A 138,571-nucleotide genomic window follows, 5' to 3' on the forward strand; every position below is an offset into this window, starting at 1 on the left:
CCTGTAGTAAGAAAGGGAAGGTATTGTTTTTGTTTCAAAAGTAACATTTTATTGTTATTGGAAGTAACTGAGCAATTCTATGATGTCATAGTTTTGGTTATTTTGCTCACTTGTTATGATGTGACAAGGTGAGCTTTTGTTATCACTCTTTGTCTGTTGTATTTTATCCAAAGTTTATTGTGAACACATAAGATTTCATTTTACAATGTTTAAATTTGGGTGTCACCTCTTTGCCAGATTCTTATTGATTTTCAGGACCCCAACAGGAAGTTGATAACCGTGATGCTCGTGATGGTGTGGATATCCTTGGTAGGTTAACACGAGTCCGCTCGTGTAGCGACGTAGAATCGCTCGTGAAGCGACGTTGAAGGAGAGAGAATCGCACAAACACGTTGCTGGATCGGTATTTTCTATAAACATACACTTGGAGACTTTTCTAACGCAACGCGAACTCACATCAATATCGCTCCATTTTTTAGAACGGATTTGTTGATTTTTGGTCTCAGACTAATTCAACACATATCTAATACTTCATGTAAATTTAATTAAAATTGATCAACATTAAATATCAAACATAACAGATAAAAAAAATCACTGAAAAAGTAAAATTCTCAAAATGTACATCGTAAAATAATAATGTGAAAACTAAAACGCATTAACGTACACGTCCTAATGATCGACCGATTTGCAACATAGCGCTCATGAATATTCATACGAGCCATATTTTGTTTTTCTGGTGTTAAAACCCACCGAGAATGATGACATTGAAATTAAATTGGAATAATATAGTGGTGTACTATGCTTGTTGACTTTTCGAACGCAGCAATTTTTAAACTTAAATATCTCAATTATGAGTAAATATCTTGATTTAAAATTGTACATGTGATAATTTGACTACAGTATGTGCAAGCAAACGATACAATCATTCATCCGTGACGATCGGATGCTTTAGCAAGTGGGGAAGGTATCCTGCAACAGGCCGATTGCGCTGTGGCGCTCCAGATTTGTTTTACGAGATATATTGATTTTAACATTAATTCTATGTTTTCCTGGTGTATCAACCCAGCTAAAAATGTATTTTTTGTATACAAATTGTAGTTTTATGAATAAAAACTTACCTGATATTACTATAAGGATTTTCTTTTTCTTAGTCCGCAGTTTACAAAACCCCGGTTTACCCGGAGAATACACCTGATGTTTTTTTCTGCGCATGCGCAGGTGTACTCCTATTATAACACATGTTATTCAGTCTTCCTTTTCGGCGGAACTGTTTGCAAGGATAGACATAATAACATTACGTATTTTTTCATAAAACTACAATTTGTTAACAAATTTTACATTTTTATTTCATACAATACTTACCTGATATTACTATAAGGATTTCTTAGACTAACGAGCAATATCCCAGGAGGTGGGTGTGATTTTGTAAAATAAAGCAAGTATATAAACTTACCAATTTGATGACTGTAACACTGTCTTTCTCCTTTTTCACTGAAAACTTTCTCAGTGACAGTGATGACTATTCGCTTATAGTCTAAGCATATATATAATAAATAACAGTCACAACCCTCCTATTTTACACACGTATGCATCAAAACCTGCTCCTTTGCAGTTATAACCTCCTTATCGTTTCGGTATGGCAGTCCGCCGAAAAAATGCACATGTGGAAAAGTTCGTGATATATCATGCTTACTTAAGCATTAAAAAAGTTTAAATTCACAAGATTCAAATAATGCTTTGTAAAAGTGGTCTCCCTTGACCAAAGTGCTGCCTCTAGAACCTGCTTGAGAGATGCGTTCTTGAATAAAGCCCAAAAGGGTCCAACACTTCTTGTAGAATGTCCATTCACCTTTCCTGAATGTTTATTCACTGTCTTGTGAGAAAATTTGATAATGGACACAAACCATCTTGATATTGTGACTATAGTCACTGGATGATGAGGTTTATTTATTGCCAAAAAACTATTTCACAATATCTCTTCCACTGACACATCTATATTTGTCTGTACTCTTCAAGTAATATGTAAGTGCCCTCTTAGGATCCAACAACTTGTTACTTGGAAAATGAGGCACACAAATAGTGTTACTCTGACGATTAGGCCTATCAGTTTTGGACACTAGCTCTCAAAAACATAACACCATGTTTTTAAACATTTACTAAACCTTCTCCAAGAGTGAGAGACTGTTAATCACTACACCTTCTTAATGTTCTTATCGCCAACAGGAAACAGGCTTTCCCGGTGGCATACTTCAAGGACGCCGCTCGCATGGGTTCAAAAGGTGGTCTCTTCAGGTAAGCTAAAACAGACAAAATCTCATTCTGGAACCAATCTACGCATGGGTGGACGTTCATTAAACACGCCTCTCAGCAGTCTGATAATGTAAGGATGTTGACCTATGGGTATATTATCAATAGGCGAAATTACTGCCGACAACATTGATCTATATCCATTAATGGTTCTGTATTTTAATCCATTATTAAACAAGAATGTCAGGAAATCTGCACAATGCACTACATATGGTGAACATGGATCAATCTGTTGTTTATTACACCAGCTATTGAATTGTCTAAATTTTGATGTGCAATCCCTTTGTGTACCTTACCTCCAAGATTTGGCAAGTAAGGCTCTAGTGCCTTTTGAAAACTCTTTTGTAGAGAAACTTCTGTCGATAACAGCCATGCATTCAACTTCAGAGCCCCCGGTTCTGGATGACTGACCAGACCCTTGAATTGAGTTAACAGGTCTTTTAGGGGAGACAATTTGATTGGACATGTTATCAACAGACTCAATAATGTCGGATACCACAGTTGTCTCGGCCATAGAGGAGCAATCAAGATCATTGTACACCGACTCTGTTGTAATGAGTCAGAACTCTTGGTAACAACTGATTGATTGGCGGAAATGCATACAATAACATGTTCTGCCACATTATTGACAGAGCATCCAGAGCAAAAACTTGCGGGTGGGGAAGCCATGAACAAAACAGAGGTTTTTTTTTTGTTCTCCAATGTTGCAAAAAGATCCAACTGAGGTTGACCCCACAGATTGAAAATTTTCCAAATCACTGAACTGTTCAGAAACCATTCTGATGGACATATTCTGTATCAAATTAGTGCATATGCTCGGAAATTTCGAGACCCCAAAATGTGAACCGCTTTCAAATTGATTTTGTGTTTCAAAGCCAACTCCCATAATTCCATAGTTAGATAGCACAACTGGACAGACTTCCCTCCCCCTGACGATTGATATATTGAGAAACAGTGGAATTGTCCGATCTGATCAGTACATTTTGACTCTTCAAGCGTGATATAAAATGCCTTAAACATAAAACCACTGCCTTCAGCTCCAGACAATTGATATGCATCCTTTTGTCTTGAACAGACCACTGACCCTGGTAATTGAAATGGTTTAAATGACCACCCCATCCCCACTCCTTGCTTGCATCTGTGGTTAGAGTTACTTGAAAAGACATTTTGCTGAAAAATCTGCCCTTGGCTATGTTCTGATCCTGTAACCACCAATTTAAATGCTGAGCAAGCTGTGGAGTAATGTTCACTATGAAGTTCACAGACATGTACTTTGGATTCCAGTGCTCCAAAAGATGAAGTTGTATAGGTCTCATGAACAATTTTATCAGATCTAGACACGAGGCTATCATGCCCTTAAGAACCATTTAACCTCTCGCCGTTAAATTTCCCGATAGAATTTTGGTCACAGCCAAATTTAAACGTTTTTGTTTTACTTGAGTGGGAAAAACAAGACCGTCCTGTAGACTGAACAGGCTTTCTAAATATGTCAGTGTCTGACATGGTACTAATTTAAATTGCTCTATGTTGACAATCCAACCTAGTTGAGACAAGAGGTTGAGAGCTGTGGATAAGTTTTCTAACAAAATAGCGCGAATTATGTTTAAGCACAGCCATTCGTCCAGATAAATGGATAATCTCAGACCCAGTTTTCTCAGATGAGCTACTACAACAGAACTGACTTTTGCGAATGTCATTGGAGCGATTGAGGGACCAAACCAGAGAGCCCGAAAGTGATAAGGCTACTCCGTGAAAACAAAATCTTAGATACTTGCGATGACTTTTGTGTATCATGATATGGCGATACGCATCTTTTAGGTCTATCGTCACAGCCCAATCTCCTATCTCGACTAAGTTCAAGAGTTGAGCAATTGTTTCCGTTTTGAAGTGCTGTTTTCTGAGCCACCGGTTTAGAGATTTTAGATTCACTACAGGCCTCATGTCCCCATTCTTTTTTAGCACTAGGAACAGCGTACTGTAGAAACCTTCGTACATTTTAGACTGAGGAACCTTTCTTTAACATGTTTTTTCCAAAAGTTTCTCTTTTTCTTTTAGAATTTAACAGTGATCGTTTTGGGAACTTCTGTATGTTTTACTCCCCCTGAAAATGGGAATTTGACTGAATTCCAGCTTGTGATCCTGCTCTATAATGTCCAAAACCCATTGTCTGAACTTGTTTTTTGCCATTCCCCTAAAAAAGGAGTCAATCTCCCTCCAACAGGTATCTCCGATTTGTTTTACATGTATACTTACGTTGTCATTTGTCGGTGGATTTGTCAGTTTTCCCACGCCCATATGACTGCCCCTGTCGTCTTGGGAAGCCTCTACTGGACGATCTAGGCTTAGACGGGTCATCAAAACGATTTCTGTACTGGGCCTTTGGGATACGAAAATTATTCCATTTGGTTCCAGATGTCAAGGGAGTTGTTGATGTTGCTGGTTTGCCATATGACTCAAAACGTGGTCTTTTTGCGGTGTCAAAATCCGATGGAAATTTCCGTTTTGGACGTCTCACATCTGGAATCAAGTCATCGACCTGTTTCTTCTTATCTTTTCTCGCCTTCAACAAAGGCTCGAGTCCAGGCCCAAACACACCTTCACTTGACAAAGGTAAATTGGAAAATTCCAATTTTTTATATTGTTCATATAGCCCAGTGTCAGTCATGGCAACTGCTCTCCTGGTAATGCGATGAAAAGCACCTGTCCGTTCTAGCTGGTCAAGCACTTTTGTTGAAATGGCAAACACGTCCTTCACCTTTTGCACTATGGCTTCTTTATTCAATTCCTCGGACTATATCGAAGTGAGAAGGCTACCAACGCCTTGTTGTAGGTAACATTACATAACAATACCCATACGAGCTGCATGCTGACCTTTGAAACAGAGCTTGTCCACACTTTTGTATGGCTGTGTAAATAGCAATGTGCCTTTGTTCTTCGCAAATGAAGCCTTTTGCCAATAACGTTTTGTTAAAAACCCGTTCAACAAGTCATCTTAAGACGGCACTTTGAGTATTTTTCACTTGTTTCATCCACTGGGAACATATCAACTGACTCCTCATAGAAAGCCGTTAAAAAATTAGGCTGATTGCACCTAAAACTCGTGTTGAGAACCTTCAATTGTGAGCCATGCAGACATATGCCTTCCTTCATTGGTTTAGTTTTCACTAATGCATCTTCGCCAAACATATAAAAAACACTGTTTTGTGGTCTCAGCGAGATGTTCACTATTATTCATCGTATCCGACAAACTATCGTCCGAAATGGCGTTCGCCAAAATAGATAAAACGTCATATTGAAAACGTTAACGATTATCAGAGTTTGTCTCTGCATGGCATGGCGCATGCCGTTTCCGATTATCAGAGTTTGTCTCTGTATAGCGTTGCGCATGCGGTGGAGAATTGGCGACCTTGTCTAACACACGCGTAACTAAGCTCTCCAGTCTATCGAACTTAAATTCCAATCGAGAATATTTTGATTTTCTCTTTTTCTTTCTCGCCTCGAGCTCTGACTTTGTATCAGACGCCTTTTTGTTTGACAACGAATCATCGAAACTCTCCGACAGGTTTGTCCCATCGTCCAAAAATTCCAAAAATCAGACATAATAAATATCCACGACGAATATGGAACGCAACGACTATGAGATTAGATCTGATCCTTCTTCTACTTCTACTTCTACTTCGTACTTCCTACAGTCAATTGCTGACTATTACAGGAAGGCCTATTATAGGCAGATGTGGACATTGTCGAGTCCGTTTCCTGGGAAGAACCAGTACTTGGTGTCTGTGGAGGAGATAATGAGATTGCTCCCCGAGTAGGGAGCGAACCCACGAACTCCCGATCGCTAGGCGGACACCTCATCCACTACACCACCGCGACCTTCTATCCTCAAAATAAAAAAAACAACAACGATGCGAACTGTTTCGCCGAAAAAGGAAAACTGAATAACATGTGTTATAATCGGAAGTAAACCATGCGCAGAAAAAACATCAGGTGTATTCTCCGGGTAAACCGGGGTTGTGTAAAATGCGGACTAAGAAAAGGAAAATCCTTATAGTTATATCAGATAAGTATTGTATGAAATAAAATCAAGCTATTAAACAAATTAGAATCATATCGCGTTTCACGATTTTCATGTGCAAATAGATGAAACCACACCTAAACCACATGCAAAAGCGTCCGATTGATACATTGATAACGATTTTTTCAAGGATATATTTTTATGCCCCGGTAGGGTGGCAAATAGCATTTGAACTGTATGTCTGTCCGTCCGTCAGTCCGTCCGAAAACTTTAACATCGACCATAACGTTTACAATATTAAAGATAGCAACTTGATATTTGGCGTGCATGTGTATCTCATGGAGCTGCACATTTTGAGTGGTGAAAGGTCAAGGTCATCCTTCAAGGTCAAAAGTAAAAAAATACAACCCAAGGGAAGTAATAAGCTTTAAAAGGGAGATAACTTCTTTCCCTTCCAAATAATATAATGAAATATAATTTCAAAGCGGCGCAATAGTGGGTATTGTGTTTCTGACAAACACGTCTCTTGTAGAATATAAGAATGTAACATTTTGTGTAGGTAAATAATCTTTATGAATACAATATTGTTGAGTTTGGTAAATTATCTTAGTGCTAACAATCATTAATGCGGCTATCGAACATATGCTAACACACTTAGAGCAATTACCGTTGTTTGGCTCTGTGTGAATAGTTGATTATCTATGCCCTTGATGTTTATTTGTTAGTCGTAAACTTTCTACGAAATTATTCAGCCGCATATAAAATGTAAGACTACTTATTCAACCGCATCTTTATCCAGGGCCTGTTTATCGAGGTCGGAGGGCCCACTATGGTAGATCTACGCATGAAGTTCAACACTTCTTCCGCCGACATAGCGCGCTCAGTCTCCGCCCAGGGTTTAGTGATATTCGCCGGCGCGCTTGCAGGCGGGCTTGTAATCGACGCCATGAGGACGTGGAAGTTCCTCGTGGTGACGCTGGTGGAAACCATAGCAACCGTCGCTCAAATCTTTATGCCGTTCGTCGCCTCGCTGATCTGGCTCTTGGTGATGTTTTCCTCCGTCGGAACAGCGGCAGGGCTGATCAAAGTCGGTAAGCGTCTATCCTATCGACACACGTGCTACATCGATTTGTTGGATTCCAACTTATGCGCCGTTTATTTCAAATTTAATTCGTATGGACTGCTTCTGACCATGATATACGAAATGTCTGGGTCTACTTGTGTGTGCTCCGTCTTGATACTATTGCAAACAATGCCTATTAAAAATAACATTACCATAAAACCTGAGACAAAGTGTTTAGCTTAATGGCTTAAAGTTACAGTTCGATTTCGTTGCAGCCGGTCAGCGGATGTTGATAGAATTGTGGCGAGACGAGTCTTCATCTCCCATGTACGCCATGCATATGGGCTTTGGAATTGGCGCCCTAGCAGTTCCACTCATTGTTAACCCTTTCCTCGCCGTTTTGGAGTATGGTCCCGTCAACGTGTCGAGCAATGACGTCCCCCTCCCAGGTGGCAGGGAATTCATCGTCATAAAGGAAACTCGTGTGAACATAGCTTTTGTCACGATTGGTTTATGCTCTGCGACGCTGGCGCTGCCATTTTTCTTGTACCCTTTGGTGAAGTCCTTACGACGCTACAATGATAAATATTCCAACATGGACGAACCGGAAGAGAGCACCGTTGCACCTGTGCAGAACGGGATAGTAAAGCGGTTGCTGTTTATTCTAAACCCAGCGTCCTACGCTGACAGAAATTTCACGTTCGGTCTCACCGTGTTTGTGTTTATAATTGTGCTATACACAAATATCGTGGGTGGGGAACAGCTGTTCGGAAAGTTCGTGCGCACGCTCTCCGTGGATGAACTTCGATTCGCCCGTAACGAGGCCTCCTATCTTGACACGGTCTACTGGGGCAGCTTCACGATTGGGCGACTCACGGGCTCCGTTTTAGCGCATTTTATTTCTATACGCAAGCTATTCCTGATAGATTTATTTACGAACCTTTTAGCTGTAACCTTTGAGGATATTTTCGCAGCGAGAGGGAAACAATTCTTATGGGCGTTCACTGCAGTAGTCGGTTTCTTCATTGCGCCGCTTTTCCGGCTGGTATCGCGTACATTAATACGCATATACAGGTTGGTGGAATGGTGCTGACGCTGGTTGTGTTCGCTACAGGCTTCGGTCATATGCTCAATGTATGGATTAAGGGCGCTCTTTACGAAGCGTACGGACCTAGGACTATTTTGTACGTTATGCAATTCTCTGCGATATTCGTGTGTCTCATTTCTGTTATATTTTACGCCATAAGCTGGACACGAAAACGCTTCGCGATCAACGAGGACCAGACGCCGATCGTGACGTCAGACGAGGACATTAGAATGACATCGGATTTGCGGTATAGCGACGTGAATTCTTGTAGCTGACAAAATGACTGCGATTTATTTTTATTATTAATACATGGTTTTAAGTTAAACGTCTGCTTTTCATTTTTATTGTTCAATGTTATCAATGAATAAATCGATTATAGACAATAGTTTTTTCTTGTCTCGCAAGCAATCAGTTTTTTAAGATGTCTGATACAAACGAAATTATTCATTGTTATACCATGCTTCGTTTGTGATCATTTTCAATTGTGTCTTTAACGGCGTCACTTATGTTAGTCGACATGTTAATTATTACAAAGGGGAATGGTCACTTAACAGTTAATATTCTTATTATTTGATATATTTGAAATAGAAATACGTTAAGGTGAATAACTTTTGTACGAACTGTGCATTTACTACAATGGAGTTAATAACCAGATAGTGTCGCCAGAAATAAAAGTGAGACCACCGACAAAAATATTTATAGAAAATAAATACATTGAGTAGCACAAACATAGATTCCCTCAGTCCTTATACAACCCTTGCAACGTAGGTAACACATGTGTCCACTTTATATTTTAATATGCGATGCATTACGCCTTTATTTCACGAATGTCATGAACCTTTACGAATTAAGTAAATGAAAAAAACATAATGACATCAATAAAATATGTTCACTTAATATTCATGTTCACACAGAAGGTGATATATGAAATTTATTTCAGGGGTGCTGTTTTTTTTGTGATATGTTAATCTACACATTTTGCATCATGAGGAAACCCGTTTTAAAGATAAATATGAATTGCATATCGTTGAATATTCTTCTATGGACATTATCATGCAGTTATCACTTAGGCAAAAACAATATGATTCAATGTTCTTTGGATTTCCACTGTGTCATGTGTCACATTATGGTTAGAAATTGTAGGTGGAATATGTGGGTTTACCTCATGTAAGAAATATTGAACAATTTTATGAAAAGGGCCAGTAAACATGACAGGCTGACTTCCGGTAATGGCGGAGTAGGTTTTTGATTTTGAAACGGAGAATAAAAATAATAATAATGGTAATCTAAACAAAACTTTAATGGTGCCTAAACTCAGTAAATTCTTTTAAACAGCGTTAACTAGTGTTTTTGGTAATACGCATTCGGATTTATCGGTGATTTGAGAAGTTATACGTGGAAGAAGATTTGAACATAAACAAAGAAAGCACGGGGAAGCGCGGGAAACCGGTGTAAAAGTACAAAGGAACAATACATTGGATTATTAAATCCTTAGTTCTAAGTGTTCGGTTAATATAAGTGGTAAATATAAGTGGTTCCAGTATATGATGGCTTCGAGTACACCCAAGCGTCCATTTACTGATACACTGAGTCCAAGTGGCCAAGATGACGCTATACCCCCAATGAGGCGCAGAAATTCCATAGGAAATCTGCAAGAGCTCGATCCCAAAAACATCTCAGTGAACTTAGGACAACAAAGTAAGTCCTTAAACATGACAGAACTGATACAAGCAACTCTTACTGCACCCGGGTTTGCTGAGGCTGTTGGGCCCTCACTTGTAAAGGGCATCCAGCCAGTCATAAATAGCATAATCGACAAAGCTATTCAACCGCTGATTGATAGGTTAAACGGCCAATCTTAATTCTGACCTTAAGCAGAAAAATCAACAAGTGCACCAAATGGAAAGCAAAATATCTGCCCTTGAATCTCAATTCCAACAGATGGAACAGGACCACGATAACCTAGGCCAGTATAGCCGTCGAAACATTCTTCGATTTTATAACGTTCCCATGGATGGAAAGTCCCAATCAGATACTGACCAAGTCATCATCAAACTTTGTCGTGAGAAACTGAGACTTCCAAGTCTTACTGCAGATGATATTGAGAGGTCCCACTTCATCGGACAACCCGACAAAAATGGCAACGCACAAATCATATGCAAATTCAAACACTGGAAAGCCAAATCTGCCGTGTACCAGGCCAAGAAAGAAATGAAAAAACATAAATCTGAGTCCTTTAAAGTTTTTATGTGCGAAGACCTCACCAAACGCCGACAATCGATTGTGCAAAAGCTGTCTGAAGCCAGAAAATCGAAACTGATCGACTCCTACTGGACAAACGATGGTCGTATCTTTTACAAGAAAACCCTGAATGGCCCTAAAACACTTGTGGAGACACTTGAAGCTGTGAGCAAACTGTTCCCCCAGTGATTAATACTCGTCCAGTCCAGCAGTAACAATAAAAAAAATCAGCACATATGTACATGGTGTGTATGTTCGATATATTCTAATGAACGCTTAAATATCCATTGACAATTAAATAGCAGGTCATATATGTAAATAACTATTATTTCTTTCAACAAATCAACAATTATGCAATATAAATCTATATAAATGTAAAATTGTATTATAAAACGAATGGTTATGACGTTTGTAAATTATTGCTTACAATGAGCATAAAAACTTCTTGCATAACATTCATATGTACATAAATATTATTTCTTTCAATAAAGCAACAAGCATGCAAATATATTGTATATAAATGCATTAAATATTCATTGACAATTAAATAGCAAGTCATATATGTAAATATATGTATATGTTCTTTCATCAAATCAACAATTAAGCAACTATAAATCTATATAAATGTAAAGTTGTATTATAAAACGAATGGTTATGACTTTTGTAAATTATTGCTTACAATGAGCATAAAAACTTGCATAACATTCATATGTAAATAAATATTATTTCTTTCAATAAAGCAACAAGTATGCAATTATATTGTATATAAATGCATATTTGTATAATAAAACGAACGGTTATGACGTTTGTAAATTATTGATTACAAAGAGCATACACATTTCTTGCGCATATGTATACAATTAATACTGTTAATAAGCATATATTTAAAATATATATCAAGTATTTAAACACCTACCTATTTTAAACATCTTTCTGTCGTACAAGTTATTCCAATAATCCTTTGTTGTCCTTTGGTTATATATGTAAAGCTTTTCCTTTTACACATATGAGCAAATCATTTACATAATATACGTTCCAGAAGCACTAAAAGCACACAAGCAATAATTTGTGTACAACCCGCGAATAACATCCAGCCATATTTCGTACATGTGTTCCGAATTAAAAACTAAAGTTAGTATCGTAAAAACTGTGTTCATATTACATGTGTTATTCACTGTGGATATTATCATTATAGCTATAACACATATGTTATATAATTGTAGCGTTGGTATTTTCCACAACTTCACTCTTTTAACTCAAGACTGTAGCATTGTTTACGTCGAATCTAGTACATTCCCGTATACACAGTCTATGGAAATTACACATCGTGCTGATACATGCTTGTTTTTAATATTTTATTACGTCAACTCACTCGAGCACTATTTCAACCGCTAGTCTTGCGTGAACAGTGTATTCTATCTTATTAACATATAGGTCGCATGGTTATAGCCTTATCGTCATCATTACAACAAATGTCATGAATAGCATGAGAATCTTGTACACTGCCAACATATTAAATATACGCCAACGATAATTCGTATTTACAAACAAATACCTATAAATCAGCGTACACAAAGTCAATTTAGTTAAGCTGGTTAAATGATAAGCCAAAATTAATTACTGTATTCAAAATGGTATATATTACATCAAGCTACTATAACAAAATTACACCAATGACTGAATTTCTTTCATTTTTTATATATATTTTTTTATATTGTCTCTTTCGAACGGTGATTGAAAGCTTCTGTCCTCTATTTTATTGAATGCGTTGGATACCTAATCTACTGTGCAACCATTGTGCTTACCTAAAGCAGAAATTTCATGAACACTGTATACACAATTTGCTCATTATCTGTTCTATTTTTCGTCACGATTGAACAGATGCACATGGGTAGCTTTTGCCACATAACGGTATTCACAATACGAATAGACCATGTAGTGAACGGTATTATCGTGTATCCGTGGCGATGAATGAACTCGAGTGAGAGTGTGTTTTTGTTGAAATATATGTATATCTTGGTTGTTATAAATAGAAGGTTGTGTACATAAGTCATTGTATTAAACATTGATCTAGTTTGAATAGTATGAATGAACTCGAGTAAAAGTGTGTTTTTGCTGACATGTATGTAAATTTTGTATGTATCTATACATAGATGGTTGTGTATATTACACATTGCGTTATACAATGATAAATTACGTGAATATATACCCGTATCTTGTGTTACTGAAATTGCTCGCTTTCTTGTTGATTTTAAAAAGTCGAGGTTCTCATTTTTTCTTTGTTTTGTTTTTTCTCATTCCCACCTTAGGTAAATAACTTTCTGTTTGAATTCACCATAGACACCGATTCAAAATTATAACATTACAAATATAATTCCAATGGTACTCGGTTTATACAATAATAACTGAAAGAATTGCTTTTTATGTGTTCTCTATTTCAAAACATTTTGTTTGCAATTGTATTTCCCTGTTTCAAAGCATTTTGTTTGTAATTGTATTGCTTTGCCCTAGATATGTTATCTGTCTGTATGTTTGTTTTTGAGTTGAGCCTGGTGAATGTACTTTACTGTTCATGTCCAAATATAAGTCGAACCGGTAGAGACCAGTCAAACGATTCTGCACTAGTCTTACCACCAAATGAATGACTTAGCAGTTTCTCACAGGGTCTCTATCGATTTATTTCATGGGAAATTAGGTATTATTTTCCGAAGACAAAGATTTAGTCTAAATATTACTCTTGGTCTTATTTGTACCGTTTTACTGGGGGTTATCAAACAGATTTAAAAAAATGTTTCCTTCAGGTCGAGTCTACTTATTCAAAATCATGATTTTCATTTTATTCTTCTATTACTATTATTGTCCCATATGGACGTAGAGTCAAATCCTGGACCAACACAAAATGAACTCTCCATGCTTAGCTGGAATATTCGTAGCTTACGTAACAACTTGGATTACCTAAACGACATATGCTCTGACTTTGACATCATTTGTTTAACTGAAACTCATCTTGATGAAACTATTATGTCAGCCGATTGTTAATTGAAGGTTTTTCGGAACCCTTAAGACGTGACAGAAATTGTTTCGGGGGTGGGGTTATTGTTTACCTAGCTGAATCTATATACGGCAAAAGACGATTAGATTTAGAGTTAGGCACATGCGAATTAGTTTGGATAGAAATAAAAGTAAATAAAATATCTTATCTTTTGTGCACAGTTTACAGACCACCAAACTCTACATCCGCTTTTTGGCAACATTTTAACATTTCAATTGAAAAAGCCTTTGAAATATGTCCTAATATTATAATATTAGGTGATTTAAACGTTGACTTTCTCGACACTTTGTCTGCATCATACGGTAAACTTAATGAAACATTATCATTGTATGGATTGACTAATGTAATTAAAACAGCAACGCGATTTGGGAACAGTCGCAACAGTTTACTTGACCCAATACTTCTAAGTGAATCATGTAAATGTACTGAAGCGTCTGTTATTAACACGGATGCGTCTTTAAGTGACCATGCAGCATGCACTGCAAATATTGAAATATCGTTTAATTTTTCGAAATGTTATAAACGCGACGTATGGATTTACAAGCGTGCTGACTTTGATCGTTTTAATGAACTTATAAGTAATACAAATTGGACAGTGTTGCTCTCTACATGCGGGTCTCTAGACCAAGCTTGTGAATTGTTTACTAAGATGTACTTAGAGTTTGCAACAGGTACAATACCATCAAAAACAGTTACTATAAGACCGTCTGATAAACCGTGGATGACTTCAGAATTAAGACATGCAATACGATTGCGTGAAAGGTTACACAAAACATACAAACGATCGCAGCTTAACAGTGATTTAATTAAATTTAAGCACCAACGTAACACAGTAAATAATATGCGCAAACATGTCCGCTTACATTTTTACGAGAACGTTGATGGCTTAATTGAGAGTTTACACGCATCCGATCCGAAATCGTACTGGAGATTAATAAAAAGACTTTCAAATAAACCTGGGTCGTGTAACGATATCCCTCCTCTTTTAGATAGTAGTGGAAATGTTATCATGGACAACATGAACAAAGCCAATGTTTTAAACAATTATTTTAGTTCGATATCAACTGTAAACGACGAAAACATTGACCCCCCGAACCTCAATAAAAACATAATTACAACTTGTGCACCATTTACAATATCAGTGGCAGAAGTTCGAGATATATTGCATATTTTAAAACTTGGGAAAGCATCTGGTTGCGATGGTATAAGCCATTGTATGTTAAAAAAATACATCCAAAACAGTATGTGTTCCACTTTGTATATTGTTCAATATGTCTTTAAATCAGTGTCAATTTCCAACACTATGGAAAAAAGCATATGTAATTCCATTGTTTAAGAAAGGCGACAAACACGATTGCAGTAATTATCGCCCTGTTTCACTACTCTCGTGTGTTGGTAAAGTATTTGAAAGAGTATTATTTAAACATTTTTATAACTATATGTTGGCTAACGATCTATTTCATAGTTCCCAATCCGGATTTCGACCGGGTCATAGCGCTGTCTATCAACTGTTAGAAATGTACGACTCTCTATGCAAAAATCTTAATGAAAAGAAGCACACTTGTCTTGTTTTTTGTGATGTTTCAAAAGCATTTGATAAAGTGTGGCACAGAGGTCTTATTCATAAACTTGAAGCTTATGGCTTTAAAAATGAATTGCTATTATGGCTTACTGATTATATCTCAAACAGGTCACAACAAGTTCTTATCAAAGATACCATCTCTGACAGTAAGCCTATTAAAGCTGGAGTACCCCAGGGTTCTGTCCTTGGTCCTCTTTTATTCTTAATCTATATTAATGATATATCTGAAAATCTGGATAGTCTTACTAGACTGTTTGCTGACGACACTTCTCTTGCGTATGCTTCTAAAGATATTTCCGAAATAAGCGCAATTATTAACTCTGACCTTGAAAAGCTTGACTGTTGGTCCAGGAAATGGCTTGTGTCTTTTAATCCAAATAAAACTGAATTCATTTTTGTGTCAAACACATTATCCGGAGAAGCGTTAAAACTGCAATTTCAAAATACCGTGTTATCATCATCAAACACCCATAAACATCTTGGGGTTACATTAAGTTCAAATGCCAAATGGTCTGACCATGTAAATAATGTTTTTGATTCCTGTTCAAAGAAAATAAATGTTCTTCGAAAACTAAAGTATATATTATCGAAAAGTAACATTCTTAAACTCTATCGAACCTTTATTCTTCCAATCTTAGAGTATGCTAGTGAAGTTTGGGACGGTTGTACTGAATATGAAAGCAATAGGCTGGAACATTTACAATTGGAAGTTGCTAGAATTGCATGTGGGTTACCCCTCTTCTGTAGTAAAGAGAACTTATATAAAGAATCTGGTCTTGAACCCTTAGCCTCGAGGAGACAAAGAAAAAAACTAGTAACATTTTATAAAATTCACGCTCATTTAACACCCTCTTATTTATCAAATCTACTTCCACAACATGTCGGTAGTATATCACATTACAATCTAAGAAATCAAAGAAATTACTCTATGCCCCAATCGCGATTAACTTCATACAGTATATCGTATTTTCCATCTACAATAAAATTGTGGAATGACCTAAATATAGACACAAGAGAAAAACCTACAATATCTTCTTTCAGATCAGCGATAACCCCACAGCCACTTGTGTGCCCAAAATACTATAATATAGGCAAAAGAAAAGTAAACATTGCTCACACAAGACTTAGAAATATGTGTAGTAGTTTAAACTACGATCTTTATAGATCAAATCTAATCGCTGATCAATCTTGTTCTTGCGGAGCTCCTTGTGAAAATGCGCGGCATTACTTTTTTGAATGTTTAAACTTCGCACACATAAGAGGACTTACTATAAGCAAATTGAACCATAACCTTAATGTTAAATTGTTGCTATGTGGGGACCCCAACATGTCTTTGGATTTTAATGAAATGGTGTTCAGAACAGTACAGTCATTCATAGCGGGCTCAAAAAGGTTTTAAATTTTGTATAAAATTGTCAATGACATGCATACAATGGGAGATAACTATTCTCAATAACTTTACAATTGTTAACCTACTTTTCTATTTATCTGTGTATAATTATGTTAAACTAACTGATTATGTTGTTGAACTATTAATAATGAATTTTAGTAAATTATGTTATATAATTATCTGGGAGAGGATCCAGATAATGTTGCACAAACTTGTGATCCAATCCCATGCATATTTGATGCAATAAATACGTTTAAACTAAACATGACAGTCACAAAGTGCACATATGTTCAAATAAGCTTATCGATGAGGGAGAGATTAAAGAATAGTATAGTTGACACAAGGCCGGGTATGTTTGTATTGGTCAAGCAACGCATAGACTGACCAATGGGATTCTTAGTAATCTAGCTAATCAGCTTATTTAGAAGACTGACCAATGGGATTCATAACTGAGTTTCACGGGGCAAATGTTAGAGGGAAATAGTTGAGTTAGCGTTTAGACCTAGAGGTGTACAGATGGAAAAAGACACAATCATGTAACAATCACAACGTATTTGTATAACTGAAATATTAGTTAAGTCAGACATTAAATTGGACTAGAAACTGATATATGGTGTTGTTGAATATTTGATCCTACATTATGCAGAGAAACCAACATAAATAAGGAGGGACGGACTTGTCCCATGCGTGACACGAGAAAATGGTAGTTAATGCAAATCTCGTCATCATGACAATATGCGCATGACGAGATACTGAATGATAGGCTACACACCGGTAATTTAAGAGTAATGGACATCGCTAGTGACTATGTGTCGTCCATGAACTATGAACAATTACTTGACAACGTATATTCGGGTATTTAAAGTTGCAATACAAAAATGAACACAACTTACATCATCTTTTATGATTATGAGGTCTCAATTGCATGGGTGTACCTTAGTTTCTTGAGGTTTATGTCTTTGAATATCTTATTATAATAATATGCCCTACATTTGAATGTCAGTATAAAGATAATGATATTGAAAATACGGCAAATTTTGCCTCTGAATAACATACATTCACTAAACCATTGTTGAATAATAATTTAAATTGAGATTATATAATGACGCGATACATATAATTAAAGTTTTTATGATAATTAAAATCACGTTCATAACATACTCGATAGACATTAAGAACAAACAACACAAGGTTTTCAGATTGCAATTTAATTACCTAGCAGATTCAAGCAGAGAACACAAAACGTTTGTCTTAAACAACAAAAGTGCATTTTATTAGTGAATTATAAAACAATAAGCGTTCGCCTGCACACTGATTTTGTATTTCTAACTATTGTTCTACCTTATTGTATTGTTCTAATAGTTCACTTTTCCCTTGTTAACTTGCGGGTACTTATATCGCACATCTGACTCTTTTAATGCTCGGATTTCAATAAATGTAGTGCATATTATAAGATGTCGTATGTTTGTAAAATTTATCGTAACGGGGATTTTAAATAGATTTTGAAGAAAGCTTTTAGAAATATTTGTATCAAAATGTTGCTATGCGAACAACTTCTGGAGTTAATGAGAAAATTGCAAAATGCTCGCATAAAAACAGGAGTTCAAATGACATCAGTGCATAAGGTATTAATACATTATGATCTACTGTATTTCATTAACAGCAATTAGCATGTCTTATGTTTTTTAAACGAGAAATAGTTTTAGTTTTGTTGAATGAACATACTTTTAAGTTCACATATATGTTTATGTTTAACTGAATTCATGCAAATACCACATAGCAACTTAAAATATTAAAAAATGAGCTTATTTCAAACATTTGTTTCGTTTCTAGGAAATAATGCATTACATCACAATCAATAACAATAAAAATAGATCTTAATACAATCGTATCACATTCAACAACGACACCTTTTCTTAATAACTGTTCACATGAAATCAACAATATTAGTAAATATCCTCTTTCACATTCAAGAATAAGAATCAAACGTGTCGTTATTTGTGCACACCGTTCGCATAGCCTGTATGTGTGTCCGATTCGTCCGACTGTTCACCGTTTTCCACGTGTTCGTCAATGGACATCTCCATGGCCTTGTCGATCCCCTTTCCGCGCATGCGCGCCTTCTCTATCTGCTGCACGCGCCGCAACGCATCACTTACGATGCAAAGCTCACCTTTCACCTAAGAAAATATTTGGCACGGTAAGGTGTACGGATGCTTGAATAGGCTATTTTTTAAACTGATATATTGTTAATTTTGTTTAATATAACTCGGAGTTTTTTTACTCACAACTCATAAGCAAAAACAAAAGAAACAAAATAGATGATTGGAAACAATCACTGACAATTGTTAAGGACGTCTCGCAGTTAATTTTAATTGATATTGCAAAGGATCTCTATGACAATAAAACACTTTCAATAAAAGATTGTGCTTCGGCACATCGTCTATTTCCTTTCTGTGTACAATTTCATATTCAGTTCTTTTATTACATATTTTTGAAACACTGACTTACCGAACGTTAGCATACTATTATTCCGTGCGTTTATAGTTATTACAGGCATTATTGAATGAAGTTTTTTGTTTAAATAACAGTCCCCTTACATTGTAGCCTCTATCACGTGTAAGTCGGTCATCGCTCTTAATTTATATTGCGAGTTTCGTTATCATGTTTTATGTTGACAGGTGACTTCTTTGCAGGGCATGCGTAGGAAAATACGAAATAATGAGCAGACGGATGGGTGTATGAACAGATGGAGGCAAACATAAAGCTCAAATTGCATATAAGTTTAAGAATTATACATTGGGCCAAAATTAAGACCAATTATTTATAGAGTTTAAGGTAAATGTATTATGTACGAGTCATTTAAGTACATGTTTGTGTATTTCTTCAAATGACCTGATGCTTAACAAACGGAACATTCACAATGCTCTCAAGCGTAGAAAGACTATTAAGAAAGAAACTTAAACGAGAATGATTATAATTGTATTATACGGCTTAGAACATAATTGTTTCTATGTTCCAAGTTACTATGGTGAATTGTTAATGTCATCGTTCTGTAATGTTCGGACGAGCGAAGCTATGCACCACCCTGTCGAAAAACCAAAAAGGTTTGTGTACGCATGGGGTTGATATTCCATAAACATGATCCTACCTCGCTGACGAGATAGCCGATGTTGCGTGTGTTGTCCAGCACGTCGACACTCTGTGTGTACGGGTTGAAGCGAACGGCGAATGGACGCTTGATCGTGCTTGCGAAACTCCTAGAAAACCGCCTATATTTAGAGTAACATTCATTGGATTGAAGTCACGTGACCGATGGTTACATATTTTGAGGCAACATTGAAGGAACACATAACTTTAAAGAAACATAAAGGACAATATAGAAAAAGGAAATAGACTAAAAGCAATGTACACAATTGGTTATATAATTGTCAGAGCGTCAGTTGCACGTGCCAGGAAAAGGCCTAAACAATAAGAGCTTTGTAATCCTTATAGTTTAAAAATGTAAACGTAACAAGTGCACCAAAGATTGTTAGCTTTCGCCAACATCCATAAAAATGTAGATAACTTTTGTAGTTATTTGTATCTATGTTTATTGAGTATGCGATATAAATAATGAAATCAGATGGCACACAAAACATTTCTTTTTTTATTAGACTTAATTATAACGGGGGTAACTCCAATTTAATTGAGCGCTGCCAATCGTTATAAAACTAACTAAGTTACGTAAACCATCGTTTGAACAAAAAATACTTTTACAATTCCGTTAACTCCTCATGTTGTTTCAAATTACCATATATATATGTTTTTAATATTTGCCCTATTATTTTCATTAAGCCAACCATTGCAAAAATTTACATGCTTAAATGATGTATCGCCTACATAAAATGAAGTGAAACTAAATAGTGAAGATAAGCCAGAATTGGCAACCTGATGCGTATGAAACCAGACCAAATGCACTCACATTGAAATGCCACCAACATTGTCACAAAACATGCTAATCGGAACGGATTTCTTAGCGTTGCCATCCGCACTGGTCAACCTTTAATGTCAGTATCCCTCTTGAAGATGGCAAATGTTCAACAATGTCAGCGAAATGCCATTGCCAGAAAGTTATATGAGCGTTTAGAATGCAAATATTGACAATATACGAAACTGATATCATACCAGCCAAAAAAGTGAAGTCGAAGATAATCCAGCATTAAAATTTATTTGCTGGGCGTATGGGTGTTACTGTTTGTTACAAAAGCATACCAATTACACCGTTAACACGAACCGAATAACCGACATTTTGTAATCTCTATAATATTTAACCATAAGAGGAGAAGTTAGCAAAACAGGGTACTGAGCTTACACCCATCTGTATCAACAACACTTATCGTCTTCATATACAGAAATAATGGTTCTCGATGCCTGGGTTATACCGTACAATGTCTATTATAGTTTCTGCACTGAGACGAATGGTTCGTTTTAAGAAATTACGTCATAAGGCGCCGAAGATTAATTTAAATAAAGACTTTGAATATCGTCAAGTTGGTGCGGTAGACTAATAGGTCGGTTGGCTCCGTATTATCACTAAAGGCTCTCAATTTCAGGTTTTGTATAAAATGGTCGGGTCCTTAGATTGAAAGCAAAAAGACTTTCGTACAATATAGTCGGATTTGCGCTATAGATTTTCAGCAATACAGACTCTCTGAGAATACAGTCGGATTTGCGCTATAGATTTCCAGCAATACAGACTCTCTGAGAATATAGTCGGGTTTGCGCTATAGATTTATAGCAATAAAGGCTCTCTATGAACATAATGTGTTGGCACCGTAGATAAATAGCAATAAGGGGTCAATACGACAACGGTCGTGTTAGTGCCGTAGATTAATATAAATAAAGGTTCTAATAGAATTTTGCTGGCTTGGAGCCTTAGATTTATATCAATAACGGATGTATTAGAATATTGCCGGGTTGACGCCGTAGATACATTGCTAGAAAAGCTCTCTTAAAATATGGTCGGATTTGCACCTTATATTTATAACAATTAAGGCGTTCATAGAATATTTTTGGTTGGTGCCGTACCTTAATAGCAATACAATATATATTTTAGTGTGGCCAGGTTGGCGCTGTTGATTAATATCGATAAAGGGCGTCCTAGAATATTTCCGAATTTGTGTCGTAGATTAATAGCATTAAAGCTATTAATAGAAGTAAAAAAGGCTTTCTTAGCAGATGGTCGGGTTGGCCCTGAAGATTTATACCAATAAATGCTATCTTGGAATAAAGTATGTTTGGCGTCGTAGATAAATATAAATATAAAATCAATACGACAACGATCGTCTAAGCGCCAAAGATCAATATCAATAAAGTCTCTTCAAGAATATGGTCTACTTTGCCTCGATTAAAAGTAATAATTGATCTCTAAGAATATGGACTGTTTGAAGCAGTAGATAAATTGCAAGAAAAGCTCGGAGATTAGTAGCAATACTTTTAATAATGGATCTTTATCAATATGGTCTTTTTTGCGCCGTTGATTAACAACAGTGAAAGATTAAGACTATGGTCTGATGGGCGCCATAGACTAATGGTGATATAGGCTCTTTCAGAATATTATCGAATTAGCGCCGTAGATTAATAGCACTATTACGGTCGGGTTCGCGCCGTTGATTAATAGCAATTGTGGCTCTGTAGGACAATTGTCTTTGGCACCGTAGATTACCTCATCTGTTCCTTGGCGTCCTCAAAGCTTTCCGTGTAGAAGTACACGTCCTGGAAGGTCGTGATCAGGCATTCCTGCTCGCACGTGGTCAGCGGATCGAACGGCTTCTTCACGCTCTTGTCCGTCAGCGCGTGCTGAAACACGTGTCACGAGGTGAGAGTAAAGTAATGCATTAATTTTAACCATTCCCGCTCAAAAGCAAAGTGAAAATGAATTGCTATATGCAAACAGCATAAAATCAGAGCAGCCTGCGAGAAACTCCCTGTCTGTTCAGGATTTATGCTGTTAACTGCTCGTCAGTATCCTATCGTTGGAAATAAAGCCTTACAAACTTCAATCCAGTAAGAAGGTCTTAAATTTGAATATGTTTTCTAATGCGTCTTTGTGCGTTTCCAAGTGGTAAAGGGGTTTTACCTGATTACTTTAGCTCAATTGCCATCGACTTTTAGGATACGCTCGTGTCCGTACCCTGTGACGAACCAGTACTTGGTGTTTTTAGATTTTAACCGTGAAAGCATGTTTTCAAAGTTTGCTACATACGATATAAAAATGTATGAATGTTGAATAAAAACAAAGTATCTCGTTCTCAAAGAGAGTATAACGTTTTGCTTTATATAAGTGAAGTATACCACTAAAAACAATACAATTTACATCTATGTATCAGAAAAAATAACAAACTCCGCATAACTGCCTTATGTAAAGATCAACGTAGAGCTGTGTTCGAGTGCTGAGATGTTTATGTCATAAGATATCGGCTTGTTTTGCACATCTTTTGCCTATATGTCATGTGGTATTTATTATCGCCGTGCTATTTATATTTGTTATATAACCACATTTTAGTGTTGCGTGACCAAAACATTAGCAGGGTATGTGCATTGTGTCCACAGGTAACGCTCCTCAACTAGCCGGTGTGCTTATGCGCTGTGGATTACTTTCTAGATGGGGGCAATCATTCCGAGAACATTGTTTTATATATTTAATTGTTTGTTAGTATTTTTTATTGAATACATTGGCTTTTAATGATTTGGGGAAAAGGGTGTGACCTTGTTGGAAAGGTTTCGACAAAACTGCGAAAATGATTATTTTATTCTTTCGCGGACTTTCTCGTAATATTTGCATTTTTGATAGGTGTGCAAACGCTTCCGTATACGGATGACAGTTAGTTAGTAACGTCACTTTATATATGCAATGCGGGGATGGGATGTTAACACATTATGACTTACCTAGCTCTGCCTTGAGCGTTGATTGGTTCGGAGTACAATCGCAATCCAATCCTCTCTTTCTTACAAACCACTCTGTTATGGCTTATATGTTTTCTGAATGTTCATGGTTATATCATTTTTTTTTCTTTCGCTTTAAATAAATATTTATCTGCTTCAAAAGTCCTATTATATAGAAATTGCAGTTCCATATTATAAGAAACGGTACCAAACACGCAATCCATTCCATTCCTTGAATGATTATATTTGTGACAACAGTTTTGGACCTCTGCGAAGCGTTTGGTACCGATAACCATTAGGAAAGGTAACCACTGTGAGTAGTCTGTAACCGTTTATCAAAGGGGAAGGTTTCAGCTTCCACTGCGAGGATTGTATAACCGTTAACTGATAGGGAGGCAAACACTGCAAGAAGTTTGTCATCGTTTACCGATAGGGGCGGTAACCAATGTGAAGAGCATGCGTACTCACTTGCAGCTCGCTAACTGAGGAGAGTAAGCCCGCACCGAACACGCGCAGTTCGCCGTCCTGCTTGCAGAGACCGAATTCCACGGAGAAAAAGTAGCACTGCAAAGAAGAAAACAAAACTCATTTTACGACATACATAAGTCATACAGTATAATTGTTTAATACGACATACTTACCTACATAATATTACCGCGCCGTATCTAACCGCATGTAACGCGTTACGAAAATTTAGAAATAGTAACAACGCCCATATAGTAACCAAAAATAATGAGCTACATAGTATAAACGTACATGTACATAATTATGCGACCGTACCGATGCAAGCTTGGTGACCTTAAATATTGATCATTAAAGTTTATGTATCCGCACATTTCACGCGACATTAAAGATATGATACTTTTTACCTTTGCAAATCAAATTTGGCGACATTACGTTTTTGCTAACAAATTATGTACCGGTATGTTTATGCTACTCCAAAGAACAAATGAGTCGCGTTCTGAGAAAACTGGGCTTAATGCATGTGCGTAAAGTGTCGTCCCAGATTAGCCTGTGCAGTCCGCACAGGCTAATCAGGGACGACACTTTCCGCTTTTATGGTATTTTTAGTTTCAATGAAGTCCTGCCTTACCGAAAATCAAGTTTTTGCGGAAAGTGTCGTCCCTGTGCGCACTGCACAGGCTAATCTGGGATGACACTTTACGCACATGCATTAAGCCTTGTTTTTTCAGAACAAGGCTCAAATGCGTTCGTTTCAATTTCAGCGACGTAACGTTACTGGTATAACATTATCACGTCCCAATGTAATTTGTTCTACATCAAGAAACATGCGCTCCTTGTGTCGCAAGTTTATTGAACTCATGATGTTAATCAAATCCTATTGATAACCGTTATACCTTATGCTTCAACCTTATTGTTACGTTTGCAAATTTGGCGAGCTTACCTTATTGGTAAAAATTATAACGTTCCGATACAGTTTTTGCTACATCAAGTTTATTGACCTAATGATTTTAATCAAAACATATATTTATATATCTCATGCTCCAACATTATTCTCACCGTTGCGAGTTTGGCAATCTCGTCGTCAGACGCCCCGAGGGAGCAGAGGCCCATCTCCTGGGAGAACTGCGCAAAACTTGGGTCCGCGAACAGGGGCACGTGGCCGAACAGCTCGTGAATGCAGTCCCTGTGGATGGAGGCCAAAGTAATTATGAAAACGATGTAGAACGTTGGAATTTTGAAAACGTTTCATTGAACTCTGCTTCGTCAATAGGTTTCTTAAAAAATAGTGAATATTTTTTTGTAAAAAAAACGTGAAAAAGATATACGAAACAGAGATATTTTTAGTATATGATGGCTACCTTGTAACCATATAGGGCTTTGATTTACTGATTACTAACCATCTAAGTGTATTGCACGTCTAAACAGAGGTTGTGTCGATTTTTGCAGACGAGGAATGTTAAAAAAGTACAACAAATATCCGGCGTTGGTTTTCAGTATCATATAAATGGAAATTGCAGGATGTGAATTCGACATTTGAGACACCGATGCAGATTATAAGATACATATCCCCATCGATAGGATTCATTATCAAAAGTCGTATCTATTTTTCATCTAGAACAAACGTGTACGCCACTCGGTTTTCAGCAACAGCCGTGCCCAACACGTTCGGATGTTTTCAGCTTCATACACTACAGAATTATGGAAACTTCTTTTACTAGAAAAATTAAGACGTGCCATATGGACTGTTTAGGTAAACCTACCGTAAGCTAGTTACGATCAGAAAATTAAACACATTGATTTTTTTAAACGCGCAAAGTTAAGTTGCGAGAATCGAGTCTGAACTCGTTTACGAGAGCTTGTGGAAACGGTGGTCGGTTCAATTCGTCCAATAGTTCCGCCAACAAAATTATCAATTATACTTACGGTTCCGGTGTGTACAGCGGTGCCGATCCGTGGCGGATATACTGTGTGCAGTGGAAAACACGGAACGCCAGGCCGGCCAGGAAGTCACGCGACGACAGGTACCCGGCCACTGGGCGCAGGGTAAAACCAGTCCGACCTGAAAAGGGAACCGGGGGGGGGGGCATTATTTGTCTGACCACTTATCAGTTTGCGGTTTTGCACAAAGAAATGGACCATTTACTTTTTGTCAATCTAAAGAACTGATCAGATTCCGCTGTCTCGCCGACATGCAACAAAGAGTGTGCTGAACGGTCGATTATTATGCGACTGATCAGTTGTTGAAGATGCATTGATTGATAAGTGTATGTATCAAATGGATTTTCGCTGAACGTGCATGCTATATAATTATGTTTACAATATCACAGTTTCCGCTTTATAAACGGCAACATCTGTGGAAGCGACCTTTTTTTTAAAATTTAAAGTCTTGATTTTCATGTAGAACGTGATTTTATTGTTTGAATTATATATGTAGAGATGGAAAATACTATACGTTCTACTTATATTATTAGTTATAATAGTAGCTTCTTATTATAAAATAATAATTCTAGTTATAAAATAGTAAGTGAAAAATTGCGGAATTTTTGCAGGTATTATCTCAAAGTAAAACTTAGTAAATCACAATTACTATTTCTTTAATATGAGAATCTAACAAACAATACTATTAACAGTCATACTATGACGCTAAGAGGTGAGTGCCATCTATAATACGGGTAGCTTTGCATTTAGATGCTATTTAGCCTGTTTTGTAATCATCGTTTTCAATCAGTTTCTTGTAAACACTCAGGCGACAGTGTGGGAGGGCATACCATCCGGGCACTTACGGGTCCCTGACAACCCAACGACGTGCTCTATTAAAACGAGGCTGAGTGGCGATGCACGGTAAATACGGCAATTGGTGACGTGACACCGAAGGGAATTGTATGCATACACACCGCGGGAGAAAGTAAAGAGAACATAATTAGATGATATAACAATCAGATCGCCGTAACAGGTGCACTTGTTACCTTGCCATTAGGATAATATAATAATATGTGATATCGACTGTGTTAATGATGAAATCGACAATAGTAGTTAGACATGAATACTGTTAATAGACTTTCACAATTATCCTTTCGGAAAGTAAACACAGACGTGAAGTGCGTCGCATGTATTTTCCGTTATATAACATTGTTTATGCTTTTAACTCAGGTGTCGTGTCTAAGATTGTCTCTTACTAGCGCATTCATTGACGCCGTAAAGCCCATTTAGTCTAGGACCTTAACCAACTTTAGGGATTACCTATGGACGCTGTAAAAATCGTTCGATCTGCGATCTGTATGTAACTTTTCCTTATTGCATGCACATTGATGTTATTTTTCTACATTATTGAATTAAATATATATATGTGTTGTTCCTTCATAAAACATAGAATAACACAACACAAACAAGACGTTTTATCATATACAATAACAACAATAATTGAATCAACCACCAATACGTGGTTTGTAATTGCGACAGGGATAGAGATATGCTACGAACCTCTATGCGGTTTTTGGGACACTCATTGGAATATTCTGGTTACATGCAAGTAAAAAGAGGACGAAGCAAAAACGTACGCAAAAGAAGGAAAACGTAGTTCCTCGTGATAATTTTTTGTTTAAAGACCACTCTTTCGATGTATATAGTATAAAACTGATATTCAAGGATTTCGTGTCGTATGTAGGATGGTGCTAATTAAACACAATACGCCCTGTTTGACGTCTAATACATGCCTATCGATATAAAGCGCAGTGGTGAGAGTGTCATTATCACCCCGGGGATGCAATAATGGTATCCATACCTTTCAGAAACTCCGACACGTCTTGAAGCTGTGGAATGTTGTCTTCTCTGCAGAAGAAACATACAATTAACAGGTTTTGGGCGCGTTTATTATTTGATATATTTTTTTGCATGTGCGTGTATTGGTATGGCTAATGCAAATGGTGTGAACTTGATTTTAAAACATTATCAAACAATTTATTTTATTTTACTATTGAATGTATTTATTAATATGCAGAAGTATATCTCTACAAAAGGGAGAGTGGCGTAACACTAATAACTGTATACATTTCCTATTATATATGTTGTCCATTAAACGTAACTTATTATATTATTTCTACATGAAAAAACGAAAGTATATGTCACCGTTCGAAATTTATGCCCTGTCTGATAGCACAAACATTATGAAAAGTGAGCACATGATCGCCCTACCTGTACCCGCATTCCTCCAACAGTTTCCAGTTCCTTAGGTACTCCCTACACGCGTGGGTAGGGTAAAGTGCCGTCAGCTCACGAAAAACAGTCGCCCTGTCGAATGTGTATTCGTTTATTTGGATGTTTCGCCCGTTTGCAACATTATTTCAGTCATATGAAGGCGGTCAGTTAATCTACTTAGATTGTTCCTGGGTAAGCAGGGTTTAGCATTGTGAATGGCCGTAGAAATAATTATATGTATTAATCCATTTATGCCTAGCGTATAGAAAAAAAGGCCTTGGAAAACAGCGTAGACCCAGATGAGACGCCGCATGAAGCGGCATCTCATCGGGGTCTTCGCTTTTTGCTTAAAATAATTTCTTTAAGAAATATTCTAAATATAGAAATAAATATACTAAACATCCCTTATTTTGGAAATAAATTGATCCAATTTAGAAGGATGGGAGAGTCCACTAGGCATAAGTGGGTTAACAATGCCCCCAAAATGATGTAGAGGGGCTGAGATTCAGGTGTGTGCGGATTTATTAAAGAAATAAACAAGAGCTGTCACCATAGGATGACTTATGCCCCCCTATAAACGCTTGATAGAAGTGATGAGCTTTTCGAAACCTAAACGCAGAATTCGAAACCTAAACGCGGACCCTACGTTCAAGGTCAAGGTCACAGGGGTCAAAATTTGTGTGCGTATGGAAAGGCCTTGTCCATATACACATGCATGCCACATATGAAATTGCTATCTGAAGCGACATAGAAGTTATGAGCATTTTTCGAAACCTAAACGTAAAGTGTGACGGACAGACGAACAGACGGACGGACGGGTGGACGGACAGTGCGATCACTATATGCCCTCCTTCGGCGGCATAAAAATAATCACTTAAATAATATACGCTCAAAATTGTAACGTTTTATATACATATAATAAGTACACGCATTGGACAGCTATGAACCTATAAAATGAGATTCGTGCCTTGCCCACGTCTCAACTACCACAGTCATTACCGCTTTATCATGAGTCCGCAAAGGGTTGTATGGAAAGAATTTGCATTTGTTTACACAAAGAATTACCGTTGTATTCAATTTTGCAAAGAGCTATTAAGCGATTGTGACGTGCAATTGTTTTTTTAACAATGTCGTACACGATACGAAGTTAAAGCGGGTATATACGATTTTGTCAAATATTTATGAATTTATATAAAATGTGTACAAAACTTATTATATATATATATATATTAATATAAATTAAAATAAAAGTTAAGAAGAACATGTGTCGAAAAATGCGAAATAAGCCAGATATTTAATTCTGAAATTGAAAACGGCTGTACAGCCGAATTCGCCAGCATGTATACCATACATGTACGATGTAAATCTAAACTTAGTTTAACGGTTTATTTGAGTTCCTGCAACGATATCTATTCATACGACACACGAACACTACCTCCAACCCTAATACAAAGACGAATGCTTCGGTTATTGTAGGAAAATATGTACGTCACAATCGGCTCGGGGCGCTAATTTTTCTTTGCTGCATTTTATGAAATTCGACTTTAATGTATAATTTTTCTTGCCTATTTTGTGTTATTGTAACATATTTTATCAATATAACAATTAAACACATATATAAAATCGTATATACCCGCTTTAAGTAAAGATAATTTGTATGAACCATCCGCTTGAAACAGTATTGACTCTTTTGAATGAATGAATGATGTAGAAATAATTTAATAGAAATGTGTTGATATTAGAGGCCCTATAAAAATCCATGAACATGCAGCTCGGTTTTTTTTTAGAGTGTGTGTGTATTACAAAAGGGATACGGTGTCATTATTTTCGCTATCCCTTACGAATAGTCAAATGTTGACAAAATACATAAGGTCACATACGTTGGAATTATAGTACACGGCTCCATGTATTAGTACAATTTTTATTGATATATATGTGCATAAGCGGGAAAAAACAAGTATTTTTCTCTGCACTCTGAATAACAACTATCGTTCAATTTCTACCATGCATGTGGTGAATTGTCAAGGGTCAAGGCCATAACCAAATCTGTACTCGTAGTGGTTCAAACAGTATATGGAACCATGAAATCACTGCGCGGGGACCGCATGGCCATTATAAAAGTTCTACATAGAGACAGTGTTTTCACTTAACATTTCCTTGTCGAGTCGCAAACCCAACTTAAGCAGCAATTGGTTTCCGATGCAATATTCCTGATTCTGCTTCCTCAACAATTACAAATTAATATTGCAAGAAAAAAAACATGGGGGCAGAACTGTCCAGAAAATTCAATATCTAATTAGCACGTGTTACATGGTGCCCACCGATAGGAATGCTTGTAATGTACTAGGAAAGAGCAGGATGGGTTTTGCAGACATATTAACAATAGATCTTTAACTGTCATTTTTTTTTAAACATGAACTCTTTTCTGACATCGGTGCTATACGTCAGTGCAGATATGACTATGTACATACATGTATATGATTGTGAATCAGGTAGGGCTCTGGTCGTCAATACTGAGCTACAGTGTACATGTGTATGTGGTCATACAGTCTTACGACATTGTTCCAGCGAATTTGTCTCGATAGTCAAGTCTGACACAAAAACTGCCTAACTGTCAAATATTCTTACCAAGTCCGCCTCTCTTCTTCAGTGTATTCGATCCTCGGAATCGGTTGCCCTCTGTAAAGGAAAGCGAGTTAGAAAACGCTTGGAAACATCAACCGGTTGCAGTAGAATTCGAAGGATTAAAATTTGCTCACGAGAAAAAACGTGCACGAGTTGAATCAGTCCGCATTGGTATACAACTTACAAGGCAGAGTACAAAGGTCGGCATATTGACAATTTATATACGGGTTGAAAGTGTTGCGTTATTTTACTTGAAAAATGTGGTAACTATGTTCAAAGTTGTAAATGAATAACATGGGATAAAATTCGAAATCTAAGGAAATTGTGAACAAGTTTCTTTAAGTGTATAATCTCCATAAAAATTGCAATACGGTAAACTTCATTGCCCATTCACGCACAGTTCAACATGCATTTTGAGTTCGTCGCTCCATTACTCGTTAGACACCCTAATGCAAACTCGTAATTGATAACATATTAAAAGAAAGAAAAAGAACAACAACAAACGCATGAACAAAACTCATTATTTTGGTTCTGCCGACGAATGTATAATTTAAACTATACTGCAATATTTGCCATCGAATTTGAATTTTATCATATTCGTTGTTTGTATTTATTTGCAAACTTAAAGCAGGGTTACATGATGTCAGTTTCATAACAAGCTTCAACGATTGGGTGCATGATGCATATAAATGCCAAAATTGATCTGTTTTGATATAAATTTTATGGTATATAACTACATTTAAAGCAGTCATAAACTTTATTTTTACTTCATTCCTAAAGTAGTTTCTAGCCGCACATCTTTTGTACTAATTTTCTGCTCAAAATGGCAGTCTCGATGCAAGCACACACCGATTTGAGATATATATTTTCACGGTAATGTTATTTTTCATTGCTGTTATTTGTTATGTTCTTGCCTTATCTTTCCAATCATGTGAAGTGCGTATTGGACAGTGGCTTGGCCATGGTCACAATTGACTTCAAAACTTGCAAAATGTATATCTGACCTGTGCTCTGTCAAAAGGGGGTTTAATGCATGTGTGTAAAGTGTCGTCCCAGATTAGCATGTGCAGTCCGAACAGGCTAATCAGGGACGACACTTCACTTTTATGATATTTTTTGTTCAAGTCAAGTCTCTTCTTAGCAAAAATCAAGTTTAGGCTGAAAGTGCCGTCTGTTATTAGCCTGTGCGTTAGCCATAGCCATACATTTAACCCCCCCCCCCTTTTCATATAGCACGGCTCATATATAGCAATTACTAGAACACAGTTGTATAGTCGCCAAAGCCGATTGGGCGTTTGTTTTCACAAATAATGGTCCGGTAACAAGTAAGTTATTGAAACAGAAAATATGCCTTTTCTACTATCCGACTATACATAACAAACTCGACTGATACAAGTTCTAAGAACACCATACGAACATATTATGCTATTTTAGGTTACTCGATATATGGGCGATTCGTTGACACTGATTCGATAATAATTGGAACGTGACTGAAGCGTGATTATTATTTGACGGGGCGATGACAGTTCTTATTGCACATTTTCGCCAAATCTATTCTCACAAACAAATAGCATAAACGGGTAAGTTCAAGAACAATGAAGCATAGTTACCACACCTGATCAACCAGATTAGTCAATCATCTAAGAACCAAAAACTACCATAGTTTACCGTAAGGGTTGATAAAGGAAGTCCATGATCACATAGAAAATAGAATACATTGACAATATTTTGAAATCAGATTCTATGTTGAATATTGCAAATTATTGTGATTTGCCATCACATTATTGTTTAGTGAAATATTTTTGCACAAAAAGCTATATCAGTATACTACAAACATTAGTTTGTGAAAGTTCACAATATCTAATAAATATCTAATAATACAATGTATCTAATAAATATCAGTACTGATAGTGGTATACGTTGATGTTCGTCTGTTTTAAGACTTTGAAAGTATTTGTCCCAAGTGTACCAACAAAATCTGAAATTTGGCTTGCATTAAAATAAACAATAGATTGTATCAGTATTTGATATATGGCCTTGTTTCTTTATTTGATCTAGAACGTGACGTGATGGTAATCAAGTCCTTAATGTGACGTACCGGTATTACAAATAGAAATATGTCAACATGAAACGTTTGCAGGTAGAGATGTGAAACAGCTGGCCAAAAAGGTAACACAGATTCAATTTGAAGTAAACTGTTCTAACATTAATTGATTTTTTTTTAATTTTTCTCAAGGCTTGAATACCAGTTTTAGAAAATGTAAGCACAAGTTTCATTGCTTTTGTATTAGTATTATAATTTTGGCATCGAAATATAACTTATTTAAATTTTATTGACAATTTCATTTGAGTAATTCATTTAAAAAAACAACTTACCCAAATGTGTTTTTTCATAAATGTGTTTTTTAACATCAGTAAATTTATAGCTCAATATTATTACAAGAGAATCTGATAATAAAATAATTATTATAAAACCAAATTCTGTATTTATCAGTACCATAGTTTGGCATCGTTAATACAAAAAAGTATATATTGGAATAAACTTACTGTCTGTAGTTCAGTGCTAGTTGTGTGAAACATTCTCTTCTTTGTCTGTAGTTCTTATCTTTGAATCCCTGAAAATTGAAGGCATGAAGGAGTACTATTATCGGTAAAGTGTATTACTACATGTAACTTCTCCTATTGTTGCTGCTACCAATACACAAACCTACACAACGTTATAATATAATATATAATACATTGTATAACTATAATTTCTAGTAGATTTCCATTACATCACCACCACCACTACGAACAAAAACAGAAACCTCAGGCCTCATCCAATATTGCAACCACCACCACCTATATAACGGCAAAAACAACTACCGCAACAGCTACAATAACCGTTACTCCTGCTTCTAGTACTATGAACAATACTATAATGACCAAAACTACATAAACACCACAACAGCCACCCATAGTACTACATCACCACAGGAAATGACCTACCGGATGATCAGCGTCCAGCTCCGTTCCGTACATCAGCACGCGGTTGGCATTGTGATCCAGCTCATACACCGTCTTCGGAAACCATGGCGACGATGCTAATATGTCTAAAACATGAGCAAACAATATGAGCCGTGCTCTTTGAAAAGGGGATTTAATGCGTGTGCGTAAAGTGTCGTCCCAGAATAGCCTGTGCAGTCCGCACAGGCTGATCAGGGACGACACTTACAGCTCTTATGATATATTTCTTTTCAAGAAGTCTCCTCTTAGCAAAAATGCAGTTTCGGCGAAAAGTGTTGTCCCTGATTAGCCAGTGCGGACTCCACAGGCTAATCTCGATCGACACTTTACGCAGGTGCATTAAACCGACTTTTCACAGAGCATTATGAAGTTAATTGATTAAGGCAGCTCCGCAACCTGATTTAAATATTAAGCCACATCATCTTTGTCCTCATTTCAGAAATACATTGTTGTTAAAAATATTTCTAATCGACCAATAAGCAACGATATGGAGTTATAATCCGGAGAAACAATTGTGTGAGGAGAATCTTGACTCAAACATGATTTTTCACCTATTTTTGCATGGAAATTGCAATCCGATATTCTCCACTTAAGACAGGTATTTCACTTGTCGGTGCTTCACGTCTAGTTATACCAAGTTGATTGCGTTCTTTGTCCATAGATAGGAGTAAACATCAGTCGGCATTTTTTTTGATATCTTGCCACAAAGTATAGATTATTGCATGCACCGTGATTTTACATATACATGTATTTGTTTTGTTGGATTTTTCGCCGCTTTCAACAGAAATGAATTAAATCAATGCTGTAAGTGAACCGCTCCACGCTTTTCCTTGGTTGAAAAGCAGACACTTAGTGTTTTTTTTAATATAAAAACAAATACAATGTGACCCAAATCTATAACATAAACATATATTTCCCGCATAAAATAAATATCTTGACATGGTTTCGGCATTGCTGGACTGCATAACTCATATCGATTTTCTCAGTATCGGCTATTGGAATTTACCGAAAACGGAGGGCATAATACCCCAGGATCAAAATGCTTATCAATATTCATGATATTGGTCGACCACAATTGTAATACACCATTAAACAATTTACCAAAAAGAACTAATTGTAAATCGGTATGCTGAGGTATCTAAGGAGACGCGTTTTCATTCAAAAATTGTACAATCCCATTTAAGAACCGCTCGTATGAAACCACATTACAATTATTGTTTTCGTCATGATTTTTGTATCATAAAAATATATTTAGTTAATCAGATATTTGAAAGGTCGGGAGCCGATTTCCGACGTTACAATGATGTCTTACAAAAAATTGAGTTTTTATATATAACATTGAAGAAAGATGCTAAAAACGATGATATTTTCAATCGGAAATGTATGTTATATGTTCGCTAATTTTCCCTGATAAGTAGTCATACACCGTCTGCGCATGACCCGACTACCGGTAAACAGAGGGCTGCACACGCACCTTTCGGCATGGAGGCTGTTGTGACGGGCGACTGCGGGAGCAGGAAGTCGTTGAGTGTGATACTGGCCACCTGCTTCTTGAGACGCCGAATGAGTTCCTGCAACCGGATGTTGTCCGTCTCGAGCTCCACGTAGATATCGAACATTTCTGGCGCCCGGTCGCTCTTCCGTGACTCGATGTGCACAATGTTGATGTTGTTCTCCTAATTACAATGAAGAAAAAATGTATAGCTATACAATGACAGTGACAACAACAGTAACAACAGCAAAAACAACATCCTCATTATCAACAAAAAACTAATTCTGAACATCACTGTTTTACTCCTCATCATCATCTACACAATCACAACCATATGAACAAAATCATCATCATCATCATCATCATCATCATCATCATCATCATCATCATCATCATCATCATCATCATCATCATCATCATCATCATCATCATCATCATCATCCATCATCATCATCATCATCATCATCATCATCATCATCATCATCATCATCATCATCATCATCATCATCATCATCATCATCATCATCATCATCATTAACATCCTCCTCCTCCTAATCATCATCATCATCATCATTATCATCATCATCATTAACAACAACACCAGCATCATCTAACGTTACTATCTTCATCTCAACATCATCATTAAAATCTTGATTAAAAAAATAATCATAATATTCAACACAATTATAATAACAATAATAATAAGTATTATTATTCTTTCGTGATATATTTTGTCTAAATAGGTTTTTTCAAAGTGTGTTTTGTTTTGCTTGGAAAAACCTATTTAGGCGAAATATATATGAAAACAGTGAAACTTGTTCTGTGTCAATTAACTTGTAACCCTACTGGATACGTAACTGAGTATTATTATAACTGTTAATTGATTTACATCCAAGACAGTTTTCCTACATTAGATCCTTACGAACGTTACATTTGGAATATAAAAAAGCAGACGCAATTAGTGTGTACAATGATATTCAGGTTAACTTGGACAACAGGTATTATTGCGAATAATCTTTACGTACCTCGAAAACTTTGAGCGCGTTAACGAGGCATCCCACCGTATTCCTAAGCGTAAATATCATGGAGGTGGTTTTGCCCAGGCCGGAAGGACTGGAGATTCTGAGGTTGCGAACGTTCTCCTGAAAGACAGAAGAGGTCTAGTCAGGATAGAACTGACGCACGAGGCGCACATAGTAATGGACGTAAAGTTGAACGGACGGACGCACCAGTCTCATTTGAAATATTTCGTGCAATACAATATATACCACATACATATTCAAGAACGCTCATGTATTATTTCTTGTGAATACTTCGCGCTATTCTTCAAGCAAATAATTCAATCCAAATCTTTATGAAACCCGAAAAAGTAATTTACCCGTATCTACTTGACCCACCACTTTTAAAATTTATCAACAAAATATTCAATGCCTGAAATAGAAATATAAATCAAAGAAAAACTGAAGCTTGACCTTAATGGACATTTTCAAGGTCACATCATATTAAAGGACACTTGCGGGGGTTCCACATTGTAAAATATCAATGCATCACGTGCAATCTAAGTTGCAGGTTAATGAACCTATGAGATGACATTTATCTGAACTCCCCGTTCATGAATAAAATTACGAAAACAAATTTTGACCAAATCTCGCATAACATCTTTCAAGCAAGAATCAAACGCGAAATGTCCCAGCATCCGACGCTAAGTCAATTTGTCGTCTGTCAACTCGGTTTCGTCCCGAAATGCCAAGAAGGACTATTTCCCGGCGTATGAATTTGCATGTAAATACGTCCGACAAATCCAAGGGAATTATGGGATTTGTATTTTTCTCGAAATAGATACACGCGATCAAGCGATGCAAAATCAAAGAGATCTTGACGGCGAATTTCGACCAAACAATTTTGGCGTCTACGTGCCGCAGTTGATCGTCTGCCGATGTTATGAATGTAGGAAGGTGAACGCGGGACGAGCTGTATTTGCATTCAGCTCTTAAACTGACTGTCCCTGACGAAATTCACTCTGATAACCGGAAGTAGATATGGGACAAATTTGCATATTACGTAACTTTAATATTCCTCGTATTCATAAATATCTAATTTATATTTGAAAACATGTCATTCTCCGAAAAATGTATACATTTTATGAATGATGAGACCAATATTGATCTAATAAGGAGATATCCATGAGACATCAGAATAATATTGCTAAATTAGGCTACGAATGTTTGAACTCACTGTAGAATTGGTTCAAGTAACAAATGTTTTGAAGAATAGAAAAACTGTGCGTATGCTAATTTCGCCTGGTCAATAAATAGATTATAACGGTTTATGAAGCCGTTGTAAAACTAAAATGATTGATAAAATCCATTTTTGTTTTGTAATAAAAGAGGGGCTTTATGCTGTATTGAAATTGTTAATAATACATTTGCGAAATCCGACTTGATAAAAATGATTATGATTAACGAGTATTCATAGAAGACGCGAAACAAATCGCACGGTTTGTCCTCGTAATTTTGAAATTGACTAGGCCAGTTACGTGATAATAAACTAATTTGCAATGTTTTTCCGTCATTAGCAAAACGCATTGTCAATGCCAAAAAACTGGTAATGATTGTTTTCTTATCTGGATTGGAAACAGTATCTCGTGTTTAAACAAGACTTAACAGAGAATTTAATATAAAAAACAACTGGATTAAATTATAAAAAAATCAGTTAAATCAATATGCAGTTTGTGGCAAGTTGCTTATGCCGCGTTAAATATGAGTTAGATCTATATAAAGCAAGATGAATCATCATTGTTAGCAGACTCTTCCTCGAAGATGGGTGAGATGTGTAGATTGACGTTTTCGTTTAGTCCTCGATCAATACTCTTACGGAGAACGTTATCGGGTGCGATGACGCACGTTTAATATTCGTCAAAAGTGCGAGTCATAGAGATGCTCGATATGTATCTAACGACACTGGTGCACTGACGATGTGGGTTGCCCACAATATCTAACGACACTGGTGCACTGCCGATGTGGGTTGCCCACAAAATGCGGCGCATATGAAAACCAACGTAATTTAAAGAATCGTATCACAGATTGGCCAATTGGCAATAAACATTCATGCATTCCTTTATTCATTCATCTATTCATGCATGTATTCTTTCATTTATAAGCTCGTTCGTTCGTCCGTATTTATAAATATAGAAAATGTCATTTTGTTATCAGCATCGTCTTTAGTTAATCGTATTCGTAGATATTTGGCGCAAATACTACGGCAAACGTTGGGCCAGATCATTCCGTTTTACTGAAGTTAAACTTTGTATCTTGAACAAACTAAAAAAAGAATGAATCGAGCGGAAAAAATAGCACTTGTATCCGTTTCGCAACGCAAATATACATAGACAATGATAGAAGACGGTTCACGCCTTGTAAGATTCATTTAAAATAGATTGTGTATCTTTTACAAACTAAACGGGAAAATGGCAAGTGCATCCTTGTTAATGTTGTTGTTTTATTATTGATAATAATATTTCACGGGGGGTCTAGGTTTACGATTAGGTATGTATCTTTCAAGAAATTAAGTGAGTGTCACGAGCGGGAAAACATAGAACATGCGCCTCACTCTGGCAAATATTGTTTCAATGCATGTGCGCACAGGCCTCTGGCAAACATTTGTTCAATGCATGTGCGCACATGCCTCTGGCAAACATTGGTTCAATGCATGTGCGCACAGGCTAATCATGGACTACACTTTCCGACTTGACTGGACTTTTGCTAAGACGAGACATTCTTAACACACACACAAAAAGCGGAGAGTGTCGTCCCTGATTAGCCTGTGCGGACTGCAAAGGCGAATCTGGGACGACATGCATTAAACCCCGTTTTCCCAGAGCGAGGCTTATATATATATATATATATATATATATATATATATATATATATATATATATATATATATATATATTATATATATATATATATCCAATTGGGGCTGTATTATGTTTGAATATATTACACCCATATACGATCGAAAACGTACGCGGCGGTTATTTTTAATTGCTATTAAATATATTATTTTTAGCAATGAACGGGGCGAACCGAACGCAGAAGTTTATGTATCCAGTTCTGAGCGTCTAATTTATGCAAACAGTGAACAAAAATCAATGAAACACATATACCTATACCAAAAATATTGGCTTCTGAAATAATACTGGGCGTGTTCAGCTTTATAAGCATGTTCAGGCAATTATCTAGATGCACGATTTTATTCTACTGTTAGCTGATGTGATAACAAAAGTCAGCGACTCCCAAATTGTGCAAGCCGACAAGTGACTCACTCAAGTTTAGTGGTCTTACTGACGATCCAAAGGTATCTACGAGTGTTAATATAAAGGTGTTGGTATTTGGATCGATTTTGAAAAAGTGCTTTCACCATCATCCCCATAAAGCGAGTTGCAATAACTTTTTTTCAAATAAGTCGGTGCAAATTAAACGAAGGATTATGGTTTGTTGGATCGTTTATGTCCCGGTTCGAATATGTAACAGCAAAGAATAATGCGGTCGCCATGGCGGTAGTGGATATGGCGACCTCCTAGCGACCGGGAGGTTACGTGTACGATCCCCATTGTAGGGGCGTTTTTTGTATCTCAACGGTACCAAGTTCTGGTTCTACCCAGGAAACGTACTCGAGATCATTTCAAAAAGCCTTTCCTTGCAATCGAGCTTAAATAATTAGGTTTAAATTTAACACATGTTATGATTTCAGTTCGACATGTGTTTTCCTTTAAATAGTATCACCACATTTTGACAAATTTATCAAAGTTAGAGGGTGCTGTGTCATTACAAATATATTATTTCACAAGAACATTCGTGAAATTGAGCGCTACATTACACTGCATATAGACTATATGATCTAGGTTATCTTGCTTTAGATTAAACCATTTAATATTGTAAGTACCACGAATTAGACGGACATATACTGTGTAGTTTTTCGGTAGAAAAAAGAAACCTCGATTAACCAAATTGCTACTTCATTTTGCAAAATATCCCCTGCAAAAAATGTAAATAACCAGAAATAACAGAATTGTTACAAAGAATAATATGAAAACAATGTTTAACTTAAATTTAGTAAAATGCTTGAAATATTGGGTGATTGTGAACAATAAAGTATTTCGTTATCTGCGTTGTGCCATTTTGGGGCAAAACATGTATTAGCTCTCCGTATCACATTAATAACATACCGAACGAATAATACAATCATTTACACCATACTATGCAATTGTCTCTCTATGCATATGTGTTCAAACATATAATAAAAATAATAAGTTACATTCCTTCTTAACTGTTGCCAGTACATATTCGGAACGTTAAAGTCGCGCTTACCTCAAGATTTCGAATATCGTCATCATCCTCAATCACGATACTGTTACATCTCCTCTTCAACTTAAACTTTTCTCCTTTGCCGAAATCTCGTTTCTCATCGTGGCTATCTCGTTTCACGATACGCGCGGTGTTGCGCATGTACGCGGCCCCACGGCTCGACTGTGGCTCAAGACCGCCTATGGTCGGGTATCCTCGGATGTTTGCCACACCGGGGTTGAGCGGAGGTTCGATTGTCTTGGATGGAACGCGCTCAGGCGGCGGATGCCCGTTCACGTGGTTATTGTTTTTGCTGGATTTATCCGTCATTTTGTCTGTATGTGCGACGACTTGGTAAACAACGGCTTGGCGAAAAGCCAGCTTATACGGCTCTATGCAGTTTCCCAGTTTGTACAAAATACCGTGGCCCCCAAGAAGTGAAATGATGGTTCGTTTTATCCTTCAGTCAAAATAATTTATTAACAAAATGTCCCTTATGATCAAATACATAATTGACACACGAGAAGTGAAATGATTGTTCGTTTTTGTTCAATATTCTCCTTTAGTCTAAATTATCTATAACATAATGTCCCTTCTGGTCAAATACGACATAGGCATCCGATAAGGCGAGTGTGAATATTTATAAGGTCTTCTAGAAAGACTCTGTGATCGCTGAGAAGGCGTTCTGGAACTTTGATTGGATGATCGGTAAATGTCATGCGCAATGAGGATGTGCAGAAGAACAGCGATAGAAATGTCGCACGAGGTATTGGTGATCTTTGTTATGTGCGTAAATAAATGACAAAAACGTTGTATCGCCTTTGAGTGATTCATTATTATATGACGGGAATGTTGTTGCTTAGCATCGCTCTGTATTGTACGCGATTCTCAGTTTGACTGATTCAGCAACACATTTGGTGCTTACCGTAATTGCCGTTATTGGGACTGAAAATAAAACGATAACATAATTGGTGATATTTATGTCAGTATGTACCTGTAATACACAATACAATATAAGCTAAACAATGACATGGATACAGATATGCTATAAATATAACATTATAAATAAGGAAAACGCAATATTGTAGAAATAGCACGATGATCACATTACGGTACAACACTTGTTCGTTAAATGCTTCGATATATTTGGATTGTATAAAAATGCATTTTATAACAACTGTATACTATTTGTTATTGCATACACGGGTGTGTTTTTTTCACTTAAAGAATGGAATTGAAATTCATAGCAAACATATTTGTTGTCTTACATAGTTTGTACAATTGTTCCGCATTATGCCAAATAAAAAGTGTCGCACCAAATCCATTTAACTACCATCTTCAGCTCAAAAACCTTTTGCAATCAGCATTTTTATTAAATACATTTTCAATTGTTTGTCACTATAAACCTTTATTTGTATCACGGCGCCATCTCTGTCTTGACGATGTTAGTAAGTAGGTATGTAATGAAGAGAACAATATTGCCACCCACGCGTTTGCGAATCGCTTTTTTTGGCGTGGCTAGATTTATTAAACAACAAATACAAAGCAAACACTCGCCCAATCTAAACGCCAATTTTTTTTAGAATGTTGCCAGAAATCCCACACATTACATGATTTGACCTTTAGGTATCTGGAGAGGATAATTTAAATACCGTAATCAAACGTTTATACAAATTCGAATGTAATTGCGAAACAGCACGTGTAATGGGCTTACGAAACGATGACATTTCGGCATCTTTCCAAACCGTTGCATTAACTATTTATTGGGATTTGTTGCGCGACATTGGTAAGGTGATTTTGAAAGAATGGCATATTCATGCATAAGTTACAAATACATAGTCTGTGATATTGGCCCGTTGGGCGGAGCATTGGCTTAGTATAGCTTGAACTGTGATGGCTTAATTGGGACTTAGTTTGCTGTGTCCTGTTGTGATTGCGTCAAGATCTCTCGCAACTTGACTGACGTACCACCTACGCATGTGGTGTTATTGCATCGGAAATATAAACACGTGTCGCAGTTTCTATGCTCTTCTATTCTGGCTATTAATACACATTTTATCAGTCATCTACACTTCACTTATATATTGTACTTATACATTCGTTCGAAGTATCTTTGCATAAAAATCGAATATTCGAATTGAATTTTCAATTTAATTATACGGGCGATTTGCGAAAATCCGAGTATTTGAATATGCGTGCTCATTCATAATTTTATGACATCCGAAAGTTTTTTATAAACAAAAAAGTTTGGAAAATTCTTATGAAGAGCAAAAACAGAAGAATGGACCGCTGTACGGCAGAGAAGAAAATAAATACTCATTTGCACGATTAACACGCAACCAATCTACATGGGTGGTGCAATGGCGTTCTCAAATGTGTAGGCGTATTTTTAGGAGGATCATGCTCTTGTTAACTATGAAGATATAATTATGTTCCTCATACCATAAGTATTAATAACGAATTTTATTCAATGAATATTTCGAAAAATATTTCGTAAAATAAAGTTAACGCATAAAAATCAGTGTTCCATATAGCAAAAGCCTAAATTTCAACGCTAGATGTGGTATGGTAACATAAACAGGGTGCATGATGAACGGGTTTTTCAGGGGTTTACACACGGGCTGGACAGAATGTAAACACACCGTTCAAAAAACTTTATTTTTGCAAATATCTCAAGTTACTGAAATGCATTTGCAAAAAAATCTATAGTGCATAACAGTCTGTTTCTCTTACAGTTTGTGCCGATATATCAAGATTGAAGAATAAATCCTTAAATACGTCTGAAATCGGTACCAACATTTCAAGTTGCGTGCTGCATAACCTTGTAAATGAATGTTGTAAACATCGATTTTATGGCCAAAACACGGGCTTATTAAATAAAGTAATTCTGATGTATTTCACATTGCCATAAGCAGCATAAAAAACTGCTTTTTATGCACTAGTTAAAATTCTTAAGAAAAATTGTTTTAAAACGTTATTTAAAAAAAGGAACTCTTACCAGTGTGTTTACAAAAAAAACAAAAACAAGTAACTCAACTGGGCTCGAACCAGTGACCCCTGATGCCCTGGAGTAAAAGTCTGTCGCTTAGACCACTCGGTCATCCGTGCTCATGCATTGATAGACGTATTTTATACTTTCTATAAGCAATCCTCGTAGTATCACAAAATATAACGACAACAAAAGAACTCTCCAAATTTTTCAATCATTTTGCGTTGCAACGCTTTATTATTTTCAAGTTTTTAAATCGTAAAACATGCATATAATGGATATTTTAGAGCATGGTAAATGTTCAGTATTACTGTTTCCTCACAAATATCATAACTTCAACGAAAATTTGCAAATCTGAAACATTTTTGTTTACATTTTTTTGTCAATTTACCAAAATGTGAAAAGGCCCCTGTAGGATATACTATACACAGTATGAATTGCATTAGATAAACACATCTGTGTATTATGTTAATCATAAAATGAAGTGAATTTGTTTATAATATTTAATGAATTATGCTTGTTTGAAACTTGTACTGTAATTTTACTTAGTAATGTTAAATACTTGAAAAAAGTCCATTATAAGTTTTGAATTTTAAAACAGTCCCGTTTCTATATCATTTTCGATCAATTTTATTTATAAAAACATTATATATCTGTAATTTCCATAACATACAGTGTTCATAATAAACATTGCGGGACCATACACATCAACGTGATGATCAAAGACGCTTAGCTTTTTTTGTCTTAACGGTATTTCTTAGCGATGGTAAATGTATAGTGAATCTTCAATTTTTGATTAGTTATTGCTTTAAAATGTAATTTTTCCTAAAACTGTGTTAGAGTTGACTAAACATATCATTTACAAATTGAATCCATTTGTAATACAGAGCTTTAAAATATACCAAAGAGTCAATAAACAGTTCAACTCATGTTAACATTAAAAACATTCATTTTTAAATCTTTCTTTTTTATATTAACAATATGACTTTCCGGGGTCAAACAGTTTTTGACCATCAAACATTGAGCAAGCAAGGATTACTAAGTTACTGTCGATACGTGTTCATAACTTTCTTTACCATTATATCTTTGTGTTATTTGAAAACGCAATTAAATCAAGCATGTTAAGACTGCCCTTTTCATAGTCACGTAAAAGAGTCTCAGAATTGATCTTATGTGATTTTTCCCCAAACAAAAAGTTTACATAGAATGAGTAAACATAGGTAATAAAGGTGACTTAACTACAGTAATTCGCCCATCTGGTGTGAGTTTTCTTTTATTCTATAGTTTCATAAAATTTAAAGCTGGTAATCCCGATTGATAGCTCAAATGAGGAGCATTGGGCTACTAAATACGAGGATTGCGGGTTCAATTCCTTGCCAGTACACATAACATGTGTGGCAATCGGTTGGTAAATCGTTTCTACGGCAAATCTCCCAATACCTCTGATTCAAGTAGACAGTTTTCAGTTTATGGCATACGTATGTGCACTTAGTACATGTGCACAAGCTATCCAGGAAAGTGTAAGTTAGTTAATTGACCGCCGTTTTATGACTTAACATTGTTGGAAAGGAATATTGAAAAAAAAGAATATAAAAACTTATTTCCAGCTTAATTAACGAGAGGTTATTGTAATAACCTTATTCATATATCAATGGTTTAATCGAAATTTACTTCAAGTTCTGAAATTTAAGAAAACTCATAGAGCTTAATTTATTGATTTTTCTGCGCCTTCTAACACCAATGATGTGTCAGCTAACTGATCATTTTTGTAATTTCACCTTCATTTATTATACCTCTTATATGTGACATTGTTTTACCGAAATTATTAGAATCTCTGCAAATAAAATAAATACGTGAAGATATATAAGGCCTCGTTATCTGCAACCGCGTCCTATTCGGAAACTGTCAGAAAGGAACCCATTATATTTCACATATGTTATATGCATTTACTTAAATCAACGGATTTATCTTTTAACACTGGATCCAAAGAAAAATTCAAACGAGTTTTCAAAACATTTAAAAATAACATATAAAAAGCATTCTTAAAATCAATCGTCATGATAAGTGCGGGAAAGTTGTGGTATTCGGAATAATTAAAAACATCATATATCAATTTTGTATTCTCACCAATATAATATCAAGGACAAAACCTTTATACTCATTCGAAGCGAGTGTTGGTAAATTGGGTTTAAGTCTTTTTGCATATTCCTCTGGTTAGTTAATAAAACGTCTTTCAAAAAGTCTCCAGTTTTTTTACAAAATTATTTTGTTTACCTTCTGTTGGGAGACAAGTCAGGATACCTTACTTCTAAATTTTGGAAGAATTATTGTTTACATAAGCGTTATAGATACTTCTTAGAACATAATCCCACATAATATTCCATGTTTCTTTCTTTTCTTTGGTCAGCGTATAAATATGGTAATCTTCTAAATCAGGTTAAGTATTATTTAATCAAAGTCATTTCTTGTGTATCGCTCTTTTAAAATATGGAAACATTTCGTTACTTTCAAAATTTCCAATTGATTGTATATAATCTTACCATCATCGGCTTTAATAAAAGAGATGTTTGTATTAACATAGTTATTTTATAATGACAAATATGTATGATCTGAATATGATCTCAATAGAATTATGGTGTATTGTAGTGTATTTGGATAATTTATAAATAACCAAACGTACATATACATCATTGGAAGTCATCAGTATATCATATCTCTCTATATTTATTATATATTATATTTTAATATGTGACCTTTGCATACCTCTAATTTTGTTCATAAATGGAAGAATATTCATTTTGTAATGCCAAGGTTTAGACCAGACACCTACCAAGAATAATCAGCGCATTAAGACGATTTGGCATAGGAGGAACACACGACAGAGGGCTAAGACGTCTCGAGTTCGCTAGAAGCTACCGACTAACCATGGCCAGCAAGCTGCACCCGTACAAACCGTCTTAAACAGCGAAAGTGCGCTTGAAACGGGAACAATACACAATTAGATCGACTGATTATTGGCGCCGTAACTTTTCAAGTTAAGCATCAACAAGGCGAACACAATAACGTTTCCTGGAGGAAACTAGACAGTGACCACGACTTCCCGCTCACCACCATCAAGCTTAAGTTAAATAATAAGAGCATAACCAAGAACACTCTAATTAGATTTTACTAAGAAAACCTGTAAGATCTAGAGATAGCAGACGCACTTCAAGCACAGATTTGGGGGAAAGTTGGCGGCCAAGAACATCATAGAAAAATCGACCCCATCCTACACAACATCCCTAAAGCCCAGCTGTCATCGGTGGTAAAAGTTCTTTTGGGGGCGAGGAGGAAAATCAAGTAATGGGTGACGACCGAGATCATGGACCTCTGCGACATAAACTGAGAACTGAATGACGAAAAAGTATACCTGCAAGACCTGTAGGCCATAATAAGAGAAAGCGAGCACGGTATGATAAAGAAGATTAACTAGGCGAAGGAAGAGTGGATTGAGGCTCGATGTAACACAATTGACAAGGAGACGACCACAGGAATGATTAAGAAGGCCTTAAACACTATCAAGACCCTCACGAACACCAGTCAGTCCAAGTCCAGTGTTGGAGCAGACGCTGACGGGAACCTCCTGACCGAGAGTGCCGCAGTTCTGAACAGGATGAACATGTCAATCGAGAACGTCGGGAATACGATAGCATCATTTGTTGGCTCACAAGAATCCCATCTGGCTTGTTTTTGACACGTCCCCAGGCACGCCTCTTTTTTGCAAGACTGTGCTCCATGGCACGCCAGATGGAGGTCGTCATCGAGGCCGTCAGAGGAAACGCTAGATGGACGAATTGAAAGAGAGGACGAGATACATTGTACTTACAAAAGCCAACAACAGACATGACTGGCGGAGGACCTCTGTGTGGTCGCCCCTTATTGCCCACCAAGTAAGATAAGTCCATTTTCAATATATCATGGTAAGTAATACACTTCATGCCAGAAAATGCTTTGTTTTGGTCTTGTTGTCTTTAAAAAATCATAATTTATTTGAATACAAACACACGAGAGTGATACTTATACTAATACAGTAGTCATCGTGATCTTGCGATGTTTAAGACTTTGGGAACCATCGGGAAAGGCTACACTTATGATCACATTAAAGTACTCACGGAACTGCGATTATTTACTCGATATTGAAATATATGCGCCACGCTCTGTGAAAGGGGGTTTAATGCATGTGCGGAAAGTGTCGTCCCAGACTAGCCTGTGCAGTCCGCACCGGCTTATAAGGGACGACACTTTCCGCCTAAACTATATGTTTGCTAAGAAGAGACTTATTTAAAGGAAAAATACCATACAAGCGGACAGTGTCGCCCCTGGTTAGCTTGTGCGGACTGCACTGGCTAATCTGGGACGACACTTTACGCACTGCTCATATTAAACATTTTATATTTAACCAATTTATATAGGGTTTTCATTATTCGTATGTTATGTTACACTTATCTTCTATTAATGTAAGGGGCGTATATATGTCAAATAGTGGCAGTCAGTAGTGAATAGGTTTACTTATTTGTTTGACCGACCGACGGACGGACGGACGGACGGACGGACGGACGGACGGACAGACAGACAGACAGACAGACAGACAGACAGACAGACAGACAGACAGACAGACAGACAGACAGACAGACAGACAGACAGACAGACAGACAGACAGACAGACAGACAGACAGACAGACAGACAGACAGACAGACAGACAGACAGACAGACAGACAGACAGACAGACAGACAGACAGACAGACAGACTGACAGACAGACAGACAGACAGACAGACAGACAGACAGACAGACAGACAGACAGACAGACAGACAGACAGACAGACAGACAGACAGACAATCAGATAGACAGACAGACATTTTATTCAGACTTATAAAACAGTACATCGTCTTCATGCTCAAATATACATTATATTCTGTCACATAAATGCGAATAACAGCATACATTATATAACATTACAGTCAATAGAAATGCACTTCTTAGCATATTTGACAAGTTGGATTCTCATCGAATATGCAGAGACTCTTAAGCTTGCAAAAAATAAACGCAGACGTCTAAGAAGTACGTCTAAATATTCTTCCTATTCAAAAGAGGTTTTACAATTTTATACATACCCAAACCAAACTGTTTGTGTCAGTATACGCTCTTTTTGGGGGATATTCGATTTTAACAGGAACTAACAAGTCTAACAATCCAAAAAAAACAAACAGGTAGGTGAACAAAATTATGCACACATATGTTTGAATCAAGGTGTAAATGTTTATATTTGAAATAATGTCTCTGTAGTACAATTGTTGTAATCTCATTCCGAAGACCTTCACTTCATTTCCTTTTTATAAGTCCGTTTTTCTCTGTATTTTTTTTGTTTATATGCAACGGAATATTGTTATAATAGTATAGTCTTTCATACAACTTTCAAACACTCTCCTGAATGAAAATATAGCGCATGTTTAAAGCTTCTTACATAAAAGCAGAAAGATTTATTCCACGTTAATTGATATCCGACTTAAAAATTACGTGGTCATCATACAACTAGACTGAATCATGATAAATATATCTAATATTATACACTCTAACTTATACAGTAATACATTACATAACTTAAGACGAATGCATACATGTATATACATGTAACTATAGACGTTCAAAGCACTATGATACATAGAACAAAAGTACATAACAAAAAATACAAATAATAGAATAATTAGCAATTTGTTCATATTCAACAACAACATATATGTTCAATATGGTTGGGTTGAAAATTCACATTTTCTCAAAATATTATATAAACGAAAGCATCAAACATTTTTTCAAATTGAAGATTTAGTGATTCAAGTTTAAGGCGAACGTTTAATTTGACCACACGATTAAAATATATAAAACGGAACGGTATAAAGTTGGCCAATAATGATGTTTTAGTGTTACTTTATTACAATCAACTTCTTTGTAATGACGAGGATTGCGAGCCATAATATACTTATCTTGTATCAATATCAGTGCCAATAAGTGTATGCACCTTATTAGTTTTAACCCTCGAAAGGTAATTAGTTCCACCCATAATTATTTGTTTCATAAATGTACGAGTATGGCTTTAAATTTGCACTGAACATACAATTTCTCTTATGAACCAACAACACTTTTTTACTGTTAGGTTTGGACGTACATGTTGTAAAGAGAGTCCGGCCAATGCCCTCCTTATTCTTAATTACTATAGCGTACCTTATGGTTACTTATGAACAAGGCGTGCATCGTTTTTAAAGGAATGCGTAGAAAATAATTTTCATATGAGTGGAACCTATATGTTAACACTCAAATGATTGAAAATTGTTATGTTTAAAATCAACTGATTGTCATTTAATATGTTCACAATCACACAATTGAAAATGTATGTGCAAAAACTTGTAGGAATAAAAATGAATTTGCTCACAGCCTCACATCGAAATGATTGGCAATCGAAACGCTATTACGTATTTTATTCAAAATTATCCGTGTTCTTGTTGCCTTTAACGACTAAATAACATTGGTGATGTGTAGGCATTTATAAAAAAGACACACACAGTGTATAAAGAGATATAAGTGATATTTTGTAGCAGCAAGCTGAAATTGTATTGTGTATATTCAGTAGTTTTCAGATACTTTGTAGTGGAATTAATATATTCTTACATGCATACTAATTTATTTGTTTTAAAGGCTTTTCAACTTTATCCTTTTCACAATTTGACGTCATTTATATATAATAAACATTTGGATGGAATCAATAAGTACATACATTTAATAAAGCAAACATAATTAGGGTTAAGATATACTAACACCAAATTTTAAATGAACACAAATGTAACAGCAGCAATTGAAAAGTCTACAACATCAACGACATCAACGATAATTAATAACGCATTTACACAAATTCAATTAACCGTCGATAAATATAACTTAATACATCTGCCTCTTTGTCGCATTTGAAGTCATTTTGAATACCGTAAATGTATGCTTTATGAGATGATATTAAGTATTTTTTCTTTAAGATAACAATACATATTATCAATCAATCAGTCATCAATCTTAAAAACTTAAAAAAAATAATTTTGGGTTCAATAATGGCCAACGCATATGGAGTCCATATGGGTTCGATATGGGTTTGACAATTTGGCAAGCCTTTATAGGATCTATCTGCGCAACATCTTTATGTTAAAAGCTTATTCATCTCCGTTTTCTTTGATAATGTAATAAGTAATAGACATTAAATATGTCGATGCATGTATTGTTTTCATACCTATGTCATTGCTGCTTATAATTATGTACTCCGGCAAAAGCATGTACCGGTACATCAAATTATATAATTTATATTTATTTTTGATGTCGATGTATCGATGTGTTTGGTTGATGGATAATCAAGCCTGTTCCATCACCAGACGCGTTACCGTTCGGATTACCATTTACAGCTGGTAATTCATTAAGATCATCCCCACATTTATTGCAGAATAACTCAATTGTCTTCTTAAGCTCGTCTTGAAATTGCTGCATATGATGAAGTGACAATTCCGTCTCAGTTTTAACTGGATCACCGTCTTTCTGTTTTTGTGCTGATTCTTCAGGAAAACTCTGTAAACACTAAAACACAACGATAAATTGAATGACATAGACGCGCTAATTTCGATATAACTGTAAAAAAAACAATTTAAATTATAAAGTAAATTGCACTCAGAAATATTCGATAACATGTTGAATTACATGCCTAACTTTAAATCGTAACCAATATACGTTAAAGTTAAAGGGACATATTTTTTTTAAAGCCGTTCAATCACATTTGGTTTTCCAATGATTGCAGTCGTTAGCGTCCTCGAATTTTGGACACTAAACATTTGTGTAAACGTTTTGAAATAAAAAGTTGCAATCGGGCGTAATTCACCCGACTCGAAACACACTTGGGGACATAAGTCTGAAGCTGTGTAGTAACCTTTAATAATTTTCAGAATGGAATTCAAGTGCTCATACCATGTCGTGCTCAGTGGAGATGGTAGGGGCTGTGATTTGCACACGAGCTTGGTCTACAAAATAATATATCGCATTAAAGTGGAATTTAACGTTGTTAAGTAAGATAATGTATGTATATTGATTCGAATTACATTAAAATGAATATCAAATCCATACACAGAGGACAACTAAAATGTAAACACAACAATAGTTGCGAGTTTATTTTTGGCATATAATCTATATATTTAATTGATTGCAAAAACATTGGGTAAGTCGTTGTTTAAATTATTTCTTTATTTGTCTATCATATTACAATCATAATTATTATCTTTCCAATATAACGTACGCCTGTTAAAATCATTAACAACCAATATGTTTGAAAGAATCGTGCCTTTGATGCATGTCACCAACTCAATGAATAAACAATATATGTTTATTGTTATATACCAAGCTAATAAAATATATAAGACAATATCTTTGATCAATAATAAATATGTTTAAAATAGTAATCGGTTGATAAAAATAAAAGTGTATAGCTCCTTAATAATGAACAACATTACCATTTGAAGATATTGAAGGCTTAACTCCTGCTCGCTTTGCTATAAACAAACTTCCCTGAAATGTGTGCATACCAGAATACTTTTATATCATTAGTAAACCAGTCAGAACTTGCTAAAAATTTTAATTATCATATTTTCTTACATTATTTTCTATTTTACCATGCACATACAATTTAAGCTACATTAAATATACTGATTAAATTAACGTCTTATTTACTTCAAAACGCTAACTTGGTTTAGCTATTTTACCAGTTAGCATTTCTGTTTTATTTGTGCAATACTTAAAATACTAAATGAAGCTAATTGTTTTTTTCACGAAATATGGAAATTGCACAACATCTTACAAATGTTTACATAAAATAAAAAATAAATGAAGAATACAACTCAAGAAACATTATCAAGAGAGAAAATCTTGTTATTATCAGATTGTATTATATGACAATGGACAACACATAAACCCCGACCCGAAGCAAAAACATTATCAAAGGTGGTGTCACCGCCTTAGTATGGTTAATCCAAAATTTTGAAGGTTTAAACCAGTGTTAAGGCATGCCTTGCCTAAAACTTAGCACAGAATTAACCACAAAGCGCAAATACCTGTGAAAAAGAAGTCGTCATCGATTTGTTTAAATACTTGATTCTTTCCTTCTTGAGTCCGTCTCTGACCTTGAGATCACAAACAAATATTGCAGAATATGCGTTTTTTCTCTCAACACATTGATCTTGTAAAATATCGCAAATTTATGTTTTGGCAAACTACGGTGAACATTTTAAATACTTAATCTAATGTCAAACTGTAAACGATTCTAACAACGTTACTGTAGTAACTTCAACAGTTATCAGGGGAGACATTCTTGTTACTTGTACTTGTCTTTCATTTAAGGGAAGTGACAATATTTGCCTAGGACAATAAATACAACACAAACACTAAACACAATTTTCCAATGAATAACATTGGAGTCAAGGCCTTGTCAAAATAATGGCGGTAAAAACTTGTTGACGGCAAGCACAACATCACACTTAGCCCAGAAAAACTCACCTGTAGATATCCATTAACCTCATAGCATCACAATTCAAATTTATAAAGCTACAATTTTATTAATTAATTTTTAACATTTACATCTCGAATACACGAATCAAGTTCAATTCAAATTGTAAAATACAAATCACATTTTATGTTTTAATAACGAAACGTAATGGTATTTACCTGTCCGTTTAAAACGCAGTTAAATACGAAGATGAGCACACCCTAGAAAATAAATATATTTATTATCGATGTTGGATGAACAAACTGGTTACCCGTATTCGAGGTAGGAATTAAAAGGGGCATTTTCACGTTTAAGTAAATTGACAAAATTAAAATAAATTGTCTCAGATTCGAAAATTTTCGTTGTAGTTGTTAGGAACAGAATAACTGAACATTTACCATGCTCTAAAATATCTATTAAATGCATCTCTTGACGATTAAAAAACCTGAAAATTATAAAGCGTTGCAACGCGGAACGACTAAGTAATTTAAAGAGTTCTGTTTTTGTCGTTACATTTTGTGATACTACTAGGATTGCTTATATAAAGTATAAAATACATCACTAATTGTATGAGAGCGGATGGACCTGAGTGGTCTAAGCGATAAACTTTTACTCCAGGGGTAAGTGGTTCGAGCCTAGTTGAAGAATACTTTTTTTTTCATTCTTTAATTTTATTCTTATTTTTTATACTTGAGCATTTTAGATCCAATGTTTACATTTATCAATATAAAGCATTTTATTGCAAACTTCAATACATGCCAAAATCTGTGAAAATGACCCTTTAAGAGTATACCTTTACACTCTTATTGTTTTCTGTCATGTGTATGATGACAGCGCTTGTGCCTTTCACGCAACAACTGAATGATTTTATAGACGAACACTCTGGGTGTCAGATACGCTTGCGCTTGTCATGAAAAGCAAGGTTTATCAAACATTCGCATGTACATTCTTTTTCATTTAATTTTTTATCGCACGTTCTTTCAAATCAATACTTGATGGAAGTAATACACTCATTATTTAAATATTAAATGTGAATACATACAGTTAATGTAAACGTTTCAAAACAATGTGTACATTTCAAAATAATGTGCAGTATTATAATGAAAGCCATACATTATCAACCCAATACAGCGTTTTATTTATCAACACAAGACAAGACTTGTCTTGTCTTGTCTTGTCCTATTTATCGTTTGACTGAATCCAGAACAAAGCACCAAACAGCACGCGCGAATCTTCTAACTAAATCTCATAATTGCATCATATTTACACAATAACGCGAGTGTCTTGTTAATTTAAATTGCAGTCGCATTCAAATATTTGGATGAATTAGAATAATACAATGTGGAATATAAGTTTTGCAATATATGACCCGTATGAAACCGGTGAGATTGTGTTTTAAATTTCTTGATTTTATCGAATAAATCGATGTCATGTAGTAGCATTTGCGGATTAAAAACAGTTTCAGTGACCTAGATGAGTGTTAAATCTAATACGTGTTGGGCATTGTTCTTTAACTTTACGAAGGAAATGGACGTCATATTTTAAAGGGTAATTTCCTTGATGAATAAGTCGTTCCTTTGTAAGTGGTTCAAAAACTATCTACCAACAAACAATATCCCGCTTACACCACCTGTACTAAAATGGTGAAGGATGATGGCAATGAACACATGCATCGATTATGTAGTAGAATTAGAATTAGAATCTCAATTCATCATGGACGCAAACAAAACTTGACGAAAATTAACATAGTAGACTTTAATCCATATGCAAACTTGGGTGAATACCGATAGAGCCAGTACAGGCTTAACATTTGTTTTTGCCAGTTATCAAAGAGAGTATCGAGGGAACTTTGTTTTCATGCTTAAGAAGACTTTTTCAGATACTAAACTTCTATAATAAACTTGCCTGACGTCGGGGTAATCATTTTAAAGTTTGAAAGGCGTTTGTGTATTCATATGACTTTTTACCACGAAGTTTTTTGTTTGTTTTTGGTCTTTTGCTTTAGTGAAAAGAAAATTTGTGTAAGAACACACCTTCTTTGTTCTACTTGAATATTTAACGTTTGGGATTCTGATTGCATTTAAATAAGGCATATAGCCATAGCCTTACATTGTTTTTGCATGAATGTGTTTTTGCATGTTTTCGGATGGCCTAATCGGGGAAAATACATATGTACACATAATTTTGATGTCTATGCGCAAGATTGGATTATGTTCGTTCACAATTTATTGTGTTTTTTTTTTGTATTAGAAATTAAACGCTTTCATTTCGATTGTCTAACCAAAACATGAGCTCAACAAATATTGAACGATATATCGAATATTAGGAAATTGACTTTGCGTCCATGAATTGATCCGATCCGCTTACGCGTTGAGGCTTGCCATTTTTTCAACTCGCGGGATGAAATCAAATTAAAAACAACACTTAACTAGTGTTTGGTGTGTGAGAAACATGTAATAAACCTGCTTGTCAGAACACACAATCAAATGTGTCTCTTTTGATCGGAATTGTTAGATGATAACAAAATAACGTTATAATAAATTAGGTGACATATTATATAAAATGCATTCATTTTATCACTTCAAATTATGCAAATGTAACGGTTATTTATTTCCAAAACTTGAAGAAATGTTATATCAAAAATGATCGTAAAAAGTCATATAAATACACAAACGCGGATAAATAGAGAATAACAGGTTACTGCCTGATCTTTTTGTAATATATCAGGCATGGCTTAGAAAAATATAACGGCGAGGCTTGCAGAGCCGTAATTTTATTCGTGCCGAGCCTGATATATAACAAAAAGGTCAGGCAGTAACCTGTTTTTCTGTTTATCATACCTCTACGTCCCCGATTTTAAAGAAATAATGAAAAAATCGCTAAAAAGCTGCAGTTTTAGCGGGAAATAATATGACGTTTGTCGTTTGACGTGTTAATAATGACTTCATGAGCACGCGCGCTTAGTAGCCTATTTGTTTTTTGCTGTTTAGGCTGAATTTTGTGTTTAAAATATATTACATCTTGGTATCAAATTGTTTGTTTTGTTGAATCTGATTCGATTTTACTAAAAATGATTGCTACTATAGTTGATTCCGAGTAATATCACCATCCTCCACACATGACTGATATAAGAACTTCCTGTTGGCCATGATATAATTTATTTATCAGGCAACGTTATATCAGGCAGATATCAATGCGGTGAGATGATAAAGGGTATAGTTAGTTTAACGGCTTCTTGTTGACTCTGTACAATGTGATACACATTCAATTAATTGATATTGTACGAAGGCATAGATGTAACACGAGCCTAATGTACGTTTACAAGGACTACCCAGTATACAATCAAGCTGTGTCAGAAGGAACCATGCGACAAATTTATCTTCCGAAAATCACTCTTTCCCCAGAACAAACACAATCTCATGAGTACACTTATATTTACCGTTTTAAATGAGGTCAGCTTGTTAATTGTCGTGCCGTCATTTTTCGTTTATTTAAAAAATACTTTACTGACGGAATATGAACGATTGCTACAACATTTCTGATCAGGTACGACACTTTTCGCCATAACTTGACATTTGCTATTAAAGCGGAAAGTGTTGTCCCTGATAAGCCTGTGCGGACTGCACAGGCTAATTTGGGACGACACTTTACGCACATGCATTAAACCCCTTTTTCACAGAGCGCGTCCCATATAATAATCACAAAGCGGTAGGATCAATCTAATAGACCAACCTGAAGTCCATTGCAGATTGAGAACAGGTATTGCATGAATGACAACTCCTTGCTGACGTACAATATGCCGAATATCCAGGAGATCCCCATCAGAGGCACCAGCACAGACAGGGACCAGAGTGTCATCCTGCAACGTACACAATACTTATTAATTTGGAATATGTGCGATTTGTAATAACAAGCGTCAATGGGTCGTATAAAATTTTATGCGAAACTAAAAACGCAAACAAACGCAATAATAAATTGATCGATTTCACAACTGTGAGCCATTTAAAGCAACATAAAACATTAAAAAAACAACAACAAAAACAAAACAAAACAACTTCTGATGTCATTTACACTTACTTGATCTTTTCTTTGATCGTCTTGTTATTCACAGCTTTAAGTGCAAACATTCTCTTAAATAACAGTATCAAAACAATGATGTTGCACTGAAATAAACAAAAATCCATAATAATAATAATATGCTTAAATCTAAAAGCTGTCGAACACGGCAAGCTCAGTCAGTCGGTAGAGAGGTGGACCGTCGATCCGGCTTCATGTTTACATTAATTTATATACCATTTTACTATTACAACTGATTGAAAGAAAACATTATTGACCAGCACATATACTACATTTCGGTACTATTAAACTCCTTAGTTAGCTAAGCTTGTTAAGGACAAGTGTGAGTATGTAATATTACCGCCGTTATAAGACTAAAGTACATTTGTAGTATTGAATACGTTTTTTTCATATCGGACAAATACGATTCAAATTAAATGTTAAGGTATATTCTTTGCACATTCAAAATAAGGGTCCATATTTACTTAAATGTTAAAATATTGTTCATCTTTCTTGTATGAAATAAATTCAGAAAACATCAATGGTATTGTCATTTAATTGAAAATAATATACTGATTACCAGTATAATAAACAATGCTGGGCCAACGAAAGCCCATCTAAGTCCAGGTAAAAGGGTCAACCAGCAGCTGAAAGAAATCACAACTTAATTCAACATGTGTTTAGAATATATAGTATTGTGTTGATGTATTATACATGTAGCACCACTGTCAGAAATATACATTCAGCATTATTTACGTTATTAAATTACCTTGATTCGATTTTGATTTGATAGTATAATTGAATTTTAAAAGTAGTTTTATATCTGATTCTGCAACTAAGACTACACAAAATTATAGACAAAGGACACAAACTTCGTGGTCTAATAGATCACTGAAAACGTACTAATTTTCATTGCCGTATCCATTTGTTTTTGTTATTGCAAGCGTTGTTCCCACTATAATGGCAGGAACACCTGTATACAAACAAAGCAGAAGTAAACAAATGTAAGAGCTGATTGATCTTAATCCACTTTAGAAATATCAATATATAAGTAAGACTCTAACATTGATTCAATAATAGTATACTAAAATGTTATAATGTTAAATCAACAAATTGCAGTGTCGTACTCCATGCAGACACTAAAATCTGTAGGAGTCTGGACTTTCGATCAAACACTAGAACGACGTCCTTCGCCATTCTAATGCCCTCTGCGAGCATAAGGCAAAACACGACCAAATAGATGTAGTGTAACGAAGCTGCAACTGCCGTACAGACAATCTGAAACACAAAGGGCACATGTTGAGAATGTTAATAAACTAATTATTACATTAATCCAGAATAAAAGGCCACAGTGAATTATATCATCGGGTGATTGAAGAAAATACAATTGTTGAATAATAATAATAATAATAATAATAATAATAATAATAATAATAATAATAATAATAATACTACTAATTATAATAATAAATATTATAATTATAATTAATCGTTCCGAATAAAGATCCGGATGACTTAAACCTTTTGTGTCTTGAAATGAACTTACTGTTCATGTTTATTTGACATAATATAGTAATTATAAATACATTTCTTGCATAGTGTGTATAATCAGAAAATTAATAACCTTATTTTCTGTCTGGTCCACTCCTGCAATGAAGATAACGTAGGAAGCAATAAGCGCAGCACTGAGATGAAGCGTGATAACCGACTTGTCGCTGCGAACGTATCTGTACACAGAACAAGTAGTATGTTGAAGTCTAAGTGAGAATATTTAACATATATTTGATTAACCCATTTATGCCTAGAGGACTCTAGCATGATGCGCGTCTCATCTGGGTCTACGCTGTTTGCCTATGCCTTTTTTCTAGACGCTAGGCATAAATGGGTTAAGTACTAATATCTTGAAGACAATTGCGATGTATATTCAGTTGAGGTTTAATTGGTCAAGATGAGTCTTGACCTAGTTATTATTGTAATTTGTACCTATGAAAAGCTACGCATTTGCTAAATTGTAAATTTTGTAGCGGTACATATTAAATCAACTGATCATTATGGAAAAAAATATTAAAAGAGAATTTTAGGACAAAGACCATCGTAAATACAAACAATAGATTATAAATGACACGTTTCGAATTCTAAGAAGAATAGACAGCGACGAAAATAAAGTAATAAATACATGATAAGGCTAATCTTGAACGACTCCAAATGCCATATTGCTCTCGGTTTGCCGAGTATACACGTCAATAAGCATACAAGTTTACAATTCCAGGATCATGGAGTTGAACCTCCATTTTTTATTTTTCAGATCGTAGATGGATTTGCATTTATCTCCTAATTTGGGGTACGACATTGTTTTTGCCCACAACATCTAGGGTCACAGAGAAAATCTTGTAGAGAATTGAAATATATGGGGTCTTGGAAGTTTTAACTCTCTGTTATAGGTTTTTAATTAACATCTCAATAGTTACTTTCAACGCAGAATGTCTTTAATTCCTTGTTTGCTTAAACATTCAGTAAAATTATGAACTTTGTTTTAATATTAAGTAAGATATTACAGCTCTAGTTTGCTACAAGAAATGACTATAGTCTTATACTGGTAAACCGTTTCAAAAAAATAATATTACGGACAAGAAGAATAAACGGCAACTTTAAAACAATATAGCGCCTTAATTTAAAAACGCGTATTCTAAGATCGTGTGCGCACGACACATGCTTCACAATAAACATGGTTAAGAACGTAATGTCAAATATGAAATACAAAAAATAATAAAGCCATCATTTATTCCCTGGAAGGAAATCGGCTTAAAATCATTAGCTGAATTTCTGAAATACATACCTCCAAAGCTTTGCGAAAACTATGATCATCAGTAGTAGGCAAAATGCTGATACCGACATTGCAACAATTGACAAAAGACGTAAGGCAGCGGAATTTGCTTCTTCCTAGAAACATAATTGTTTAAACTTTACCGATACATACATGGATAGTTATTTTATTGTGATGACCATAATATACATGTACTTTGGAGAATCATGAAGTAGAATGATATTTTGTATTTCTCTTAACATGTGTATCCAAGAAGAATACCAGTTGAGTAAATTTAATCATATTTAATTAGTAGATTAATTCTTATTTGATTGATAATCTTTGTTACTAAACTTATAACTACTTTGTAATTTTTACACATACGTTACACGATTTCACAAACGTCCATTCTGAATAATATTTGAAGAGCACACTGAACTATAACAAAGGTATATTTTATCGAATAAAAAAACAAATCATGTCACCAACTTGATTACAGTTTTTATTATGGTATATTTTTAGTTTGTGTTCTCTTATAAAAGTAGTGGATTCACAAGAATATCTTCCATCCTGATAGATTTTCTGAAGTCTCAGTATTTACGTAATGGTTTGTATACTCCGTTTCTGAGCTCTGTAATTTACCTTGACATTTGCAAGATCCTACATGTATCATAACAACTTAGTCCGCACAGGTCTGGGACGACACTTTACGCACATGCAATCGTGTGAATCGATTCAAAGAGTTTTGAGTAAAATTATCGTGTTTGAATGCGTCATTGTAATATGGATATAAATTTGAAACGGATGTCATTATAACGCTTCCTATGCCCGGGCTTCAATGAATATTCAAAATATACAATATAGTTGTACAATAATACATACTAAATTGTATTATATGTACATGTATATACAAACATAAAGTTCACGATGTGACATACAAATACCACAAAAGGCTTGTTTTCGTAAAACTGATTAAGATTTGTTGACTATGTTGACTTCGGAGTTTAATTGGTGTAAACTGACTCTCTTCAAACATGTCTTGCGTGTACTCACTCCTCCATAACATAGCATAGGACCATACACAAATTAATACTATTTCTGTGTCAAAACTAAATAGCTAACATATTTTCAGATGTTGTTTTGAGTTTGTTCGATTTACAAAGAACCGGTCGTTTTAAGGTCTTTATTCCATATAAAACTGAAAAACAAATGAAAAGTGAGCCATTGCGCTTTCAGAACATAAGATTTTAAAGTTTTGTTACTATTTAAATGTATGCAAATCATGTGACCACTGCGTCATGGTAAGGTTTGACTCCAGCTGCATGATCTGCTTACGAAACGAAGTGAGGGGCTGGCACTTTTCGTACGAACAGTTGCAATTTCTTGGAGAGAAGACGGGCGCCGAAAAGAGTGACTTAAGTCCATTTAAAGGAATAAATGAGGATAAAAGAATATAATACAAAGCCGGATCGGTCGGGGCCCGGAATTTACAACGCACTCCAGTTCAAGTATCAAGTGTGGATGCAACAGGTAAGCTTTTAGAGATGAGCCATCGATAAATTTGGCAAGAAAAGGGAACAACCATAGGAACATAAAAGTAAGAACACCCCAGGCGTGCGGCAAGATCCAAGAACTGACGCACGAGCTGAAGCGCAACCGCCGGAACATCATCGGAAAAGCAGATGTCAGATTGGTACTATTGGTAAACTCCAAAACCTGAAAATGAACAAGAGCATGCGTGAATGGAGGTCAGCACGGAGAAGTCGAACATCATGGTGAATAGCACTGAACATCACCAGTGCAGACATCACCATGAACGGTGCGAAACTGGAAGAAGTAACCAGCTTCAAGTTAATGGGAGCAACCCTATCTAAGGATGGTACTTCAAACGCTGAGGTCCGAGTAAGAATTGCAATTGCGACCGCAGCGATGGCCGGACTGAGTATGCTGTGGACAAGCAACTCCATCAGCTTCCCCACCAAGTACAGGTTCTACAAGTCCCTTGTAGTCTCCATTCTACTGCACGGTTGCGAGACCATGTCAATGGGTTAAGGATGAGAACTCGTTCGAAGAAAACGTTTAAGCACATCACACACGCAATAACAGACGACAGACAACACGGTATCATATAAAGCTCCACATGAGCACTCTGAGCTGAACCATTCTACATCCAACATGGTGGGTGTAAACAATAACATTGATTTCTTCAAAGTCAAGCCATTAAATCTTATTATTCGATATTGTATTACTTGATTTTCTTAAGCAAACAGGTCTACGTATTGCAAATGATAGAGTCTGTAATAGTACAGGTGCGTATACATATGTGGGCAGTGCAGGTTCGAGTGTAGTAGATTATTGTATAGTCGGTGAAAACATATTACCACTTTTTGTAAACGTTTATATACATGGGTCTATATTGTTTCTGACCATTTTATCATAGATTTTGCCATTCAGGGGCAGATAAATCCTGATGATATTGATTGTAATGTTACAACTGAAAATCAATTAGTCATACAAAGTTTTATTAAAGATGGAATGCAGATAAAAAGATGTTTTTCAGGGATCAATATCCAGTGATAGTTTCAAATGTAAACTTTAAGATTTGAATAGTAATATTGATTGTATTAGCTTAAGTGAAGATATTGTTAATTGTATTGATAGTTTTGTATCTTGTATAGATAATGTATGTAAACCACTATTTGGTAAAACTTCTACATCGAAAAATAATTATGAAAATCTTAAGAACAGTGGTGCTTCTACTACAGCATCATTTGTATGTAATGATGTTTGTAAGGCCAACAGAGTCGATTTTTATAGAAAACTAAACCATTATAGAAATCAAAGCGCTGAAGGCACTGAATTTGTTCGCTGTTGTCGTCCTTGGTTAGCTTGTGCGCATTGCACACGCTAATCAGTGTGCAAAGGCTAATCTTATTTGACATGCATTAAGCCCCGTTTTCCCTGAAAGCAGCCAATATGTACAGATTTCAATGATAAATACTAGACTGGCCAATGTCGACTTACAAGCTGGTAAATACACCCACTGCAGTAGTAACTAGTATAGCAGACGCCCCTAAGCATTAGTCGTCTGCAGTGCAGACAGGCAGCGGTAATCGTTCCTAGCATAGTGAGTTACAGTCCTTAGCGTAGCTAAGCTAGCTAAGCACATACTGATTTGCAAAACATGCTCTGTAAATTTAGTCGGCCGCTAACGCGACCAACTAAAAACCATAGCGATGTTAGTATAATTGAAATGTTCAAGGCCAGAAGTGTATACAAAAAGAGTATTAGATCATTTAACTATAAACAAAATAAAATTAAAACACACAAGTTATTGTCTGCAAGTTTCAGTAATGCCAAAGAATATTGGAGAATGTTAAAAGAATGTAATTCACCTAAGGATCCGAAAGGTATATCTTTAGACACGTTTTCTGAATATTTTAGAGCTATAAACAACCATGATAGTATTTTTTTCAAGCATACGAAGATGTAATTGATTTCACTAATAGAATTGCCGAAGATGAATTAAAAATTATGTTTAATGAGTTGGATATGCCATTTACATATGTATTGAAAGGTATTTCAGAACTAAAATTGGGGCGAAATGCAGGGCCCGATTGTTTTTTAAATGAATTTGTAGTGTATGGTAAAAATGTATTAGTTGAAAGAATTGTGAAACTGTTCAATACGATTTTAGAATGTAATTATTTTCCTTCATATTGGAGTAAAAGCTACATCGTACCTATCCATAAGAAAGACAGCGTGTCAAATGTTACAAATTATAACATTACTTAGTGTTGTTGGAAAATTATTAACAAGACTTATAAACACAAGACTTACACATTGGGCAGAGGAAAACTATATATATGTAGACTCTCAAGCTAGTTATAGAGCTAAAATGGGAACTAGGGACAATATCTTTGTATTACATCGTTTAATTACCCATATAATTAATCAAAACAAACAGTTATTTTGTGTTTTTGTTGATTTTTCTAAAGCGTTCGATTATTTGGTTAGACCAAACATTTGGTACAAATTATGCAAACTGGGTATTAGAGGTAAGCTTTTTAATGTTATCAAATCTATGTATAAGCAAGTACTCTCATGTGTTAAACTAAATTGTGAAACTCGAGATATATTTGAAATCCTTTTAGGAGAACGTCAAGGCGAGTGTTTAAGTCCTTTTATCTTTGCTAGGTATTTAAATGACCTAGAAGATGAATTTTGCTTAAAAGGTGCCGAAGGTGTTGATATTGGTACTCTTAAGATGTTTCTGTTAATGTATTCAGATGACATTGTGATTTTCGCAAATTCGGCGGAAGAACTGCAAAACAATCTAGATATTTTATCGACATATTGTAACAGGTGGAAATTAACTGTTAATAGAGATTAAACCAAAGTACTTATATTTAGAAAAGGTGGTAGACTTCCAAATAATCTAAACTTTTATTATGATGGTAGCCATATAGAAATTGTGAATAGGTATTTTATCTCGGTATTATATTTACATCGGGAGGTTCAATCACGGAATCACATGAGACATTGTTCGGTCAGGCTCTAAAAGCGATTTTTAAACTCAGAAAATATTTGTACAGTTACGTAAATATTACTGTTAAACATATGTTAGATCTCTTTGAAAAGATAGTTAAACTAATACTGTTTATAGTGGTGAGGTTTGGGGCTTTGCTCGAGCAACTCCGTTTGAAAGAGTGCATACAAAGCTTTGCAAGTCTGTATTAGGTGTTAAATGTAGCACTCAAAACAATTTTATTTATGGTGATTTTGGCCGAATGAATCAACATTCCCACAGGCTTGTTTGTATTGTTAAATATTGGTTGAAGATCACTGGCTGTGGTGATAGAAAATATGTGTCGTGTATTTACAATACTATGTTAAATGATATTGATTATAACCCACGTAAGCAAACTGGGCTTCACTAGTTAAAGATACGTTGTGTATGTTAGGTTTCTATCATGTATGGCTGCCAACAGTGTTGGAAATAATAGCCAGTTTATTAGTGTATTTAAACAACGTGTTAAGTAAATATTTGTACAGTAATGGCATAGTAGATTGGAAAATTCATCTAGAGCGATATTATATAATACTTTCTGTAATTTCGAATTTCAACCATATCTAAAACATGTAAATGTTAAATGTTAAATGCTATAGAAATGCTCTTACAAAGTTACGAATGTCATCACAAATATTAAATATTGAAACAGGTAGATGGAATAGAACGCAAAGGAAACAAAGACTATGTAACAAGTGAAATAAATTAGAGGACGAATTTAATTTTTTTAAGTGTAATCTATATGATAGCGTACGAGGAAAATATCTTAAGCAGTGTAACCGTCATAGACCAAATATGTTTAAAACTTTTAAATATCTAAAAATTGATTACAAATGATAATTGTGAAATATTACGAAACCTAGCTGTGTATGTAAGCAAAGACTTCGAATTGAGAAAAGCACATTATACAATTCATTAATATTTTTATCGTTTATTGCAGCTTCAATATGTGTATATAAATGGTAACCGTATCGTTTTCATGCCTGCATCATTATGATTATAGAGTTTACGTAGATATCATAGATATTACAACATTGTATTGTACAACCTAGTATGAGTATACATAGTTAAATATAAAATATATACATATAAATATAGATCATATTGGTAAACAACAACTGTCTGTATACGTGTCATGGTAAACTAAATTTAATAGCAAAAAGTAGAACATATGTATAGTATAAACTATATTTCACCATCAGTTTCCTGATTCACTTGTCCGTATATCAAAATTGCAAGCGGTGTTACTGGGGTCTCTGCATTTCAAAAATATACATATATAATTATCCAACACCATAAAGCCAAAGTAGTCCGTGTCATATGACTACAGACAAATTTTAAATTATGTACATAGTGATCTATAAATAAGATTTGTTTTTAACTCATGGTGATGTATACATTTTGTATAGTATTAGAGTGGTAGGATCATATGCATGTAAAAGATAGATCCATTATTGGATGTAGTGATGAAGCAAGTTGAATTATTTCAGTAGAGTATATTGCAACAAAATGATACAATTTTATTTTGAACCTTGAATCTTAAAACATATCAACTAAGTCTAGCTGTTTTGGGTATTCCGAACCATTCATTAGAAAGAGAGAAAACTCTTCCGTTTGTTATGAGAATGATTGGAAGAGTAAGCTTTCATTTCTGCACTCGTTTTTCTAATAACCGCCATATTTCGATTATAACTGGGTCATTGATGAGATAGCTTATTCAAGTTTCATCACCTATCACCTTAGATTTATTGTACGTATGTTTTTCAATCACTCTATGATAAAAGAAGTATAATGTAATTCATATGTAAATGATTCTCAATTTGTATACTAAATAATATCTACCTTCGCAAAACAAACTTACAGCGAAGAGTATTACTTATTATTGAAAATGATTAAAAACAAATGTACGTGTTAAACACTTGTGCATAGTGATACGATTCGTAGCTTGAACATATTTGTACAATCATTGTAAATTAGAAAGATTCTTTAGAGCTTGGGCCTGCAAAGTGAGTTTGCTGAACAAATTCATATTGACATAAACCCATGACTTAACAATGGAATATCATAAAATGTAACGAACAAATCTCCTAAGACTTTCCTATATTTTGTTCGGTAGGTCAGTCCGTGGATGGAAATACACATATATTTAACACTCAATATTAAATGGAAATAACCTGAACTTGGCTATTCTTCAGTAATAGACAGGTGTCAAGGTAACAAGTATCTTACGAAACATTGTGTTGTAATCCCGAGATTTAATTGACTGAAAGCTAAAATGAAACAAATTCAAACATTAAGGATTTAGAATTGCTGTAATATTAGATTTGCATAGTGAGTATGATTTAATCTTTAGAATGATATTCTTTACAAATATAAAGTAGTGTACATATACATACCGTATTTTTGTTTGTATGTTTTTTCGGCGTAAGCTGCATAAGCCAGCTTTTCACCTTAGCCTGACCTTTGTAAGTGTCCAATAAAATTCCAATAAAATTTCCCGCGGCTAGGTACGAATGAATACACTTCATTTATTCCATTGGCTGATTTGAGTATACCACCAGAACATTGGAAACATATCCGCGTCTTTGTAACACTGTTTTACTGTATGAAACAATTTTATCTCGAATGAAAAGGCTTAATAGAAAGAACAGTTTTACACTCAATTCTCGACATCAATACAGTTTGTGCGTACACCTTTTATTTTCAGAGTATTACCAGCGCAAGAGCGTTTATACTTAAAAGGCTATGTTCTCATATTTAGTACTTACTTCCTTATTCCTGTCAACATGTTAACATGTAAAAGTATAAAGAGCAATGGAAGCGAGGCCTCACTTTAAAGCATTGCATTTCAACCCGCGAGGTATATCGGGTCAATTCGCGGACATTCAGAGTTTATATACAGGTCATCACCGGAGTTGGCGGCCAGTAAAATAATCGTTATATAATAAAGACGCTATCCGTGAACTAGGTGACCTGGAATTTTCTTTAGACCAGAAATATGTTAAATGAAGATATTCAGCAATATAATTATGGTATGTAAATAATAGATTCTTAATGTGTTTTCAACAACACAATGATAAATATTATTGTTGATAAATTTAACAATAATTATTCGTCCATATTGCCTAATGTACTAAAGTGATATTATGAGCATGTAACAGTTTATAGGTGTCTATCGCAACCGTTGATTATTTTTGATGTTTCTACTTCATATACACTTATATTAATTAATGCAGCATCATCATACTAAAACAATATACCAGAAAGAGAAAAATAATGCATTTGAATATCAACCGTACTTTCGTTTGACAACTGATCATGCGTTTACGAGTTGAACCTAAATTTAGTTTTAGTGCAGATTTGTTCATACGACACAAAGACACGAAATTGTTTTACGGATCATTTCAGCTTACAGGACTGGGTGGGTCACGTAAGAATATCGAATATAAAATATATTTTTATAAACAACTGGTAGCAAGGTGAGTTGCAGATAATTAATCAGTAACCACATTTTAACTAACTATTTTGACCTGTTAATTCTTTTTAGCTCAATTCAACAGTGCAAAATGCCCATAATATCACTTTAAGCATTAGCACGATGATAATTGATACTGTTAATAATCGAATCAAAAAGCAATGCCCGACAAACCACTAAAACAGGTTTGTTCGAAGAACGCGCCTATAAATACGGATACTTCTCGTGTGGCCGGTTGACTCATATGTTTAAATTTCACTTCCATTCTTCTTTTGGTTTTCTGTTTTGTATCTATAGGTTTATGACCAGCAATATGTTATAATGTAAAATAAGCCGCGAAAACTCCCCGTAACATCCCGTACTGCGTGTGATGCAGCTAAGAACTGCACAGAAAAAGACATTCGCTATACTTGATCTCATTCATTAAACTATTTACGCCGTATATCTTTTTTTAAAGATATTTCTTGTTTATATTAACATGCTCTATTAGCAAATTTGTAAATGTATTGATAATTTGTAAATACACGGATATGAATATTACATCATGATATGTATTTTAGCACTGATTGTCGCCCAATTGTAAATTTATGTAGATATAACATCATGTTGAACAAGGACCATACAGGTCTATTTCAATTGTGTATATATGTATATGTATTTTTTGAAAAAAAAGTTCTCTCTCTTCAACACCATTATCGATACCGAATTAAGTGGGTAACATGAAAATTCAAATAAAACTGCATTCATTTGTTCTATGCTACATTAAAATCGTAACTTGGTATTAGTTATATATCAAACACAATTTGGAATTATGTATTGTTATACCAATCCCTGATACAAAGTAAAGATGGGTCATCTAGAATTCCCATAGGTGTCTGTCCGTCTGCATGTCCGTCCGGTTGTCTATCTGTCTGCTGTGGACACACATTTATCATGAGGTGTTTGTCAACACATTCAAACGTACCACATTCAAACTTGCTTTGATTGTTTAAGTATATATGAAGTTGAGCATGTGCTATTTGTATTGTCATAAGTTAAAATAACAAACGTAAATCCCCTTTATAACTTTGATTTTGTTTATATGTTGTTATTTTTACTAAAGACTTTAATAGCCAAATAAGCATTTAAAAACGTCAAGTAGTATTTTATTTGAGATTAAACCTTGCATATTTGCTGTCTACACAGTTTCATTAGAATGTCCGTTGGGTCGAAATCCGCAATACCAAACGGTTATAAACGAATCTGGGGTAAAAACTGGTCACACCCTAGTGTCCAATCTTGGTTATTAGCTTATGGTGTGGCTGACTTTCGGGAGAGTGGTGTCAAATAGGTAGTTTCTGGCTGATTACTTTAGCTTGCATTGACCAATCTTAATGAAACTTGAGATAGAGCAAGCTTGCATTGACCCTAGCTTGGTACTATAATGGGGGGCGTGCCGGTTCAAGGTCCAGATTACTGTTTCTAAAAATAGAATACGACTTAAATTGGATGGATATATTGCCCTGACATATTTTGTGTAGGTTGCTTACATGAAGACCTAACTTATGATTGCATGTGTGGTCTGTTGGGACAAGGTCATTGTTGGTATAAAAAAACACAATAAACATTGTGCTTCAGATCAGTAACTTTAGTTTCCATTAGCCAATCTTGTTAAAAGTTGGATATAGTAGGCTTGCATAAAGATCTAGCTTGTAATTGGCGTTTCAAGCTAATGTCGTTTTTGCTAAAAAGATAAAATAACAAAGAGATTCTTCTAAAGTCTTAAGTTTTGATGCAGTAATCTTGTGATTAGGTATAATCTTGTGCATAGCTTGGAATTGGAATTGGTGGCATTCGGGTCAAGATCATTGTCACTGTAACTAAAATGGAAAAAGGTTTCCGGTATAAATCCTTCAATTTGCATTGGCCAATATTGATTTAAATTAAGATACAGCAAGTTTGCATTGAGATTCTAGCTTGGAATTGAATAAAGGACGTGTCGAATATAGGTCAATATTAATTTCAATAAACATTAAACATAGGCAAATGGTTTATTTTAATAATTTGAATTCGGATAGAGGTATTGAACTTAAAGTGTGTGTTTACATTTTGTGTGTAATTTTTGTTTACCTTATTGGGGGCTTGTAGGTTCAATGTTAAAATTAGAAAAAAACAGTTTCCCGTGATTAATTTGATTTTCGCTTAATGTATTGCACTGAAATTTTTTGCTTCAGTTGCATACATGCAGTTTGTTCTAAATGCTCAATGTAGTAATTACTTTAACTAGATAACCATAGAAAAGGAATCTTATCCATAACTTGAGTTTGAGTGAAGATATTATGAAGAAATTTAGGAAGCTTACTTGTCAACCATTTGTGATCATTAGGTCAAGAACAAGGTCTCTATAATAGAAAAAATAACTGTTTCATTTTAATAACTTGCGTTTTGATGCGTTGGTATTGTTTCTGAAATGTTTTGTGTTGATAGCTTACATGTGGAATTGACTTAGGATTTTGTCTTGGGCCATTCTTATTCGTCACTACTGTGACAATTTATAGTTTTATACTAATGAATATTAGGTAAAAAATATTTACTAGAACGCAAAAATGTGTTTTATTTTATTGGTTCTGTAATTTTGATTTCGGTTCGAAGTGTTTTGCCAGGTTGTCGGACCCATTGGCTGACACTTTCTATACGCTTTCTTGAAGTTTGTTTTGAAATTACAGCAATGTTTCAAAATTCGTTCAAACTGTCATGCGTCAAACAAGTTCATTATTGTAGAGTGCTAAGATACACTCTAGGTCCTCACATAATGCAGCCTCTGTTTAGAAATATAAGGCAATTTTTAGAATACCGGAACGATGAGTATCATTTTTATATAAAGTGTTAAGTTCCACAATGCTAGTATATTTTGTCTTACCTCAACAAATGGACTCATGAGGACAGCAAAATGGGTGAGGTGGTTACACTCACAGACAGTTATCGTTTCATTGGAAGATCGAACCTTACATCCATTGCTTGCCCAGGAACCCAGCTGGTCAGTGCTATTGCACAGATATAAGAAAATCAAACTAGGAATAAGTTATATGAGTGCCATGTCACGCGGCTAATCAGTACTATAGTACAGCTTACAGATATAAGTTTTTAACTAACCCTGGATTTAAATAAAAAAAACTTAGAGTGATATTCTTATCATGTGCAGGAATACACATTTCATGATGGTTATTTAACGCGGAAAACTGTGTTTATAACTCAAAATATACAATTGACGAATGATAAAACAATTTTAAACAGTACTTGATTTAGTATACAAATGGGTGTTAATGTATAGCTGCCGTTGTTTTGATATCTTTATTGGTTCGTAAAAAGCAACCTACCTTGTAAACCTCCAGAAGCTACATACAGCATTTGTCATGTTTGTCTGCAACGACAAGGCACACATAAAAAATGACAAACAGGTAATCCGTATGCATACACCTAATTGTAATACACTTTTGTTACAATGTATTGAAATATGGTGTTGTATGTTTACCTTCCCATGTTCAAACGTCAGGATGATTGGGGAGGCCAATTCTGACGAATTGTTGGAAATCGAAACAGAAATGATAGGGCCGTTAAGCGTGGACTTGGATGCGTAAGAGCTGCAAAAAAACACTATTGATTACACGTGCCTGTAGAAGTACATGTTGATATTGTGATTACAAAAATAAAACTAGTTAATTAAAAAATATATTTGCCTGATAAAGGTATTTTACATTTTTCAGCTGGACATTAAGTCAGTTTAAAACATTTGTTTTTCTTTACATATACGCACGTTCCTATAAATTCCATTATTTAGTTTTTTACCAATACAATTATCTTTTAGCAATCAGACAATGGTAGATAAGTATAGAACTTTTAAAACAATGATACAAACTGCTTCAATTAAATATTTCCAACTCTACACTGTCGTTATCAATTAAGCCTTGTTCTGAGAAAACTGGGCTTTATGCATGTGCGTAAAGTGTCATCCCAGATTAGCCTGTGCAGTCCGCACAGGCTAATCAGGGACGACACTTTCCGCTTTTATGGTATTTTTAGTTTCCAGGTAGTTCCTCCCTTACCGAAAATCAAGTTTAGGCGGAAAGTGTCGTCCCTGATAAGCCTGTGCAGACTGCACAGGCTAATCTGGGATGACATTTTACGCACATGAATTAATCAATTAAGCGCATGTACATAACAGAACAATATCAACATTTGTATCTATTTTACAACGACTACACATCTTCATGCGAGTGAGGAATGTATCACGAAGCTCACTTGTTATAATTATCACAATAAATATATAAATGATCGTTTCTAAAAGCCAGACCCATGTGCTAAGCAACATTTATTACAAAATACCTCGAAGACAATACTTATATTTTTGTAAATTTTGTAGCGTACGAGCCGTCGATGCACACTTTTAAGCAATAACAAGATGCATTCGTTAATACTTTTAATAAAAAATGATAGTACAATTTAAAGAAACGAATATGTATAAATATTGCACAAGTCTATTTAATCGTTAAGCTACGGAACAACCGATAATATCAGTTATCTGTATTGTCGTAAACTGCACAGTCTACATGTATAACGTGGCATACCTGTTACTTCTAGAAGGTAATATGGAGGTAATTTCTTTGAAGATCACTATCGTTACATCCGCATCACCTATTAAACAAATTTCGTTCAAGTCATATAGTTAAGATGTGCCGGTAATACACATCGATTAATAAATTTCACAATTTAAATCGGACAAATCCATAAATCGGAGAATGTTATTTTTACAAACTTACGATTTTAATACGTGTTAACATGTTAAAAGAGCGTATAGATCCATATTAACAGATGTTATTGTTTAAAAATTGACAATAATAAGATTGCAATTGAATCTGAGAGACAAGACTTTTATATTCTTAAAAGAATATAGGTAAGTAGCAATATTCATCAAAAGAATTTACAGTCGTTTCAATGAAACTAATTGATCTCTTATGCAATACGTATATCTATAATTGTCTTTAAAGTAGTTTAACTTTAAACACATGTAAAGTTAATGGTATAAAATAGGATAATAATTCAATATTAAAGTCGAGTTCAATGAATCTTTTTAATTCTTAGATTTTGGACGTGGGCGATTCATTTTCAACTTAAAATTTAATAAAAACTTAATGTTACCAATTTTGATATATGATTTGTATTATTTGAGCATCCAAAGAACTTATAAATGACAAAAGCACAATTATTGAGGAATTATAGCCCGCGACTTATTACAAACTATGCCATTTTAATGTGAAAAACAAAGCTCCAGATGTATATGACAAAAGGTTAAATATTGATCTTCATGTGTAGCTCATAGTATATCCACTTATGAATTAAACATAATATGCCTGTTTTAATGTCAACTTCATTGTTGAGCAATTATTTGCCTTACAGTCAAAACATATTATGTTATCTCTTATTCTTAATTAACTTGTTGCCCACTGTTTAAGCATCGAGACCGTTATATCAGCAAAAATACACCAAGGCCAGTCTTGTGAGAAATCGTTATGAAGGTCCTTCACGTAAAGGTAATTATAGTCTAGGAGATCCTAATTGTGTGTGCGTCATGAACAGTAAATGTGACATTTTTTTCCGGCGTAGTAGGCAATATCTTCATATGTAGAACAGTTTAAGATTGCTCATTAAACTATGAAATCACACATTTCATTGTTTTCAAGCGAACTGCTATCATCCGTTTTATAAGTTTTTGCATACTGTATATCTGTATGTGTCAAGGTTCCATGGTACGCTTGATTTATTTATTTATGTAAATAATAGTTGATATAATCGATTAAAGGGTACATTTAATCACACAGTTTAACAATCTTACGCATGTAATCTCGCCTTTAGCAAATGAAACTATTTCGCCCATATCTGTAGGTTTTCATCTGTTCAGAGTGAGACCATTTTCAAACAAATAAATAATGTATATTTGACATTCAAATACAATGTTGTTGGATGCGTAATTTTGATGTCCATGATTTCAATTTTTGTAGTCGTAGACCATTACAAAAGGATCGGCGTGTTACAATATACAGCAACAATATAAATATTATATACATACCTAATGTGCTGGTGTCTAATAAAATACCACTCTTTGATTCCAGAATCCATTGATGCTTTTCGAGACTGTCGTGCAGAATTTGTAGATTTGGAAATACTAAGATTCCCGTTGTTGCTTTGTGAACCCCAACAGCTAAATTCTCTTCAACAATACTAGCGTTGTTCATATCTACATCTTGTATGCTCTTACGAAGAACGTCGCCAATTTTGTCGATGAATAACAAAAGTTTTTCTCCAGTTGTATTATTCTGTAAAACGATCTTGTTTTTTTTATTTCGATTAAAACTTTAAAGCAAGTCGTTGGACTATATGACCATTTACTGCAATTATTTACGTTGAAATATGTATTGTAAATATATATTATTGACCTCCAAAGTAAAGAACCATAACTTACACGCTTTCACCATTAATGAAATTTAAGATCAGTATAAGTTTGGTAAGGGATACATTCTTTGTGTTTCTGTATACATTTTAGAACCTGTAAGAACAATACAAATAAAGCTTGTGACACATTTATAGTAAATACACGTGCACAAGTACCGATTGTTCTGACGATTTCCACGCGTCTTCGTTTTTCACATCTACGATTTTGCTTGTAATTTCAACTAATGTCTACAAGAAATTAAACTATTATATAAGAAAGCAAAACAAAATATCCTCCCCCACTGAAGCAAAACATTAACAGCAAAAGCGATGACAATATTTGAGATAATTTCCATTTGTTAGATATAAAAATGTAGATTACGTTTCCAGACAAAGCACGTAGAAATACCCTAGCTTTTTGAAGACGTTATATCATTCTGCCTCCTTTTTTTACAAGGCGAATATATAAGCATTAATGAATTTATTGATTTTGTAAGAATATAAACTTTATCTTATTATGGATAAGAAATACTACTCCAACAATGTAACCTTAGCAATTTCCAGATTATTCAACCCATTGCTGTTGAGAAGGTCCGCAACCCTGTCCACAGAATATGTAAGCGTTGAAATTTCTGCGGTCGTCAGTAGCTCTGTAGAAGTCACATTCGAAATACTGGACAGCACCTCTGTGGCTTCGGACAAACTTACGTTTTTGTTCAGGGAATCAATCGTTGAGTTAAAAGTAAAAAAAACAAAGAAATGCTTAAAGTAAATACCTAAATAATTATACGTTTATTATGCTATAAATATATATATATATATAAATAATATATATATAAATATATATATATATATATATATAATATATATATATATATATATATATATATATATATATATATATATATATATATATATATATATATATATTTTAATATATATATATATATATATATATATATATTATTTATATTATATATATACACATATATATATATATTTATATTTATATATATATTTGTAATATTAATGACACAGTTACTATCAGTATCAAATTGATATTACATTTATACTTCACTACATTGTGAAACAAATATGTTTCAATAGAGTTTTCCGCGCAAATAACGACGATATACTCAAACTAACTGTTTAAACTAATGCAGTAATACCCTCAACTGCATCAAAGAGATGAGTGGCATCCGTCGATTTAAAATGTTATAAAAAGTGTTATTGTAGATTGTATCTATCCGCACGTACGTTAGCGTAAAATCACATACTTGATTAAGGACATGGTCAACCGAATCCCGAACGCAGTTGTACTGTGGGTGTTGCCATGATCCATCTGCCGCACAAAATCTGCTAGCATTCCCTGTTGAAAACCAACGATGTGTTATAATGGCTAATCATAAATATAAATAGATATATCACATTGAACGGCATGAACTCGTTACACACACAATGCCAACGTCTGCCGGATTTATTCTATGGAGCGAACTCGTTATATATACTCACAAATGTCATGGCAGGTTATGCAAATCTTATCTAAATACCTTTGAAACGTTCATTATCATCACACAGTTGAGTTCTAAGAGTACCGGATAAGACTTCTCTCCATTCTCGGCCACGGTAATCCGTGTTAGTAGGGCACACAATCTTCGGTACTCCTGTATCGTAATGTTTATATTTTCTAAGAGCGTACATTTCCTTATTAAATTAGAATATGTTGAAACAAAACAAAATGGTTCTGTTAATGTATTCACTTTTTGGGTCTTTATTTATAACATATGCCGCATAGAGAGTGAAAAAATGTTTACTCGAATAAGTTAAACAACAGTATCCACCTGTTTGTCGACAATATGGCGTCTCCCCAGACCACGTGCCTGTAGACTGGCATGTTCTCGACTGATCACCTATTAATTCATATCCATGTTTACACGTATACGCCACTTCCGCCAAATACTTGGTATCCGATAGTATTTCAATGCTACCATGTTCAGGGTTGGGAAGAGTACCACAATCTACAAAGTAGCATGTTACAAATGCATTAGTGACATTCTCTATTTGGAGAGTCAATATTGATTTATATGTTACATATGATTATTAAATTATGTTTGAGTATATAGATTCGTAAATTAAGCCACCTGATATGTCTAATATATATGTACAGATAATATAATTAAATTATATATTAAATTATATATATTAATATAATTAAATTCGAAAAAAAAATCCCACAACTGTGCACGTACATTTTGTTGCTATTCTCAGATCAGATTTCAAATGAGAATACCAATTATAAGTATCACATAAATGTTTGTCACATTTACCTTTAATTGTACAGTTCGCATTTTCCCACATCCCGTCTTCTTGGCAAGCAATCTGCTCTTGACTTCTTTCAAAACCCTTATTACAAATGACATCAGCAATACTTCCGAAGGTGCTTTTATTGCCACGCAAGTTATAGATGCCGTTAACGATCTGATTGAGCGGGCCACAATCTGGATATGATAGTGAACTTATTTTACAACACATTCGGAATTTACTATTTCCGTCTCATGGATTACATATCACACATGACCGACAATCTACATGTCGATGTGTGAGTGGAAAATTATAGAACAGAAACAGAACAGAATAGTTTATTTTGACTTAAGCAATAACAACATGCGTTTAAATACAAGACATACCTCTTTTCGAAGAAAGATCGATTTAAAAAGGAATGAAAAACAACATGTTTTAGTGAGAATGTCTTATGGAAAAGGTTAATACTTAGTGACCACATAATGTAAACACGTTGTTTAATGAATGCAACACGTATTTCATTGTTCTAAGATTAATAGCTTTGTGAAATATGTATAATGTTTACTACACATATAAGACATTTTATCGAATTTCAAAGCCTTTTAAACAAAACATGGCTAGTTTCCGTAACACTTTTTTCTTTGAATGTATTTGGGCAATTATCTATAATACTTTGGAATTAATGTATTCCTAACATCGGCATAGTACGGACATTTAAGAACAAAGTGATATTCATCCTATATATCATTAAGGTTGCAACCTTAAACGTAAATTTACGTTGATCTCTAACAATGTTTTGGTATCTACCCGTTACAATAAATATTGAATATATAATAATTATATACACATGTACCTCTTATAGTACAGTTTGCTGCTAGCCACGATCCATCTATCTGGCAAGAAATGAGGGAAGTACTTGCAGTATAACCACGGCTGCAGTTTACAGATGCTTGACTTTCGTATGTAGTTTTGTTGTTAATATTCAATAAATATTTACCGTGCAATATATACGGCGGGAACCCACAGTCTAAAAATATGCGTTAATGGATATTTTGACTGGAAATCGTGGTTGTTTTTATTTCGGACACTTATAAATTAAATACCCACAGCTTTAAACAAAAATATAAATCATAATCATACACTTGTAGACTTTTCTAACGCAACATTTTCATTCTTGAATAGCTTAGTTATTAGTAAAGATTTTGATTTGAACTGTGTACATGTGATAATTTGACTACATTCTGTGCATACTAACGATACAATAATTCATCCGTGACGATCGGACGCTTTAGCACGAGGTTAATGTATGGTTTCATCTTTTTGCACGTGCAGATGGTGAAACGCGATAAAATTCTAATTTAATTTTAATTGCATCATTCTAGGTGGGTTTTTCACCTGGAAAACATGTAGTTAGACTCATAAACCAACAATAAGGTAAGGATATTAAACCGTTAAGGAAAACATTTCAAACAATTTTACTTTAAAAGAAATTTCTAAGTCCAAGGCCCATCACTACGTCATAAAAATCAATATAGCGGAACGGAACTCAAACTTGATCTGTAAGTCATGTAAGTCGACTCCCACAACAAAAATTAGGTCAATATCTGAAAGCATTTAGGAAACAAGTCCAGAAAACTTATATTATAGAGAAACGTAATACGTTCAAGGCCCGTAACTTCGTCAAAAATCAATAGACCGTAACGAATCTCAAACGTGATCTGCAAGTCATGCATGTAGACTCCCATACAAAAATCAGTTAAATATCTGAAAGCGTTAAGGAAAAATCTCTGAATACGGACTTAAAGCAGACGGACGGACTGACGGAAAGACAGACGGACTGACGGAGAGACGTACGATCGAATGGTCACAGCGACTGCTATATGAGACTCCATCAAGATAGCTAGTATGAATATTCAATATCGCAACCGCTTAATTGTCATGTTGCAGGATGGTCCGTCATTTTGACGTGTAAGTTAATGCGTTTTGTTGATAATATTGTTATTATTATACGTTGAACGATTTTGAGAATTTGACCTTTGTAGTGATGTTTTCAATATGTTGAGTTTGATAATTTTGTGTTGATCAATTCCAAATAAATTTACAGAAAGTTTTCAATATGTGTTGAATTACTGAGTAAAAATGTCAACAAATTCCGTTCAAAATAAGGGAGCTATATTAAGGTGAATACGTGTTGCGTTAGAAAAGTCTCCAAGTGTATGAAATTGACATATCTAAATGGACCACCAAATTTATTATAGCTTGTATTGTGCACGATGGTAACTGATATGTTCCATCGGCGGCCTGACATGTTCTGTTAGGTAAGGCTCATACCATGTTTCACACTCGAATGTATCAACTAACACCGTATGTATTATTTAGATCAGCAGGAAGTATGGTGTCGTTGCCGTTGAGAATAGTAATTATTATCCAAAGTAAACTATCAACACATGGTGAACATAAAGTTTTTTTTACAGCAAAGACAAACATAAAAACACACACAGTTGAAAATATATTTCCATACTAATACTACTTCTCCAATTTATATAGCATATTTCAAAGGTTTAAGAAAAAAAGTCGCGGCTTTGAAAAACGTGCGACATTTTTAATTTATGTTATCAAATATTTATTTGCAAATGAAAGAACATATATTTAAAAGCCCAAATTGCTAGAAATCAATCTTAACCTTGCCAACGAGGTTGCAACTCGCCGGCGACCAGTAGCCGTTCGACTGACAGGTAACCGTCGACGTATATGTTCTGTACCCGATGTTACAATTTACAGTTGCGCTACTACCATAGTAGGAACTGCCGTTGATTAGAGTTGCTGCCCCTTTTGAAATCGAAATGGAGCCACACTCTGAAACGCAATATTCGAAATATATGGCTGCAGAAAAATATGTATATACGTGTTGTGCCTTTTCCACTCTGAAGAAATATTATTTGTATCCATTAAGCAACACATTGTTCCTTTGGGTGTGCCTTGTATTTTTTTAAATTACTTTGGAAGAACTAAATCTTAAACTTGCCAACGAGATTGCAACTCGCCGACGACCAGGAGCCGTTCGACTGACAGGTTACTGTCGAAGTATTTGCTCTGTACCCGACGTTACAATTTACAGCTGCGCTACTGCCAAAATAGGAATCGCCATTGGTTAGAGTTATTGCCCCATTTGAAATGGAAATGACGCCACAATCTGAAACGAAATTTGGAAGTACGTTGCTGTATAAAACATGTGTTGAGTATTTCTATCATTATACAGCAAAATTATTTGTGTTTGTCATCACCATGGAAACCAATCTCATTTTTTGCGGCGGTCGGTGTATTAAAGAAATGCTCAACAACTCAAATGAAATGAAAATGCTTAAAAGCCCAAATTTCAAGAAATAAATCTTTAACTTGCCAACGAGCTTGCAACTCGTAGGCGACCAGAAGCCGTTTGACTCACAGGTAACTCTCAACGTATTTGCTATGTACCCGACGTTACAACTTACAGCTGCTTAGCTACTGCCATAGTGGCCCGCCCGCCCGCCCGTCCGTCCGTCGGTCCGTCCGTCGGTCCGTCTGTCAGTCACTCACCCATCCATCCATCCATCCATCCATCCATCCATCCATCCATCCATCCATCCATCCATCCATCCATCCATCCATCCATCCATCCATCCATCCATCCATCCATCCATCCATCCATCCATCCATCCATCCATCCATCCATCCATCCATCCACGCAGTTTTAAGAAAAACACTGTACTGTCCGTAGTGAGATTATACTACTAAGATTATATACTATACTTACGTATTCAAAGTGTATAATGTACAATTTAGTAAATTTAACTACGTGACAGTATTAATGTGCAAAGTAGAAAACTAGTCAATCGGTTTTAAGACACGGTAATACTGTAGTTTGAACGGAATCTTTTAAAATGTTCAAATTTAAATGTGAACACTATTTTTTTACCTTTGTGAATTTTTTTCCGCGTAGTTAAATGAAGCAAAAAATAAAAAATGACCTTCATCTAACAGGCTATGTATTTTCATTCTAAATAATGTGACCTTAAACATTTTGTCACTACGAGAATATTCACGAGACACAGATGTTGTTTGTACATAAGGATAAATTGAGGTCCGAATAGTGTCAATCAAATGATGAACTATGGTGAATCATTTAGCAATCATTTGCACATTAAATGATATTTGATAAAAAATGATTTATCAATGTTTGCCAGTTATATTGATAATGTGTATATTAAATCTGAACAAATTATATTATTTGGTTTAACACTTTTAAACCCGCTCTGTGCATACTTTATATATTTCTACATAGTAAAAATAGTATGTATACATTAAGTGTAATTTTCAATTCAACGTCAAAACATTTCGGTCAGATATGTTAACTGTTTAGCATCCCAAACATAGCTGGAGTGTTATCATGATGAACTGTCTAAATTGGAAATACGCGTAGTAATAATGACTTTTTATTTCGACGGTCATTTAATCATGCATATTGCTTCACGTATTTAAATGTGTTTAAATATTAACCTAAACGGTGAAAAAGTGTATACCTACCCCAACTTTTATAGATTGAAATCCTCTTATAACCGCCACATTTCAAGAAGTGGTTGTCTAGGCAAGAATGATAACATTCTGACTCCGGCTTTTTGATTATAACTGTTAGATTACGACCACAGACGCAAGTGTGATAGTCCTAATAGCAACAGAAAGACAGATCTATTGAAAGCATGTTTGTTGTTTATGTATACACAATAGGAGGTGGTCTTAACATCGTATTGATTAAAGCCAGAATGTAAACGTGTTCCGATTTTGATCACTGTATATCTGCTTGCATAGATTACATATTTATGCAAACAATTTTTTTCTATTCGAAATGTGTAGTCTGAAGCCATCATAACGATGACCTATGTCATACTTAAACTAATTACAATAAAAAAGCAAATGTAGAACAAATAAGGATTAACCACCTATTACATTTAATTTTCGCATCTCAATAATGTGAATGATACTATTTAAAAAACGTGGAATTAATATCTAAGCTATACATTTGTTAGATAAACTATATCACAAACCTTCATGCCTGCATATCTATGGATACTGCAGTGTTGTGCACAAATGGTTGGTGTCATCCCGACAGCTATTTCATCCAGCCCAAAAGGGTCATCGGCATCGTCATAACACCCCATATAAACTAAACATGTGAAACAATTTATAATGATAGATCCTTATAGTATCACTGAATTCATACATGTAAAGCCATATTGATAGTATTATGTCATAAATTATACAAACATCTTCTTATTGAACTTAATGAATTTATTTTAAATATATTACAGAACTTGAGTGTTATATTACTTATAAACATATTATTATTTAGCGATTCCATCACCTGTACAAACTTGGTTGCTTGTTGTTGCGTTTTAAATCACTCATTTGTCCACACAAACACTAAGTAAACATTGCGATTTGTTCATAATAATAAACCAATAGACAAATTGTGCATGTGCCTTATTGTGCATGTGCATTGCAAAAACTCATGTTTTTGTTAGAATATGGACGTTTCTTGATGTTATGTGATTTTGTATGGATGACTTTTGATACAGTTAACGATGCCCATGATGACTAAACTTTCGCATATACAATTCTTAACCATTTTTGAATCATACGGCATAATGTCATACTAAATTTAATTTAAATACCCACCAAGTATGAAAGGCATTAAGAGCACATATGCTATATGTAAAATCGTGATCCCATGATGACACATGTGTTTTTAAGAGAAAATCTGCACAGTATTGATAAACGTTAAAACGATGATTACATGTAACAACTTAAAGTCCATGTGCTGCCGACACATATTTTTTAACGTTTTTTTTAATTGTATGTACAAAACTGTTAAGCTCTGTACAATATTGAGCATGTTACCATTTTTACATTTATAAATGAATACGAGTCATAATGATATACATTAAATACATACATAAACAACACTTTGGAGTTTTGTATCAACCTGTTCCAACTAACCTATATTCAAATAATCATTAAACTCGGGGTTGTTAATTTGAACTATTTTAATAAACTTATTTACGAACCGTTAGGAAGTCTTAAATGCCAAATATCAAAAATAGTGTATGAAACACATGATGGTTGTTTAGCACGGGCAACCAATTTTAGAATGTGTTTAATAGATCAAAGTAGTAAAATGCTTTGCTGCATATTAAAGAATATTTTTTTATAACATAAATATGTGTATACCTTGTAACAGGCATGGTTGTACCAACATCACCAAAATCAACATCACAGCCATCGCGTTTATCTGTGTTCAAATATAATGATATATATTTGTCAATTCAACATGAAAAATATCAATTAATGCAGATTAGAGATGAATAGCATTGTAAAATGTTATCCTACATAAGTAAACCTCGTTTTTCGAATACCTTAACCATGGGCATCATACAATTTTTTATAGACGGCCTGATGCACGGATAATACATCCCTTCAACGGGAACGTAGTTTACGCGGTATTTAAGCATTATCCATCTTAGCGGTTTTAAACCATAAGACGTCTAATATTTACAATAAATCATTAAGACAAAGAACCTAAATATATATTATATCGGTTGCTTGGTTGAATTTAGAGGTCTGTAAGCACAGATATACTAGACTAAGCCCGAAATAGTTCAGTAGCGAGAGCACTGAATTCATCAGACACGAAACAGCGTTTTGTAACTTGGATTTCGATTAGTTAAACACGATTTCCTACGCCGATCGGGTACAGAATTAGTCCATGACTGTGATTAGATATAAAGTTGATATTAATAATATTAAATGTTGCAGATAGGAATTATATCCATAATGATTATTTAATGTGCAAAGAAATAAATCAGCTGTTCATTTTATGAAATAAATTAGCGTTCTATAAAGGGGATTTCGGTAATGCTACATACTGAAGCTGCCAAAAGCAGACACTTGCGCGGATACCGACTTCCTCCAGTTACCACGTTTGATGGTGAAATTGGTAAACACTTTTATTTTATGGAAAAATAAACATAATTATATTTTCACTTGTTTATGTGACGCAAAGTTCAGATTTATAATGAGATTTTCGGTAACTTTCGCATGGTGAGTCATTTTGTAAAATAAATTAACGCTCTTTAGCGGTATTTCAGTAATTCTACACATTGACACTCGATTTGTCAACATCACGTTTCGCCTTTGGGCATGGATTAAATTAAACATCTCCAAATAATCATTTTCGATTCTGACAGTCTGAGTTACATAAACAACACTTAAACCCTGAAACCATTTTTCACTAAAGTTTTTTTTCGACAAAAATTAACGAAATTCGTTGAAATTGTCAACCTGATGAAAATATCGGACAAACAGACACAAATGGCTTCCAGATTTGTCGCTCACTGATTAGACGATTGATATGAATTTTGTACAGTAAATGGAAACAAGTGTTTTCCTAATAACACTTGCTTTAAGAAATGATATAATATCAGTATAAATTCAGACGATTTTAGAGATGCGTCTTTCAGTAAGGGATGTTAGAGGAATACAACCTTAAGTCCAACTATTTACAAACTTATGTTGTCGAATAGGATTACACCGAATTTGAACGTATTATTTGAACCCGTTTATAAAGTCGGTTTAAGAGACCTCATTTTAATATGTATAATAGTACATAATTTACAACGTACATACCTATTGGTGTATACAAAACACACAAAAAGAACAATTAAACCCACAACATAGTGTATCCTACATGTGATCACAACCAAACTTAAACTATCTCAATGATAAAATGGATGAGGAAAGTTCTAAATTTATATCATTTATTCGGAATTCATAAAAATGTACAACTTATTCATAACGTACGAGGATAAGTAGGGTGAAAGTATGGTGAAAGCAAAACGTTGTAAGTCATGAATGCGCACGATATACATAATTGGTTATTCTGATCAAAGTGCGATATGCTGCGTCCTTTGTTAACGATGAGACATCTATATCAACGTAGTTGCATAACGTTTTTCAGGTATTACTAAATGATTCAATATCGTATTAAAGTGACATTATCATAAAGTGTCAACTTGTAAAAAAAATAAAAATGTAAACGGTGAATGTTTAAGAAATTGAAGTACTGAGAGCCTTGCATGTGTTCACTATTGCTTAAAATATGGCACAGCTCACTTTTAATAAATCAGTTATCGCTTTCAAATCGCAAGTTTAAATAAGACACAAAACATTCGAGTGTGTGAAGACGCAAATGTACACAATATTTGAGTCGCGTTCTGAGAAAACTGGGCATAATGCATTTGCGTAAAGTGTCGTCCCAGATTAGCCTGCGCAATCCGCACAGGCTAATCAGGGACGACACTTTCCGCCTTAATTAGATTTTTGCTAAGACTTAATAACTTAATTTTGTTATTTTCAACATACCATTCATTACAACGGATGAATCTTCCTTATACGTTTTTCAATGTTTTTATTTCGAGTTTTAGTTGCTTTGATTATTTTTCTGTGTCTTATTTTTGCATATTAAAAAATATGAGTTTTGTAAATTTTGAATTATATTTTTCGTTTAGCTATATTTTTTTTTGTTGTATTGATGTATTTAAGTGTTTGATTTCTACTTGAACTCCAAATAATTACAAATAGAACACCTTGATTTATTTCTTCCATGTCTTTAGTGCTGAAAGTGACAATTCATCCAATTTGCTTGCATCTCTTAGATTTCAATTGTTATGTACAAGGAACGTGATTGAGTATCCACAATGCCCAATCAAGAGTTTTCCCGGATTATGGACTTTGCCTTACGTGTTGGTTAGAACACTCACGATGATCAAGGCTGGTGCCGTCGAAAATCATCACGTGCATGTGGCAGTAATCCAATGCAGCGTTTAAATTATCTTTTTCAACGTACAGCACCCATGTTTCTGTGGCCAGGAATTCCAAACAAGAGTCTTTTCAATACTGTACATTTTAAAACCCAGGATTCAAATCACTCCGTGTCCGAAATTCTGAGGGGTAAATATTGCAAGGGTCATTTTAGCGCGTCTTCAAAATTCATTACAAGTAAAAGAAACACACTGCGTACATTTTGATTGCTTTATTTAAGTATTATCATTTGATAAACAGTTTCCCTTTCATCGATACACAATCGTTACAAATATACAATACATTTAAAACTTGCAATCATTAGAACTACTTAGAAATTCTACCATTAGGCGTATCTTTTACCACTATTTATTATAAATAGGTATTCACTGGTAAAAGCACATTTTTTTCAAGAAAAACACGCTCGCTCTTCTTTACTGATGTGGTATCATCAGGTATCCTTAAAGCTCCCGATCTGCAATATGTGTTTAGGTGAGCTAAACATAAAACATGACGAAGGTTTTTATAAAAAATACGTTATAAATATACATTATGAAATATTATTGAAGACACGATCGAAAGCCTGTGTAAAGACATATATGTATTGTTGATTTAATAAATACTTGAAGTTTAAAAACATTTCCAAATAAAAAAAAAACACTTAATAACATAAATGTTTGTGCCAACAAGTCTTGCAAAAAATCGTACCAATACTCCACCTTCAATCGTGACACAAGCTCGAAATTTATATTGATTATGTGTCACTTATGGGACCCTATGTTTATGATCTTAATGTGCATAGCATGAAATAACTGTTCGCACTATTTATAAAAAACACAAAATAAAGACATTTCTTGCATACATCATTACAGGTCGTTAATATCTTTTCGATTCGAAGACACATATTTTCGAAAGCTTTAATATGATTGAAATTAAATACGGCTTGAAAACCTTGTAATTCTGTTTAAGGCATTGCAAGATTGCTAACTGAATACGATTTCCGTTATTTTACTATTTCAATAATGAAGCTATTTTGCATTCATGTTTTGAGTGTAAAACTTGTGATGAAAGTAAATCAACGGGTTTCTATTCAAAGTACCTGCCACGACTATTGCGCAGAGAGTTATTAGAATATATATTAGTTTAAAGCTATTTATTTTATTTGTATTTTTTATAGAGTTCGCAGTGGTGTAGTGGATATAGTGTCCGCCTAGCGATCGGGTCCGATCCCCACTGTGGGAGCATTCTTTAGATTACTCCCAGAGACACCAAGTACTGGTTCTAATCCCAGGAAACGGACTCGAGAGCGTTTCAAATAAGCCTTAAGATTTCTATGCAATAGAGCTAAATAAAAATATATTACGATATATATTACGATATATATTACGTTCATCATTAATTTAAAATGCCACTTAGAATGGGTACAACGCGATCACAGCCGTTTTGATGTATCGTATTGCTATTTTTACAACGTACGTGTAGATAATGAACATATTTGACAACCGATGCATGTGGTTATTTGAACGCTTCTATTGACTTCCACGTGCTTGTAGACTTCACTGACAGCTATCACGCTGATATAGTCACAGACAGTCTCAATTCCGTCTTCATCCAGTTTAGTGTTTAATAAGATATTGTTTTTACCGTAGTGACAATGTTCAGTGGTAAAAATTCCATATAAAAGTTTTTCCGGACTTTAACTGATACAATTCATAAAAACTACACAGACAGCAATCATGCTGATATCGTCGTGTGCCGTCTAAGTTCGTTCCCTGCACGCGACCATTTGTTCAATTTAAGTGCGGCGCATTTATTTAAGAAATAATTCGTATACAATTCATGTTTGAGTATCCAAAAGTCCCAATCAAGAGCTTTTCCGGACGATGGAACATCACGGTTACGTGCTTGTAGTGTGACTGTAGATATTCTTTCTACAATGATGAAATATTTTCATTGTAAACAAGTCACTAGATATGAATACCGTAATTCTTAGTTTTAGCTCCACTGGTTTTCGTTGAAATCGAACTATTGAATTATAAATGCTTATATATAAACGATGTTAAGTAAATGATGCGTATAGCGTTCTTGAAACATTAAAATGGGTAAATTACGGTTTTTCCATCCATGTGTATGGGTTCGCTTGTAAATCGTTTTAAAGTTTTCAACATCTCCATCGTTACACTGCGGGTAATCACAAAAGTACATCGTACGTACAAAATTAGTGACGAAAATCAAGTTATTCTCATATTTTACAATATCAAAATAAATGATAACTATGCGCCTGGTGTACTCTCGTAATTGTCGTTTTCTTAGATTTCTGTAGTTTTCTCAAACATTCAGGAACAATAAACAATGAAAACTGTACATCGTCTGAACATACTTTATGTTGACGTGTTTGCTATTCAAGACGACACACAACGAAATAAATACAACATTTTTTGCTTGATAACATGCTTAGAATATTTTGTACAAGGTTCTGCACACTGTTTAAGCTTTTTTAGATACGTGGCGAGGAATTTGGAAAATAGTACATCGTCTGAAAGTTTTTTGTTTGAGTATATTGTCTGAACGGTTTTGAGTACATCATCTGCACTGCTTCTGTTTTTACTTTTAATGCGATGTTTATCATAATAAAATTGTAATAACATCTGTGATCAGCCAATAAATTTATTTATGACGCTAGTATTCTTTTAATTTTACTACAAAAATTAATAGGCAAAGACATCCTTTATGCCTATCTGTGAATGTGTGTTTATGTAAGTGTTAAAAATGTATGTGCGGTTATATTGTCAACTGTATGTTATTATATCTTTACATTTCAGAACTGAGATCAGATTGTACTACACAAGGTCCAAGAAGACCTTTACCATATATGCCAACAGCAAATCGAATCCGGTAATGTTCTCTCTACATATCGATGGGCAAATAAATTAAGCCCTCAATATGAAGTGAACAAATTGCACTGGATTGCTTTTGATCGTTTCATATTGAGAAATAAACAACAGTGAACGGAATGAAACAAGCTTCAGTAAAGGCAATTTTATAACTGCACTTCCATGACCACGAATATTTGTGCTAAGGTACAGCTGGCTTGGTTTGGGCACGTCACTAGGGACGAATCTCTGTGCAAGACTGTTCTCCAGGGCACGTTAGAGGGAGGTAGACGCCGAGGCCGTCAGAGGAAAAGCTGGATGGATAATCTTAGAGTGGACATCCCTTTCCATGGATAAATTACTCTAAGCAGCACACAACATACCTGACTGGAGGAGGATTTCTGTATAGTTGTCCTTCATTTTTACCCCCAACAGCCGAACCGGTCAAGGGATTGATGAGAACATTATCACCGTGGTATGGCTTTAATAAATCTTGACAATGACTGTGATAAAGAATTTATTTAATCTAACAGTCATATATTTGAAATTGTGAACATGCCAATCTATGTACTGTATATGTGCATAATCTTTACCTCTCTGACTATGACATATCCAATATAAAGTACTGGAAATTTAGTTCAGTGCAAATATAAATTAGACATTTGTTTCATAAAACATATAACGTTTAGTTTCTTATGTTTAGCTCACATGAGCACAAGGTGCTCGTGGTGTGCTTTTAGGATCAAAATTCGTCCTTAATGCCTCGTCAACAGTTTTCCTTGTTAACACTCTATAGGTAACATGTATTGCTTGCTTGTCATGAAACTTGGTAAGAAAAGTTGTCCCAATGATATCTTTGTCGTGTTCGAAACTGGGTCACACCAGGTCAAAACCTAGGGTTCTTGGTCAAAATAAAGAAAAAGATGGTTAACACTAGAATTCACATTTATAGTTCAATCCCTCGAAACTTGGTCAAAACGTATTTCTTAATGATATATCAGCTTTCTTTGAGGGTTCAGGTTTGTTGAAAAAGATGGCCCCCAGGTGGCATATTTGCTCACATGGCTATTGTAAAACCTTTTTAACACTCTAGAAGTCACATTTATACTTCAATCTTCATGAAACTTGGTCCGAACATTTGTTGTTATGATACCTCGGCTGAAATCGAAAATTGTAACGGTCCGTTGAAAAACATTGCCACTAGGGAGCGGGGCAGTTTACCCTGTATGGCTATAGCAACACCTTGTTGACACTATCGTTTATAAAAAATCTTGCTGCACTGATGTTGTCTATTGGAACTTGTATCTGACAATGTAGAAAAAACACTAAACATTAGTTTTAATGCATCACATGCTGAAGTGTACAAATGCATAATTTCAACATTGCGCTAGGCTATCAACAGCAGTATATTCTCATAGGAAGACATTCATGTACCGGGTATAATATATATAAAATAGATAATAGATATAAAAGTCCTCAAAATGCTTAAATCCAGTAAATTCCCCTTGAAGCATCATAACTTGCGTAAAGTGTATTTGCTGATTTTTGCTAATGTCTTATATCTGCACCTCCCCCCATTTAATTGGGCACATGTCCAGTAGGACGTTATTTTATCAGTTATTTAGCTATTGGAGTCAATAAAATATTTTCCTTCCTGCGTGTAGCCATTTCTGACCCAAGTCAAGATTAAAAAACACATACATGTATTCGAGGGCCTCTATATGATGTTTCATATAAAATATAACATTATTTCATAATGACTTCTTTATTAAAATTAAATTGTATTTCATGACATAACATTAACATAATTTGTATTTGGCATAAAATAGCACAAAGCATTCTTAAAGCATTCGGAAAGTCTATAACAATTTATAAAATTGGTATTAAAAGGAGGTGGAATAGTTAATATATGAGATGTAGATATACAACTATTTCATATCTTAGATATATTAGTACAAACTATTTTATGAATATGTATCTCGTTAAATTGTCTGCTTGTGTTGTAGTATTCTCATAGCTTTGAGATTCACGTGATATCGATTCCATTTAACTGTTCGCTTTTCATTTTGACTGATCCTTTGTTAATGTTCAGAAGATAATCTGATTCAGTAGCTTCATGAATGCCACGGCATTTTTTGTTTTCACAAGATGGCTGCTGCCAAAAAGAGCTCTTGCAGAAATGCTGGCTTTTTGGGTGGAGATACTTAATACACTGGTGAACGAAATGGTGACTTAATGGGCGTTAGCACAGGTGTAATTTGTTGCAGACAAACTCCAGTGTGACATGCAGTTGACGCAATGCAGTTTGGTGTAACTAATCGTATTGTTTGCGATGTTTTCAAGCGCGTTCTCTTCAAACGATGAAGCGATAGATTGACTTTAGGCGCATTCTGAAATAACAAAACAGCTATAGATAACAGACATCTAATTATACCAATTTATTTGATGACATCAATATTATATCTTCACAAAAATAATTATATATCGATTACCACATATATGTAATTCAGACTAACATTTACATTTAATATTATATATTATTGAAGCTTGGCAAAAATCAACGGAAGCTCAGAGCTGCCACTGTTTCGAGCCGAGCATTATATTTTTAATAAGCACTCACATGCGCCAAGTATGTAAAAAGAAATGTTAAGTTCAGTTTAGTTTTACTGCAAACTACATTTGGTCGTTTTAATTCGTCCAAATGACATACCTCGTATTACATTATTTTCATGCCTTTATATATATAAATAACAACCCTTTTCGTGCATGACTTGTATTTAATTTAATAAATTTAATGTAATTAAACACTATGTAAACATATAAAATAACACATGATTTTGTGTTTACTGATCATAGAACGGAACGTCATTTGGACGAAAAATCGCCTGGCTGTTCACAGATGTTATTACAATTTTTTTATGATAAACATCTCATTAAAAGTTAAAACAGAAGCAGTTCAGATGATGTACTAAAAACCGTTCAGACGATGTACTCAAACAAAAAAACGTTCAGACGATGAATTTTTTTCCAAAGTCCTTGCCACAGATCTAAAAAAGCTAAAACAACGTGCAAAACCTTGTACGAGATATTCTAAGCATGTTATAAAGCAAAAAAAGTTGTATTTTTTTCTTTGTTTGTCATCTTGAATAACAAAACGTCAAAATAAAGTATGTTCAGACGATGTACAATTTTCATTGTTTATTGTTCCTGAATGTTTGAGGAAACTATCGAAATCTAAGAAAAACGACAATTACCAGAGTACATAAGGCGACTAAGCGGGTACTCTGCGCGTAGTTATCATTTATTTTGATATTATACAATATGAGAATACCTTGATTTTCGTCATTACGCGATTGCTTGTTCCGCCATTTTGTGCGTACGATGTACTTTTGTGATAACGTGATTCCCCGCAGTGTATCGTTACAAGAAAGCAATAAATTGCGAATGTATTTATTAATCACGTGTTTTTCCGTTGCGTTGTTGTTGTTTTTCCACACGCACGCACGCATCACCGCCACACTCACGCACACATAATAAACACAAGTATAAATAAAACAACAAAGTCCATCCTTTTATTACTAGAACTATATTTCCGCATTGAACATTCAAAACGAGATAAGACCGAATACCGAGATAAACTTCGTACGTTTTTGTGAACGGCTGAACAAAACTACTCGAATTCAAAATTGGGGATACTGAAGATAAAATCGGATGGTCTAAATGTCAACAATCATTAACAAATGTATATTTTTATGATTTTCCTCAAGGATTCCACGTTTTAATTTTAATTTTAAATTAAGAAATATTGTTTTTGCCACAATTTATGGCATTCATTGTAATGAAGAAGTTTATAGTCGTGATGATGATGAAGTTGATAGTCGTTGTGATGGTAGAGTTTACACTAAAGGCGAAAGTGGAGATGAAAGTCGTTGTGATGGATGTGGTATTCATGGCTACGGTGAAGCTGAGAGTCGTGGTTAGGAAGGTTAACCCATTTATGCCTAGCGTCTAGAAAAAAGGCATTGGCATACAGCGTAAACCCAGATGAGACGCCGCATGATGCGGCGTCTCATCAGGGTCTGCGCCGTTTGCTTAAAGGAATTTCTGTACGAAATATTCTAAATATAGAAATAAATATACTAGATATCCCTAATTTTGGAAATAAATTGATCCAATTTAGAAGGATGGGAAAGTCCACTAGGCATAAATGGGTTAAAGTTGTGCTGTTCAAGGAGATTGTTGTTGTAAAATTATGAAGTTGATTATGTGAAGATACTGGAGTCTGTAGTCACGATGCTGATAGCATGATTGAAGTAATCTTCATGATAACAATACACTCGAAAGTCTTATTAATTATAGATATGTAAGTTATGGAAATAATTAAAGCTGTAGAGGTGAGGATTTATGTGATGGAGTAAAAAAATGCAAATCATTTGTTTGCATAACAGATTCTACAGAATAGGAAAACCTAAATAACGAATTCAGTATTTTATGCGCGAATACAACTACATAACAGGACAAATATTTGCATGACAAAACACAATTTTAAATACATCAGTCACCTTAACATACGTATGCTCAAGTTGCGTCAGTTTCACAAATCGGTATAACCGTCATCCTTATTCTCTTCATGGAATAGGGTGAATGCGGGTATTAAGTTACTTGTTCACTTTCAATACACAAAAAATGTTTATTTGTTATATATTTTGCGAAGATTTACAAAATCATGCTATCAGGTTACCGCGACTACTGTTGAGGTAGTCGTTAATAAAAGCGATGTGAACAAACCTGCTTTAGATAATTAATTTGATATTAAGATATTATTAACAGGTACTAACCCAATGTTTGTTCAATATTTCTTATGCTTTGCATACTAACCTTTTATTATGAAAAAGGACATCCGATCTCCTATCATAAATAATAATGTTGGGAAATATTTTACTGAAACCACCCATGAAAACTACGTATCCGAAATGTTAGCGTCAATGCTACACAAAAGCTGCTATTCTGTTAAAAGTAAAAGACCGGTATCAGCAACAACCTTCAGCTTATCCATAAGCATCATAACCACATCAACTATCAGAATCACCATTATTGTAAACGTTTATCAAAACCCGCATTACTATAGCACCTTTAACACCAGCATTTACAACACAGCGACACAAGCATAGTAAACACAAGTACAGGCATCATTGCTGGCATCATTAACATCTGTATTGGCATTACCAGCACCAGGAACATCAACACCAAAACCATTGACATTATCAATATTAACGACATCGTTTACATTACCAACACCAGAATCAGAGTCTCCACCACCAACTTCAGCATGACTGCCGACATTAGCATCGCCACCACCATCCTCCGAATTACCACAACTGATGACAGCTACCATCGGCAAACACATTACCACTAACGATATTTGCATCATCACCGAACTAATTATCAACAACCACCAGTATCAGTATTACCACCATTGTTATAAGCAACACCACAAAGAGAGAGTTTCAAAGTTTATTGTCTAGTCCATGACATGTACACTATAATAATAAATACAATAACACAATTTACAAACATGCATGGCCAATCTTATAGATTTGTAAAAGACATTTAAGTGTGTAATATTACACTGAAAACTATTGCTTTTTTCTTTTCTTTTTTACAAATACATGTTTCATGAACATACATCATAAAAAAAAACAAAAACATATTGCCCCTGTTAACCTTATGTTAAACACCTGTAATAAAATATTGAAGTTGGTAAAACACTGGTGATTGTAAAACTGGGTACTAATGCGCATAGTTAAAATGATGTAAAAAAGCGACTACCTAAGTGAACTGGTTTACAGCGGCATTCTGTATTTTAATAAAACAGTTATTTAAGATGGTTAAAAAATAAGAAACATTTGTGTTATAAACCACTAGTTACATTAAAACCTAAAGAACTATAATTGAGCGTTAAAGAGAATTTATCATCTTTAATCCTATATAATAGATTTTATACACAAAGACGCTCAATATACCATCAACTTATGACTAGAATTTCTTACTATACACAAGTACATTATATGACAAAGATAATAAATATACTATCGCTGCTATTTACATAAAGTAAGCAACACTACTACTTATTTACACATGTAGAACTGTCTTCTTTGTAAAATTAAAAAGCAGGTTTTGGCTAAAATTCTTGTTAATCCTTCATTGATAAAAAGGGATTTCAGCTTATCGCTATTCGACATGTTCATAAAATTTGGAGTAGAAACAACAGCTTTTTCCACAACATTATATCTGATATCATTATACATGCTACATTCTAATAATACATGACATTCATTTTCAATTGTATTATCTCTACAAAATGGGCAGAAGCGTCTGTCAGCCGGCAGTCCTTCATACCTGCCTGTCTCGAGGCGAATCGGAGCAACACCACATCTAAATTTACACAGGGCCGATTTATGACTCTTAGGGATTATTAACTTGCAATATTTCTCAACATCAAAGTTCTGCTTAAATGTACAGTAGCTTCTAAGCTTATTTCCACCTCCACCTGATACACCATTACTAGAGTTAATTCTCTGTAGCCAATCTACTTTATATTCATTTAACATAAACTGTTCAATGTCCTTAACAAGAACACCTTTGGATATAGGTCTAGAAACATCATAATGATGTCTAAGATTGCAATGAGATAGATGCTTTCGCACATAGAAAAACCAATTTTTACATCTTTCTGATTTGGTGCTAGCCCAGAGTGCTATGCGCTTGTTTAATCTAGAGGAATTGGTAGTGGAAAGACGGGCCCAGTAATTTGCCACCACTTTCCATTGGCGGATAGGGACTGGAGTCCAACCCATTTCCCCAGAAACACCAATATTTGGAGTGTATTTACCCACTCCTAGATAAAACCGCATTGCCCTGTTCTGGACAGCTGTTACACATGAAAAGGATTTATGCCCCCATACAGCCGCCCCGTAAGCAATGACAGGCCAATCAACTGAGTCGTAAAGCTTCGTGTAGACATCGTATGGTACACCACCAATTGTTTTAACTTTGGCAATAAGTAGACCTAAAGCTCTACTAGCACTCTGAGCTACCATCTTAGCAGTAACATCAAGATCTAAAAACTCATTCAAAACTAAGCCCAGATATTTATACTGATTTACATATTCTATCACTTGGTCACCACACGTGAACACAACATTAGATCTCGGCATAGATTTTGTACGAAAGTGAACAATATTGCTTTTTCCTACATTAATATCCATGCTATTTCTAATACACCATTCATTTAATACATTTAATAGTGTTTGAAGGTTTTGTTCATTATCAGCCAGAAGTACAATATCATCAGCATATAATAAAACACATACAATCTCATCATCAATTTTAACACCAATATCTAACGATTTCAAAAGCAATGCTAAATCATTTATAAATATATTAAACAGAATAGGGGACAAAATACACCCCTGTCTTAAACCACATTTTACTTCAAACCAATCTGTTCTATGCGAATTAACTCTAACACAGGAAGATACAGAATTATATATAGATTTGATTGCTTGTAGCATTTTTCCTGACACACCATTACTAAGTAATCTATTCCAAAGTTTTGTTCTATCTATTGAATCATACGCCTTTCTAAAGTCAATACAGGCAGTAAATGTTGCTAATTTATGCTGTTTACAGGTTTCTATAATACTTGTTAGAGAAGATAAGTGATCAACAGTACTACGTTTTTTCCTGAAGCCATTCTGTTCATCTACTAAAATACTTTTTCACAAATGTTATCAATATAAACCGATCGCCGTGGCCTAGTGGATAAGGCGTCCGCCTCGGGATCGGGAGGTCGAAGGTTCGAGCCCCATGGGCAGCGTTTGTCGAAGGATGGATGTTTGTCATGGGACTTGTTCCTATATGGCCGGCTCGTGAGCCGCGAGCGTTAAACATGAATGGTTACCGACTTCTATCCGCCTGGCGCCTGGCATAGTGATAGTAGTTGGGAGGTACATGGTATACACGCATAGGTGTCTCATAAGCCTTATTGGTTGGCCCTTTCAATAGGGGTGACACTATAATAAAAAAGACCTTTACCTTTTAAACACCACCGACATTAGCAGAAGCACCACCGGTGTCAGTAACACTAACGCCGACATTATCGACACGCAAACTGATATTAGCCCACCACCATTGGCATCAGCATCCATCACAATCTGCATCAGCATAGCGACTACTGTCTCCTGCATTATAACCACTGGAATCAGCAGCCTTGTAACCAACAGCAACACCAACACCGACATCAGCATCACCAGTCCGTCATCAGCAGCGGAACCACCAATGTCACGGTAACAACATCCAAGATTAGCTCCACAACTACTCAAATCTGCATCGTTTCAACTGACACGAGCATCATTTTCGAAGACATTTACAGCTTCAGGCCAGACATCATCAGCACTAACCATCTCATCAGTATCACCACCACTGATATAAGCAGCATAAACATCAGCAGCACCTCCAACCATCACTGTTATCAGCATCTCCACCATAGTCATGACATGCGCACTAACAAATCGTGAGCAGCTCTTAGTTAACGACACAATCAACGACAACGCAAAAACATTATATGTTTTATAGTTTTATACATCAATCGTTTTTAGAAATATATATTTCTATATATATATATGTATATATTGTATATATATATATATATATATATATATATATATATATATATATATATATATATATATATATATATTCACACATATGGCCAGTTACGGGGTCTCTGATTTAGAAATAGGTTATGGGGTTCCCACTTTAAATACATGTATCTCCATACCCTTTTTTATCCGATATAAACACGAATTAAGGTATATAGGGGTACCTACTATTATTATTGTATATAAATACGTCATTTATTTAACGTCTTATACAAGGAAATATATAGCGAACTTATTTGCGAGGTATATACAATTTCAATTTCAGACCTGATTGTGGTTTTCGATTTAAGACCTTATTGTGAGATTTGATTGCATTACCTCCCCTACACCCCCCTCATAGTAATTAAAGGAGCCTAGAATGCGGGGTTGTATATAGACCCCGTTTTTTATATTGACCTCGTAAGTACAGTCTGAAAACTACCGAGACCGCGTAACTGGCACTATATATTAGTATATATATATATATATATATATATATATATATATATATATATATCGATTGGCTCGAATTTCCGGTTGGTTCGATCAAAGCACCGATTTTAATGCCTATATATTTATATAAAATTTTGTCGGATGGCTCGTACTCGCTTGGCTCGAATTATCGGATGGCCCTGACTGTTTTCACAGTCCGGGCCACCGTTTTTACACGTTCTTTTGTTCGGATGGCTCGAACTCGCTTCGGGTCCCAAACAACGATTAGGACCGCTTGATTAAAGGCACGCACAAATTGATTAAGCAACGGTCAAATAAACTGTTAATCGATTAGGACAGGTTGATTAAAGGCACGCAATAAATGATTTAACACCTGTTTGCTAACATGTCATCGACTCAATCGTTAATTGATTTGAGTAAAAGATGACATTTTGTATAAAAGCTGGCGTTTTTGTAGATGCTGTATTCATAGTGGCTGCAACGGCAAAATCGCTTCTTGCTGAGCAACGCTCGATAGTTACGAAATGCTATTTATTGATTGCATTTTTAACTGTTTAAAGATATTCGTAAATTTAAGTATTAAGTATATATTTGTTTCTTATTAACTTATTAATTCAAAAGCAGTAAGTAGTGCGAAGTAGTACGGGGTTTAAGCAATATGTGTACTCTTCAACTGGAGGTGAAAATGTACTGCAGACTTGTTCGCAAACAAAAGTTTATAAGAAATCGGATGGCTCGAATTCCGGATGGCTCGAACTAGTCTTGCTGGTCCCGACGAGTTCGAGCCATCGGGTTTCGACTGTATCTTACGTTTGTATGAATCTATGAATCTACTTTTAAGGACTGACATAAACCTACGCGAATTTTACGTGTTTAAGTGTCAATCTGAAAATAATTTTGGTTAATATACTTGCATTTCGCCACATTGTACACATGTACCATTACTATTAACTGTTTTGTGAAAATCTATTTAACTGCAAACATGAGAACATTCAAGCATTCATCCCGTAGCAGCCGCAGTTTCTCTATGAAACACGATATCCCATATAAATATGAAACGTTTAGAAAGCCGCTAAGGTTAAAGATATTCAAGTTAACATTAAATAATCTTCCGGTAAAAAATCAATCCATCTAGTGGGAAATGATTCACGTTTACAAGTTACTTGTGCTATAATTATCCTTTTACTTAGTATGAGCTTTGTTGAAATTTCTGCGTATTGAAAGCGTACATCTTTTTCAATGAAACAGTGTCTATTGAGAATGAAATTGAATTAAATAATAAATGCAAGTCATCACTTCCTTATTTAGTAAACTAACCGCAAAATGAAAAACGAAACTCTGACGCTAACATATTTGCTCAGCTTCAAGCTGATTCTATTTTACAGGTTATTGTTGGTGGTTGTGTTTTTTTGAGTAAGGGTAACACGTCTCCACAGTTTGAATTACGAAAGAAGCAACACGGATAACACTTCTACATTTACTGCAAATAAGACACTCCGTATTCTCTAAATGGAGACAAACATGTTTTACCCTCACTAGTTTTGTTTATTTTATTCAAATAACCGATTACATATAAAAAATAGAGACGCATCGATTATTTCGATAAATAGATCAATAGATAGATGGCACATTGGGAGTTGCAATACGTCCTAATGTCGTGCTGCTTTTGTCATCTAATTAATAATACTCGTAGTTTGAAATTGCATTCAGAAATCCACATTCTAGTGGTCCACTATTTATGAAGCATTTATGTACTAGTAAGGTTAACTCTATATACAGGAATAAAAGGAGTAATACAAATTCCAGAATCGTTACCACTATAGAAATTTTTATAAACCCACGCTTTTTATTTAAGACAAGTGACTATGCAATACAGATTTGTAGCGACTATTTCGATACATAGAGCAATGTATTGTGAATGGCCCTACGAGATTTTAATTACCAAGCAAGCACACGTTCTCTATACATAATAATCAACAATAACGTTGACATGTTTTATACGGAACAATTATAGTTTAATATAAGTTAAACATTTTTTGTAAATGAAGTTTGCTTTGAAGTGATTGACCAGTCGCCAAAGTATCGATCGCTCCGCCCACATTATTCGATCAGCCAATCAGATATCGATTTTTCACACACCCCTCAGCAACGCTTATCTGGCCGCCATTTTGTCCGACAAACAAAGCGTATCGTACATACGGAATGGACGTAATTTTTAAGAGTTTACACAGATTTTATATCAAATGCATGATCATCACTGTTAGATCATTATTCAAAATTGTAGGCGCTATACATCCTTTATAAAGGGTTATTATTTTATCTTAATTTCTTGAACATATGAACGAGCAATGAGAAAACAAACACAATAAATAGTGTAACCACACCAGTTGTGTGTTCTATAAAACGTGTTATACCGTTTGATGCAAAATATTATTAAGCAGTTTGGGCAACATAATAATTGCCACACGTGCTTATTAATCTCAGCGTAATTGTCGATGATTAATAAATGACAGTATGTTGCGTGGATCTCAGAATGAATGAACATTAAGGCATTGTTAGGTACTGTACACAAGAAAAGAACTATTTAATTACTTAAATGATTTCCACTTGTATATTTATTTTCTGTGGATCATAAACAATGGAAATCATTATAAATTGTTAACTTAAATATTGTTTTTACTAAAGTAAAAACAACAAAAAGGTGATTTCAACGCGGCTTAGCTAGCTTAAAGAGACTTCAAGTGTAAAATGTAAGGCTTATAATACAACAACAACAACAACATTTCTAATACAACATATATTGATACGGGGAGAAATGTGAAAATTGCAATTAACATGTAAGGGCCATCTTGCTATAAATAAACAAATGCATAATATGCTAAATGTGTTCAATTCGAATGTTCGTGAACAGCACCGTAATACCAAAAGTTTATTTTTCGATAGTGAAATGTAGCAGGTTCCCATTAAACATAAATGAAATAAAATGCATATTAGATCTGTTAATGAAACCACGAAATTAGGCCTGTATTATATTATGGTTACAATCAAAATTTAATTTATATCTAAATTTAAAAAATCGGTGTCTTTTTAAAAATAACACAATAAAACAAAGATCTAAACATTTTTAATAAACAAAAGCCCCATCATGATATGGCTGTGTCATTTGCATTTAATAAAAATATTTTCAAAATTATATATGAATAGCAAACGGATTCATTGCCAGACGGTTTAATACAAGTTCAAAATCAATATGAAATAAATGCTCATTTTTACCACTGATTTTTCATCAACTTCCTATAATATGTATACGAAACGTTTCTGATAGTTAACTCATTTATTTTGATTACGCCATTTCTCTCTAAAGCATTTATGATTGTATTAAAGTTGTACACAGCAGTTTAGTTTAGTGTGCGGCTTTAATAAAAAGAGCATGATACATCGTTACAAGTATAGTATTTCACTCACGTAATGCGCTATAATTGCGATCTGCTTGTCGGAGTTTTCTAATCACTAGACCACGTGACTATGTGGGCGGAGCGATCGATAATTTGGTGACTGGTCAATTGGCTAAGGTAAAGTGACAATAGGGAAATATGATAATAAAAAGTATTAAGTTTTGGTTTAAAATTTCAAGTGCCCCTTTATCAAAGACCCAACAGCTCTTATGGAGCTTTTATTTATATGTTGATTTAAGAAGAAATACAGTTACCTTAATAGCTCGAAAGAACAAGGCATCTGATTTCTTGATCTGGCGAGTGTCGGATTTGACAGTCGCTAAAATGCGGCCACGTCGATTACTTACATTTGTCGATTTTGTGGGTATACATGTGGTTCTGGTGTGTTGTCGCCTCTTAAATCCTTAAATGCGCCAGAACGATTTGGCAAAAATAGTGACCTCAAAATGTCGTTAAATTCGACCTTTATTTACACAGTTGAATATTTTTATCATGAAATATTTCTCCATCCCATGGGTCCTTAATATCTTTCTTTAAATATGTACAGATGTAACAAAGTGAAAAAATGAGTTTCAAAAAGTAAGTGTTTTCAAAACTAGATAAAAAAAACCTGAAACACAAGACCGATGTTTCTTATGTTGCCTAATACCCAACATGCCGCGCACTTTTTTTTCTTATCGATGTATGATAAATGTCATAAAATATAAATACTTAAACAATCGCAAATCGGTTATTTCTTCATGTTTTGTTTCACTCATTCGTATATCAATTATATTCTTCCTCAATAATAAACCTTTCATGTAATTTAATTGCTTGAATATTGCATTGTTTGTTATGTTTAATCGTGTATAGTTCGGTATTATATGCACCTGCAAACACAAACATACGGTGACAATAATAAACTATTGCTATATGTCAACCTGAGCTTGATCTTTGAAATGGGCGACATACAGTCAGGTCACCAACAACGGAACACTAACTTCTTTTGCGACCAATTTATTTATTAAACCAACTTATTTTAGTTTATCTAGAGTATGAATGCAAACAGACTTTCTTGATATTTCGAAAGTCATTCAATTTGATAAATTACGCGCGGCATTATGATGAGAAATTAGCTTAAATTGTTCAGCAACATTTATTCCCCATACCGAAACGTTTTCTTTAGTAAGGAAACCTGAGACATCATGCTAATCAGTGTAAAACATTGTGTTACACTGTACATGTACAAAGGGGAACCAAGTAAATGAATTAAATTAAAAATGACTTTTTCTACCACTCACACAATTTGTATGAGTATGTGTATAATAATTCACAGTACTTTACACAAAAACAGGGCGAAACCCACACTTTCTGGAATGGTTACCATAACTTGCATACTGTACTGTATATTACTTCATTATTTCAGAATGACGGACCCTGTATCTGCATTGAATGATAACACTACTACCTTTAGGCGCTCGTTCCAAATCAGATTCATTATTCTTGTGAATGAGAACTTGTTTAATGAAAAACACTTATTGATAATATTCAATATGAACATAATCTGACAAAAACTACATTCAATTCAATTCTTGAATGTATACCTAGAACTAGTGATATGCACTGCATATTAATTGTTTAGAAGTTGAACTGCAAATATAATTAAATGTAAAAACAATTGTCCATTATTAATAATATTTTCACTTTTTTGACATAAATACACATGTGGTACTTTAATTGATTCTTTCTAAATTATTTATTCTGTTTCAAATGTCCGCTGTGGTCATTAGAGGAACAGCAAAATTAAACGCAACACTTACTTTGACGGTTAAAACTGTGTTGAGACAACCTCTAAACACATACAGAGTTACACCGGTATCGGTGACTACCCTACATTTGATTTCAAACCAATTTCTTGTAATACATAAACGTTGCGTTTTTTTAAACGTATGTTGTGTCATTCTATCAATCTCAATCTGAACCCAGTTTTATCTGCACCCGGTTAATTTTGGGATCCTAAATAATGTTTTAATTTACTTTGCAACTCGCCGACGACCAGAAGCCTTTCAACTGACATGTCACTGTCTTCAGTTGTAAAGACACTTTCGCATTGGACCAATGAAATCACTCGTGTGTTTAAAATGTCGGTTAGTTGAAATGTATGTAAACAAAGGTTTCAAACGGCACTGGACAGTTAGTTTTGATGCATTATGCAACGGCGAGCATGGTAAGAATATTTTTTTCATACGTTTTATTGAATTATGGTATCGAGGTCCGTGAACTTTGCGGGGAAAATGCCTTTACTCCGTGAAGATTTCATTCATTTATCCTGTCTGATCGATGTAAACTAGGTCACACGAGTTGTGTATCGTGTTATTTCTTAAAACATGACCGAGCATTTGTAAAAATATTGCATGACATGTATATTTCCAGAAAGGAATTTTATTCTGCGTTGAATAAGACCGAAATCGTTAAAATCGCAGCATAATTGATGAAGTTATGGCTGTTCAAAGCGATGCACCCCTTTTCGGGTTATTTTGAGTTGGACACCTTGTTATATATATATATATATATATATATATATATATATATATATATATATATATGTGTGTGATAGTGACTTTTTTTCTTCAGAAAAGTTGATTTTTCGTAAATAATATGATTATTTATCATTCAAAATGATTGTTTCACTAATTAATATCATAGCCACACGCTAACCACCTGTGGCCCGCACAAGTAAAATCACATTGTGACTCTGGCTTTTGGATTGCAGGATTGATCGAATCACCACAAAAACACTGCCAGCCCAATTTATTGCAAACAGAAAAACAGATGTTAATGAACGCATGTTTGCTGTTTATTGATAAGCAGCCGGAGATGGTCTTAAGATGATATTGTTAAAAGAGATCTTAACTTGATCAGTGTTTTTATCACTGTATATAATCACGGTCACATAAAAATGTCTACCTTTACTTTTTTATTGTGCGATCATTTATTGCCGGAGGCATAAAACAAAAACAATACAAAACGCAAATGAATCAAATAGGGGTACCACTCATATTTTTATATATGAAAATTATGTGAAGTATATTTCAAACCTTCTTTGTTTAATAAATGTCCGGGCAAAACACTTGCTACGTAAAATTTCTACCACCACCCACCACGCCTGCATATTTTTTTTTTTTTTTTTTTTTTTTTTTTTTTTTTTTTAAATATATATATTTATTCATCAATACACAATACACTTACACGCATGGAGTTATAACAGAAAAAAAAATACAAAGAAAAGAAAAACAATACTACAAACATCTGTCGAGAGTCTTACATGAGACTGTAGCAAAAAATAATTTAATACAGTTCGACAAAATATATCGAAGCATAAAGATGCATATTCAGACTACAATTTTAAATGAATTATCTTAAAAAACTATTCCAAGTTGTTCTAAAAGTTTCTATTTGATTTTTATTGAAAGCAATTATCTCCTCAATTTTGAGCCTATTCTGAAGAAATGTTATAAAATGATTAATATTGGGTATATTGTTCTGGCACTTACTTCTAAATATATAAAATTTTGCCAACAATGTGATAAAATTAACAATCTGTGACATGTTCGAATGACCTGTTGAAACGTTACAGAAGCTTATATGTTCATAATCAAAATATGAAATAAACGGCAAGTTCGCTGTTTGTTCGATATACACTTTAACACCGTTCCAAAAATGTTGAATTACAGGACATTCCCAAAACATATGCACATTCGAATCTACTGACATACTACAAAAATCACAAATATTGGATTGTGTTAAACCACATAACAATAGATAGCTATTGTTTGGAATAATTTGCATAATATATTTATACTGGAATGATCTTAGCTTGGTATCATGTGTCAGTCTTAATGGTTGAATAAACAATTTATTTGTTTGCATTTCTTTGTTAAAATATAGTTCCCATTTAGCAATTGCCTTAATTGGATTGATCTGCTTTGACAGTACGAGTTTTTGATATACTAATTTACAGATTTTAGTTGACTCTGAAATTGATGAGAGAAAATATTCTTGCGGTTGATTACTAATGTTTTCAGATTTCAGCTTTTCTTTCCATTCTAGTGGCACACTTTTTATAAGACTAAAGTATTTTAGAAAATCTCTGGTACTTAACCCGTACAAGTTTTGTAATTGCTCAAAACTATAAAATTGCCTTGTTCCATAGTCGTATATTTGTTCTATATGGTTGATTCCTTTAATATGCCATTCTTTATAGAAAAATAAACCGTTTGAATTTTTTATAAATGAATTATTCCAAATAATTTCTTTTCCGATTTGTGCGATTTTATTTTGTGCGTTAACCTTATTCCAGACCTTTAATATGTCCTTTAAAAATACTGAACGAATGTTTAGTGTGTTTATATCGTCAGGTTTGATGCGATTCTTTAAAATAAAGTAATTACCATAATTTTCTAGAAAAATACTGTATAATTTGGTTATTTTTGATTCAGGTTGATGTATAAATCGTTTAATCCAAGTAGATTTGAGACCATCCACAAAGCTATCTATATCAATCATTTTCAAACCGCCATTTTCATATTCCTGTATAATTTGATCACGTTTTATCCTGTCGGGTTTATCATTCCACAAAAATGTGAACATATTTGTTTTTAAGGTTTTCATTTTATTTTCGTCTGGTCTTTCTAAAACTGTAAATGGATATATTAGTTTTGGTAATGCAAAAGTTTTGATTACTGTGATTTTTCCTATCAGTGAAAGATTCCACTTTCTCCATTTATGTAAACAGTTTTCAAATTCTTGAATTTTATTACATATATTGTGTTCAGCCGTTAAATAAGTATTATTGTATATTGTTATTCCCAGTGTGGTCGCGCTTTCACAGTTCCAATCAAATTTTTTATGTGGACAAAATTTTACATTTTTGTTTATAAGTGCACCTAATTTCATTACAGAGCATTTATTGTTATTTAATTTTAAGCCGGATATAGCGGAGAATTTGTCAAGGGTAATAATTAAAAATTCAAATGACCTTTGACTGCCATCGAGAAGAAAACAGGCATCATCTGCGAATAATGTTTGTTTGAGTTCGATGTTACCAATGTGAATTCCTTTTATATTTGTATTATGTCGTATATAGTTAGCTAGTAATTCAATGCATATGATAAAAAGATAAGGTGAGAGGGGACAACCTTGCCGTACTCCCTTTTTTATGTCGAAGAATTCAGAGAAATATCCATTATTAATTACACAAGATTTTGCATTATTATAAAACAGTTTCACCCACTGTATTAAAGACTGGCTAAAGCCCATGCCATCTAAACATTTGTACATAAAATTATGGTCTAAGCTATCAAAAGCTTTCTGAAAATCGGAGAAAAATATCAATCCTGTTTCATTTAAATCGTTCACTTTATCAATTACTTCATTCAAAATTCTTATGTTTTCTCCAATATATCTCCCTTTTATGAATCCTGTTTGATCTGAGTTAATAAGTGTTTGAAGAAAAGGTTTAATTCTATTAGCTATAGATTTACTTGCAATTTTATAGTCAACGTTTAACAAAGAGACTGGTCGCCAATTATTGATAGATAGAATATCTTTATCTTTTTTTGGCAAAAGTGAAATAAGCCCTTGTGTTTGTAGTTCAGTTAAATGTCCGGTATCAAAAGAATAATTTATCGAGCTGATTAAGTATTTTTTTATGTCAGTCCAAAAGAGTTTATAAAATTCTGTTGTTAGTCCATCTGAGCCTGGGCTTTTGTTATTTTTCATGTCTTTTAGTGCCTGGAAGCATTCGTTTTCGGATAAATGGTCGGGGTATTGTTCTCTATCTTCGTTTGATAATTTCGTAAGATCTTGAAAAAATGGGTCACTGTTTTCTTGATCCAGAGTTACGTCTATTTTATAGAGTGAGGCGAAATATTGCTTAACATGTTCTAAAATTTTTGCATGATCATGTTCTATTTCATCATTAATTTTAAGCTGTTTAAGTACTTTTTGTTCCGATCTTTTTGATTCTAAATTGGAGAAATATTTAGTATTTTTCTCGGCTCCCTCAATCCAGTCTGCTTTTGCCCTTATTAGAATGCCTTTGATTTTCTCTTCATTTATAGCATTAAAATTATCTTTTTCTGTTTGATATGTTTGTTGTAATATTATGTCATTAGGGTTCTTTTTTAATTGTTCTTCAATATCATGTAATTTTGCTTCGATTTCTGATTCTTTTTTTAAACTAAGTTTCTTTTTATATGTTGAGTATTTTATGCTCTCATCCCTTATCCTACCCTTAATTAATTCCCATAGAATATTAGGAGTCGTTTCTTTATTAAAATCAACTACCTCTTTTATTGAATAACCACGCCTGCATATTGGCTGCACCGTTTTGAACACTCGGTTGGTGTGTTATAAATAGTCAAAAGAGGTCCGTAATACCGAGGTGTAAGGACTCAGATGCTGCCATTGTCCAGCTTCGCCATTGTATTAACGTTTTCAACGTACAGTGCCCATGTTCACTTGTCCAAAAGTCTTAAACGAGACTATCGATCAATATATTCTTTTCGAGTAAACAACCACCTACTGAACATGTATAATCACGTGCCATCTAAATACGTCTAGCGCTCGGGACCATTGCCCAATTTCGCCATTGTATTAACTTTTTCAACGTACAGTGCCCATGTTCACTTGTCCAAAAGTCTTAAACGAGACTATCTATTAATATATTATTTTCGAGTACACAAGCACCTAATGAGATTATATAATCACGTGACATCTATATACGTCTCGTGCTCGTGACCATTGTCCAGTTTCGACATTTTATTAACTTTCCAACGTACAGTGCCCATGTTCACTTGTCCGAAAGTCTTAAACGAGACTATCGATTAATGTATTTCTTTTTGAGTAAACACGCATCTACTGAGATTAAATAATCACGTGCCATCTAAATACGTCTCGCGCTCGTGACCATTGTCCAGTTTCGCCATTGTATTAACTTTTCAACATACAATGCCAATGTTCACTTGTCCAAAATTCTTAAACGAGACTATCGATCAATATATTACTTTCGAGTACACAAGCACCTGCTGAGATTATAAAATCACGTGCCATCTAAAAGCGATGCGTGCGCGTGATCATTCGTCCGATTTTCTTGCAGCACTTTTATTAACATTGTAACGTACAGCGGAGTTTGAGTAAACAAAATCCAAAACAATATTTTTCTGGACATTTTGTCTAACAAATGTTCGTAAAGTACATACATTAGCACCTATTATAGGCTGATCTAGTTACTTGCGGTCTGAATTCGTCAAGTGAACGTGACGTTTTATCCGATTTAGCGTTCTTGTATTTCTTTATTTACATAGAGCGCGTATATTTAAGTGTCGGATAGTCGCTAACTAGATTTTTCCTGGACTATGACTAACACGTGCTTTTAGAGTACACAAGAAGCTTCCAAGCTTGTGATTTCTCGTGCCGTTAAAATGCAGCACGCGAGTTTGAGAATTCTTTCGATTTACCATTTTTTCATCGCTTTTATTCATTTCTAACGTACAAAACAAGACGGCCTATTGCGTAAACCACGTACTTTAAGATTACACAAGCAGTTACCACGCGTATGTAGTAATGTGACGTCTAAAATCGTCTCGCGCACAATGCCATTTATCAATTTTTTCATTTTGTGTAACTTGTTTTACCTTGGTTTGTTTTTATTCACTTATAATGTACAGTGCCTACGGTTCAGTGGTCGAAAGTCCCAAACTGGACTATTCAAGAAATTACATTTGCTTTTATAATACACGACGCCCATGCCAGAAGGTATAGACACGTGACGTCTAAATGATGCACGTGCGCGTGATCATCTTCTCCAATTAAGCCATTGAAGTGCTTTTCAGCGATGTTATTTAAGAAATAATTCGTGTACGTTATAGTTTGTTGTCGAATAACCCACGGCCGAAAGTTTAGATGCGTAGGGATTAAATCACGAGTGCGAAGCACGAGTGATTTGAAACCACGCATCTAAACTTCATTGTGTACTAAAAACATGTTTTATAACCGTCACGTACATCCACTCGCATCACCGTGGTGTTTTCCAGTCTAAATAAAAACGTGCTAAGCTTAACAAAAGAAGCGGAAACAATATGGCGGAACATGGGCCATCGAACGCGGAAGAAGTAAGTTAAGCATGTGTTTATATTGTTAATTTAAATTGTTCGCAGTTCTTTAAAAGAAGGTTAACATTTATAACAAACAATAAACGTATGCGTTTTCGTTACTTAAATATATGCTCATACAGCAAACAAAGCGTTAATTCTCATTCTGTCGTTCGGAGTCTAGAGACAAAGAAACGATGCCGAGTTGAATTAAGAGTAATGTTTAGTTTTCGAGTGATTATACAGCACACAAAGCGTTGATACTCACTCTCCCGTTTAGAGACAGAGATCAGAAAGTGTATGAGAAACGGCAGAAACCGAGTTTACCGAAGAATAAACGTTAGCACTCACGCAAATAAATATGATTTATCATCAGCAAAGGAGAACTAAGATACTTTAAACAAAAACACAAAGCACATAATCGTTTTACTTTTCTTATTATTGACCGCTAGATTTGTTGACGGGCACATCAACATGCTATGCATATATTGACATTATTGTGTGTGTTATGACAATGAAGTTTATAAACCACTAAAATGCCACTAGAATGGTACTTGCAGTTTATTGATTTAAATCCAAAACATATAATTAATGTATTTATTATGTTTGTTTTTGCACATATATTTATAAATAAACTTTATTACGAAAATATTTTTTTAAATAGTAACACAATATGTGTCGGTCATGTCATCGCATGCATGTAGCGGGTGCCAGGCAACTCGCCCCAATACAAACTTGTCCCAAAAATATGGTAAACTCGCCCCAAATATATTGGCAAAATCTGGAAAATGCTTAGCAAATGTTAGCTTATGAGATATTCATATGTGTTTTACGGAAATCGTATTAAAATAACTATTTAAAAGAAAATGTTTAACACGAACCTAACAGTATTGCAATCAAAACAATTGAAAGCTCATCGAAGGATATCGAAGGATAAACGAAATCTTAAATATATATGAGCCCTTATGTAAATCCTCTTTCATACTTTGAAATTTCTGCAAAAGACTTTTAGACAAATCAGACAATAAAAACACCATTCATCCACAGTTTTTATATAGTAAAGGTTTTTATTAATATTTTGCTTTTTTCCAAACTCTAAAACAACAAGTGTCTGCTTGTTTAATACAGCCGATGCTAAGCCCCTTTTGTAGCAAACAAAAGAAAACCTCATTTATCTCGGTCAATTGAATTATGCAATGAATTTGAGAGCGCTTTAAGTGCCCAAATGTGCTCTTTATGAGATATTTTTATTAAGGCCTATCTTGATAAGATGTGTATAATGTGCCTTATTAGGGACCGCCTTGAAACAAGCATATCAGGCTGACATCAATCTGAACTGAAGTTACTCACATTTTATGATGATACTTTTGTAAACATGTTATATCGATAATACAATATCTGTTTTTTTCTTCTGGATCAGCTCTTGTATTGTGTAAATACAACGAAAGGCATGCTTTTTATATTTGATTTACATATCTCAACGCAGGGTCCCCGCTGTTGATCGCCATTTGCGCCAATGGCGACAAAAGAAACATTCTGGCGACAAATCCGCAAATGTCGATTTTTAAAAAATCCACATTTTTCTGCTTAATATTTCCTGAAAATGGTATAAGACGCTCTGTTTGCTGACTGTCGCAGAGTGGCATGTTATGGTGATATTTGCGATGATTTGGGGTGTTGTTACATGTTATCTGAATTGGTCGTCAGTTTTATTGCTTCAGAGATAAGGCAAAATTGAAATATACCGACTTTGCGCTTAAATGTGAATGGTATTTCTGAATCAGCCATTGTATTGTGTCAATAAAAACGAAAGACATACTTTTTATATTTGATTTACATATCTCAACGTCCTTTTTTGAAAAAGCATTTTAAAACTAATACCACTAATATTAGACCGAATAAAACACCGTCAATGTCAAGTATACCTACCTACATGGTACTGTGTGCAGGCACATTTGTGTTGTTTTCATGTTTACCCGTATACAAGTAATGGTTGCTTACTGTTTGTAAAATGGATATGCATTTTGAAAATGTGCAGTTATACACAATGGTATAATCGAGTTGTCATGAAAGGATGTGTTGTGCATTTAAAATTGATATCATCGTAAGTTATTTTTTTATTCTGCAATTACGGCGTTGTGCATTATTTTAGCATGGGCTCTTGTTTGAGATAAAAAGACACATTTATAAAATCAAATTTGAAAAAAAATATTGTTAAAATAGAATGTTTGAATGTAGACTAATGATAATGCATATCTAACAGTTACTTTAAATACATTAAGCATACTTATTCACAATCCGCACACGCTATGCGTTGATACCAAATTATTATTTTAAATACAACTGTTGTAACCAAATTTACTTACATATGTCATATCTCGTTTTAGATGGACAAAATTGACCCGAACTTGTCTAAACAACTCACCACAGTATTAGAGGATGAAAGAATGACAGAGGAAGTCGTGATGGCAAGGCGCATTACATTCCTTATGATGGAGACTGGCTTAACAACGATTAGTAAACTTAGCAATCAATCAATCGAGTATTTCTGTTTTGGCAGCCAGTCAGAAGGAGCGACAACGCTTGGACTACAGTCTTACGTAGACCTTTTACGGCGTTTACCATGTATTAATATTATGCGAGGGGATTCGAAAACATGGAAAAAAGGAATGCTGAATTGTTTGATGTTTTGTATTAAAGATTATCCACAACATTTTAATCTGCATGTTTACAGAAGCGATTAGCCCAAACCAGTGATTTCAAAAACAACATTTTTCAATGGCATGCTCTTATGTTATGGAATAGATTGCGTGTTATTAAGCTCTGAGTTGTTTAGGAAACATTTCGAGATGTTAGTAATACAATTAAGCACCGATAAATCTACCCATACCGCTGGACCTTCTGCTAGTTTTAGCGACAATGTAGACATTGTGCAAGCACTGTGCGTATCAGGTGACATTCCTGAACTGCACACGTGGCTAGACAGGCCCCGACATGGTAATTGGCCACCTTTAAAATTGTTTGAGGAAGAGAAACATTGCGCGTGGTTTCTTGTACCGGTAGGAAATGCAAGCTCGCACATAAGAAACACAGAGTGGAGATTATCGCCAAATCTTATTGAAAGAAAACTTATGTTCAGTTTAAGAAAGTACTTAAGCGCGCTATTACATGGGCAATGAAACAACAGGAAGGCGCGAACTTACGAGCTTTCACTGCATAACAGTGTTATTTTATACACTAGAAAGAACGCAAGATCCCCCACTCCAAGAAAGCAACTTAGCTATGTTACTAAAACGTTTTCTTCAAACGCTTCTCGAAGATGGTGTATGCCCTCATTATATCATTGACCGTGTTAATCTGTTTGACGGTAAACTAAATAGTACACAACGTCATGCGATACTCAACCAGGTGACGGTACTCATAGATAACAACCTACGTTGGTTCGTAAAACGTACACGTGGCAACGCAACACGATTGTCCTCTGACCAACGTTTCATTTCTCATGTATGTATTTGCAGTAAACTCGCATTTGAAAGGATACAGTGGTTCCATTATATGTTGCTTGGTTTCCATTGCTTCATCAGTAAACCAATCGATGTTGTTGGGGATGAGTTTAACACACTGATTGACAAATGTAAAGAAATAATAAGTTATTACAACGCGAATGCATTTGAAATACAAGCAGCTAGGGAAATATTGACAACTGCTTTGTCTTTTCGAAGCTCTATTCAAGCGGCCCCAGCAATTCAAAGCGGCGTCTCGATTAACCAAGATGTCATGGACAGTTTCAAGGAATCGATACAAGTCGGTGATGTTGCAAATCAGATCAATAATATATCAGAAATGCTAAGCTAAGGCAATCTTGCTTCGGAAATAAAGGATTGTTCAATTAACAAACATGCCATTGAAACCTTCGAAAAGGCCCTTGAGACGAATGGATTCTCAAGTCGACTGAAATTAGCATCTATCATGTACTGCTCTGGAAACTTGCAGTCGGCAAAATTTATTCTTGAATATGCAGAACGTCAATTTTACCGGTACACTATGAAGACCTTATGTCGGTGTTTCAGTTATTACAATCGGTACATAGACCACCGAAAAATGTTTGAAAATAAACCCAATCCTAACATTGAAAGCAAAATTGCCTTATGCATCATTTTTCTTTCTAATGAGGCACCGTGCGTTCCCCCTGTGCTTTTGTATGAAATGACCAAAACAGGATTTGAACATAATTACCGAGTAAAAATGAGTTTACTAATAGAACTGAATGGTGAGGCTGGATTAGATGCTCGCGTGTTCATGTATTACCTGCAATACCTCACTTACGGAGGTCTCGGCATTCGGGAAAAACAGATCGTTGTCTTGACGAAATTCGATGACTACATTTAAACGCATATTGATGATCGCATCTTGGATCTCCATTATGATCATGGTCGTAACCGCGAGATATCCCATATGACGACTGCATTAAATCTGCTCGGCCACTGCTGGGAGATGGAAGGGGATCTGAGCAAAGCTGTCAGTAAATACGCGCTATCCCGATATAGAAAGCCAAACAAAAATCCGGCCAACCGGCACTTTGGGAGACTTTCGGGCGATTCGACAGATCAATATATGTAGTTGCAACTGGTTTTTATGCAATGACACTCGGCTAACGAACTGCTGGAAACGTTGAATAGGACTAACTTGAAATATAATTTCAAATATAAACAACATTCACGTATATGTGTAAACTATTTCATATATTTGGAATTATCATATATAGGAGCAATCACACTTCAATCACACTTGTATGATTTACTGTAACTGTTATAAGAAAGCACTTAATACAGGGGGTGGATCGTACGCAAGTAACTGGCGTGGCGTAAGTGAGTAAAATAGTAACTGGTGTTCAAAATAGCGGTAAACGGGTGATTTTTTTTAAATGTTTTCGTCAGAATTTTTGAAAGGTTTGTATATTTATCATATTTATTCGACATTGTCCTTACGCGCAAGATGATCTACTGATATTCATTTAAGCTCGGTATAAATCCTGTAGATGCATTATTAATATTATTGAAGACTTAATACGAAAATGCCTCATTGTTTACGATTGACACGTTTCTTTTTATTTGCATTTTTTAACCATATATAAGGGTTTCTCAGCAGTTTTCATGGAAAGGTGGACTCAAGAACCATCATAGTTTACCTTGTATCAGCACCAGGATGCTTCCAACAGGCAATCGCAATATATGCATCAAAATTCGAAAATAAAACCAATTTCAATAACTGGTGAGCACAGTACCCCCACTTTCAGTAAATGGTGTTTATTCAAAAGTCGGAGTACAAAGAAAAAAAGAAATTTATGTTTATATTTGCTTTTTAAATAAGTGATGCGTTACTATAATTTGTAAAGTCACAATAAATTGCAAGGTGGCATAGAAGAGACATGGAAGATATTTTTTTTCAATTGATATGTGGACGTATTGGTTTCATTTGTGCACGATTTATTTCGAATGCTCACGAATAGCTTTTATCGTACGCAAATAATAGTGAATAAGTGCGCACGTATTCACCTGTAAGTACACACGCACAAACGCTTACGTGCGCGCCTATAAATGTTTATGTACGCATGCTTTAAGTTCTTCGTTCGCTCGTTTTGCTTTTTCATTGATCTATTAATCACATGCGCACGTATTGCTTTTTTTTCGCTCGTATTGCTTTTAATTGCGCACATATTGATTTACAGTGCGCATGTATTCATTAGAAAATGCCTTCGTATTTATACACACGTCCGGGCCGCAAGTATTCATTTTAGTCCAAATAATTAGACGTTATATATCGATTACGTCTCAACGGTTTACTATATTTTTGTATTGCAAATTGATTCCAACGTATTTTTCAGTTTTTCTTGTTAAGTCATTGTTAATGCATAAAATTATCATTTGTTAGACACAAATGAGAACGATTACCCTTTACATGTGTGAGAAATGTGCAAGAACACCACTTGTGTAAGTTTAGAAAAATGGGTTATTCTTTAATGCAGAATTACTTTGAACTAGATCAAATAACACATGAGTCATCCTGAATAAAACACGGCAAAAGTATCCAATCATATAGAGAAACAAGTTAATTATAACCGGCCAATGGCGTTGAACTATGCAACTTTCAACTGACACAGTGCCAAGCCTATATGGCAACAAACAGTGGTAGAGTTTTCTGACCTTGGATTGCTTTACTTGTAAGTTTTGATTAACATTTTTCTTATGCAATTAGAAAAATATTGTCTATTTTTATGTTCAATAATTTTTGCATGATTATTTTGCGCTGTTATATGAATTTGCAGTCTTTACAGCTACCGACATGAAGTTTCCGACATGACTTCCTGTCGGAACTATACAAAAGACGTAAAACGAAATGAGGTGGATGTATATCATATTTGTAGGAGTAGTATTCAGTATTACGTGCGCACGTGAACACATAAGTAATGCGTGCGCAAGTATTTGACAAAAAAAAATACCCATGTGCCCGCTATGCCGTCGTGAAATAGTTTAAACCTTCCAATAACACAAAGAATCCATATCGTTCACATTTTTATTAACTGTAATTACTACACACAGTTAAGACACACTTATTGTTCATGAACAAATGAGTCGCGTTCTGAGAAAACTGGGCTTAATGCATGTGCGTAAAGTGTCGTCCCAGATTAGCCTGTGCAATCCGCACTGGCTAATCAGGGACGACACTTGCCGCCTAAACTTGATTTTCGGTAAGGAGTGACTTCCTTGAAACTAAAAATACCATAAAAGCGGAAAGTGTCGTCCCCAATTAGCCTGTGCGGACTGCATAGGCTAATCTTGGACAAGACTTTCCGCACATGCATTACGCCTAGTTTTCTCAGAACGCGGCTCAAACATAGTGGGAGTCATTGAATGTGTATTCCACGCAGTCTAACGTCATTTTTAAATCGGCGAGACTTAAATCATATTTAATAGGAGATTTATTTTATGTGTTATTACAGATGGAATCGTCCAACGGAGATCAACTTCAATGCGAAGTGTGCGGTGTTGCATTATCATGTACATACTCTTTAAAGCGGCACATGCAGCTTCATAGTGATTCCACATACGTGTGCGATTATCCAGAGTGCGGAAAAAACATTGAAGCGTAAAAAATCTCTGCAGCGTCACATCCGTTCCCACACCGATGGTCCAAAAGTCTGTAGTCAGTGTGGGAAGGAGTTCACAACGACGTATTGGCTTAAAAAGCATGAAAATGAGATTCACCGAGGCAAGGCATCAAAGTATTCATGTACAGTGTGTGCGAAGCCATGTCAGTCGGGATACGCACTTCAACAACACTGAGTACACATTCGGATGAAAAAAAATACACCTGTGAAATATGTTCGAAGTCATACTAAGCCCCATCAATTCTTCGAATACACAAATGCAGCCATCCGGACGATGGAGAAGGAAAGCATGCCTGTGCAACATGCACCAAAACATTTAAGACAAGGAGGCTGTTGAAACAGCACATGAATAAGCACGATGCTCCCAAATTGTCTTGCCGCGTCTGTGGAAAAATGTTCAAATGGAAGCATTGCATGAAAAATCATATTAAGCAATGTGGTGTGGAAATATATCAAGAGTAATTCTAACACCCTTTCTTGTAAAACTACAACTTTTGCCACTGTTTTACTGTTTATTATTTCATTGTTTGAATAGTTTGTTTTAAAGTTGAGTGTCAGTTTTTGCTTAATTAAGGAAATTCCTATTCAAACTAAAAATCACAATTTTTCCTTTATTTAATTTGAGCTTTATCGTCGTTTTAATGTTAGTAATCAGGAAATCAACAGTGACAGTATTTTTGAAGTTATTTTTCTCGAATGTTATGAAACTTATAGGCTTGCATTGTATGACATGTTTTAGGTCATAATTTTGACTGTATTACACATCCGTTCGTTTATAAGTAGGATAAGAAAAATAGATTTTAATAATGAAGTTATTACAGTTGATTTTTTAAAAGTTTTTTGTATACAAGCTGTATGTTCTATTTTAAGAGTAGACATTCTGGAAATGAGTGCTTGTTTGTGTATACACGTAGTTGTTTTTTTCTTATTTCCCTATATGTACATTCCAATAATATGTTATTTTGTAATTTTTTCTGTAATTATAACACAAGGACACATAGATAATCAAAATATATGTATACATTGTGTTCGGATGTCGGCATATTCATTGTTAATATATTTTGTGGTGGAATTCATGCAAAGGTTTTATATAGTATGGTTTTTGGTGCTAGTTAAGTTTCATATACGTGACATAAACCATACATTAATAACGTAATATACTTTTCTAGTCGTTTAAAGTTGGCATGGAGTTGTAAAAGCGGAAAGTGTCGTCCCTGATTAGCTTGTGCGGACTGCACAGGCTAATCTGTGACGACACTTTACGCACAAGTATTATGTCCAGTTTTCTCAGAACGCAGCTCCCGTGTTTCTAGTCAATTTACATTTATTTGAATTTATTTTGAATCATTATTTAAATGTTAATAATCGTAACAATAAAAATAGTACATTTTATTATGTCTTATTTGTATGGAACAGCTCATGAGTATTATATTATACAGATTCATGCATTCATGTAAAACATAAACGTGGACAGTTTTACCAGCAATGCAATTTATAAAGATAAAACGTTAATATTTATAGTTCGCTGTACTTGTCTCGCGGATTTAAGCCACAAAACGGGTAATACAACTTTTGCCGTGTCACACAAATATAAGTTACTTTTAATCTCATACTAATAAACATTCCGAGAACACTGTAAATAAGAAAACACGGCCTCGTTGACTCTTGTTATTTGTCTCTTATGCACATTATCTGACAAAGCTTTTCAATGATTTCCGGGTGACAAATATTGGTCCCACATTGGTTTAAAGGGACTATTATAACTAAAGTGTATTCAAAGATATAACAATGTAAGGAATAAAATATAGAAATACTCCTTTTTACTTAGACAAGTCTTAACCAAAATTAGCACAATACCAAATGGTAAATGTTCAATTTAAACAACTCAATCACTGAAAATACTTTTATAAATAAATACAAAACAGATGTCAGCATCATGGTTAATTAACCAAGGACAATTGTGAAGTTACCTATAAACACATATATCAAGTGTGGGTTATTCTCCATTTACTATTTGCGGAGAAAATTTGGAGATTTGGAGAAAAAAAGGGGGGTCATATTAAGTCATTATTACTTGTTCAAATCTTAAGGGTTGTACATTTACTTTCTAAATAAGAAAATAACCAATACGTTTGCATTTCATCACCTAAAATTGTAATGAGGCTGAAATTGTAATGTATAACAATTATATTACATTCGACAGTACCTTAACAAACACATATCTGACTATTTTACAAGACAATTATTTATAAATTTAGTACGGTTATATAAAATGTTGACATTTCAGAAAAGGGTAAACAACTCGTATTTTAAAATTATGTCATGTTCAAATACTGCTAAAATGAACTGATATCCGTTGCATTACTTATTCTTTGCTTATACAAAACCATTTATTTATGGTTAAAACAACATTGTAAATATGAATCCCTTTTAATGTCAAAGTCACTTTAAATCAGCTATTATGAAAAGAGCATTATTTGTTTTATTTAGAGTTCGTTTAAATTATTAGATGAAATGCCAAGTCTTAAAGAAGGTAGTATTTTTGATTCATTAACTTTGAAGTGTTCCCGAATCGACTGAACGCCTTTCGGAATTCCACCGAGGTTGCTTATCGTTCTCTTCTTTCCTTTGTGCGGAGCCCTTATGTCAAACTCATGGTTTCTGAAACATAAGTGTTTGTAGCATAAAGAGAGAAATCCAAAACTAAATTTAAATAAATCGTTATGATGTTCCCGAAGGAAGATAAATAGTCTTTGCACCGTCTGTCGGTCTGTACATTTGTCCATAATTGTGTTTCCGGTCCATAACTTTGTTATTAATCTAAGGATTTTATATCAACTTGGCACACATGTATAGCACAGAGGAATTGTCACGCGCAATTCCCAGGTCCCTATCACAAAGGTCAATGTCACAATAAGCCTGTCTATGTCAGAATTAATAATTTTGCATTGATAGGCGCGTCCTGTCTATATCTTTTTCATTATTGGATGGATTTTAAAATAACCTGACTCAAATGCAAAAGAACAGTATAGCGAAATGTCGCGCGGAAGATCCAGGTACCTACGTCATAGGTCAAAATCACACTTAGACTGTCAAGGTCATATAGCATGATTGTGCATTTATAGGTTTATCCGGTCCATATATTTGCTATTAATGTTTTAATTTAAATAACCTTGTCCGAAATGTCGCTCACAAGTTCCCAGTCCCTGTCTCAAAGATCAAGGCACGCTTAGACTTTTAAGGAGTGTGCATTAATAGGTGTCTCCGGTCCGCATGCTTGTCATTCATCAATGAAATTGATATAGCTTGAAACAATTTGAAGAACAGAAAGAAAAAAAGTCGTGCGTACGACTCATGTCCATTTCTCTAATATCATCGGGGCCATGTGTCATCCTCTGGAGACAGTTCTTGTTTTTTTCGTCTTTTTAATTTAAATTTGATAGACGTGTCATTCATTATAACAATAGAAGCATTTAGAGATAAATAAACAAAAAGTGCTTATTATACCGAAAAACAATTCGTGATATCCTCGACGAGTCCAATGCAGTGTGGCTACTTTCAGTTTCAGTCGGACGCATCTCCTCCGTGACGTCATCAGGCGTCTCGTAGCGGCGTGCTTTGGCTGTCTTCATCCGAAACGAACTGGAATTAAAATAATGTTTAATGAAATATTTGCAAAACACTTTTATTTTATTGTTCTTTCTCATTTCATTATTCTCATGTTGTAAACTGATTATGAATGTATATACTGAAGCACAGATATATATAAAGTTGTCACTACCTTCGAACTTGTCATAACTATACGATATAGACTCAGACTGAGATTTTCAATAAATTATCTAGCGATATTAAATCATGCTTTAATAATGAATGAAAAGTGGTCTTTGTGTAAATCTCTTTATATTAAATGTGATTTTTGTATGATACGAATTGTAGATAAAATGATATTTTGATTCTTTTTTTAAGTCTGAGTCTATAAATCAGACTTAAACGTTGGTGATTTCAAGCCTTGTTTTTATGTACCCATACCTAGTGTGCTTTTTGAATAAACACCAGTTACTGAAAGTGGGGGTACTGTGCTCACCAGTTATTGAAATGGGGTTTAATTTTCGAATTTTGATGCATATATTGCGATTGCCTGTTAGGAGCATCCTGGTGCTCATAAAAGGTAAACTATAATGGTTTTTGAGTCCACCTTTCCATAAAAACTGCTGAGCAACCCTTATATATGGCATAAAAATGCACATGCAATGAACCGTGCCAATCGTAAACAATGAGAATCTTGTGCATAAAGTCTTCAATAACTTTTTTAATATTGACAATTTATCACTAGGATTTATACCGAGGTTAAATGGATATCAGTAGATCATCTTGCGCGTAAGGATAATGTCGAATAAGTATCGTAAATGTACAAACCTTTCAAAAACTTAGAAGACGAAAACATTCACAATTCACCCGTTAACCGCCATTTTGAACACCAGTTACTATTTTTCTCACTTACGCCACGCCAGTTACTCGCGTACGATCCACCCCCTGTTAATATATTGTTTGTGCAAACATATTCGTTCTCATGTTCAAATCAAGCATTATTATAACAGCTCGTATAGAAAGTATTTGACAAGGAAGTCAACTTCACAACATGTCCAATTATTTCACACTTGGACTCAATGAAAACTATATACCGGTATATATTAATTTGTATGCGTTTTTACTTGCATTTTTTGCACACACGTTTTCCTTTTGAACAGCTCTTATAGGAAGTGATGGGCAGAAACAACATCTTCAAATATAATATTTAATATCGTTCATGTCTTGTGTACAATTGGGTCACCCCGGACTCAATAGAAACTAAATTTAAATCAATATTTGTAACGGGTTGTTGCTGTACAACCGTAAAATCCAGCAGATCATACGTTGAAATAGCAATTGGGTATTTTACAACTCTTAATCATGCGCATCAATAAAGATAAATACAATATAAGTTTGTATTTATAATTATTTATAATTGCCGTATTGTTGTTGTATAATGTTATGATTAAATCACAACCTTTTTTAAAAACAAAGTGTTTTTACAGTAGCTGATATGTAACCAAAATGTGTCCACAAATGTAGATTTAAATGTATGGACGTAATCAGATCAGTTTGGTCCATTCTTGTTCCGTTTTTTTTATTCTTGTTCATCTTTAAGGATAGATGCTTCGTACAGAAATAAAATTAACTGATAAGCAACACACATTTTACTGGAAACTAATATTTCTGCAGGTTCTATAAAAAGTATAGATTTTAAAACAAATGTTTCTATAACCTCAACTAGGTATGAACACGCTCAGGCTAAAATCATACTTAAGTGGCGAACGGAATGACGGTTCGATTTAGTTTATATTAATTGATACAAACGTTTAAAAACAATATGCATGTCAATGTATTGATTATACAAACGTATATTCGCATAAATTCACTTGACTTGTAATAAAACAAATAACAATATAATAATGTCAAACTTATAAATTGTCTTTACAAAATTTAATCGATTTACGTTTTTACATATTGTATAAGTAGCGTCCTAGTCGTATCATTCTTTTCATTACCTTATGGTTAATAAAAAGGGAACTGAAAAATATTGACATTAATATTCTATAAGGTCCACCTAGGGATTGATGATTTATATAGTAAATGTATTAGTATATACAACGCATTATTTACAAAACGTGCTTGTAGTATATGTATGTAGTTTATAAATTGTGAAATGGCGTTTGATTGTATATATTTATATATTTATTGCTAAATGTTGTTTTTACCTACTCAATTGATACATGGTTAATGTTTGTTAACATAATTTTGATTTGTCTAGGATGACACATAGAGTAAAACTGCTTTTGTCTTCAGATAATTAAGAAAAAAAGTTGACGTTTGGGATGCTTTTAATGTAAAATATGAATGTTTATAGTAAAATTAATATAAAATTCAAACCATCGCTGTATACTATTTTGTCGATAATGCCAAAAAAGGCGATTTTTTGTTAGATTCTCTTTCAATATTCACTTCTTCTAGATGGTTTTGGCAGGTTCATCCATAATTCTGGAATGTAAGCGCATTCCCAAAACGAGTGGTAAATTGTTTCAATATTTGATTGACAAAACCTGCCCAAACTACACTCTTTCAGTCCGCATTTTGTTTAAAATTTATTTTTGGTACTATTCGAGATAAGAACTTATAATGAAAATAACGGAGATATGTATAAACTGTTGACTTAAATGTAATCTTATATATTATTCTCCAGTCAGTATTTTCGTTTAGATTCAATTGTTTTTTATCATTTCATTTCAGTACTGTTGTCATTTATATTTTGTGATTCTTATTTTATAATATTTAGTGATTTGATTTTTTGTTTGATATTTTCTATTACATCACAAAAAGTTTTTTTCTGGCACTATTGATGTAAAAATGCGTATGCAATATTTTTTTATTTGTTTGGAGTCGCGGATAAAAGTGAATAATAATTAAAAAATATGTGGTTGTATGTTATATAAGAATTGCATTTCACTAAACGTAAAATATGCATTTCTTTGATAATTATACCAATGTCCCATTGTTTGTATACCATTGCTATACCAGTTCACTAGAACGATGGATTTGTTATTGATTTGAATATCTTTGTTTTTCCATATAACATGATGACCTATAGGAATACTTCGTTGTGAACTATTATATTGGTTTTCGATGTTTTGCTATGCGGTAAGCAGATCTTTCAAGAATATTTTTTTACTGACGTTTTTTTTTATAGTTGCATCTAAGTAACATTCAAATATAAGACTGGTTCCAATTTTTTTTAAGTTTTTCCAGTAGCAGGAGTTTTAATTTGCCATGATCGTTTATCTAGGAATCGTTTAACCCAGTCCGCTTTAATGGCGTTAAAAAAAACAAGTAATGTCTGTTTTAGGCCTCTATTTTCATTAGGCCGAATTAATCGATTTCTTTTAATATTGTCTGGCTTATCATCCCAAATAAATTTAAACAAAGTTGTTGTTAATTCATCGAAAAACGTCCTTTGATGGATTTGGGAGAAATGAAAATGGATATATTAAATTTGGTAGTGCAAACGTTTTTATAACAGAAACCTTTTTTCCATTAAAGTGAGTTTTCGATGTTGCCATTATTTTGAGCAGGCTTAAAATCCTTTAATTGTCGGCATTAGTTTTTTGTTTCAACATTATGTTTATGTTGATTGTAAAAGTTCATTCCTAACGTTTAAGCCCCTTCAGATGTCCAAATAAATTTATATTCAATACAATATTAAGATTTGGAGTTTTTTTCAGAGTACCAATTCTCATAACAGTAGATTTTGCTTTTTAGTCCTGATATTTTGCTAAATATGTGAAGGGTTTCCACTAATGTTTCAAATGACATTGCTGACACATAATTGAAAAAAAGTTGTATCTTGCGCAAAAAAAAAACAAAAGTTTGCTTAATTGTATTGGTCTTTATATAATTTGATAGTATATCTATACATACATTAAATAATTGGACAGCCTTGTCAAATACCTTTTTCTATTTAAAAACTTTTTGAAAGGTTGCCATTGTTTATAATGATACTATTTATATCTTTGTAAAATACGTAAAATACCTTCATCATATGAATTAACTGTGGTCCAAAATTGAGGTGTTCAAGACAATGTATAACAAAAGAGTGATTTAGGCTGTCAAATTAAGTCTTTTTCGACGTCTGCAAAGAATAAAAGCCCAGGTTTACAGTTAATTTCAAGATATTCCATTGCATAAAATATTAATTTTACATGTTCACCTATATATTGGTCTTTCGTGAAACCAGTTTGGCATAACTTAGTATTTGATTCAAGACTTGTTTCGAACAGTTATGTATAAACTTAGTTGCATTTTTTCAATCGATATTTTATAAACTGATTGGTCGCCAATTTGAAATGTAATCCAAGTTTGCATCACGCTTTGGAATAAGTGTAATGATACCCTGTTTTTGTAGAGCAGTTCGTTCGCCCTTGTCATAAGAAAAGAAAAATTTATTAATCTGGATTAGTATTCTTTTAATGTTGGCCAAAGTATTTTATAAAATTCAACAAGGAGTCCGTCAGAGCCAGAGCTTTTATTATTCGCCATTCCTAATAATACACATCCACGTTCATAACCCATAAGGTTTCCTGCACATTTTGATCTGTTTTCTTCACTTAGTGTATTAAAATGTACTGCGAAGCAATCCGAAGAATTTTCTTCAATGTGATTTTGTTTATCAATGGATTCATAGTAGTTTGCGTTTGCTTCTAATATTATGTCTTTATCTTTTAGTACTGTGTTATCTACAATCAGTTTATGAATAGTTTTCTTTTTGGCTTACCTTTTTTTAAAAGGTTTGTAGAGTGTGAATCTTTTCATTTCCTTTTACTTGAATATCTTTTGATCTTAAAATATATCGCTGCACCTGTTTGTCAAATATTTGTTCTAGTTCTTGTTGTTCAGTTGTTATTTTTTGTGTTATATTTTCTGTAAAGTTAGTAGAATTACATTGTTTTAAATTTGTTACAGTGTTTTAATTTCACCAATTAAAATGTAGTCTGCCTTTTTCAATTGTTTATGCTTTATTGAACATTATTTTATTGTTTCATTACAAAACGAACTTTTAATTAGTTACCACATTGTGTTTGTAGTACACTTTTCGACGATGCTGCGAAGCATCGTCTAAGTTATCATATCATGAAAAAATTCTTCACAATGGCAACCTATGTAAAAGACCGAGCCAGTCCGATTGAGATAGCTCGATTTTTCTAATCGGCATACCTCGCTGATTATCATTGATAAAGGTTAGGAAGCTCAGCTATAAATAGGACAGCATATTCTGGGAAAAGATTCAAAAATAGTTTGAAAACGTTAATTTTAAATCAGTTATATTCAACCCATTATATGTTTATAGATCAATGAAACAACTATGCATTTTCTGTATTGTATTTGACATTTGTTGTGATTCAGTAAATAAATTGCGAATTAAAACGTGTATAATTAACTTTCAACGCGATCATGAGTGTAAAGAAAACGAATTATTTCTAACCTGCCATTTGTAAACGTTGTAGCAACTATGGTATATAAACAACATAATAGCCGTATCATATTTGTGATACTCGTTCATCTGCGTGTTTTCTCATTTTGCATATTTTATAAACTTTTCAAACATAAATTACAGAGCCACATCAGTGTACATACTGTGTTTGACAATTCATTCGTTTGTTGGATATTGTTTGCTGTTTTAAACACAGATAATGTCATATCGCGGAGATTTAGTTAACCTTACCATGTGTTCATGGGCGAACTCACGTATTCAAGTGCTCTAACGACTATGTGCTCATACCCACTTTCGATCGGAAATCATCATAAAATTATTGCCGTACTTAACGAACAAACATGCCTAAGCTTATTGAATTAGAAAAAAGAACGATAATCAAAAGAAAAAACGTATATGTTCATGCATATGGGATTGTGAAATCACGTCCGTACACATAGCATCATTAACTTAGGAAAGGAAACAACGAAATATAAAGTTTGGTATGATATACATGTGAAATTAAAGAGCATGGTGTAATTAAAGAGCATGTCAAGTTTTGAATTTATATGCTGAAACGTAATGTTATAACCCACAAACGTTTTACTGTAACAGACAGTTTTTTAAGATAAGTGGTACAGTAAATACACGTCGAATACCTTTTTAAAGATATTTCGTGTTATATTTGATCGAGAATGTAACCCGCCTCCCAGTTTCGCTGAAAGGATCAAGTTCCCCACGGGTACAACTTCCCCGTACCCCCAATTTTTGCTTCGTACCCTACATTTTTCGTACCCAATTTTTTTTTCGTACCCGAATTTTTGCTCGTAACCAAATTTTTTTTCGTACTAATTTTTTTTCCTACCAAAATTTTTTTCGTAATCAAATCTTTTTACGTACTAAATTTTTTTTTGGCATAATTTTTGTACCCAAAATTTTCGTACCCATTTTTTTCCTACCCAAAATTTTCGTACCCACTTACACAATTGTGGTGATGTAGATAAACTTTAATAGATGCTTTTATATCAATCCTCTTCAAAAGCATCGTCACACCAGTACTGTCAGTACTTTGATTATTTAAATGTGTTATGTCGTTGATAATTTGTTAGCTTTTTTCTTTTGAAATTCGACATCTAGTAAAACAATCGGGACACCTCGGACAATTCCGCCATATCGGCGATCGTCTCTCGGGTGTATTTGGTGGAAGGATATGTCTAACGCCTCTAGGCGGAAGATATTACACCGAAAATATAGTTCGGGTTACAAACCATTAAATTTGCACTAAATTAACTGATAATATAGATATAGAAGGACCAATATCTCTGAGGAGTAATATAATAGAATATTTGTTTCTGTTATTGTTAAACATTAGTTGTCATTACACACAAAATATTCAAATGTTAATTAAATGTTTAGAAAGCTTATTAGTTGTTTCTTGAAGTGTAAACAACACCATTATTCAAACTTAAAGAACCAGTATTTCTTAAATTGCATTAATTATCGGTACAACATTGCGGATGTTCTGAAGGGCGACAAACTTTGAGATTTAATCCATATGTTTAGGTTCTATACCATAAACAATCGTACAACACTGTACAGTGGTACAGGGAAAACTCTTCGGTGTAATATAAGAAATAGTAAAATCCACTTAGATCCCCCCCAAAAAAACAACAACATTATAGTGACAAGTAAGGCAGTCACAAACTGTATACAGACAAAAGCCATATGGCTCTCAGTGGGGTTTACTATTACCAGTATTGAGACACCTAAAGGGTTTCGCAGGATGGAATAAGTGGAGAGCTTGATTGAATTTGAAAAACAATTCTTTCTGTGCATTTGATGATGGCAACCATACAGTATGGCAGATATTTTTTATATTTTAGCCTAAGCAACTTAATTCCAAATGCTGTTATTCTGGCCAGGCCGATACTCTTTAGCTGGGCAACCAAAACACTAAATATGGTCAACTGTGCAGGCAACAATTGTAACTAGAAGTGGCGCGGCAGAGGCCGACGCGTATCCCCATGCCGCATGTTTGACCCAGTAAGCATTTTAATGAACCTCGTGGTGAATAAAATGGATCAGCCCTGTTTTAGCCTTAAGTGTAAATTGGTTATTCCAATACTGTGGAGACACCAATAACACCTGTAAAAAAATTAAGAATACAGTTTTTTATGCCCCCGGTAGGGTGGCATATAGTTTTTGAACTATCTGTCAGTCTGTCTGTCTGTCCTTCCGTCTGAAAACTTTAACATATCCCTAACTTTTGCAATATTGAAGATAGCAACTTGATATTTGGCATGCATGTGCATCTCAAGTAGCTGCACATTTTGAGTGGTGAAAGGTCAAGGTCATCCTTAAAGGTCAATTATATGGCTTTTAAGCGGGGCAATAGGGGGTATTGTGTTTCTGACAAACACATCTCTTGTTTTTAATTGAAAAACCAAAGACATTGTTGGAATTTGACTTATTTAATTTATTTTTTAAAAGGCACCAATAAAAGCTCCTCCATCTCCTATGCACGCTAAACCAAGAATCAGTTTTTTTATAAGATTATCCTTCAAAATGGGCAAAAGTCCGGGGCAATACTGTCAAAATGCCCTTTTACAACTCTTGTGACATGCAGCTGTAGTCTATTTTCTCTGTATTTTTTTTACAGCAAAACACATAATGGCATCATCATAGATGTATAGCTAAGAATTCATTTTATACTATATAAATATGTTATGTGGTCTTATTTATACAAAATAACCTGGATATTTATGAAAAAACAGCATCTCCCTGTAAAGAGAGATGACATTTTGTTCCCCATAAACATTTATATATTCAGTAAATTGTAAGCAAAAAACATGAAAAATTCAGTCCCCCAGTCATCGAGTTTTTAAAGAGTTCAACTTTGCTTAAGTAATAATGCATCAATGTTGATTCTAACAAAAAAAGGGTAGTCATTAATGCCTAAACAGTTCTGCTTTCCAGAAGCAAGGATGTCAAACACAAACTTTAAACCATTTATAGTCTTAATTATTAAACAAGAGGGCCATGACTTCACTTCTGAAAAAAAAGGTTTAAACAAATATTCTCAGCATGTGCAAATACTTAAATATAGGCCCTATTTAAGCACATGTAGACTTTTGTGACCCCCTGGGCTGGGTCACATTTAACCACAGGGGCATAATTTGAGCAAACTTTGTAGAGGACTACTATATCTCACTACATACAAAATGTGGTAGCCCTAGGTCCTGGAGTTAAGGACAAGAATATTTTAAAAGTTTTCACAAAATAAACAAGATATAAGCGTATATTATGTTCAATTTTGTGACCCGGTGGTCAGGGTCAAATTTGACCCAAAGAAGATTTTTAAAGATATCACAAAATAGGTGCTTTATAAGCGTTAATTCAATTTTGTGACCCCTCGGGGCATGGTCCAAGTTGACCCCAGAGGCATTATTTGAACAAATTTGGTAGAGGTTTTTTTTAGATGTCACTACATACCGAATTTGGTAGCCCTAAGCCCAATGGTTATGGACAAGAAGTTTTGAAGTTTTCACAAAAAAGGCCTTATATAAGCATATGTTCAACTTTGTGACCCCCGGCGCAGAGTCAAATTTGACCCCAGGGGCATATTTGAACAAATTTGGTAGAGGACTATTAGATGTCTCTACATACAAAATTCGATAGCCCTAGGCTCAATGGTTATGGACAATAAGATTTTGAAAGTTTTCACAAAATAGGCCTAATATAAGCAAATTTTCAATTTTGTGACCCCTGGGGCAGGGTCAAATTTGACCCCAGGGGCATAATTTGAACAAATTTGAAAGAGGTTCACCTCAGGAAAATTCCTGAGAAATTTCATCAGAATTGGACCAGTAGTTTAGGAGAAGATGTTTAAAGGAAAAGTTAACGCGCGGAGGGACGCACGCGCAACGAACACAGGACCATGACATAAGCCCCGCTTGTCTTTGACCTAAAAGATATTCGGCGTATATCCTGATTTTGTAATATAGTATGGAAAATAACAATTTTATTTGATTCTGTAGTAGAAACAAAGAAGAACCCTTTTCTTTTCAAAGTAAAAGTTTTATAATTATTTTTATTTTATTATTTTTTTACATTTTTTTTTATTCAATATTGTACATACAATGTATACATGTATATGATCATACAAAAAAGTGATTGTACAAAGCAATAAAGTTCAGACATGTTATACAAGATATGCTAATATATATACTTTTTTGGGTTTCCTTAAGATTAAGAAGAAAAAAACTGGGTTAATATGTGTTTTGTTTGGTTGTTTGTGATAGGTGTTGTTTTTTTAAAGAGAAAAGAAAAAGAACAACAGAAGAACAATTATGAAAAATGATGAGTTGTTTAAAGTGGGAAGGAAGCATAATGGACTTGCGTGTTTTGTTGTATATTCACAATGATCTTATAAGATTGAAAAAAATAAACACAAATATTTTAGAAAGATAAACTAACATTAGAGTAAAATGTATATAAGTGGACAAACATGAGAATTTTATCAGATTCCATTTTTGTTCAAAGATTTGTTATGTGTCATTACTGAGGGCTATTTCTTTCTCAATCTGGATTTTTAGTTTAAGACTATGGACAAAAACAATTAAAATTTGGTACTTGTTTTTTGTACTTCATGTTAAAGATAAAAGATGTTTAAAGGAAAAGTTAACGCGCAGACAGACGCACGCACACACAGCGAACACAGGACCATGACATAAGCCCTGCTGGTCTTTGGCCAGTGGAGCTAAAAAGATATTCGGCGTATATCCTGATTTTGTAATATAGTACGAAAAATAACGTTTTTATTTGATTCTTTAGTAGAAACAAAGAAGAACCCTTTTCTTTTCAAAGTAAAAGTTTTATAATTATGATAAATTGCCAGGTCATAATTATGGGCCTTTGTTTTTGACATCTGATATCTTGTGAACCTAATGATGGTGCCCTAATATGAATGATACATAACACGAAGTAAAACAAAACAAAATTACTGCGTAAGTGTGTGTGAGATAAAGAAAATTATCAAAAAACAATGAAAATTTTATTTGCATATTAAATTCAACACACTTTGACAACAAAAAGTATTGTTTGTATAATCAATATGAACATAATCTAAGTTGCTGCTAATATGGGATCCCCACCAGGATTTGAACCTGGATATCCTCTCCATATAGAAAGGTGTGTTTGCTTACACTATAAGGATGTTCCAATTAACAGCAATAATATTGGTTACAATTATTTCTGTCAACTATATTAATTGTTTAATTAAGTCTTGACACAAAATGTGTAAATAAACGTTTTAAGCTTTTTAAAAACAATTTATTCTCCATCAATTTTTTAAGGCAACTGTCACATTGATAATGACATGTATCATAAGGGCTCGCCTTTAAAGCTACTCTGGATCAGGAACTCATGTAATGTTTTTCCACAAACACTGAACCTAAAATCAAAAAAAGATTATTTAAAACCACTTTTTTTGTAATAGAAACAATTAAATGCCTTTTTTATTTCAGTAGATCATTGATCCCCATAAAAATCTGGAAACATAACCCAACAGCTTGTTGAAAATGTGTTTGCTTATTTACATCTGTGAGTCCATGTATTAGTACATGTGACAGTAAGGCGGTAAGAAACTGCAACAACTAAATCGTAACAAATATTCAAATAACTACAATGGTATGTTTCTTATGCTAGCAATTAAGTAGCAAATAATGAGAATAAACTAAATATGACATTTTGGGCTGCACAAACTATAAAGATCTACATAATGTTCAATGAACATTATATACAAACAGGGCCGAGTTGCAACATTTTAAAACTTTAAAGATAAAACATTTGATTACTTTACGGTAAGAAATAACACTTTTTAAATAATCCCAAATAGTTTAAACAAAAAACACAGAAATATTAATTGACTAGATAGTAGATTGACATGAACAGACAGTAAAATAGAGTTTTGGAATGGTCATGTTCATCAGATCATGTACAAAATTGGGACAATCATAGCTCTACACAGTTTCCAACTAGTATTTTAAATGTAAAAGAAACAGATAAAGAAAAAAAGATGTACACAGAACATATGCTTGGAAAGTTCTGGGATTATTTCATCAAAATTTCTTCAAGAAAGTATAATGTACTGAAAAGTTTAGCTTAATAAAAAAAACACTTAACAATATATATATAATATTACAGATATTCACATATAAACATTGTTACTGAACTCAACAGAAAACACTTTAAAAGTTTCAATGACTTAACATATCGTTGCTGAAAAAAAAGGGCGCTTGCTGCACTGGTAACAACACAATTATATAACGCGATAATTTGCTCATAAAATGTCCAAAATCAAGAATTAGGTAAATATTGTGGGCAGTCAATCGTTTGGCATATGGGTGTTTGAACTAAATTGCATAGGATAAACAAAATGGCAGCAAAAGCTATTGATGTTATGTACATTTAAAAACCCGCAGAACTAGATATAATAAGCGCTTGGTGAAATCTACAATTAATTATGCTCACCATCTTGAAATAAAAAGTTCTTCAGCAAGTGTCGATTCTTTCATGGGTCTGATGCGCAATACACAACTGATTGATTATTATGCCACTTGAAGTGATTAATAGTAATAACACATTTAATTAATATATCAGTGAACTAAATCTTGCAATAGACCAACACTAGTATAAATTATTATCCCCACGCTTTTTGAAAAAAAGGTGGGGATATTGTGGTTATCTCCGCCGTCCGTCTGTCTGTCTGTCCGTCCTGGCCACTATCTCCTCCTACACTAAAAGCACTAGAACCTTGAAACTTACACACATGGTAGCTATGAGCATATGTGCGACCCTGCACTATTTGGAATTTTGATCTGACCCCTGGGTCAAAAGTTATAGCGGTTGGGGTGGGGCCGCGTCAGAAATTATCACTCATTTTTTTAGGTTATTTTACATTTACTTCTTTATTTCTACACCGATTCACTTCAAATTGATACTGGACCTCTCTTATGACAATACGGTCAATCTCAACCATGCATGGCCCCATTCCCAACCCTGGGGCGCCCCGCCCACATAGGCCACACCCACCAAAAATTTCCATTACTATAATTTTTTCATTTCTACACGGATTCACTTCAAATTGATACTGAACTTTTGTTATGACATTAGGGTCAATCTCAACTATGCATGGCCCCAATCCCAACCCTGGGGCGCCCGCCAACATAGGCCACACCCACCAAAAAATTCCATTTACTATAATTTTTTCATTTCTACACGGATTCACTTCAAATTGATACTGAACTCCTCTTATGACATTAGGGTCAATCTCAACTATGCATGGCCCCATAACCAACCCTGGGGCCCCGCCCACATAGACCACACCCACCCAAAATTGCCTTTACTATAATTTCTTCATTTCTACACCGATTCACTTCAAATTGATATTGAACTTCTCTTATGACAATACAGTCAATCTCAACTATGCATGGCCCCATTACCAACCCTGGGGCGCCCCGCCCACATAGACCACACCCACCCAAAATTGCCTTTTACTATAATTTCTTCATTTCTACACCGATTCACTTCAAATTGATACTGAACCTCTCTTATGACAATACGGTCAATCTCAACTATGCATGGCCCCATTACCAACCCTGGGGCCCCGCCCACATAGACCACACCCGCCCAAAATTGCCTTTTACTATAATTTCTTCATTTCTACACCGATTCACTTCAAATTGATACTGAACTTCTCTTATGACAATACGGTCAATCTCAACTATGCATGGCACAATTACCAACCCTGGGGCGCCCTGCCCACAATTGTCACACCCACCCAAAATTGCCTTTTACTATAACTTCTTCATTTCTACACCAATTCACTTCTAATTGATGATGAACTTCTCTTATGACAATACGGTCAATCTCAGCTATGCATGGCCCCATTACCAACCCTGGGGCACACCTAGGTCAAACATTCGGCGTGGGGATACGCGTCGGCCTCTGCCGCGCCATTTCTAGTTACATTTTTGACTTGATACATTGACATGTATAACTATGCTGTTTACAAATTTAGATAAGAGTGGGTCTCACTAAACACTGCAGTCACACACAGTCTAGCAAAGGCTACAAAGACAAGTAAAGTCAGATCAAAACACAAATAAGTTAACCATAGTGTATCCTTTATTTAATAAATTTAAGATTATTAGGGGAATATATTTAGGAGAAACAAAGATTTTAACAAAAATAACTGTTTTTATTTGGTCTACAGTAGTTTTGATATAATTCCAGGCAAGGTATAACAAAGGCAATCCAAGAGTTACAGTGGGTTTATTGGACCTTGCAGTATGTGTTTGACTTTGTGTACCTTTGCTACACTTTGTGTGTGTGTTTTTGTAGTGTTTAGTGTGAGCGTTACGGCATGTAAACAATAGCTTCTTTTAATTTTAGAGACATGTGATTAATGCTATAATGCTTCTTAAACTAAGGAAAAACGTTTCGGTGTAATGTTTAGAGAATGTTTTTAATCATGTTTTTAATTTATTGTAATTAACATGTACATGTTCTTTAAAATATATTCATATTTCTGTTCAAATGATATGCATTCATTGTTTACAGTGATTTTTGTATTATTAGCTAATGTACAATTCGGATGTAATCATTTGGGACCTACTGGCGGGAATTTTTATATGAATTTGACTGGTCATGATTAAAGGTAAACTAAGGTCAAAAGTGACGCTAAACAGCTATGCTGAAAAAAAGAAAGGAAGTCTTCCTTAACTGGGCTCAATCCACTGACACTTGGAGTAAAAGTCAAGCGCTTAAACCAATGGGCCATCAGTGCTTCCATAGTCAGTGGTTTATTTTATACTTTATACATGTATAAGCATTCCTTGAAATATCACACAATCAAACAATAAAAAAAGAACTCTCCCAAATTATTTGTGTCATTAAATGCAATATTGATAAATGTAAACATTCGATCTAAAAAGCTCCAATAAAACACAAGAATAAAATAAAATAAAAAAGTAACCCTCAACTTGGCTAGAACCATTGACCCCTGGAGTAAAAGTCTACCGCTTAAAGTTAGACCACTCGGCCTTCCATGCGTATACTATGAGTGATGTATTTTATACTTTATGTAAGCAATCCTTGTAGTGTCACAAATTATAACGAAAACAGTCAATTTAAAGGTGCTAAAATCAAGAATAGAATTAAAATAAGGAAAAAAAGTAGTCCTAATCAGGGCTAGAACCACTGACCCCTAGAGTCCTGGATTTAAAGTCTACCATTTAGACTACTCAAACATCCGTGCTTATTGAATGAAGGATGTATTTTATACTATATATAAGCATTCTTTATAGCTTCACAAAATATAAGGACACCAACAGATTTCTCCAAAGCATTCAATCCTTTCGCGTTGCAGCGCTGTATAATTTTCAGGCTTTTAAATCGTCAAAAGATGCATATAATGGCTTATTTAGAGCATGGTTAATGTTCAGTATTACTGTTTCCTTGCAAATATCATCACTAAAACCAAAATATGCGAATCTGAAACATTGTTTTAAAATTTTCTCAATTTACCAAAACGTGAAAATTTAAAATTAACTTAATGTCATAGTCCAAATAATTAAACGTAATCTACCGATGTATACATGTATCGACCTCATATTTATAGGATAGCTGAAATTATTGCGTTCAGAATAAATCTGAGCCAAGAGTCTGCCAAAACAGAAATCATCAAAAGACTATTGCGGCAATTTATATTGACTACATGAAGTCATCATTGATAATTAATACTATAGGAGTACTCATGTCAAATTACTGGAATCTTTCCATTTAAACAAGTGTAATTATGTTGTGGGAATTCCCAGTCTGATGAAGTCATCATTGATAATTAATACTATAGGAGTACTAACTCATGTCAAATTACTGGAATCTTTCCATTTAAACAAGTTTAATTATGTTGTGGGAATTCACAGATTTACACTTAATATTATTTCAAGAATGTAATCTTGAAACAGACGAGCTACAAAAACCACATTTTAATGTTTCTTCTTTACGTCAGGTTTGAAACCGTCCGGCCGCCATCTTGTTTTCAAAAGTAGTTCCAAATCCAATATGACGGCCGCCTTCGTACATCAGAGAGACGGTGTGGTGTAGCCCACTGTCCGATGCGTTCAGATTGCTAGTAAAATGGATTTGTTTATTTTAAAGTATCCACTTCATTTTCATAAAAGTAAGTTATCTATATTTAACTGTACATGAGTGTCATCCGTTTTATATCCATGTTTAATTTTACATTTTGATATAATATAACATTAGTTATTAGATATCAAGAAAAAGTCAAGCCTGTAATTTAGGGTTAGAATGCCATGTGAATCGGGTATTGTCTGGTTGTTTTATTCTTCAAATGTCACTGAGTTCATTCATGTCCATTAAGTCATAAAGAAGTTTTCTGTATTTTTTTATGGTATTGTAATTACCGTTTTTCTTATAAAGTCACGTTTGGACAGTATTAAAATCCCCACCTATTTATTTAGCAATAAATAGTTATAAAGTTTTTCAAAAACATATGTGTCATCTTTATTTAACCCGTGAATGTTAATAAGTGTGATGTTAATATCTTGAATTTTAATGTATACAACTATTAAGCTTCCATTATTCATTTCAGTGTAGTTATATAGTTCCATGTCAATATTTGGTTGAAAAAATATCTACCGGCCAGTCATGTTTCTATTTTTGAAAATTATATCCAGTTAAATGTGTTTCTTGTAACATAAATATTGAGTAATTTTGTTACCTAAACCCCTCACGTGCAACGTTAATATTATATGTAATATTTATGTGTTGGATAGCCCATGTTGAAGCATGTATTTTTAATGAAATGTGAATATAATTTTTATGTCAACTGTTCTTTGAATAGTATGGTTATCTGTGTCATTTATAGTGTATCGTTTGACATTAAGGAATCTTAAAAGGTAGGTTATATGTTAACGAGTGTTATATATTACTTTATGCGACTTATTATATAGATATCAACATTGTTTTTGGTTTTGTGTCGCTTTGGTTTCAAAAACGAAATTTGACACAAAACATGATGCATCAAAGAATATGTTGCATTTTTAATATAAATGTATAATCCTTCTTTTAATATATTTAAGTGATACAACTTGTTTAATTAACGAAAAAAGGATTTGTAATTAGTTGCATTATGTAGACCATTGAAAAACGTTTTTAAGTGGTAAATGGAGTTTTTAAGCTACTATTGTATGCAAAGGATATAAATGACAAATTATTAAAAAATATTAACGATTGAGCATATTAAAGAGTAAGGATTAAAAACATTTGTCTGTGACAACTACTGCACGAGTAGCAGTCATGTGTTAAATATTAAATACAATTTCAATTATGCATAGAACAAGAGCTAGCATTTAGATAAATAAAATACAACATAATACACATTATAGACTACACTGTTAAAAAGCAAAAGCTTTTGAATCTGCTGTACAAATTACATGCATATTTTACATGTTAACTGTAGTTTTTATTTATACACAGTACAAAAAGAAGCTTTTGAATGAACAACAAATATACAATGATTAAAACCATATTTGTGTTCATATGTTATGTGCGGACCTGTTTCTTTTAAAAAATGACACGCATAAGGTTATACATATATACAAACATTTACAAACAAGTTACACTTGCAGAAACACATGTAGTATAAAGGACAATACTCACAACGCTGTGTATGATATTACCTAAGTCTTGTATTACATAACATAGTTAATTTATACATTTCAAATAACTAGACTTCCGAAACTACTAACGTACACATGCACAAACAACTGTCAATGACTTTATATAAAGTGTATATACTTATATATATATTCTTGTGTCAATAAACGTAAACTGACGTGGCAATTTCATAACAATTTTTAAGTACAAAAAGATTGCTTTGATACAATGCAACTATAAATGTAATGTTTTATAAAGGTTTATGCCCGTTGAGCTAAAGGAATATACAATAAAACCTTTACCTTATTATTTGTAATTATAGTTTTCAAAAACAATACTGGTGAATACTTTATAATTTCTTTAAAAAAACACGTATATTAATTAAATTGCCTAATTTATTATTTTTATCGTGTTAAATAAGTAGCAAAAACATTAATGCACAAGGAAGGAGAAAGCTTTTAACACAAGACAACTTTAAGTAAAATATATTATAACAATTTGTACTTATTCAATTGTTAACAGGTTGGATTTGTTTTGCTAAATAATAGTTTCTTTTATCTTATTTTAGTGATAAAGGTATATTTTGTTTGTTTAAAAGTTGTTCAAAGTTTTAAATACTATTAATAAGCAAATATTTTGTACATCACGTTTATAAATAATATTTTCCTAATGTATGTGTGTTATGATTTTTTTGAACCGTGTTAATAATTGTTCGTGATTTTATCATATATGTTGTTTCAAATGTCGAGATTTGCAAAATCTACATAGTTTAAATGCAATACAAATCATTGTTCACATAGCGGTAACGAAACCACTATGGATTCGCAAAATAAACATACTATGGCAGTCAATAATGTACACACGGGGAAAAGAAAACATGTTGTCGATAAATGTTTCTGTGCATTCTCTTAGTACTTTATCAGCCAACTTAAATTTACACTTGTGTTTGATTGTTAAACGTTTATAATATTATGTAACTGAGGATTCCAAAAACATATATTGTACTTCAATAAGTGCACCATCTTGCTTCGTTAATCA

The 138,571-nt window shown here is 34.3% G+C and overlaps 3 protein-coding genes across 3 annotated transcripts; all 3 read right to left on the reverse strand.

Moving 5' to 3' along the window:
• Nucleotides 1-17,929: 17,929 nt before the first annotated feature.
• Nucleotides 17,930-41,381, reverse strand: LOC127853382 (tryptophan 5-hydroxylase 1-like). Its single transcript, XM_052387873.1, has 14 exons — nucleotides 40,819-41,381; nucleotides 36,475-36,591; nucleotides 35,432-35,633; nucleotides 33,940-34,043; nucleotides 33,499-33,566; nucleotides 30,955-31,005; nucleotides 28,324-28,419; nucleotides 27,914-27,960; nucleotides 26,056-26,191; nucleotides 25,189-25,315; nucleotides 24,136-24,231; nucleotides 22,448-22,581; nucleotides 19,892-20,000; nucleotides 17,930-18,920 (listed from the first exon to the last, which is right to left on the reverse strand). Exons 1-14 carry the CDS (start codon nucleotides 41,122-41,124, stop codon nucleotides 18,735-18,737), a joined length of 1,779 nt encoding a protein of 592 aa, XP_052243833.1. The 5' UTR covers nucleotides 41,125-41,381; the 3' UTR covers nucleotides 17,930-18,734.
• Nucleotides 41,382-48,677: 7,296 nt separating this feature from the next.
• Nucleotides 48,678-75,474, reverse strand: LOC127854295 (adhesion G protein-coupled receptor B1-like). The gene is made up of 19 exons (XM_052389378.1): nucleotides 75,301-75,474; nucleotides 74,929-75,000; nucleotides 74,390-74,636; nucleotides 72,891-72,957; nucleotides 71,798-71,906; nucleotides 71,643-71,686; nucleotides 71,186-71,309; nucleotides 60,275-60,378; nucleotides 59,063-59,165; nucleotides 58,566-58,716; nucleotides 58,342-58,411; nucleotides 58,019-58,085; nucleotides 57,460-57,545; nucleotides 57,115-57,241; nucleotides 53,562-53,603; nucleotides 52,952-53,020; nucleotides 52,355-52,409; nucleotides 51,816-51,868; nucleotides 48,678-51,431 (listed from the first exon to the last, which is right to left on the reverse strand). Exons 3-19 carry the CDS (start codon nucleotides 74,553-74,555, stop codon nucleotides 51,168-51,170), a joined length of 1,701 nt encoding a protein of 566 aa, XP_052245338.1. The 5' UTR covers nucleotides 74,556-74,636; nucleotides 74,929-75,000; nucleotides 75,301-75,474; the 3' UTR covers nucleotides 48,678-51,167.
• A 431-nt stretch (nucleotides 75,475-75,905) lies between these two features.
• LOC127852649 (protein lev-9-like) lies at nucleotides 75,906-77,245 on the reverse strand. Its single transcript, XM_052386601.1, has 4 exons — nucleotides 77,079-77,245; nucleotides 76,593-76,769; nucleotides 76,302-76,415; nucleotides 75,906-76,120 (listed from the first exon to the last, which is right to left on the reverse strand). The coding sequence occupies exons 1-4, from the start codon at nucleotides 77,107-77,109 to the stop codon at nucleotides 75,906-75,908; spliced, it is 537 nt and encodes a 178-aa protein (XP_052242561.1). The 5' UTR covers nucleotides 77,110-77,245.
• Between the last annotated feature and the right edge of the window lie 61,326 nt (nucleotides 77,246-138,571).

The sequence above is a fragment of the Dreissena polymorpha genome, chromosome 12, assembly GCF_020536995.1.
Source record: "Dreissena polymorpha isolate Duluth1 chromosome 12, UMN_Dpol_1.0, whole genome shotgun sequence".
Taxonomy (NCBI): Eukaryota; Metazoa; Mollusca; class Bivalvia; order Myida; family Dreissenidae; genus Dreissena; species Dreissena polymorpha.

What these genes read in the sequence shown, in the direction of transcription:
- LOC127853382 (XM_052387873.1), bottom strand. Translation starts at nt 41,124, where the DNA reads ATGACGGATAAATCCAGCAAAAACAATAACCACGTGAACGGGCATCCG. An exon ending in TTGGAGGAATGCGGGTACAG is followed by an intron (nt 27,961 to 28,323) that starts GTAGGGCGATCA and finishes TTTCTTCTGCAG; the next exon opens with AGAAGACAACATTCCACAGC. An exon ending in TCGGCTATCTCGTCAGCGAG is followed by an intron (nt 18,921 to 19,891) that starts GTAGGATCATGT and finishes ATATTTTCTTAG; the next exon opens with GTGAAAGGTGAGCTTTGCAT.
- LOC127854295 (XM_052389378.1), bottom strand. Translation starts at nt 74,555, where the DNA reads ATGAACAACGCTAGTATTGTTGAAGAGAATTTAGCTGTTGGGGTTCAC. An exon ending in TTACCTTCTAGAAGTAACAG is followed by an intron (nt 71,907 to 72,890) that starts GTATGCCACGTT and finishes GTTTTTTTGCAG; the next exon opens with CTCTTACGCATCCAAGTCCA. An exon ending in GATTTTAGTGTCTGCATGGA is followed by an intron (nt 58,412 to 58,565) that starts GTACGACACTGC and finishes GTTTGTATACAG; the next exon opens with GTGTTCCTGCCATTATAGTG.
- LOC127852649 (XM_052386601.1), bottom strand. Translation starts at nt 77,109, where the DNA reads ATGTGGGAAAATGCGAACTGTACAATTAAAG. An exon ending in GCCATATTGTCGACAAACAG is followed by an intron (nt 76,416 to 76,592) that starts GTGGATACTGTT and finishes ATTACGATACAG; the next exon opens with GAGTACCGAAGATTGTGTGC. An exon ending in TGATAATGAACGTTTCAAAG is followed by an intron (nt 76,121 to 76,301) that starts GTATTTAGATAA and finishes GGTTTTCAACAG; the next exon opens with GGAATGCTAGCAGATTTTGT.